Genomic DNA, 144,179 nt, shown 5'->3' with positions numbered 1-144,179 from the left:
GCTGTGCGGGTCCCAAAGGCTGTTCTGAGCATTATGAAGACAAATGGAGGAAAAACGTACAGAAACGCCGCAAGAACATCAACATTCACTCATTCGTTCAATCAGCACTCAGAAAACAACGATCGGGCATTTAGGATGTGCGAGCAGGGGGGACTCACAAGCACTGACAGGAAAATGAAACAGAGCCCCTGACGTAGTACGCTGTGGGAGAAAAAGATGACGACGATGCTGCTCTCGCGGATTAAGCAATCAAAAGCCACGTAAGGCAGAGAAAAAGTCCCTTAGCAGAAGAGATCTGGTTGTTTTCTAAAAAACGGTTCCGAAGCCAGGAAAAATACCTCTGATGCCTCGGTTCACATAAACCCCCAGGGTTCATGTGAACACTCACCTCAGCTATCAACAGCAAAGTGTCTTCTTTGAAGCTGAACCCTTTCATTTTATCTTCAATTTCCTGCTGAGTCCTTAAGTTCCTCTCCAAAGCAAACGCCGTTTGCTGAGCCTGGGTGAGCTGAAGCAAGAGCCTGAAAAACAGCAAGTCCCAACGCGTGGGCGACAGGGAAGGGAAAGCCGGAGGAAGGGTTCGCAGGAGCACGGGGACTCGGCTGGGTGGGAGTCCTACCGGGCTAGAGGAGGGGACTCACCTTCATTTGAATCCCTAAAAAGCTTCCCACTTGAGCAAACTGAGCAAACTGTGCTGGAGAGTCATCTTTTCTAAAAATTCCTAGACCAACGCTTCACAAAGAGATCTTTAGGGAGAAAAACCTCCAAAGGGCTTCCTGTAGAAGAAGTCAAGTGATTGAAAGCACAAACAATCCGGAGTGAAAGGAACAAGCTTCCTAATCAAAGGCTCCTCCTCCAAAATGCTGGGATGTGCTCCTCTGAAGTCTGTGTTCTGCGACCCTTTATATCCCCCAAACCTAGAGTCACTCGACCTCGAGGACTAGTCAGAGCCTCCAGCAGACTTTCATTACCCAAAGCCGGGTCAGGTCTTTGACGAGCCTCTGGTGGTCCACCTGGCAACTGCCTCATCGTGAACTTCCCGCACGGGCATAGCCTGGTCTTCTCCTTCCTCCTCGCTCCTGTCCTGGGCACACAGCTCCTTCTCCTCACTGTTTAAGTGCTGAATGTGGGGGCCCCTGGGTGGCCCAGTCTGCCGGGCAGCCAACTCTCCGTTGCTGCGCAGCTCATGATCTCGGGATGGTGAGAGAGAGCCCCACGCCGGCTTGCGCTCAGCAGGGAGTCTGCCTGAGATTCTCTTTCCTCTCCCTCTGCCCCCTCCAGACTACTGTGTACTCCAGCGTCACATTCTCTCTCTCTCAAAAAAATAGGTATTTTTTAAATATATTGAATGTGTCAATTCTCCAGGTTCCCTCAGGCCTCACTGGTCCCTATTTCTACTCCCACAAGCACGCAGCTCTCCTGTTCACTCATCTCATGTCTTGAATGAACCACCCACTACTCTAAGCACTGGGAGATCCTGGCAGGCAAAACAGGCTTCTGCTCCATGGAACAGAGGGAGAGCGATCACGGGGAAAAGGACTTCAGGGAGTGAGGAGTGTTATGCAAAAAATCAACCACTCACTCAGTCCGTCCAAGCAGGGTGGCTAAGTACCCGCTGTTCAGGTGAACAGGGAAGGAGAACTTTTCCGAGTCATCGCTCAAGCTAAGAGCCAACGGTGAGTCGGCCGCCGGAGTGTCTGGGGCAAGGGGACGCGGACACATGAATTAGCTTGATGTGTTTGAAAATCGTGACGATCACTATGGCTGGAGCAGAGGGAAAAAAAACCCGCAGTAAACGAGAAGGGAAAGGCAAGGTCAACGTCTCACAGGCCCCGGAAAGGAGCAGGGCATTTACGTAAGGGCAACGGGAAGTCACCGGAGGGTCTGGAAGGAAAGCATGCTCGGACCCACACTCCCCTGACTCACTCAAACCAGCTTATGTTACTACCTGGCCTCTGGAAGCATATACATTTGTGACCCCTTTTCTCTTTGATGTCCTTGCTGTCCCCTCTTGCTCCTGAAAGGACTTGAAAATACAGCTTCGGGGTCCCTGGGTGGCTCCGTTGGCTAAACTTCTGCCTTTGGCTCAGGTCATGATCCTGGGGAGCCCTGCGTCTGGCTCCCTGCTCAGTGGGGAGTCTGCTTCTCCCTCTCCCTCTGCCCTTGCTCAGGCTCTCTCTCTCTCAAATAGATAAAATAAAATTTTTTAAAAAGACAAAGAAAATAGAGCTTACACTTGCTTCTTCCGTCCCATGTTCTCTCAGCCCTCTGCCCCGTGCCTGCTCACTCATCACTCCTCAAACTGCCTTCTCAGAGGCTGCAAATGACCTCCTCACTGTCAAGCCCCCCCTCAGATTGATCCTACCTGACTTCTCACTATCATCTGGCCGCTGCTCTCCTTCCTGAAACTCCTTCATCTCCCGCTTCCTTCTTCTGAGCTCAACTCCTCCAAGGGAAAAGCTCCAACTCATGGCCTGTAGGTCCCTGAATCTCAGCACATTCAACCAAAATCTTTACTTCCACCCTAAGTCTGCTCTGCTCCTCCTCCCGGGTGTTCTGTCTCTCAAAAGGTGCCACCATCCACCCACACACCCGAGGAAGACTCTTGACTCGTCTTGGACTCCTCTGCTCCCCTCCCCCATCCCCGTCTTTCCCACACCCTCAGCCGGTCCTCAAGTTGCGTCCATCGAATCCTGCACTGATGTCCGTTTCCTCCTCCCCAACCGCTGCACGATCCTAGGTCAGGTCCTGGCCGCTGCCCACCGAAGACTCCACAGCGCCTTCCCTGGCGACGCACGATCGCCACTCCTTCCTCCCAAATCTCCTCCAGGCCACCAGATCTCTCCTGAAATCACAGCTCTTGTCACCCTGCTTGGACACTTAAAACTTTCAAATCCTATTCCGGCCTTCAGCGTAAGGACCAAGTTCTTCAAGATGACATTTAGCATCTTCTGTGACCAGAAGTACGCCCGATACCGAAGGCTTGCCACACGCTGCACCCAGAGCCTCAGAGGCCGGGATCCTAACCACCCCAGGAGGGAGGCCTTTCCCGTTTTCTCTGTGAAGAGGAACATGAAGGAACCGGAGAGCAGAGAGTTTACGTAATTTGTACAAGGTCAGACCGCTAGCGAGCAGAGGAGTCCATACTTGCTCGCTCAGCACCAATTTATTAGATCCTTACAGTGAGATCTGACTCCCAAACCCCTCCGCCCCCTCACGATGTCGTCCTGGCCCGCGGTCTGCCGCCCACCTCTCCGGCTCCCCCACCCATGCTGCTGTCACTGCAGCAGACAGTGTGACACCGCGTGACGCCGGTCCTGTGCTTTCTTCCTCTTTACCTAGCCTGCCTCTTCTCATCTGGGGAACATTCCAGGTCAGCAAGATACTCCAGAAAGAACTCAAGCTGTGGAATCAAAGGCCTGGGGTCCAGATCATGGCAGCGTTTCAGAGCTGTGCCACTGTGGGCATAACGCTAAGTTCGTTTCCTAGTCTCTACGATGGGATCCCCACGCCCACCCCAGGGAAGGGTGAGAATTAAAATGAAACAGTGCATGCAAAGCTCTAGTACACACTTCTCTCTATAGCTGAGGAAGGTGCCCAGAAACACTGGGCAGAAGCATCACTCCCCGGTAAAGTGTTCTTCCTGCTACACTGAACAGCTCCTGTTTCCTGTCCCCGTAGGGCTGCCACTACTAATACGCCGCTAGCACCTATTCCGCCTGTCACCGACTACACATCCAGTGTCCTCAACACACTGCGTGCTGTAAAGGAAAGGGCCTTTAAAAAAAAAAAGATTTCCTTATTTTTAGAGAGAGCGAATGAGCACAAGCAAGGGGAGGGGCAGAGGGAGAGAGAATCCTCAAGCAGACTCCCAGCCTGACTCAGGGCTCGATCCCATGACCCACAGGTCATAACCCAAGCTGAAACCAAGAGTCAGATGCTCAACCAACTGAGCCACCCAGGTGCCCCAAAAAGGACCTCTTTTCAAAATCCTTATGATCCCAGCACCCAGCATGTGCCTGGCATACATACCACTGGCTCATGTACTTCCGAATCAAAGTAACGCAGTCAACACAAAACATCTGCTGCATAAAGTTTACAATTTGCTTCACAGATACCACTTCTCAGTAAGCCTCACTCTTAATGTTTCTAGAATTCTCCAGAGTTAAAAACAATAGCAATAACAACAACACACTTTTGGCATCATTTGGGACCTCTGAGAATCTATTTCTCTCATAAATTATAGAATTTGATCAAGTGTATGTTCCCTTTTCCCTTAAACCTTTTTCTTTTTTACCCTTAAACTCTTACTAATATGGATTTAAAGTATTTGGAGTCCCTAAACCATGGGGATTCTCTGTAGAATGAGGTAAACATTGTTTATTCATATTATTAATAGTGATTCAAACACAAGAGCAAATTGTTTGCTCTTTATTGTTTGCCCTTTAGTAGATTTCTGTGGAATCTGAGTGAAAAATACCTTGTTTATAAAATCTCTTCCCCTTTGTCGATGTTTTATACATTTAATTTTCTTTTCCTAATTTTAATGGTTTCCAATTTCAACATTTTATCTTGTGTAATGACACAAATCATATTCTTGAGCAAATACAGTTATGTTTCTAAATCTTACATACTAAAAGGACATGTTCAAAGGAATCCATCTAGACTACAGGGAAAAAAAAAATCTCAAAAACATACCAAATTCTATCCTAGGACTTTCTGAAGACTAAAATCAGAAAAATAACACCTTTATCCTTGGCCTAGTACCGTATGTTGTTTAATCCTTTCTTCATTTACCTGGTTCGTATAAAGGAGGCACATGCTTTCATCCGAGTCTCCAGCAACATTGCTTCTCTCTTTTCTGCCATACAGTCTGGAATATTTTTCAGAACTTTCTCATTCTTCCAGTTATTACCGCTGCATGCTTCCACAGAAAACACAGAGCTCTCAGGCCGTGTTTCAGGAAAACAAAAAAGACAGTCTTTTCCTGAGTGTGGAAAGGAGGATTTGGCAGTTTTGTCACTGGAGGTGAAATCTTTCTGTTTCTGAGATGGCGCACACGATGTTGACAGAGCTGGCCCCAGATTCAGGTAAGCCTCAGCCAATTTGCCCCAGTTCCAAGGATCAAAAGGATGCAAAGAAATTAGTTTCTGTAGGCAGAGAATTGTTTTCTCCAAGTTTGGCAGACTTGAACAAATAGCCAACTGGAGGTAGAGCACAGCGGTTAAATGGTCTGTGTTAGTTGCTTTCTTTTCCTAAGGAGGAAAAAAAAGTTAAAAACCTTATTATTTTTTTAAGATTCTATTTTTAAGCACTCTCTATGCTCAATGCAGGGCCTGAACCCACAACCCTGAGATCAACACCTGTACCCCACCCACTCAGCTAGCTAGGTGTGCAAGAGTTAACAACTTTAACCTGCAGAACGTTTTCCTTGTAAAAACGGATATGCCTAAAAACCCAAGTTGTGTATGTTGGAAATTAGAGATATCTTTCAATAGCTACAAGTAGAGAGAACTGCTTGAAGCTGTAAACCTAGAGAAATACTGGGGCGCCTGGGTGGCTCAGTGGGTTAAGCCACTGCCTTCGGCTCAGGTCATGATCTCAGGGTCCTGGGATCGAGTCCCGCATCTGGCTCTCTGCTCAGCAGGGAGCCTGCTTCCTCCTCTCTCTCTGCCTGCCTCTCTGCCTACTTGTGATCTCTCTCTGTCAAATAAATAAAAAAATAAAAATCTTTAAAAAAAAAAAAAAAAACCTAGAGAAATACATACGACCTACTGAAATAACCACTAGACACTTCCAAACATCCTGTCATAACCGAAGCATAATAATTCATATGACAGTGGCCTGATGAAATTCAGCACCAGAATCATCTATTTCAGTTTATCCTCAAGTTTTAGAATAGTCTTTATTGTTTTAGCCAGGCAGCTGAGAGGCCCAAGCCAACTTTTCTTTCCCCTGGGCTAATGGTCCATTTTAATATTCCAGGCTTTCTAAAAACCCAAATGGTAATTTCCTTGAGGATTCAAATGGACTCCATTTCCAAATTTGACTTGGCTTAGACATCTTAAACAGGATAGCCCTGAAGCTCTCAGTGCTTCATGCGGCACCATAATTGAATCCAAATGCCGTCCCTGGTAACCATTACCAAGGCCAATTATTTTTGGCCAGAAGGGGTTGCCTGGTTTCCTTCTGATCAGAAAATGCTTTTCAAGTCTCTTTAACCAGAGCCACCACCTCTTGCCTAACTTGCCATATGGCAAAAGCGCTGTGGGTTAGGGAAGACAAGGTTTCTTTTTCTACGTTAGTCTGTGGAGAGCAGATGGCCGACTAAAATTACCTTTCAGTTAATTTTAAGTCTAAAGAAAACCGGGCCTACTAATATCCAGACCAGGCTCCTGCACACAGCTACACTGGGCAGGAAGTACAAGTAAAACTCCCCCGTGTGCAGCCTGAAGAAAGAGGCCAGCGAGTGAAAGCTTGGGGAATATTTACATATCTATATATTAAGTGAGAATAGAAAATAAAGCTCCATTCGACCTATCTGGTGATACTGCACCTTCCCAGTGAACAGAACAGATCTGGTTTTATTACTATTATTGTTCTGCACTCTGTCCTTCCTAATAGACCATTAGGTTCCAAAGGGGTTTTTTTGGTTTTACTTTTTAAAAGTCATTTATTCCAACCTCATTCAGTTCTGACATAAAATTCTATGAAGTTTTCCCTTCAGAAAACTTCTACCATTTTTTCTTTTTAAGTTCTGTTTTAATTCCAGTTGGCTAACACACAGTGCTGTTAGTTTCAGGAATACAATAGAATGATTCAACACTTCTGTACATCACCCTCTCCTGAACAAAAGTACACTCCCCTAATCCCCATCACCTAGTTCACCTGTCCCCCCACCCCGACTCTCCTACCCTCTGGTAACCATCAGTTTGTTCTCTACTGTTAAGAATCTGCTTCTTGGGGCGCCTGGGTGGCTCAGTGGGTTAAGCCTCTGCCTACGGCTCAGGTCATGATCTCAGGGTCCTGGGATAGAACCCCACATCGGGCTCTCTGCTCAGCAGGGAGCCTGCTTCCCCCCCCCCTCTCTGCCTGCCTCTCTGCCTACTTGTGATCTCTGTCTGTCAAATAAATAAATAAAAATCTTAAAAAAAAAAAAAAAAAAGAATCTGTTTCTTGCCTTTCGACATCTCTCATTTTTTTCACCCAAAGGTTTTTTTTTTAAATTCAATGCTGAATTCCTAGCAGAGGGCATAGCACCTTGGACATAACAGATGTTCAGTAACTAAGGAATACATCTTCATGTCCTTTATTTGTAAGGAGAACAGCACATACAGACTTTAGGAAATGCTACCTTCCTTCTAAAACCAGGCTATAGCGCTTTATGATGTATAGTTAGCATTTCATATTGAGAATGTATGTTGAGGTAGAAGCTGTTACATATAAACCATGATTTCGATGGGAGGGTTTTTATAGCATAAATAGCAAATAACTCTCTGGAAAATTAAATTCCATTTAAATGACTTTGTGAGATTTTCCAGAATAACCCAACTCCTTCTGAAATGCAATAATGATGACAGGAGTTAGTATTTATTCAGTGCGAACACAAGCCAGGCACTAGTCTAAGCACTTTACTCATTTAATCCTCATGACAATCTTTTGAAATAGATTCCATCATTACCCCTTTTTTCATAGAAGAGGGAACTGAGTCACAACAGAGAAGTTAGAGAACTTGCCTGAAGTCACACAGCTGGTAAGCAGCAGAGCTACAGTCAGTCACACGAGAAGGCACAGGATGGAGGGTACTTTGGAAGGGCTGACGCATGTCAGCTGGCTTAAGGTTCTCCCTCCCGATGAACAGTGTGTGTGCAGGCTATGGACATGAGTCTATCACCTTAGCACTGAACCCAGAATCAGGCACGTGGTGGGGCTGAAATCAGTGTTTGTAGAGTGAACGCATTTAAAAGAGTCATTTACCATCAGAAGCAATGTCCTTAACCACAACTTATCACATGAGCATATCAGTTACGGTAAGATGTTTAATTATTGAAATAAGAAATAAAATATAAATAAGTTCCTTTTTTTAAAGATTTTATTTATTTATTTGACAGAGAGAGATACAGTGAGAGAAGGAACATAAGCAGGGGGAATGGGAGAGGGAGAAGCAGGCTTCCTGCTGAGCAGAGAGCCCAATGTGGGGCTCAATCCCAGGATGCTGGGATCATGACCTGAGCTGAAGGCAGAGATTTTAACCCACTGAGTCACCCAGGCATTCCCAAAAATAAGTTCTATTACAAAATTCTGTCCAACAATCATTAAGAAGAGAGATGAATTAGGAGCTGTGAGCAGAAAGTGTTCATATCCCGACAGGCACTCCCAGATGAGCTATTTTGTTCAACGCTGCATACTGACCTGTCCCCTACAGAACATAAAAGGACAACAACTACCAAGACAAAAACAGAAATAAGCCACAGCTAAAAACAAAAGAGAAAGGTCTATAAGTAGGGAAGAAATTTAAAAAATAAAACAAAACACAGGGTACCAAGCAATGAAAAACTACGCAAGTCGGCGGGCACCACTGAGATCATGTGAAAAGACCCAAAGAAAGGGGGAGACCCACTGGCCTACACTGCTGGCTCCTTCCCCAGAAGGATGCCTAGAGGCCAGATGGACAGTTTTCAGTCCTGGCAGGAAAGCTGAAGGTCTTCTGACTGGTCCTTCCTCCTGTTTCATAACATCCCAAGCTCTGGACACCGGCATCTGCTGGCGGGCAACAGATGCTTCTCTGAGCCACAGAAACAGACTTCCTCGGCTAGAAGGAAGCGCAGGAATTCTCCAGACACTGACGCCACTGACGAGTAGGTCAGGCAGGGGAGAGCAGAGCGGGGACATGTAAGGGATGCCAGGAAGAGGGAGGGGACAGGAGAGCACAGAACAGGAATGACGGGCAGGTACCTGATGCCTAGAAAAAGGTACCAAAAGGCCCAACGCTGCTGCTAATTTGCAGACCTGGAAGACTGAGAATGAACGCTGTCAAATCCCACCAAGTTTACTGTGCCGTGGGCTTCCTGAACAAGGTAATCTCATCTTCCGGCTTAAGAATTAATGCACATTTATTAGAGGGGAGAAAAAGAAGAGCCAGACACAGCTGTTTTCCACATTCCAAAGACAATTTCCAAGGTTTCTTCTCACTGCAAGAGGCTGAGGTCCTAGGCAATGAACCCCACCGGCAAGTAAATTTAGGGATTTTTCTTAGTTAAAGAGATGGAGGAGAACAGCTCAATTGCATGCATTCTTCAGGCTGACCTCTAGTCAACCTGATCTGCAGGGTTCACGATCAGTGTCTGGGCACCTCAGGAATTCCCTCTGAGGAAGAAAACGGGTCATCTATAAACTAAGTTTGGTCAACTTAGACCAATCCTCATATAAAATTTATACACAGAAAAGCCAGAAATAAATAAAAATTGCCTTCATCTGAAATCAAAAACAAGCAGAATCTAGAATTGCAAATAACAGCTTTTCTTTATCCCTTAAAAAAGGGATTGTGCGAATTCCATTTAAGAATTAAAAAGGCCAGGGGCGCCTGGGTGGCTCAGTGGGTTAAAGCCTCTGCCTTCGGCTCAGGTCATGATCCCAGGGTCCTGGGATCAAGCCCCGCATCGGGCCCTCTACTTGGTGGGGAGCCTGCTTCCTCCTCTCTCTCTGCCTGCCTCTCTGCCTACTTGTGATCTCTGTCTGTCAAATAAATAAATAAAATCTTAAAAAAAAAACAAAAACAAAAACAAACATTTAAAAAAAAAAAAAAAAAAAAAAGAATTAAAAAGGCCAGGGGCGCCTGGGTGGCTCAGTGGGTTAAAGCCTCTGCCTTCAGCTTGGGTCATAATCCCAGGGTCCTGGGATCGAGCCCCACATCGGGCTCTCTGCTCTGTAGGGAGCCTGCTTCCTCTCTCTCTCTCTGCCTGCCTCTCTGCCTACTTGTGATCTCTCTCTGTCAAATAAATAAATAAAAGAAAAAAAAAAAGAATTAAAAAGGCCATTAAGCTTGGCTCAGTATGATATTTAGGATTTTTTTTTTTTGGTAAAGTTCATTATAGAAATTTCGGAAAATAGAATCTAAAAAAAAAAAAAAATTAAAGAAAAAAATTACTGATGATCCTCCTACTCTGAACATTTACTCCTAACAAGAGTAAAACCTTTTTTTTTTTTTTTTTACAAGATTTTCAGGTAATGGAAGAATTTTAAGAAAAAATATTACAAGAAAATGACTGTCTAGAGCACCAAACTGTTTATCATTAAAAGTTCTTACACCACTGACAATTTTCTACTTATCCAAACCCACAGATTTTGCTGCTAGCGCGAAGTTTTGTTTTGTTTTAGAAAATAAATTATTCAATATCCCAGGAAAGCAACAGGAACACAAGCAATGAAACCACTTACCAAGTGTGTAGCAATCTCCAAGGCTTCTGTGTGCCTGCCCAGGTGAACCAGACACCGAGCCTGGCCTTCCTGCACATCCCTCTTCATGGCAAAATTCGCAGACGGCAATTTTTCAGAGATACTAGAATACTCTTGAAGTGCTTTCTGCCAATTATTTGTTAAATAAAGGAAATGAAGAGAAGGGATTAAAAAAAAAAAAAAAAGAAAAATATAAAGTAGAGAAGAGGATTCAGTTATAGGCATTTTTTTCTTGGTAGAGGGATTATTCTAACTGACTCCACAATGAACTATGGAAGGCCTGAGTATTTGTCAGCACCATTTTTCTAAAAGGTAGAAAAGAAATGGCTGGAAAATATAACTGCTACTACCACGGAAATTATCACCATATGGTAGAAAGAGCATTTTGGAGCCAAACAGACTGGGGTTTGAATCCTGGTTTTGCCACAAACTTGCTATACAACCTTCCTTCTCTCATCAGCAAAACAACAGTAAGACTCTTGTGAAGAAGAAATGAAATTTTCTATGTAAAGCACCCTGGTATCTACTTGTTCTTCCTTTTGCTTACACATTTCGGGGTGCTCTGCTCCTGTGACTCCATGAGGCATCATGCTAGAGGCTCCCGCAGAATGGGGAGATATAGAACTTGGGGAAACAGACCTGCAAGGATCCCGAAAAGATCCCTATATTATAGACACGGAAACAAAATAAGTGATATAGAGCCATGGATAAAAGGATAGAAACTGGGGATTCTGAGATTATAAACACTTACCGGAGAAGATTAAATTCACCCTCACAAATAACACATTCATAACTAATATGCTGTAACTGATAGCATTGTTTATAACTGATTACCTGTTCATAACTGATTATTTGTAACTGTTTATAACTGATTGCCAGTTTCAAGTAGAATAAGCTTATATATGCTGAACTCTACCTGATACTCTTGCCGTCTGTAGGCGAGGTCCCCCTTGAATTTCTTCAGTGTTAGAGCTTCAACATCATCACCGCTCTCTGTTTCTTCATAAAACCACTAGAAATTGTGAAAATAGCACACCACAGAGAATTAACTTACGCTTTTCCCTGTCATACTCAAGTGGAAGCAATTTCCCATATGTAACTGATGAAATCTCAAACACTGACCTACTTCTTTAGGATGAGACACACAGGAAAACATCTAACAAGAAAGTCAATTTTAGCGATGGCTCAGTTTTCATTAAAATCATCACGAGTAATAAACATATCAATAGTGAGAAACATCTCAACTGAAAAAGCAACTCAGGCCTATATGGTTCTACGCAGAGCATTTCAAGATGGGATCGTGGTGTCCAGGAAGCTGGATTTTAACTAGCACAGTTCCCACTGCTCCTTCAGACTGAGACAGGTGTCCCTGTAGAGACGTTTTCAGAGTGGTTAGAACAAGGATTGGCGATTCATTATGAAAAGGACAAAGGAAAGAGGAATTACCTTTACTTATAACCCTTTTATGAAAATGTCGTAAAAACAAAAAGTAGAATCTAACCAAAGAGATTGAAATTAAGGCTGAAAGGAGGTTTCCATGCAATCAAATGCCAAAGACTTGTAGAAGAAAAGTTTGGGGTGCCTGGGTGGCTCAGTGGGTTAAAGCCTCTGTCTTGGGCTCAGGTCACGATTCCAGGGTCCTGAGATGGAGTCCCCACCCCTCTGCTCAGCAGGGAGCCTGCTTCCCCATCCCCCTGCCTGCCTCTCTGCCTACTTGTGATTTCTGTCGAATAAATAAATAAAATCTTAAAAAAAAAGAAAGAAAGAAAGAAAGAAAAGTTTGGGGTAATGCCCATCTGGAATATCTTATTCACTTTTCTACTGATAGAAAGGCAAGCGAGACTGGGATTTCTCCGTTAGTGAGTGAAGTACGTCGAGATTAGAAAATAGGTCTAACAAAAAGCAGTCTGTGTGCCAGTTTTTCCAGCCTCAAAGTAGTAGCTCAACCTCCCTTTTACTCACAATAAAACACAATGAGGCTGACTGTGGTTTGTCCCCAGGTAAATGCTATGAAAACGCAACCGCGTTTGTGGTGGTTCCACAATCGCATCAAAATTGCTTGGTTCTATTACTGCAAGTGTTGCCTGGGTATCATTTCCCTCCTATTATCCAGTAAAATAGTTTCTCTCCTTCATCTGATCTATCACAGCGAAGAACGCTGGTAGCTGCTGATTTTCTGTTGTCCCTGAAACACCGAGTAAGTCAAAAGTCCACATAATTTTCCTTCGTGCTCTACTGCTTGCCGGTCACAGTGCCAGTCCCAACCTGCGGAACAACAACCGCCCAACTGCAAATCTTCATCCAGTATTCACGATCCCAGGGGGAAATGATTAGGAAAAACGGGCTTCCAAATGATTGTTTCTATGCTCTCACATCTCCACAAATGGCCCGCAACCATTTAGACGGGGATGGCTCCCAATTCCCTTTTCTAGTAAGAGGAAGGAGGGAAGAACTGGGAGCAAGGGCGGAATGAAGAGGTGAGGGGCTGGGTAACGCCGACTTCTGTCCCCCAGAGGATCTAAGCAGGGACAACAGAAATCTTCTAACCCAAGCTCCTGGTTTTACACTCACGGAAATCAATGCGATGTGAATAAGGCCTCTTTGAGTTTATGAGCAGCATCACACACCAAACAAATCCTAAAGACAAGTGATTTTTGGATTTCACTTTGTAAGTGCACAACACATCACACCTGACCAAGTATCTCACCCACTTCACTCCACAAATAACCCCGTGAGCCAGCAAATCTTATTTTTCCCAAATTACACATAAGACTCTGACACTTTGGTAAGTGCTAAAGCGAAGGCTGCAATGCGGGGTCCTCTCTCATAACCATGGCTTTTACTGCGGCACCACATGCCTTCCCAGGTCCATTCCTGTTCTCAGTGTACCTGAGCAACCACTACAGGTAACTCTGAAAGAGCATATGTGATTAGGAGGAAAAGTAAGTTAAATAAAACAAACATAATTCACCAATTACTGAGCACCTGACATATTTAAGTACTTTTTTTTTTTTTTAATATTTTACTTATTTATTTGACAGAGAGAGGGCACAAGCACGGGGAGTGGCAGGCAGAGGGAAAAGCAGGCTTCCCGCTGAGCCAGGAGCTGAGGATCCTGGGATCAGGACCTCAGCAGATGGCAGCTGCTCAACGCACTGAGCCACATAGGCGCCCCCTAAGTACAACCGTTTTTGTTTTTTTTTTTAAGATTTTATTTATTTATTTGACAGAGAACACAAGTAGGTAGAGAGGCAGACAGAGAGAGAGAGGAGGAAGCAGGCTCCCTGCCGAGCAGAGAGCCCGATGTAGGGCTCGATCCCAGGACCCTGAGATCATGACCTGAGCCGAAGGCAGAGGCTTAACCCACTGAGCCACCCAGGAGCCCCAGTACAACGGTTTTAAGGAAAAATAAAGACAATACCGGTAGAGGAACTTAGCACGGTGCCTGAAACAGGTTAAGTTTCTAATACATAGTGCTGTAGTTCTTATCTGGGAGATGAGATTTACATATATGCAGTAACACCAAGTAATATTCTACCAATTCAAACTATTCACGGAGTTCCTGTCACGAACAAAAACTGCCAGCCACCGGAAGACAGAAGGTTAAGCCCCCACTCTCCTGTGGTCATTCAGCACTCCGGGACGAAGAGCTCTGCGTTACTGACAAGGGCTGTCATGCAAACTGAATGGAGGGGAGGCCCTCAAAGACAAACGCGTTGGCTGGGAAGGAGGAATCAGAAAAGACTTCCTGGAGGCGGCGCCATTCAAGCTGCGCTCTAAGAAATGGATGTAACTGAGCGATCTGACCGTGCGAGCGGGGGTGACGGGGGCTGGGAGAATTCACTGAGCAAGGGCAGGCCCCGTGGGTGGGACGTCGCCTTCTGGGGAGCAGACAAGTTTTGGGAAGTGGGCGGTGGCCGGATTTCTGGGGCCCCTGACCGCCCGGCTGCAGACTCCGTGAGGGCGCACGGAGTTACTGAAGATTCTGTAACATAATTCATACTGAATTATGTTTGTTTTATTTAACTTACTTTTCCTGCTCATAAACTCCTCCGCAGGGAGCCTGGGGGACCCCCGCCAAACGCCCTGTGCGGGTTAATGCCCGCAGCTCGGGGCCCGGTGGGCCGGGTCCACCGGGTGGTGCTCCGGAAACGCCCCCGCCACGTCGGGGAGGGAGTAAGCAAGGGAGGGGAGGCCTGCGGGGGCGCAGGGTCGGCCGGGCGAGGCGGCGGGCACCCGTACCGCCAAGACTGGGCTCCGAGGGCGGCGGCGCGGGAACAGGGCGTCCGAGGTGCTCCCCGCCCGGGACCCGCGGAGGCCGAGGCCGGGGGTTCAGAGACAGGCCACCATGTCCCGCTCTCTCACCTGCGGCTCGCAGCGCTTGGCGCGGTAGGACGCCGGCGGTGCAGGCCGCCGCTCCGGCCTCTGTTCGAACACCGAGTCCTCGAACTCGCCGCCCAGCAGCCAGCATCCAGTCTCCATGGCGCGCCCGCCGCCGGGGCACCGGGAGGGGGCGGTGCCTGGAGCAGCGCCCACGTGCGGCCCGACGCGGAAAGGGCGGGGCCGCCACGGCCGGAGCGCGGCATGCTGGGGCTTGTAGTTTCCTGCGGGGTCCCCCAAACCTGGATTTGGCTCGCTGCTGGCTTGGAGTTGTGGTGTAACTTAGATTTTTATCTGACCCACAAACTTACCGAAGCCGGGGCACAGTGTTTGACTGTTCCGTTTCAGGAGATGGACAGAGATCGTGAACTGCCTGCGTCAAAAACACTGCCTCCAGGGTAGCTTTTTAAAACTAAGTAGCACTGGGTTAAGCACATTTTTTGCACTTTGTATCCTCTCCCAACAATTTATGAAACGCACAGTGATTCCCACTTTGCAAATGAAGCTATTGGAATTTAGAGAGAGGTTAAGTAACTTGCTTAGGATCAATTTTTACGTGGCTAAAAGCTGGGAAATACAGAAATCAATCATTAGTCCCCTCATCTCCGGAAAAGAGACATCACCACCAATAACAAAGACCAGAGAACTCACACATTTATAGAGCTGAAGACAGAAATTTACTCTGGATGGTCCTCCAAAGACTAGTAATTCTACCTGTAGAAAAACACCAAATTCCAGAAATCTAGAACTAACATTTACTAGAGTTCTTACACATTCAAGATATTCTTTGAGACTGGAATATTAAAATTACTGACAAAATACAGGACAATATTGCACAGCACAGTATTACTGAGACATATTACACAGCAGATTTTCCCTGCCTTTCCTCCTGTTTTTCCTCACTCACCCGTTCCTTTTCCACCATTTGTCTTACACGTTTCTTTCTCTAACCCAATCTTCTATTCCACAAACTCACCCTGGGAGAGCCTCATTCCCCAAGGTTTCAAAATCTATCTCTCCGCTGATCACTCCTCAAATCTAGAACCAACCCATACATCCAACAGGCTTGAGTGGAAGGCTTCGCCAGGACAGTCTGCAGACTTTAGCTACTGATGCATTCACCCATAGAAGCCAGCATTGAGGGGGTTGGAGGAGGAGTGGAGAAGGAAAAGGAGAAGGAAAAATTTGTTTTCCAGAGATGTAATAGCCCTAATTAGGAAAAATTCAGAAATTACAGAAAAATAGGAGAAAAGGAGGTATCCATAATATCATCATCCAGAAGTAATGGAGTCTAAGGAGGGTAGAGATATTTGCCCTAATCCTAGTATGTTCTGTTCTAGCAGAAAAGGCAATTTAGCATAGTGCTGCAAGGGCCTTAAGCACCAGATTTGTCTGGGTTCATGACCCTGGTTCAGTTATTCACTAGCCGTGTGACTCACTTTGTGAAATGGGTATTGATTAAAATAATGCACGTAAAGTGCCTGCCAGATAGCAAGTGAGTAGTAATACGTGTCCATTCAAACTTCCTGTTTCAGGTGCAAAGTAAGAACAAGCAAAGGCAAGCAGCGAGAACCTTTTTTCAGTTTTTTCTTTTTAAAGGCTCTTTAGGAAAAAAAAAAAAACAGTCTCCTAGTTTTGAAATGCCCACTCTCCTGGGTCCTGTGCCCCACCTCCCACACCCCACCCCACTGCAGCCTCCTCCTGGCCCAGCTATCTGAGGCAAACATTCCACAGCAGTGGTCAAGAAGACACAGAAAGACAGCTTATGAGTGAGAGAGAGAGTTCTTTGCCCTTTGAACTCAGGATTCCTGACCTCAGGGGTTTCTAGCCTTTTTACCACTAAGGACCCTTTCAGTTATTTTCCCCCCAAAGTTGTGCAGGATTTGTGCACACAATAAAACAGCATCAATTAACTTATAACTACTTCATTTTCCTTTAAAAAATTGAATCCAAGTCCTATATAACAGCCAATGCAAGCTTCTGCCCAGCCAGAGCCTACCAGCATTGCCTCAGTGTGTGTTAGGGTTTTAGTTGAAAACAAAGAGGTAGCTGTTAGGGACCCCAGGGAGCCTGGGGGAAAGGTTAAATGTGATTAACATCCCGCCTTTGGCAATAATGAAAACAGCTCAAAGGACCTTATCAGTATTGAGGACCTGGCATTCGGATCCCAAGTTTTAAATCACTGCCTCATTTGATAGAGAGGCTTTAGGATAATGTCATTTTATTTTTTAAGATTTTATTTATTTATTTGTTAGAGAGAGAGCACAAGCGGGGGAACTGCAGGCAGAGGGAGGAACAGACTTCCCCATGAGCAGGGAGCTGCCGGACTCAGCCCCAGTGAGAGCATGACCTGAGCCAAAGGCAGACACTTAACCTGATGCTTAACGGACTGAGCCACCCAGGTGTCTCGCTAATGTCATTTTTTAAAAGAGAGGGGCACAGGTGTGCCTGGGGGGCTCAGTGGGTTAAGCGTCTGCCTTCAGCTCGGGTCATGATCCCAGGGTCCTGGGATTGAGCCCCATGTCAGGCTCCCTGCTCAGTTGGGAGCCTGTTTCTCCCTCTCCCACTCCCCTTGCTTGTGTTCCCTCTCTTGCTGTCTCTCTGCCTGCAAATAAATAAATAAATAAATAAATAAATAAATAAATAAATAAAATCTTTAAAAAGTAAATAAAAAGAGGCGAGCAAACCAATAAAAGAGAAGGGTACTTTGTAACTATTAAATACAACTTACATACTTGGGGAAAACTATATGTTAGGCACTTTTAGGGAGTAAAAGGGAATTTTTTTTTAAGATTTCATTTATTTGAGAGAGAGAGAGAGAGAGAGACAAGCAGGGGCAGAGGGAGAGGAAGAAGCAGGATTCCCAATGAGCAGGGATCCTGATGCGGGGCTCAATCCCAGAATCCTGGGATCATGACCCAAGCTGAAAGCAGACACTTAACGACTGAACCTCCCAGGTGCCCTGTAAAAAGGAATTCTTTTTTTTTTTTTTAAGATTTTTATTTATTTATTTGATAGAAGACACACAGAGAGAGGGAACACAAGCAGGGGGGAGTGGGAGAGGGAGAAGCAGGCTTCCCACAGAGCAGGAAGCTGATGTGGGGCTCGATTCCAACACCCTGGGATCATGACCTGAGCTGAAGGCAGCCACTTAACAACTAAGCCACCCAGGCACCCCTAAAAGGGAATTCTGCAAGTGTTTAAGATTGTGTCAATTGTGATAAAAATCTGTTTTTATAGATTTTTGTTTGTAAGATTCTGATTTTTGGATGAGGGGTGTGATTGAATTCCCCACTGCAAGATATCACCTCCTACAAGCAGCCCTCCTTCCTCTTTCCTCTAATTCTTCCATGTTTTTATCCATTGTGGCATTTATCACACTGTGGACTCTTGGGAATTAGAGATGGTGTCTTTCTCACTCTTGGAAACTCAACCCTCAGACAGACCTTGACCCAGAGCGGCTCAATCAATGCTTGTTGAATGGACAGAAAATAGCAGAAGGAGCAGACAGGAGCACTTCTCAATTCTAAGTCACACGTTGAGGTCCTTTCTGAGAAGGAGGGGAGGAACCAACATTTATTGAGCATCTGTTATGTAGTACGGTTGTGCTGTGGACACCCTATGAACTTCATTTTAACTAATTCTCACAATATCTCCTTCCGAATTAGTCATTATTATTTCCATTTTTGCAGAGGAAATAGGATCTGAGAGGTAACTTGCCCAGGGTCCCAGGTAGTGAGTAAAAGAAAACAGACTCAACATCAACTTTATCTGACATCAAAGTCTATGTTCTTAACTATGCCCCAAAACCAAAATGGCAAGTTTTCATGAAGACACGGAGAACTAAACCTGAGGCTGGCTCTCCCTGCCTCATGTTCTGGAGACTTAGGGGCTCTCATTTCTTCTTTCTGTGTCTCTGCAGGAAGGCGTTTTCTGCCTTGCTTGCACAAATTCCAGATGGCCTCTGACTCCCAGGCAATTCAAGCATCCCGAAGAAAATTACAAGCATCGCTCTTGTCTCCATTCCACGTCATTGGCCAAGGGAGTCTACTGGGCAAAGAGTGAGATGCCCTTGCCATTTCAAAGAGCTGAAGGCTGAAGGTTCTGGTGGTGTCCTGGTGGCTTAGGGGTGGCTGTGGAACAGGAAGGTGGCAGGAAGCTGAGTCGACATATGTATGTGGTCTGTAGAATTTGCAGTCACTGCACCAGACAGAGTGCTGGGACTTTGGCCTTGACTGGGAGCCCCTGAGCTAGACCCCAGTCTCCTGGGTACAACATTCCACAGCCCCAAGGGTGCTTCCAGCATACAAGACTGTTCTCACTATCCTTAGAAATTACAGATCTCCACAACCCTCCCGGTCTTGAGACCTACTCAGTTTCTATTTCTGCCTCTCAAAGATACTCCCTTTCAGAACACCAAAATATTATCTTTGACCATAGGCTTTAACCAAAGGTGGAAACGCTGGTTGTTTTCAAATTGATTTTGTAATTATCCAGAAATACAGACATTCTATGAAGCAAGAGGAAGTATTATTCAGTCCTCAAAGATGGATGTCAGAGGTTACTACTTCCCTTCCTGGCCCAAGGGAGATGTTAGAGGTACTTTGAGAGTCTGACACCTCACTAACTGTACATTCCTCAGTTAGGCATTCAAAGCCATCTACAGTCTGTTACCAAACTAGCTTATACTGTCTTATTATTTGTTTTGGGGTTTTTTTTTTCAGTGTTCTTGTTTTATACCTTCACTGTTATAAATTGACAAGTAACTGTACATATTTAAAATGAATTTTGACATAGGTATATATCTGTGAAACCTCCCTACCCCCTCAAGATGATGAACATATCCATCACCTCTAAAGGTTTTAACCCTTCCCTACCTCATTTCTTTAACTGAATCCTGCTCTGCAGCCAGGCTGATCCTCTCCAGAATGAGCCCCCAGTAGCCCCCACCCCCAACTCCCAAGTCCTTCCTTCATCTTGCAACCTTCCCTGACCTTACCAGGTCCCAGCTCACCATTTCCTTCGTCAGCCCCTCCCAGTGCCCTCTCACCGTAACCAAGTGGGATTTATCTTAGGAACACAAGAGTGAGTCAACACCAAAAACTTAATATAATACATCATATTAATAGAATGAAGAGGGGGAACCATACAATTATCTCAACTGAGGCCAGAAAAGGCACTTGACAAAAATCCAGCACCCTTTCATGATGAGATCTGTCAGAATACTAAGACTAGATGGGTGGCTCAGTGGGTTAAGCCTTTGCCTTTGGCTCAGGTCATGATCTGAGGGCCCTGGGCCTGTGCCCCACATCAGGCTCTCTGCTCAGCAGGGAGCCTGCTTCCCCACCCCCCGCCTGACTCTCTGCCTGTTTGTGATCTATGTCAAATAAATAAGATAAAATCTTAAAAAAAAAAAAAAAAAACACCACTAAGACTAGAGCTTCCTCAACATGATAAGGGGCATTCATGAAAAACCTATAGAAAATGATATTTGATAGCAAAACTGAAAAGCTTTCTTTTATGATCAGGAACAAGACAAGGATGGCCTCTTTCACCAGTGCTATTCAGCATAGTATTAGAAGTTCTAGCCAGAACAATTAGATGAGAAAAAGAATAATAGGTACCCAGATTGGAAAAGAGTAAAACGACATCTATTTAAGGAGGACACAATCCTACATATAAAAAAGTCCTTAAAAATTTCACAAGAAAACTACTAGAGCTAACAAATGATTTTGGCAAAACTGCAGGTTACAAAATCAAACAACAAAAATTAGTTGTTTCTATACACCAGCAATAAACAATCTGAAGAACATATTAAGACAGAATTCCAGTAACAATAGTATCTAAAAGAATATCCATGAGTGGGGCACCTGGGTGGTTCAGTGGGTTAAGCCGCTGCCTTCAGCTCAGGTCATGATCTCAGGGTCCTGGGATCAAGCCCCGCATCAGGCTCTCTGCTCAGCAGGGAGCCTGCTTCCTCCTCTCTCTCTGCCTACCTCTGCCTGCTTGGCATCTCTCTCTGTCAAATAAATAAATAAAATCTTTAAAAAAAAATCCATGAGTAAAATATAATCAAGGAGGTCAAAGACTTGTACGCTGAAAACTACAAAACTTGCTGAAAGACATTAAGTCCTAAATAAATGAAAAGGCATCTTGTACTCATAGATAGGAGCACTAAATGTTAAGATGTCAGCACTGCCCAAAGCAATCTAAAGATTCAACATAATTGCTTCCATAGTTCATAATTCAAATTTCCTGTAACTTTTTTTTCAGAAATAGAAAAGTCAATCCTCAAACTTATATAGAACTGCAGGGAACCCCAAGAAAACAAAATAATCTTGAAAAAGAAGTTAAGGACTCATACTCCTGATTTGAAAACTTATCATAAACCTAAAATAATCAAAACAGTGTGGTGATGGCAAAAGGAGAGATACCTAGACCAAAGGAATGGAAGTGAGTCCAGAAGTAAACTTTCACATATACAGCAAACTGATTTTCTTCAAGGGCGCTAAGGCTATTCAGTGAGAGAAAGATAGTTGCTTCAACAGATGGTGCTGGGAAAACTGGATTTCCACAAGCGAAAGAATGAAGCTGGACTTCTACCTCACACCATATACAAAAATTTACTCAAAAATGCATTAATGATAAAGAAGATGTGGTCCGTATACACTATGGATTATTATGCCTCCATCAGAAAGGACGAATACCCAACTTTTGTAGCAACATGGACGGGACTGGAAGAGATTATGCTGAGTGAAACAAGTCAAGCAGAGAGAGTCAATTATCATATGGTTTCACTTATCTGTGGAGCATAACAAATAACATGGAGGACAAGGGGAGATGGAGAGGAGAAGGGAGTTGAGGGAAATTGGAAGGGGAGGTGAATCATGAGAGACTATGGACTCTGAAAAACAATCTGAGGGTTTTGAAGGGGTGGGGGGGTGGGAGGGTGGGGGAACCAGGTGGTGGGTATTAGAGAGGGCACGGATTGAATGGAGCACTGGGTGTGGTGCAAAAATAATGAATACTGCTATACTGAAAATAAATAAAAAGCAAATTTTAAAAATGCATTAATGACCTAAATATAAGAACTTTATATAACCATAAAGCTCTTAGAAGAAAATGTAAGGTAAATCTTCATGATCTCGGATTTGCCAACAGATTTTTTCTTATTAAGTAATCTCCAGGCCCAATATGGAGCTTGATCTCACAACCCAGAGATCAAGGGTCCACGCTCTACCAACTAAGCCAGCCAGGTACCCCCTGACAATGGATTCTTACATATGACATCAAAAACTCGAGTAACAACAACAATAACAAAAATAGGTAAATTGAACTTCATCACAACTGAAAAATTTTTTGTGCATTAAATAACAATATCAAGAAAATGAAGGGGCTCCTGAGTGGTTCAGTCGTTAAGTGTCTGCCTTCGGCTTGGGTCATGATCTCAGGGTCCTGGGACTGAGCCCCTCCTCTCTGATTCCCTGCTCAGTGGGGAGTCTGCTTGTCCCTCTCCCATTCCCCTTGCTTATGTTCCCTCTCTCGCTGTCTCTCTGTCAAATAAATAAATAAAACCTTAATTTAAAAAAAGAAAATGAAAATACAATATACAAAAGGGAGAAAACATAGTCAATTCTCATTCCCCTCAATAGTTACATTCTATAAAATCACCATGAACACTGAATTAGTGAATACTGAACACATGCTCCTAGGGTTAAGATCCTGGGAGCTTTCGATGATAACATTTTCATAAAGAGATCAACACATAACCTCTCTTCTATGTGTTTTTGTTTAAAAATACCTTATTTAATATACACTGTTGATTGATTAACATTGAACTCTCAGCCAACAGCACTGTAACTCATGCCTGAAAGAAGCTTGTCCAACATGTGTTTTCTCCATAAGGCATCTCACAGCCTTCTTGCATTTACGAACACTAGACAGCACTCCACCACTACACGTGGGAGTCATATTAAATAGCGAAATCACCAATAAAAGACACAAAAATACTTAAAAAGTGGCACTACCAGACTATAGAAAGGATGCTTTCTAGAATCTGCGAGCTGAAATAAGAGATAAAGCACTACTTTTTTTTTTTTTTAACTTCATCTGGGAACATGCAGATTGGCAAGTGAAATGTTTTGCCACCATTCACATGTGCGTGGATGAGCACAGAAGTGCCATGAATATTTATTTGGGGATTACAAATACATTTTAGTGAGAATTCAAATTTCTATAAACAGAATCTGTGGAAGATGAGAATTGACTGTATTTGCAAATCATATATCTGATAAAGGTGTCATATGAAATATACAAAGAACCCCTAAAACTCAACAACAAAAGGTGACCCAATTACAAGTTGGCAAAAGACTTGAACACACACTTGACTTCTCCAAAGAAAATACACACATGGTCAGTAAGCAGATAAAAGATTCAGAACAGCATAAGTCATTAGGGAAAGGCAAATCAAAACCATGAGATACCATTTCATACCTATTAGGATAGTTCCAATAACACCTTTTAAAACTGAAAACAAAAGGTGTTGGTGAAGGTACAGAGAAACTGGATAATAGCAAAATGGATACAGACACTGTGGAAAACATTTTATCACTGTGGAAAAGTTTGATGGTTCCTCAAAAAATTAGAAATAGAGTTAGTTTGATTCAGCAATTTCACTCCTAGATATATATCAGAAAGAACTGAAAACAGAGACTCAAACGGATACTTAGATGCCCATGTTTACTGAAGCATTTTTCCAGCCAAAAGGTAAAGACAACCCAAGTGCCCATCACAGCAGAATAGATAAACAGAAGAACGGATAACAGAAGAATCAACAGAAGGATAAGCAATATGTACAAATTGGGTTGTTTAATCATTATGCTATATACCTGAAACTACTGTAACACTGTGTAGTTTGGCAACTACATTCAAACAAAGCAAAAAACAAAAACAAAACACAGATACACTCTGGAATATTATTCAGCCATAAAAAGGGACAGGGGCACCTGGGTGGCTCAGTTGGTTAAGCATCCAACTCTTGATCTTGGCTCAGGTCTCAATCTCAGGATTGTGAGTTCAAGCCCCACACTGGGCCCCACGCTGAGCCCCATGCTGGGCATGAAGCCTACTTAAAAAAAAAAGTTCTGATATATAGTACAACAAACATGAATGTATCCTGAAAACATGATAAATGTCAGGTATAAAAGGAAAAGTAGTATTTGATTCTACTTACTTGCAATATCAAGAATAGGCAACTTCATAGAAACAGAAAGTAGATTAAATGTTACCAGGGCAGGAGAGGGAAGGGGAAATGCAGAGTTATTGCTTAATGGCTATGGAGTTTCTGTTTGGGATGATGAAACCGTTTTGGAAATAGTGGTGATAGTTGCCCAACATTGTGACCATATTTAATGCCATTGAATCATACACCTAAAAACAGATATAGTAGCAAATTTTGTTGTGTTTTACCACATTTTTTTAACTCAGTTAATAAAATGGAAAAAAAATCACTCAAAACTACTAATTGCTGCTAACTTTTATTCTGTATTCAAGGACATAATCAACTGGGAGAAGAAGAGTTTTGCTCTGTCAAATAAATATATTTAAAAGCTAGCAAACATCAGAGCAGAATGAAGTGCCAAGTTTATAAAAGAGACAGAGGGGAAAATTATTACTAGTTTATTTACGGCTATACAAAGTTGACACATTGCAAGGGAAACATGATATAAATGTATTATTCAAAGGCTGATTTCTAATACTTGACATTTCAAATTTGAAAATATGAAAATTGTCAAACAAAACTCAGACCACATTAGCAATGGTTTAAAAAAGGAAGCAATTTAATCATTATAATACAGAGTGCTTTAAGAAGTTTTTAAATGTGTAAAAGAAAGAACAGTTTAGTGCATTAAATTGTTACAGTCTTTACATTGCTTCTTCTTAAAAAAGTTAACAGTAGTATGAAAAAGCCACCCACAAAGCCAGCTGTCTGAGTGAAGAAATCAGCTAAATTGCAGCATTTGGGAATTACTAATAAAGCTATAGTTAAAAAATAAAAAGTTTATAAAAATGAAAGCAGCATGCATATTCAAGGCTTTTTCATAACATTTCATTAGCTGACAAACATTTAGGTAAAAACAAGAGCTTAATATTATTCATTAAATTAGACAAAAGAAACTGGCCGAGCCCACTACATCCGGTCATTCAGAAAAACATTTTAAAATCCAGAGTTAATTAAACTGAACATTTCTCTATGAAGAAAGCACATTTTGTAAAACAATCCTATAGTCACAAAAAAGGGTCCTTCTCAACATGAATGAACAGCACCGGTCTTTACAAAGTTTATAAGTTAGTATGAACCTTCAGTCTCCTGATATGGCAAGAGTTAACAGTTAACACTCCCATGATTCATAAGTCAAAAGCTAACCTTTAACTCATTATGATCAGTTCAGAATTTTTTTCCTCTCTTCACTGAAATTGCTACATAAAGTAGAATTTCCCTGAAAGACAATTCTCGAAAATTCTGATCTGGTAACTGTACAAACATTTCTGATTTCTATATGATTGTAAGAAAACACTAAGTATATATTTACTATATGGTTCTTCTTCACATTTTTGGTAAAATATTTATTTCAGAGTTTCACCCTATCCAAATTCTTATGCCATTTTCATTTCCTTCTTCAGTATTGATTATCTTTAATTTAATACAAAGCAAATTCGGCCTCTAGTGAAAAAAATGGACAGAGTATTACAGAGTAATAGTGGTATCAATGAATGTGTTCAATTAAAGATCCAATCATTAAGGGCCACTGTTATCACAAAATTTTACATTTCAACATGTGTCAATAGGCTGTTTTTTTGTCACTTACATTGAAATTGTACAAGCCCATGCACAAATTTAAATCTTAGTGCAGGGCCTGATAAATAAGACATAGAAATAAATCAGGTTCTTCTTTTTCCTGTTTCTAACAATTTTTGCTCTGTAAAATGTTTGGTCACTCAAAGCTATAAGCTTAATCACATATCAAAGAACACCGGCAGTAAGGCCCATCTCACTAGACACACAGTATTAAGCTGGACAAAATATGAGGACAAGTTCTAGTGGTCATTAAACCCCCTCAGAAAGTCTAAGAATCAGAACATCTCCATCGTATCAGAATAAAAATGTACTATATTAAAATTCGAATTTTTACAAGTTGTTTAATTAGTGTTCTATTTACATTGCAGAACTTCCGCCAAATGCAGTAGTTTAACTTTGGCACAACATTAAGTTCCATTTCTTTTGGGTATTGGATCCTATTTTTTGAGAATGTGTATGCCCCAAAATGTTTTCAGTGTCATCAAAGATTGGGCCCATTCACAGTAAATCAGACATCTTGCGTTGAAGAATTGATTCTCCTCCAACATTTTAGGCAGCTATAAAAGAAAACATAATAAAATACTAAAATTTTAAAGAAAACCATATTTTTAATATTTACCACTTTCAAAACAAAATTTATACAAATTAGCCATGAAAATACATCCTCTGTATTTGCTTATTAACACTGAAATCACTTGCTATATACATCTTACATAAAGCACTAGGGTTTGTGTACAAGTCCTATGTATATGTTCTGCATATAGACATTTTCACCTATATGTAATAATTTATAAAAACAGTTATTCATAGGAAGTATATATTTCACTGTCAGTTTTTGTAATAAACAGACTGAAATCTAAAGGCTTTTGTATTTTATATACAAGTCTGGCTTGTGAAAAAGAGATATATATATTTCACTTTTTGCAAAAACTATTTTGGAAAAGTTTTGGTTACCTATTTTTGGTAAACTGAACCATATTTAATTGAAGAAATAACTATTAAGAGGGAACTTACAGTGAATCCTTTTATAAGATGAAACATTTGTTAAGCAGACAGTAAGTTGCTAATTAATGTGTTTTATAATTTCAGACTTTTGAATATTTTAAAAGGCATGGCTAAATACATGATATGTCTAACATATATGACACAATGTTTTAAAAACTGTGGCTTTGTATGATTTTTTTGTTCATAGTATCCGTAAGAGTATCAATATAGAACATGAGAATTATCTACACAAACTTAAAGTCAAAAACTGTACCAAAAAGTTTCCGTTATTTTTAGACTGCAGCTCCCTGCAGAATCACTGCTGAGGTTACTACAACCACAGGGACAATTCACTACAGCAACACATTTGTTGATTTAATCTTGGCCGAGTGAGAATTCTTGTGTTTAGCAATAAAAAAAAAAAAAATGCTTGTTAAAAATATTTTATGCATCTGGGTCAGGAGAAAGCCTGTCCTGAAAATTTCTGACATTAGGAAACAGAGGGCTTTAGGATAAAGCTGCTCAAAACTTTAACTTTCTGTGACTTTTGTTACGCTCCATACCCACAGTGAGATTTACTCTAAAATAGGTGTATTTTTAGTTTCATCTGTTTTTCTCCTTGGAAAAAAAGTGTTAATGAAAAGAAAGTCTGGAAAAGGCATGGGAAGCCTGGAAAACTGTTAGACAATAAGAGAAATGCCTGGTACATATTAAGCTCTCTATAAATAATTGTTTAGCAAAATAAATAAAACCAGTGAGGAAGACATGGAGGAGTTAAGGAAATACTGTGCAGAATAACAGAGCATAAATTAGAAGATAGATAGGGATGCAAACAGCTACAGAAGTACGTAAATATGCACATATGATCATGAGGATCTATGTTTTGTTTCCTTCTTTACTGTTCGAGAACACCGCAATAGTTTTGATAATTAAATGCTTTTGGACTACTGATAGACGTAGACAAACATTTCATAAGAAGTGCGTTATTCTCAATAGAGTATAGTTTTATTCTAGACACTCCAAAACAGAGAGTAGAGAAAATGGAACTATGCTATTAAATTCCAAAAGTATTAAGAATTGAAGTCCTAACTTTAAATAAGGTATCTGATTTGCAGCTAGAGTGGAATTTTAATTAATTCAATCTATGAAAGAATTAAAATGTAAGGAACATGCCAAACCTTTCAGATTTAAAGCATATTTACTTGCGCTTTTATAGCAAGAGATATATTTTTAACCAAATACAGTGTTTCTGCTGGTAGCAGGTTTGTTTTCTATCAAAGAATGAAAAGACACTTTAGGCAACTGAGTTAATTTAATATCAAATCTGTTATTTACCTTTTGATCTCTAAGACAGAAATAATTTATATCACAGTTTTCAAAAACAGATGCCATCTAAGCAAATATGAATTTACACAGAACCTAAAACAGACCTTTGGCTTTCAACAAAAAATTACTGAATAATTTTAACACATAAAGCTTTTAAAATTCTAGTTAAAAACCTAATAGTTTGGGGGCAATACAATGAATAAAAAAAGATACCCATTTTTCACCTAGTTTCCTAAAACTGAGCAATCCTCGCCCCTGTGGTAAGTCTGTCCTTCGGTAACTTTTCCCCTTCTTTTTAGTTTTCGTTTTTGAATTCTTTCCTTAAATAGGCAAAAAATGAAGCTTTAGTGAAAGAGGGTTGCAAGCAATACATTTTAGTTACCTTTAGTATCCATGAATTCCGCCCCCCCAACCAGTCTCCCTTCTATGAGAATGGGTAACCTTCCCTTAAAACAAAGTGAAAAAACATTTTATTTAAAAAAAGTAAATAATTACAGCAGCATTAAATTCTACATAATAAATGTAATAGTTATAATAATCAGACCACACATAATAATCATGTCTCGTGGTCACAGTCAAGGTCCCTAGTCGTCTTATTAGCAAAAAGAAAAAAACCATTTTAGGAAAACTGTCAAAAGTGAAGGCGTCAGATACAAGGTGACTATTCTAAATGTAATGTGGTTGATGAATATACACTCAGATTTACAACTTACATTTCAGTCATCTGATTTAGAAAGCTTCCGCTTCACATGTCGTGGGGGTTCCCAAGTGTCACTATCATCTGTCTCTTCTTCGTCCTCTTCCTGATCATCAATAACTTCATCTTCCTCCTCATTTTCCTCAAATAATTCTATCCCTAACTCTGATCTCCTCTGTCTTTCTGCAAACCACTCTCTGACCTGCTCATAACCCATATGTGATTTGTTCACAAGTTCGTCAAGGTCTTGCTCATTAAGAAATTTGTGCTTCAGGTAATAATCCTTAAGTATTGCAGTTCCAGTTTTAAATTTTATGAGTGATGGCCCCCTGTCCCAGTTGTTCATTCTCTTGCTTCCTCTTGGCCGCCCACGTGGTCTTCCTCTTCCCCTTCCTTTGGGTCTCCCTCTCCCCCTTTTCCGAAGGGAGGACAGACCATTCATACTACTCGAATTGGCGCTTTGATAATAGTAGTACCATTTTAGGTTTCCATTTTTCCAAGCATAACGAGTGTCGCCAAACCAACTGACGATGTCTGTTCTAGCAAGCCCACTTTCTTCAGCCAACTTGTCATATTCTTCTGGTGACGGCCACTGTGTTCGGACAAAAGCACTCTTCAGCATATGTAACTGCTCGGGTGTTTTTTTACAGATCTTGCCTGTGCTCCCTGGCTTAGGTGCACCAGAGTCATCTCTGGGAGAAGTTTCTCCAGCTTCTTCTTTGGAACTACCTGCATTATTTTCATCTATTTCTACCTTCTCTTCCTTTAAAGCTTTTGATTTCTTCTTCTCTGTAAACCAAGCATCAATTTCCCTTCTGGTAAGTTTGGTTTGCGCTCTTAACCTATTTAATTCTTCATCGGTGAGTACGGAGCTGTTGAGAAAACTCGCCTGAAGGGCACGAAGCTGTTCTGTGGTCTTCTCTTTAAACTTCTGGGGAGTGAAGTCGGGAAAAGGATTCCAGGACTGTTTCGGCTGTGAAGTAACCACAGTGGGGGACTCCGTGGTTTCATCGCTGGAGTCTATAAGAATAGTGGTGGAGGAGTCGTTGTTGAGATGTAAGCACTGATTACTCTTTGAATTTCTCTGGTTGTACCTAGTGTCACTAAACCATTTTTTAATCTCTCCTTTAGTCAGGCCTGTGATTTTCATAAGTCTGATGATTTCTGAATCGTGGGGAAACTGGTTTTTAAGGTAGCTGACTTTTAATTCGGCCAGTTGCTCTTTAGTCTTTTTGGCCCGAATGCCAAAGGAATCAGGGTTTGCTGCTGCAGTTTCATGTTTGATGAGCGGAGAGGGTGGAATGGCTGCTGTGGCTGGCTTTGTCTCTGCATTCGGCTGAGCAGTAGGCGCCTGACTTTTTTGTACATTTGTTTGACTTGGAACCCCTGCCACGGTCAAGGCTATAGGTGCTGTTACGGGCAAGGTGTTGGCTCCAGCTACTTGTGTAAGGACCAGCCCTGGCTGACCAACTATTTGGCATGTCTGTAAAATGGATGGTAAACCATTACTCCCTGTGGAAATGTGTGTAGGAATAACAGTTATGGTCTGAGGTACAGTGTGTACTGTTCCATTGAACTGTTTTCTTCTGGCCTCCTCTACCTCCTCGGGAGTCCAGCTGACACCATGTTTTAGGCGTTGGGCTGAAAACCAGATCTTGATCTGTTCCTCTGTGTATTTTGCTTGAGCAGAAAGAACAGTAATTTCTGACATTGTTGGGTAAGGGAATTTGTTGTAGGTGTTGAGCAAAAGGGGGTTGTTATCCAATGCAGCATTGTAGGTGGGAATGCTATTAACAGGGATTAAGACTTTGGGAATCAAACTGGAATTCTGCTGAGCTGATACAGCGGTTATCACCTGAGCTAAGCCAGGGAGAACTGCTGCGGGGGTCACGAGCGTGCTGGCAGTAGTCGGATGTATTCTGTTGACAATGGAAGTACTTGTGTTGGATTCAGAAGCCGAAGAACTTGGGTTTTCCACAGTTTCTTCACGGTCTGGTTTGATTTCATTCTCTTTGTCTTCGGGAACATCCTCAGCTGAGTTGTGGTGAACTGTAATCCGTTTGTTCTCCACTTTATTTTTCATCATTTTCATGATCGGAGTTTTACTGATAGAGATTCCTGAAGATGCAGCTTCTGCAGGTTCAGCTTGCTCTGAATTCTCCTCTTTAACAAAGCTACCATCAAAAGTCAGATCATTTATTGTCTGCTCAAAGATTGTCTGGTTATTTCGTTTCACCATAGTCAACTTAAAATTCTCTTCTCCTGGGTGATGTTTCAGATTATGCTCAGAAAGTGCATCATACCTTTTGGTAAGAAAATTGCATTCAACACAGACATAGGATGAATTTAGCACGACGTTGGGATGTTCAGAATCCACATGGAAAGTAAACATATTTAGATCTGGGGTTTGAAAAGTACAATATTTACATTCATAGCCACCTTCAACTTTTTTATTTTGCTGATTGTCAGAGTCCACAGATTCATGAACTTCATCACTTGAGACGCTCTCTGCTCTGGTGTTTTCTACAGGTGTCAGTACAGGAGGACCTTCATCCACGTCTGATATCAACTCGAGGTCTGGATCCTGTTCACTTGCAAGGACCATGCAGGGGGTTGTGGATTTTCGCCTGCTTGCCATTCTGATGTTATGAGGAAGATCTCAGCGGTGATTAAAAAGCACTGAGGCTTAAAACTGTTCAGTATTCTTCATTTGAAAACAATGGCTTTTGGTTCTTCAAGTCCATTTTTGTGTTCAACAAGTTTCATTAGCAGCTTTTTCATGGTGCAATCAAGTAAAGAGCTTATTCTTGGCAGATAAGATACTGTTGAACTGCTGAAATTTTTGAAGCCCAACTCCAAACACCTATATTAAAATAAAATTTAAAATCTTTTTAATACATGATTTTGATCTTGTAAACAAACTTCAGTTATATTGCACTTACCTGAAGTTGTTGGATAGCTCTGTTATAAAGATCTAGAATAAGACCAGAACCAGAAAAAAAGTCCTCTAGGAGCAAAATACATGTCTCCAAGCCAAATCACTGAAGGTCACGTACTGTACTACAGTCAGCCCCCAGGCCAGCTTACTTGGATTTTCAGCCAGCCCTATATTGACAGGGAAGTGGGAGAAGGGTCGGCTTTGGCAAGCACACTATTATCATTCTGAAATGATAATGTGATAACAAGGGAGGAAACTCAAACCTATAAAAGGCAGACACAGGTACTCAGAGACTATGGCTATTAAGTGTATATGCCCTCTTCCTCCTACTGGTCTGTTTTATCATTCCAGTAGCATAGCCAAGTACGACAGGAGCAGCAAAGATGGATATGAATGATTGAAGTTTTAGAAACATTATTCTTAATCATTTTTCATGGTGTTACCAGGATTTAGAAGATATATCTAATCCTAAGAGTCTCCTGACTTAAAGTTTCCCCGGTACTGGAAGAATGAAGCCCAAACTCCTCGAGCCACAAGCAGTTCTTTTCATACCCGCCCTCAACCTCAACTTCCTGCCATCTTTCTCCTGACTCTTTTTTCTTATGCTTTAGGCACAGCAGACCCAGTTGTTGTTCCAGGGGCACACAACGAGGCTGTTCCCTGTGCCAGGAGCTTTGTTTGGGCATGCACTATGATGATCTTTGTTTGCCCTATAGATCACCTCCTCCCTTTAACTTGGATCCAACCTCCTCCTCCTCAGTTCATCTTTTAGTCTAGTACTTACCGTATTGTGCCAGAGGAGTATTACATTTCTGTCCCACAGCCTATCCATACTCCTGGTCTCCTTACTATAGGTGAATCTCATTCTTCCAAGGACCTTTGTATCTTCAGTCTAATGCTCTTCTAGCTCAACTATCTTGGCTGACTTCTCATTCATTTCTGTATCCCCTCTGCATACAAAAAGCCTAGAATAAGGAACTCACTAAATATTTATTAACTTGAACTAGAATGAATAGGAAAACAGTCCTATGAAACTCAACATGACCTGCCAAATTATGAAAGAGCCCAAATGTCCATCAGCTGATGAATGAATAAAGAAGATGTGGTATATATATACAATGGAATATTACTCAGCTGTCAAAGAGAATGAAATCTTGCCATCTGCAACAATGTGGATGGAGCTAGAGCTATTATGCTAAGCGAAATATGTCAGTCAGAGAAAGATAAATACCATATGATTTCATTCATATATGGAATTCAAGAAACAAAACAGATGAACACAGGGGATGGGGGGGAAAAGAGAGGGAAGCAAACCACAAGAACTCTTTTTTTAAATTTTTAAGATGTTATCTATTTATTTGACAGAGATCACAAGTAGGCAGAGAAAGAAGGGGTAAGCAGGCTCTCGAGCCCAATGCAGGGCTCGATCCCAGAACCCTGGGACTGTAACCTGAGCCAAAGGCAGAGGCTTTAACCCACTGGGCCACCCAGGTGTCCCCAAAACATAAGAACTCTTAACAATATTGAAGGTTGATCGAAGGAGGTGTGGGGCACATGGGCTGGAATGGGTGATGGGGATTAAAGAGGGCACTTGTTGTGATGAGCACTGGGTGTTGTATTTAAGTGATGAATCACTACATTCTACCCCTGAAACTAATATTACCATACACATTAACTATTTACATTAAAAAACTGAAATAAAGGGAAGAAACTCAATAAGCCCTGAGAGCATCACAATAGAGAACAATAGCTGAAATTCACAAGAATGACTGTGACTTATCAAGAAAAAGTGAATTATGCTCATATACACACATTTTAATAATTTTGCACCCAAACACTTACGCTGCACCAGCGAAAGGTATTGTGCTTCTGAAGTCTAAACCAAAGGAAAATGAATTAAATGAGTTAAGTGGTTTATTCTCTATCACAAATTAGAACTATTTTCATTTATTTGTATAATCCTTGTCCTAGCTGAACTGAGGAGAAAAAGTTTACTTCAAATATTATAAAGCAAAACCCAGTCTGTATGAGATGTACTGACTTTAGGAAAAGGAGAAACATTTTTAAGAAACAGAACTGTCCAAAGAGAGAGTGCGCTGCCTTTGAAAGGGGCAAGATCCTCCTCACTGGGATTACTTAAATATATACTATATATCCATTTGATGGATCCAAGCGACAGATGGGAAGTTAGCCTAAATGTCCCCCATTCCCCGATTTCCCATATTATAAAGCAAAACGCATCAGATTAGTAATAAGAGCATCCAATTTTCAAAGAATCCCTATTCTCGAAGGTGTCATTCCCCACTCCCCCCCCCCCACCCTGGAAAAAGCCTTTGATTTCTAAGGGGATATGAAGAAATTACTGATATTTAAAACTGATACTTAAAACTATTTAAAACTAAGGGGATATGAAGAAATCACTGATATTTAAAACTATTTTTTAACTGCGTATTTTACATGAAGCTAATGCCATCTCTCCCATTCAATTCAGTAGGATTTTAACTATTTTGTTCAAGTGCTAGTGCAGCTGTTTGATCATTTCTTTGTCATTAGAAACAGGGAATTCCTCAAATAGCTTGAAGTAAGGAAGAGTAACAAATAAGCAGCACCCACATTTTTGGCAGTGAAGGAGAATTGTTGAAAGGCAGGGGAGTAAGCTATTTTATAACTGTTATTCTCCTAGAATCTCAGATTATATTTAATTGGGAGTATACTATAATTAGAATCAAAGGTAGAAGGTTTTTCTTTTTTTTCCTGAAACTACCTTTCCTTAGTGATGGTTTTCAAAACTTTTTGTGGTAAGCAGCAGAGCCCCTTCTTCAAACAAAACTCTATGAGAAGCCTTGGGGCAAAACAGAGAAAAGAACAGCTGTCTGGCTGGAGAAGGAGAGAGGCTAAACTACTTCCTGATCCCACCCCATGGATCCGACAAACCCTGCTTCTACCTTTGAAGGGTTCTGAGATGTGTCTGAAAGCCTGTGCCTTAAAAACTACTTTCAAGACAACGTATCCGTGTCACCAAAAATCCTTCTCAGTTTATCACTACTGAGACATGAAATTTGAAAGCTAACCTAAACTGAATTTAATGTGTCCTTCAGGTTGTTTCACTGTAGAAGGCAGGGCTTGGACACCCGGGGTAGAACAGAGTAGCCAGGACTAATAAGAGATACAGAAGAGAAACTTGAGGAGCTAAGATCCCTTTATTATTTTGGCTCGCTAGGTCTTATGTTAAACTGTTTATTTTTCATTTTGTCTTGCTTAAAAATAGGAATTTGCTAAATTATTATTTTTATTTCTCTTCCTTATAGCTTACTAGCTCAGAAAGGTCAGTTCATAAGAACTTACGCAGATATAAACAAATTTTAAAAGCTTAAATATTTTTTGCTAAAGTCATAAAAATTACAAAATATTCATAGGTTATTTTACAATCTAATGATATATATGCACCATTGTGTGTTCTCCTTTGGAAGCACTGGTTTTGGCAATATAAACTTAAAACAAGCTACTTAAATGAAACTTTTTAAAAATAAGTCTTCAATAATGCAAAAGACTCAAATCTGATTATCTTGGTATTAAAACACAGCCTCAAGCTCAGGTGACTCCTACACTCAAATACACAAAAAAAACACTGTCCACTTTACTCCTGAAACTGTTTACATTTACATAACAAAACCAGAGTCACTGTACTGTCTAACATATTTCTAAAGGGAGACTGAGAATTCCCAAAAGAACCTCAAGGTTTTAGCCAGTGGTTCAGTTCTACTATAATGTATATAGTTCAAAAACAGACCAAAGCACAAATAAAAGCATCTTCAGGGTCCTGATTATATAAATTCATGATCTGGGGGGAAGCGGGGAACTCAGTACAAATAACCCGTTTTTCTGGCAGAAGAAACCCAGGCCCAGAGGAACACATTCACAGAGGCACTGTGATATAGGATCAAACCATAGTTTCTGGAGTCTCCTCTGTCACTCAGTGGTCCAGTGACTATAAAAGTTACTCAGTATTGGCCTCAATTTTCTCACCTATAAAACCGGCATTCTTCAATTCAATAAATTCACACAACTATTTGTTGACTGTCGACCATGGGCCAGCACTGTGTTAGGCACTACTGTAAGGCTATGACTGCAACAGATTGCCTCAGATCTGTCAGGTACTGGCAGCTGAACAAGAAAAACAGGCAGTAAACAATCACTTAAAATAGCTGTGATCAATGCTATGAGAGGAAGCATCAGGAACTCTGCAAGCACACTGCAGGAGGTTTCTAGAAAGGAAGCAGAATCAGTTGCCCTGGAGAAAATAAGAAGGGTGCTATCCACCTCAGAGGCTGATCAAATAAAAATGCTTCACACACTGTGATGCCTAATTAGTGTTATTTTCTTGTCTCTGAAAAATTCTTTTGGGAGATGAAGAAATACCACTTATCTAGTATTATTGTCTCTCTCTCTCTCTCAACTTAATCAGCTGACAAGGCACACAAATTGAACGAAAAAGCAGAAAGGGTAAAAAGAATAAGAATGTCTTTGGTGTAGGTCCAATCTATCTCCTTTTATCATTAAAGTGCAATGGGGCTGAGATAGGAAAATTGCCATACAGAAATCGCTATTAGCTGACAGGCATCTCATCCTCTACTTGAAGGTCAACTAAAAACAGAGCTCAAAATCAAAAGCTTAAAATTTGGGGAACCTGGAACTACTTACCTGTAAAAAGGGGGTAGAGTTCAATTGCACAACTGACTAGTTAACTAGCTAGGTTGTTTTGCAATTAAAACACAAAGTGAAGATGGCCAATAAGATAAAAAGTTATGGGGGCACTTGAGTGGCTCAGCCTCTTAAGCGTCTGCCTTTGGCTTGGGTCATGATCCCAGAGTCCTGGGGACTGCTGCTCCCCCTGCTTGTGCTTGCTCTGTGTCTCTCTAGCTCACTCTATGTCAAATAAAGTCTTTAAAAAAAAAAAAAAGATAAAAAAATTATGCTCTAAATGCATCCAGCACTGTAAATATAATTATATTTGAAAGCTATTTCAGTTAACTTTTTGGTAGAAAAATGGAAACAAAACAAAACAAAACAATCCAACCTGATCAACTAACTGCTATATGATCATTAAAAAATAGTAATCAAGAGTAATTAAAGAATATGAAAAAATAGCCCATCAGTCTTTTGGCTAAGATCAAATGTCGGAATATGAAAAAATATTTATTCATTTACTGTTAAATTTAAAAAATCAGAACAAAATCTACATATTAATTATAAAATAACTATGGGAAAATATGTAGGCATATGGAAAAAAACTAGATGAGAATATAAAGAAATGAAATTTTCACATGAGATTATGGGTGAAATTTTTGAGTGCTATTTACAAATTTTCTTTAATATTATTATAATATTGCTTTATTATAAAATACAACAAACAAATAATTTCAAGGCCTTAAAATTGCAAATAGACTAGAATATTCTGATGGTCATTTGGAGCTGGAAACAATATTTACTTTCTATTTTTAAGGCAAAAACATGTGCTACATAAAGGTTTTTTTCAAGGGAAGCAGAAATCCCTGAGTATGTAAAACATTCAAGTGTATTCCACACATTTTTGGGAGCTGCTCCATGGTCTGAGAAGTCAAACTAGTTCTACGAACCCTCAAGAGTCCTCAGACTCTGCAGTGTATGGATCTAGGTCGAGCCAATTTCCATAGTTCTCTCTGCATCTTGGCTCTTCTCCTGAAGGTAGGATACCCCTTAAACAATCCATGATTCTTAATTCATCAAAATAATTACAACAAAGTTTCCCTACAGAAAAGTATTTCATGAAAGCAAAATTCATTTTATCACAATATAAAAATTGGGTACAATTCTAACAGCAGTTCTTACGTGAAAGAATGTCTATTTAGCTCTCTACTATAGATCCCCAGTGCCCAACACATAGCCTATCAAGGCCTCATTAATACTTGCAGGAAAAAGAAACCCTTTAAAATTGTGTATTATAATATTTTACTTCATTAAACACTCATTTATAGAGGAGTTATAAAGAACAACTGTGTTTACTTTATGGTGGATTACTTCCAATGGTAAAACCCTTACTAATAAAATTACCTTAGTCATTAGAATATTAAAACATCTTTATTTATAGAACATTCTATTTATTAAAATATAGCAATGAATATGCAACAAATATTTACCAACATCTATAATTCTGTTGTAACAAATCAGCTTTATGTATGAGTAGTATATGTTTAAATTTGTGGACCGTTTAACAATGAAATAAGGGAGATAAATTCATTCACAGAATTAGTCCTGCAGTGAAATTCAGGATAAAATTGTTCCTATAAAAACAGCAAACGCAAATCTCAACTTAGAATCATTATTTTTCTGTTCCTGGAGAAAACTATACTTTAATGGTGTTCTACATTTTCAAAGAGATTAAAAAATAAATTCTCAATGTAATATACTATAATAGTACATTGTTTCAAATTCTGTGCTTAGGGCTACAAAAAAGTCTAAAATTTTTTATAGTTAAGTAGAGCCATAGCTATACTGAATTTCTATGCCTCTGTTTCTTTGGCTGTCTTATACTTCAAATTAAATGCTTAACAGACAACACTTTGCCTCATTAGCCACAAAAGCATATTATATTGGTAAGACTTTATGTGAATAAAAACAACTTTCATACTGATTCTTAGTCAAATATGAACTATAATTTTTAAGGATTATGTTAGTTTTGAGATGGTACCAGCTAAAAACTGTTCTCAGGGTAGCTAAAACATAAACTGAGAATCCTTTGGCATATGTATTCATACCTAAACTGAGAATTCTTAGAACTCTGTATTCTATATAGTTTCACTTCTTATTCTCTGAGTCAGAGTTCTGCTTAACCTGAAAATACTTATTTTTATATGTTTGTATTCAAACTAAAAGTTACAAATCCACCAAAATCACCGAATGCATGAAATAATAATAGAAATAAAGAATAACAGGGTCAAATTAAAATAAAGAATATTCACCATGTTAAAGAAAAAAGTGGGGCGCCTGGGTGGCTCAGTGGATTAAGCCGCTGCCTTCGGCTCAGGTCATGATCTCAGGGATCGAGTCCCGCATCGGGCTCTCTGCTCAGCAGGGAGCCTGCTTCCCTCTCTCTCTCTGCCTGCCTCTCTGTCTACTATGATCTCTCTCTGTCAAATGAATAAATAAAATCTTTAAAAAAAAAAAAAGAAAGAAAAAAAAAAGAAAAAAGTGTCTAAGAAGATGCTTTCTTTAATTAAAAAAGGCCATTTTCAGGCCATTTTCAAAGCCAAAATGTAAACATACTTAGAAACAATGGTCAAGTTCCTTAGAAAATTAAATGAGAAATGTAACAACCTAAATTTGTACCCACAGCAAATGTTTTTAAGAATTATGGTAGCCTAGAACCATTAGCTAAGATATAAATCTCAAGAAAACTGACAAAATGATCTCAAGACAATCAAAAGTTGAGTATGAAGGTGTATATAGACAGGAGTAAATGTGATAAAAATGAAAGCATCGAAGAAACTGTGGCCAAAAATCATTGAATTTCAGAAGATCCTTTTGCTAAACTAAGGCTTAAGGGTGTAGAAATTCTATCCTCTACCTGTTTTTTTCCACCTGAGAAAGCCAACCTTAATACTACTGATAAGCACTGACCCCAGATTTGAGGAGTGAAATGTCTTTTTGAAGTGTCTCTACAACACTAACATCCTGTTTTTCTGCCTTCTGCTGGCATGTGAGTATGTATGTAAATACTGAGAGTGATACATAAATAAGTACTATAATGAAATCTCCTATCTTTGTTATTAAAGTTTGCAGTATTACCCCAAAGTAATTTTTTGCTGGAAATAGTTTTCCTCTACTTTTCTCAAAGAGGTACGTTAAATCTTTCGTGTAAGACAGACAGTCTTACACGAGAACACTATGCTTGATTACAAGTGAGATTATCATTAAGAGGCTGAAAAATCATTTATCTGTTTGTTACCGTCCCTATTTATAAAATAACTGTTACATGTTTCACTCAAGATATAATCATTCAATTACTAAAAAATACTTTGAAAGATAATTATGCCAGCTTTAAGGAATCTAACAATTTTTTAAAAAATGAAAGTTGAACCACCTTAATAGCTATATATATTAATAGCAGGGCTCCTTGGTAGCTCAGTCCATTAAGTGTCCAGCTGTTGGTTTCAGCTCAGGTCATGATCTCAGAGTGGTGGGATCAAGCCCCGGGTTGGGCTCCACACTCAGCGGGGAGTCTGCTTGAAGATTCTTTCCCCTTGCACCCACCCCTTGCCACTTGTGTGTGCACATGCATGAGAGAGAGTTCTTTCTTTCTCTCTCAAAAATACAAAAATAAACCTTTTTAAAAAAAATCTTTCCTAGTATGTTCTGGAATTAACTAAAATAACAACTGGACCAGGGATGCCTGGGTGGCTCAGTCGGTTAAGCGTCTGCCTTTGGCTCAGGTCATGATCTCAGGGTCCTGGGATCAATTCCCACATTGGGCTCCTGGCTCACCGGGAAGTCTGCTTCTCCCTCTGTCTGTTCTGCCTGCTCTGCCTGCTGCTCCTGATGCTTGTGCTCTCTCCCTCTCTCTCTCTGACAAACAGATAAATAACAAGAAATAAAATAACAATTGGACTAAAGTGTAACTATTTCAACACTACAGCATGTGATCTAAAGCTTCTTATAAAAGCCGATTTATGTCCGTTAACTAAAATATAAAATCATATGCTTAACCTAAAACAAAGTACTTAATCATCAATATCCTAATTTTTGGAATTATAATTAACTATTATTAGTAGACTATATTTTGGAAATATATTTTCAGGAATTGTTCTTTTAAGTCTTAAAGAATTTTTCTGGATACAGGTGGAAAAAAAAAAAAGGTAAAGTTTCTAGATCAATTACCCCACAAAAGTTCTCTGCCTTCCTGACCTTCATTTGTCTTATTTACCACTGTCACCACACCACCAGTACAGTGCCTGACACACAGTGTAGTTCAGCAAATATTAATTGAAAAATCAATTATTAGTATACCCACAGATTTATCATGAATTGTGATGCTGTTTTCTTTGACATTAAAGCAGCCAATACACCTATATCTTTAAAGTTTAAAAGTATATTTCTTAACAAAGCATCAAGACTAAGTGCTGCTTTTTTAAGGAAAGCTTTTAAGACGTTAGCCAATTATAGTACCATGGGATCTAAAGTGAGCATATTCAGAATCTGAGTTTTACCATATCCTATGAAACACATACTTGCCATAGCTTCTTCAGCATTCTGTTCTTTGACATGGAGGGTGTCCCTTCAAATAAGGTGTTTAGCTCAGGCCATCATTACCAACAGGTCTGAAGTACCTATCTGCCATATCCTACAAAAAAAAAAAAAAAATCACTTGAATATTCTGGATATAATTCAGTCTTAGGACTTTAAAGTTTATGCCTTAGCTTTTTAAAAGTAAAGTAATTTTGAAAAAAAAAGTAATTTCCTCATAAAATTATAAAAGAATTATTTAAATGCCAGACTCAATATTAATAAAAAACACAAAATTTAAAACTCTAAAAAATTCTATTTATATTATATAAAACAACCAAATCCTATTTTCACTATTGTATTATTTTCAATAAAAATTATCAAAATGTGAATATATGCAGGCTCTAGTATACAAGTTGAGATAAAGAAATTGGGAATTGTAAATATTAAGTACACAAAAGTTATGAAAGACAACTTAGTTAAACTAAGAGGTGGGAGGAAATATATGTTCCTTATGTTTATACATAAACTCATTGATGTTTGTATCCTAGTTTACAATGCATTAATTGGAATGGAGTAGATTATTAATGCTGGCAACAAGCCAATACAACTTAAAGAAACTGGTGGTACTCTACCCCAAAACATGTTGTATCTAATAGAATGACCTATGTTTATTTCATTTTTGCAAGAAGGCTACTACCAAATGGCATTTCAATTGGTGTTTTGAGAAGCAGAGATTGTACAAACAAACGAAAATCATTCTGCAAAAATTGAGATACATGTCCAAAAATGTGGCATATTATTCAGAGTACTTAAACCAATCAGGAAAACTTAATGAAATCTATGATTGCTTCTCTTAGTAAATAACAGTAAGTAGTGCTTTTGAAGGGTTGAAGCATTTTAGCTGTTGTTCTTTAAGCACTAAAACTGTAAACAAAATGAATAAATATTAAGGAAGATGATTTCTTCCAAATACCTTATCCTGTGATTCTGCCTGTTATTATACACACGTTCATGAAGAGGCTCTTAAGAAATAATGTAAATACCCCAAGCCTTTAGTAAAATACTTCTAGGTTAAGTTAAAGCTTGGGCTGAATGGCTACAGTATTTTCATGAAAAGGAAAAGAGCATTTTCCCAGTAGGCTCAGTGGAGCATCCTGTGATGTGCAGCCTGGGATTCTACAGTTTCATTTCCTGGTATCTCCTTGTTTGGAAACTCCTTTGCTATCCATCTACAGGATGTGGACTAGAAGAGAAGATAAGAAACAGCTGCCAAGGAGGGGAAGTTATTTTCCAAAATGAATTATTAATACTATAGGAAATTGGTAACCTATTTGAATCCATTCTTGAATCACACGGTAATTGCAAGATGTTTTACCGAACGAGAGTCTCTTGAGAAGAGCGGCTGAGATAAGGAAGGGCACAAGGCAACTAGAGGAGCAACAAATGAGCTCCTTGCTACTTCTGGATGGAAAGCATACTTGCCTGATGTTATTTCAGCTCTGGATACTGGCATTATTTTAAAATACTTCTCCCTAACTGAAAGTATCTTTTTAAATTTTAAGATTAGAATGAACTTCAAAAATTAAAGAACTCATCTCAGCTATATACATTGCATAATAAAACAGATGAGTTGTTTTGGCAGAAGATGGACTGTAAATAAAGATGAAGAGCTTGGGTTTTGGAACCAGACTGCAGGGATTCAAATCTCCTATCTGTCACTTACTAGCTCTGTGGTCTTTGACAAGTGACTTGCCCTGTCTATGTCATCACCCCCTCATCTAAAATGGGGCTCTACTATGATGTGTTTAAACTAACTCATGTAAAGTGTCTGGAATATTTTCTGGCACTAGTAAGCCCACTGTTAGATTTCCCTGACTTTTATTTAAGGTATTTAAGTTATACAATGAAGGAAGTCTTCACATAAACTTTGTACAAAAAAAAATATTTTAAAGCTCTGGGCAACAATCAATCAATTTTATTTTCCATTTCATACCTTTGAATATATTAAGAAACACTAGAACAAGTTGGCTTTAACAGGTAGACATTAATCAATCATAATTTATACCCACCACCCCAATATACACATACTTCCTCTGACCTTAGCTTCAAGGAGAATCATTAATGTACGACACATCTGAAAAGGTGTTTCATAGTACTAATGAAGTTCTGACGTAAATCATCTTCTTGTAGTCATGAAGAGACACTGCTCTCTTCTCACCATGCCCTCACCTTCAAATACAGTCCATGCCCAGCAAAGTTTTCTTTCTTTTTTCTTTTTTTAAAAGATTTTATTCATTTACTTGACAGAGAGAAACAGTGAGAGAAGGAACACAAGCAGGGAGATTGGGAGAGGGAGAAACAGGCTCCCCGCTGAGCAGGGAGCCTGATGTGGGGCTCACGTCTTGAGCCACAGGCAGACCTTGAGCAAAAGGCAGACACTTAACTGACTGAGGAACCCAGGCGCCCCTGCCCAGCAAAGTTTTAAACAAGCTTCTTTTTGACAATATTTGAAGGTAAAAAGGAACAGACTTAGCATAGAAGAAAAACACAGTTATGAAAGAAGTACTTAGAAATATCAAAATCTGGGGCATCTGGGTGGTTCAGTGGGTTAAGCCTCTGTCTTTGGCTCGGATCATGATCTCGGGGTCCTGGGATCCAACCCCACATCGGGCTCTCTTCTCAGTGGAGAGCCTCCTTCCCCCACCCCTCTCTCTGTCTGCCTCTCTGCCTACTTGTGATCTCTCTCTCTCTCTCTGTCAAATAAATAAATAAAATCTTTTAAAAAAATCAAAATCTTTCTATCTCCTTTCATTCCTCATAATAGCCCAAAAAAGACAAAGAAAGACCTTCAGGAAGGGGGAAAAAGGAGTCAGAAATTCTATGGGAAATATGAAATCACTAAAATTCAGCAAAAACAAAATTCTTTTATTTAAAATAATATGTATATGTAAACTAATTCTTGATTTTTTCAGATAGGCTTTGAGAAATACTATTTTTTAAAAATCGAAATCTAAAAACTGAAAACAAAATCCTGCATAAAAATTTTGACACATTGGGTGCCTGGGTGGCTCAGTTGGTTAAGTGAGACAGGCTCTTGGTTTGGGCTCAGGTCTTGATCTCAGGCTTGTGACTTTAAGCCCTGTGTTGGGCTCCACACTTAAGAAAGTCTACTTAAAAAAAAAAAAAAGGTAAAAAAATGTTGACTGTCTTGAATCTCATTCTCAACCTACTCATAAAAACTCCTTTTCCAAAGCATATCATATTTTTATTTAGATCAAAGGTATAAAGGACCATCTTACTACCTCTTGAGTACATCACAGAATACTGATTGTATAAACTGCAAAGATTAAGTGTCCTTTAAGGTCAAAGCCTGGCAACTATAGAAACATTTACATAAATATTTACTGTAAAAATTAACTCTATGGAATACAGATCTCCAACATGTAAACTCAAATGTATATCCTGATCAGTAATCTAAATCAGCAGCTTCAGCCATTCAAATTTGGTTACTCACAACCACAAATATATCAGAGCAACAAGGATATAATAATATAAGATCAGTAATATTACAGAAACATTGGCTATTATTCAAAGGATAGCATCACGGTTTATCCCCCCCTCAATTAAATGTAATTTAAATTACTTTTGAGATTACATAGGATGATTTAGAAGGATTTTAAGTTAGAAGAAATTTAGAAGTAAAGTGAATGTGTTACAATGGCTACAGTACAATAGATATTTCCAAACACCTCCCTAAATTAATGAATATGATATTAGATTAAAACCTAGGTTAGGCACTGGAGTTTTAACACTGCTAATATTTAAATAAGTAGAGTCTCTTGAGCCCAAATCCACAATGATGCAATGTACATAAAAAGGTTATTTGCTTAGCTACATTTATAATCATTTTAGTGATTTTAATAGTATTTTCATTTAAATATAAAGCCATGATTTACAGCAAATTAAGTTCCAAATAACCGATTTCTGTGCCCAATTAGCATTATAAGAAAGAAAATATAAATGCATGATAACATCACCTTTCAGTCTTAATGTAAAATATAATACAAAAGGGAGAATATCTCCAACATGAACCACCTCACCTATGCTATTAAGCTCCCTAATAAAATAACTGTAAAACTTTATTCAGATTTAATGAAAAAAGCAAACAAACAAACAAACCTCACAAGTATCACCAGAGGTGAAATAATTGCTACATCATTCACGAGCTGTCTTCCCAATCCAGTGAAATAATAAGCTCGCTATAAGCAAAAGACATCTACTATTAATGAGTACAAGCACAGCACAAGCACATTTATGTTTTCAGCCTTAGCATATTTTCAAACCATCTGGCATCAGTGCCACTCTGGTTCATCCAGCCTAATCTGTTCAGAATTGAATACAGAACTAGAGCTACATGCACTTTGGGGAAACCAAAGAATAGCTCATATGTATAATAATACTCCAAATGCGCGGCCCTCAACTAGTTTATACTTGAAATGTGTTTGAGAAGACATTTCCATGAAAGACATGAGAGCTCTTTTAAAAAAATACTAGAATGGTTCAAGAAATCTGTATGAATCATAGCTGTCATCAGGTACCCAAGTCTTACTTACTTTTTTTTTCTCATTTTAATCCTGATCATTAAATGAAGCATTTGAAGAGGTACTTCTACAAAAAGATTCACTAAGGGAAATGCTATCATTTCTATATTGAAACAACCCAAGAATTTACATTTTATTTTGCATGAAGATTAGGCAGCTTTGCCCTAAAAGGCTTAGAGTAAGGAGAGACGGATTAAGAGGAAAAAATATTCATGAGGGCCCTTTTACATCTTGTTAGTATTACTGGCTTTGGCAGCACCCACATTTCTTTAGCTTGAAATCAGGAGTCAGAATTCTTACTTAAGAAAATTTTTAAAAATCTATATCCCTGTTAAAACCAATTCCCGTTCATCCTCACTGATGGAATAATTTTCCAGAATAATTTTTCAGAAACAAAGATAATTCATGGAACACCATAAAGCACAAGTTAAAGCTTTCAGACAAAGACTGAGATACAATGACCAATACCAACGACTCTCAAGGTGCGCTTAGGTAGGGGGGTACACACATACACTGCAAACCCACAAACAGGCACTCTTCCTGGAAGGCAAGCTGCTGCTTCCTCCCTGGGAACCCTGTATCTCCCAGTCCTGTCATCCCCCCCCCCCCTTTTCTGTTATCCTCTTAATCTCCAAGGCAATTGCTTTTTCAAGTTACGTGGAATCCCAACCTAGTCCCATCACGAATTATCAGCTTTTTCTTTTCTTTCTTTCTTTCTTTCTTTCTTTTTCCATTTCCCTCCAGAAAGATTAGCTCCTTCTCATGCTTTTCCTATGGGGAGTGATGACAGAGGAGCGCTGTGGAATTCCCACTCTGCCCCATCGCTCCCCTGGATTCCTTCTCGATCCCCCCTCTTTCCGCTTCCTACTTCCCCTGCCCTGAGTCTCTCATTGAAGCCCGGCCAGAGCTTGCTGCTTGCTCCGTTAATCTAAACTAAGGATATCAAGCGGAACCTTTTCTTTCTCTGAGGTTTTGCTCTTTCCTCACTGTTACCTACAGAGGGGAGAGGTGGAGGCAGATGCACGAAACAAAGAATTTCAAGTCCCTTTACCTAGAACTTTGGTGTAAATCCACAGGGAAAGGGCATCCGCCAGGGCGCTTCCTCGCTGCCGGGAGAGCCCGCTCCCTGGGCCGTCACACCTCCTTCCCAGCCCTCCATCCCCGCCACGAGTAGGACGGGGCTCCCGTTAGGCCCCACGGCTCGGAGGAGTCCCCCCGGTCGGCCTCCCTTGTCTCCCTTCTGGAAGGGACGGACAACGTTTCCATTCTCTTTAATTAACTTCTAAGTCCCAGTCTTCCTCAAAACGCAATACAGTTCGTAAGGACTCCATTCGGAGTCTTGCCCCGAAGTGGGGGAACGGCCTGGCCCCGAAGTGGGTGCTGAGCCTGCTCTGCAGAGGGGTACAGCCCCCTCCCCCCCGCCGGAAGGTTTCCCGGGGCTCCAACCCCAATGCCAATGCGTTCAGCTCTAGCAGGAGGATGTCCCCTTCCCGTCCGGGAGGCAGTCCCCACGAGGCCACGCACCCCTCAGGGCAGGCCTTCCGACCTCCTCCAGGACCCTCAGCATCGGGGGCTCCTCCGTCCCTGCGGCGCCCCCCCCCCAACCGCCGGAGGCCCCGTCTTCACTCCTCTCAACAGTCCCAAGTTGCTCAGTGCTCTTCCTAAGGACGGGGGCTGAGATTTTTCCCTCACGGAGTCCACCCCCAGTTCTTTCCACCGCCGCAGACACCCCGAAAGCGCGAAGGACCCTCTGGGGCCCTCCTTCGGTGGCGACTCCCCGGTGCAGCCAGGCCGGGTCCCTCCCCCTCGGTCCCGCCGCCTCGCCACCCCGCCGCCGCCGCCGCCGCCGCCGGCGCGCTAAGTCCCCGGGGTCTCTGCCCTGGGGCCGCCCTCCTCCGGCCGGCCCGCCGGCCACTAGCCTGGTCCGGCCGCCGCGCCGCTCGCGGGCTCAGCGCTGCCGGCTCCCCCCCGCAGTCCCCGGGCGTCCCGGCCCACTCGTCCCGGAGCCGGCTCGCGCCGCTACCTGCAGGGGCCGCCGCGCCTCTCAGCGCCCCGCCGCCGCCATCTTGCATTTCAAACCGGCTGCACTTTTCAGGGAGTCAACTCTGACCTGTGAACCCTACACCCGGAACCGCTCGGCGGGCCGGCACACGGCCTCGGCAGCTCGGCGGGGCCCGCGGAGCGTGGAGGGTCGGGGGTGGGGGTGCGAGGCGAGGCGCGCTCCCCAGCGGCCGACCGGGGGCGGGGAGGGAGGGAAGGAGCCGGCCGAGGCGGGGCCCTCCCGCGCGCGCGCCGTCCGCGCGCCCCCACCCCGCTCCGCGCCAGGCTCTCCACTCCCGGACCCCGCTGCTCCCTTGGGGTTCGACCCGGGCCTCTACCCTCTGGATTGGCCCGCGACGAGGTAGGGAGCCGCCCCGCCCCTCTGTCAACAGAAGCCCCGCCCCGCCCCGCGTTAGCTCCGCCCTCTGTCAGCAGAAGCCCCGCCTTCCCCAGGTCTGGAAGCGGCCCCGCCCATTGCGGGAGGTAGCTCCAAGAGCAGGCTCTTCTATACTCAGATCAATCCCCACCTTCTGTCATTTGTGGCCCTGCCCTCTGGGCGCTCCGCCTTGCTAATGTCACCACGGGATCGCAAGAAACGCCCCTTGTCATCCTAAGCCCCATCTCTTGGTGGCAGTCCACCCGAGCCCCGCCCCTTCCTCCGAATCCCCGCCCACTGTCAAAAAAAAGCCCCGCCTCTCCGAGACTAGTCTGGATTCCAGCCCGAAGCCCCACCTTCTGTCAACCGCCGCCCCGCCTCTTCTCGCCTTCGGGTCCCTACTCCAACCCAAACCGCAGCTCCACCCGCTAACCCCGAAAGTTCAGTTCAGCCTCACTAAGAGCTGCCGTTGACGATGGAGCCACCCTTTGCTCCCCGAAAGCCCTCCTTTGCCTCCTCGCGAGCCACTCTACTCAAGGGCTTTCTTTTCAAGCCATGGTCTTCAAATTTGGACAGCTTCCATGGGAACTAGTCCCGCAGAGGGGGCCCGCCAAGGACCCAGGCTTTGGGGAAAACAGAGCAGCGTCACCGCCCCTCCTCACCCTCCCCTCACTTTCAAAATTATGAAACTTGCAAACCAAAGCGCAGAGAAACGTCTCACCCTCCAAGCTACTCTGCACAGATTCATGGGCCTGGACGCTGAACCCTCTGTGCTTTGACAGCAATGCTCCCCTGAGCCACGTTAACCCTAAAACGTGCTGTTGCTTAAAGTGAAAGCCTGATTGTTGAAATCCATGTCCACCAGCTTCTTTATTTGTATGTTTCACCTTAGAATCCTAGAACTTGGGGAAACAGAAGCAAGCCAAGCTTAACGATCCTATAAAGAGAGGTATTCAACCCTACTATACTAAACATCCCTTATTTACAACACGAATGTAACACTACCACTTTACTCTCCTGGAATTAAATTCACAGATAATGTAAACTACGCAAGTAAGTTCAATAAACCAGCGTAACGTTATAAAGGCAGAAAAAGGGAAAGTCATTTGTTCTAAAATACTAATATCAATAAGAATAAGAAAATACGTTTTTCCCTACGTTTCTACTCTGGCCCCAATATGAGAACTACAGAACAAAAACTGCCCCTACCAAATTTCAGGACGCCCCTAGGGGGCAGTACTGTGCTCACTGAGACACTGCTTAGGACTTTTTCTGAGGAAATGCTTCATTCTTTTCTTTTTTTTTTAAAAAATTTTTTTCATCTTCTTCTTTCTTTATTCTTTTTTTTTATTTTCTTTTCTTTTTATCTTTTTATTTTATTATTTTTACAAACCCTTGTGTCGAGGGCTGACTTTCAATAGATCGCAGCGAGGGAGCTGCTCTGCTACGTACGAAACCCCGACCCAGAAGCAGGTCGTCTACGAATGGTTTAGCATCTGAGGAAATGCTTCAGATACAGAAATGGATTCTTTTGTTCATGCATTTAACAGCCAGGTTTTGAGCACCACCGTTCGCCAGGCACTTTGGGAAATGCAAAGCTGATTCAGGCAATATTTCTGTCTTCAAGGAGGCTACAGTCGAGTAACCAAGTGAAAAACATGAGCATAAAAACATCAATCAAGGTGAGAGGGGAGAAGAGATCATGATGGAATCCAAAAAGAAATCCCTTTTAAGGGTATGGACTGATGAATGTAAATCTCACTCTCTCTCTGCCTCTTCCCTCTCCTTCACTTCCCTTTTTCCTTCTTTTCCTCCTCCTCTTCATCTTCTTTAGCACCAGTTAATAGAGTCACCTCCTTCTCACTGTAAGCTGTCTGCCTGGTTCACTGCCCAGTGCCAGCAGCCCAGAGTCCTCCCAGTTTAGGGCCATGCCCACAGGGCAATTCTGTCCAGGAAAACAACTTCAAGAGCACAGTGCTTAGAACAGTGTCCTTGGCTGAATTGCTGCCAATTATTTGGTATCCTTGTACAAAGCAAGACTGTTATCACCCTTAAAAAAAAAAAAAAAAAAAAAAAAACTGCTTGCAGACCCAAGCAATATGAATATATGTTTAGCATAGCAGATTGTGCTAGCCCACATAAATCTGTTTAGAGATCATGCTCACAGAGTAACTTGTTTTTATTAAAATAAACTCATTTGTAAAAATTGTAAATATGACTGATTTCAACAGCTGTGTGGCTCCAGAAGTAAGTTTTGCGCCATGGATTGGCACAATTAGAAGAGTCTAGATTTTTTATGCATATGTTTTGCAGTTTGTCATACACAGTCTGGTATGGCAAAACTTCAGTGCTGCTAAGAGATGAAAAGTTGTCCAGCAGGTTTTTAAAAAGCACAGCACTTTTGCTATTCAGAGCTTCTTCCGTATTTGGAACAGTGAAAAAAAAATATTTGTAGGAAATGAAGAGCTTTGAATCAAAAGTTCTAAGCTCTGGTGTCCTCTGAAGAGGAATAGGCTTTCAACAGGCCTTTTTTGTAGTAGTTCCTTCTGTTGTTATTTTTCCTTTTTCTACTTTTGGTGACAAAGTCTAAAAAACATGATACTGTGAAAACAGATCAGCCAAGAAGACGTCAAACAAAGACACTTTACACTTTTAATTAAAGGTAGGTGAACTCAAGAATTTAGCTGGAGTGAAATACGCCCACAGTTCTCTCCAATGGCTAGTTCCAAAGGTAAACAAAAACGTTCTGGCTGAAGCTGGTTCAGACTGAACAAACTTTCAAAGTCAGTTTAGGGTCAAGTCATTTCCTATTCCTCTGAATGCTTGCTTTGTGAAAATAGGAATGTTGTTGATAATAACAACAGTAAAAGCAAGGTAATATTCTTAGTAATGCTCTCCCCAGTCCCCGCCTCCCCTGTTTCTACATCTAACATAAGATTATTACATACAGGACTATGGGACTACAGATGCCAAACAAGAAAAACAGGAAAAACTGATTTCCCATATTTATTCAAGGAGTAACATGTTGATACATTTTTTTAAAATCATGACATCATCTGGGTTGGTTCAAACCTTGCTATGTATTCTATTTTCACCAAAAAGTTAGTGGTTATGGGGGCGCCTCGTGGCTCAGTGGGTTAAAGCCTCTGCCTTCGGCTCAGGTCATCATCCCAGGGTCCTGAGATCAAGCCCTGCATCAGGCTCTCTGCACAGCGGGGAGCTTGCTTTCCCCTCCTCTCTCTGCCTGCCTCTCTGCCTACTTGTGATCTCTCTCTCTGTTAAATAAGTCAATAAAGTCTTAAAAAAAAAAAAAAAAGTTAGTGGTTATGTCAGCACTACCTCTGGGAAAAAAAATGGTGCCAGTATTATCTTATTTGACCTAGAGGAACACCCAACTAAAAAGCAACTAAAAGTGAGAAGATGAAACGTGTCACTGTATTTCAAGGTCTTAGCAGAGGAGTCTCAGGCAGCAGCTCTTAAACGTTAATGTGCGTGAATATTACTGGGAACTTCGTTTAAGATGTAGATTCTCAGACTCTGCTCCTGGAAGAGTCTAATTCACTAGGTCTGGGATGAGGCCATGAATCTATCAGGCAGCTGGTGACACTCAGGTAAGTGACCTATAGGCTTCACTTTGAGAAATCGTGATCTAGAAAAATGCTTATAATTGAGGAAAAGTTATTTCATTCTTATAGAACTAAGGGTTACAAGCCATCAAAGGTCATTATCTCCGAGACATCCATTCCTACATCTGTCAGGTGGTTGGACATCAACACTGAAAGCGGAATCCTACTTCACTCTTCAAGAACTTTTAGACCCATTGCAGATGTCTATTGTCCAGGAAAACCCACACGGCACACTAAACCCTGGGCCTTTTAGATATACTATCTCATTTTACCTTCCTGGTGTCTCTGCAAAGTAGTTGCTATTGCTTGAAGGTAACATAATGATAATGCCAAGGCTTGGAGAGGTTAAGCTGCTGGTCAGTTGCCCAGTTACCTACAAGGTAAGGGGTTTTGAACCCACCATGACCAATTCTACAATCTAATGAAGATGCTACATGCACTCCTTGTTAGAAGGGGGGGAAGGGGGACGCCTGGGTGGCTCAGTGGGTTAAGCCTTTGCCTTTGGCTCAGGTCATGATCCCAGGGTCCTGGGATAGAGCCCTGCGTCTGGCTCTGCTCAGCAGGGAGCCTGCTTCCCTCTCTCTCTCTCTCTGCCTGCCTCTCTGCCTCCTTGTGATCTCTCTCTTTCAAATAAATAAAATTTAAAAAAAAGAAGGGGGGAAGGTATTGCCTTAGCTGGGCTACAGTGTGCATAGGATTTGAGAGCATTCCCAGATGTTGAAGTCAGACAGTGTTCCGTTCAAGTCCCAGATCTTTTGCATCAGCAGCTGTCACTTCATCCCAAACCTATAAAACCTTAGTGGCTTGAAAGCTCAAGCAGTTAATTTAGCTCATAAGTCTGTGGGTCAGCTGGGCGGTTCTGCTGATCCAGGTTTGGTTGATCTTGGCTGGACTCACTCATACGCCGTGGTCAGCAGATGGGTCGTCCAGAGGCTGCCTGGTCCAGAAGAGATTTGTTCGTGTAGCTGGCAGTTGGCTGATGGTCAGTGGCTCATCTAGGTGCTGGCTCATGTAGGATGGCCTCGGTCATGGGCCACCTGTTTCTCATCTTCCAGTAGAATGTAGCCTGGACTCCTTTGCGTGCACAGCGTTCGAAGGAATTGAGAAGCAGTGTTTAAGACTTCTTATGGCTAGCCTCAGAATGGATACATGGTCATTCCTGCCACATTCTACTGGTCATAGCAAGTCACAGGACTTGCCCAGATGCCACCTCTTTTATTATTATTTTTTAATTTTTACTAGTTTATTTGACAGAGATGCAGAGAGGTAGGCAGAGAGAGTGGGGGAAGCAGGCTCCCCGCTGAGCAGAGAGCCTGATGCAGGACTCAGTTCCAGGACCTGAGATCATGACCTGAGCCGAAGGCAGAGGCTTAACCCGCTGAGACACCCAGGCGCCCCAGATGCCACCTCTTGATGGGAGCAGCTGCAAAGTCACACTTCAAAGGAGGAGGCTACAGGAGGGGTAAACGATTGTGGCCCCTTTTTGTAATTGACTTTCCACAATAAACTACATGACTCAAGGCAGGTTTCTTTTTTTTTTTTTTTTTTAAAGATTTTATTTATTTATTTGACAGAGAGAAATCACAAGTAGGCAGGCAGAGAGGCAGGCAGAGAGAGAGGAAGGGAAGCAGGCCCCCTGCTGAGCAGAGCCCGATGTGGGACTCGATCCCAGGACCCTGAGATCATGACCTGAGCCGAAGGCAGCGGCTTAACCCACTGAGCCACCCAGGCGTCCCTCAAGGCAGGTTTCTTAACTTCTATTTTTACTCATCTTCAAAATGGAGATAATATTACAATTGTTACCTTAATTTTTCATAAAATATTGGCCAAGATAATGCTGACACTGCCCTCTAGGGTCTTCCTAGCCTGAAAGTCTTATGAATCTGCATGGCAGAGAGAGAGAGAGTAGGCGGATTTTTTTGGTGACCTCTTAGGGCAAGACCTTGGCCCTGATTTTCTCTGTTGATTTCATGCTGTTCCGCTTAGTACTCGTCAGGCTGTGGTACAGAAACCCATTCAAGACAGTTCAATAAAAGAAGCCAAAGCTACTGTTTGTTCCTCCATGTTCACGCCATCGTCTCCTCCCTTGACTCTCCTTTTAAGACTCCTCTAGAACATGACCCAGCCAAGTGGCCTGAGCCCTGGAGTCTAATATGACTGTTCAGCTTTGTTCATTAGAGCTAAATGGCCTGGTTCTCAGTGTCCCAATTCCAAAATCTACAGAGAGAATCTGCTTGGTCCAGCACATCTCTTCTTAAAAGGTCAGTTCAGTCTAATCCGCCATGGCAGGAGAGTTGGGCGGTCTTAGGGGGAAGGGGCAGCTTTATGTGGGCAACAGAGACTGCGAGCAAAAGCAGTTCCTTCAGGAGATGGCTCTGGACCAGCAGACACAATGATTCACATTTCCTGGACCCAGGCGGCCTTCTCTAATATTTTAAATTACCTTCCCATCAAACAGTCGAAGTACACAAGTTCAAGGACTCTGTAAAAATCCATCTCCTTTCTGAACATTTCTAAATGAAGTGGACGTGGGTGGCTGTTTCTCCCACCCACTCACCAAAACCCCATCACACGCTTTCGCTGTAAGCCTATGTGTATTCGTTTGCTAGGGCTGCCATCACGAGTACCACAGACCACAAGGACACTGTTGTACTTACACAACAGAAATATATTTTTCTCACAGTTGTGGAGGCCACAGATCCAGAGGTCAAGGCAGGATTACTTCCTTCTGAGGGTTGTGAGAGAGATCTCTTCCAGGTTTCTCTCTTTGACTTGCAGATGGCTGTCCTCTCCCTGGGGTCTTCACATCATCTTCCCTCTGTACTTTCCGTGTTCACATTTCTCTCTTATAAGGACAACAATCATATAGGACGAGGGGTCCACCCTAATGTCCCTATTTTACTTAATTCCCTCTGCACGGACCCTATCTCCAAATACAGTCACATTCTGACTAGGTTAGAACTTCCAACACATGAGTTCTGAGGAAGATGCAGTAATTCAGCCCATTTCAGCCTGTTCTTTCCATTGCAACATCGCTGTGCTTATCTACAGTTCTGCTTATCGGAATGCCCTTCAGTCCCTGAGAGCATCCAGTAACTACTGACTGACTCTTTTCATCTGTCCTTTATAAATAAGTCTTCTTTAAAACTCCAACTCTGTGGAAAAGCAGCCATACAATGTACTTTTTGAAGGTACTTTTGAAAAAATTCTGTTATCAAACAGCATTTTGCTTATACGTTGCCTAAGAAAATGGTTCTCAACCCAGGGTAGACAGTAGAATCATCTGTAGCTTTTAAAAAACAGTCCTCTTCAACCATTCCTACCTCTAAAGATTCTGGTTATTTGGTTTAGGTTGGGTTATAAGCACTGATTTTTTTTTTTTTTTTTTTGAAGCTTACCAAATGATTCTAAAGTAAAGTGAGTGTTGAGAACCAGTGGCTTCAGATAAAACATAGGGGAGGAAAACAACTCTTATAAAAGCACCTCAACCTGCCAGGCCCTGAGCTAAGGTGCTTTGCTATGTAGTTTAATTTTCAAAACAATCCTATAAATATTAGCACTATGTCCTCCATTTTCCCACACTAGAAAACTGAGGTTCGAGAAGGTTGCCTTACTCAAGTCCCATGAGCTCTAGAAGCAGAGGGTTTAAATGCTGGGTTGCAGAAGCCTGGCTAGAGCAGGAGGTTGGTCAGGCCTTTTCCTTTACAGAGACCATCAGCACAAAAAAACACAATTTTTGGCCATTTAAAAAAACACACACACAGATCTGGGGGTGCCTGGATGGCTCAGTCAGCATCTGCCTTCAGCCCAGGTCATGATCTCAGGGTCCTGGAATCAAGCCCCGCATGGTGGGGAGGGGTCCCTGCTCAGAGGGGAGTCTGCTTCTCCCTCTCCCTCTGCCCCTCCCCCCACTTGTGCACTCTCTCTCTCTAATAAATAAAAAATTAAAAAAAAAAAAACAGATCTGTCTTACTTTCACACTGATTTTTCCATGGCAAGACTCAACCACCATCAAAGGATTATATTCTATTTGTCAGAACAGACAAGGCTATGCTGCTATAACAGATGCATGCAAATCTTGGTTTAACATATGGTGATTTATTTCTCATTCATCAAGTTTCCTTATAGCTCTCAGTACCTCTTTGGATCAGTTCTTGCCAAATGGTTACTCGGGGTTCTAGGCTGCTCCCTCTTTCTGGCTATACCTTTAAGAATACTTGTCTTCTAGGTTGCTCAGGTGGGAGGTGGGAGAGGGTGGGTACAGATTTCTTTTTCTTTTCTTTTTTAAAAGACTTTATTTATGTATTTGACAGAGATCACAAGTAGGCAGAGAGAGAGAGAGGAGGAAGCAGGCTCCCTGCTGAGCAGAGATCCCAAAGTGGGGCTGGATCCCAGGACCCTGGGATCATGACCTGAGCCGAAGGCAGAGGCTTTAACCCACTGAGCCACCCAGGTGCCCCGGGTAGGAGATTTCTATGAGCTATCAAATATTTCGGTTTACAAGTGACACATGGCCCTTCTGCGTAGAGCTCTTTGATTAGCCCTGATCACAGGAAATGTGGGGGAGCATGAGGACATTTTGTGAGCAGCAAATGTCTCTGTGATGTTACCTTAACAAAAGGCATCTTGGGACGCCTGGGTGGCTCAGTTGGTTGGACGACTGCCTTCGGCTCAGGTCATGATCCTGGAGTCCCGGGATCGAGTCCCGCATCGGGCTCCCAGCTCCATGGGGAGTCTGCTTCTCTCTCTGACCTTCTCCTCGTTCATGCTCTCTCTCACTGTCTCTCTCTCAAGTAAATAAATAAAATCTTTAAAAAAAAAAAAAAAACAAAAGGCATCTTTTTTTTGGAGATCATGCTCAAGAAGACTGAAACCCATGTCTGACCCTACAGGCCTTCCTTCTCCATTCTACAGCACAACCTACAAACCATTCTTCTGTAAAGGCAAGCCTAAATTCTTAACTGAGGTCTGAGGCACTTTAGGCGTTTTAACATGTAATTTTACCTTATTATACATTTCTTAGGGGGCAGAGATCATATCTCATTTTTCTCTCTCTTCTAATGCACACAGTAGGTCCTCAATAATAGTATGTATGTACACATATACATAAATTCAGCAAATGTTAATTGGGCAAAACAGACATAGTATCTGCCTTCATGACTACAATTAAAATATCCTAATAACACCATACTGGTTTTGTGTCTTGTCATTAGTAATGTGCTTTATATCATTATCTCACTTTAATTATGAATGTCATAAATTAAAAATATAGACCAATTAGCTTGGGCTTCTCATTAATTTCTCAGCTGTTTTGTCATATACTTTATTACCTACCTCCTTACACATTTATTTCCTTCCTGTTTCATAGCTGGATGAGAGGTTATGTCGTTTATAGCCGACAAGGTGACAAAATGCTATGCTTATGTTATGCATGTTACACACCTCTTTTCTGATCATGCAGAGATATGTAGGCTCTTAATAACTTGTTTGAGATATACTTGCCCAGACAGTTGAGGGACAATATAAACATATAAGAAATACATAATTTTTCAGTTTAGATACACAAGGGTTTTTTATTTTTGCCTGCCTTTAGATAGCTCACATTTCATAATTAAGAATTATAGCTTAAAAGCAACTTTAAAATTTTTATATTTTCATTACCAAAGGAATATAATCACTTTCAGAAACTTAAAAAACAAAAACAGAGGTAAGAACCCATCTACAGTTCCCCCAACCACTATTAGCCTTTTGGTGTATTTCCAGATTAGTTATTTTTAGATAAAAGAAAATACGTTATCTTTGTTTTTTCTCCTGCAAGATTATTTCATGTAAAAAATTAGAAAACTGTCATTTTGGACAGACATTTTCATTTAGCTTGTATTTTAGTGATTATTATTTCATGCAACAGCTGTGAGGTGAAGGTTCAGAAGAAACCAGGCAATTCATTTGAGTGATGATGGTAAATTACATTTTCTCCCTAGTGGGGTGCGGAAGGAGACTTAGGAAAAATTTACGGAAGACACAGAAGAGAGACATATGCTGTGGTCCTAAATATAAAACATGTAAATTGAATGAAAAAAATAATTACAGAACATAAGATTGGGGTAACTTATTTTTCTTCCTAAATAATTAAGGCAAAAGCTTGTGTCTTTTTTTAAGACCTTGATTTTTCTCAATGTTCACCACGGTAAATAGCTGCAATTAAGATTCATCACACGTAATCAGTTTCCAAATTATTTCATGAATACATTATCTACAGCAACAGGCCCCTCCTTTTCTCTCCCAAGTCAATCTTTAAGCAAGTTGAAGTTTCACAATGGTCTTTTAAACCAGTATTTGTAGCTCACAATGTCTGCATGTCCAGGGTGCCCATGTTTGGCACTCTTTGATCCAGTAACTGTTTTAGTCCCATATATTTTGGATGTTTAAATCACTTTGATTTGGCATGCGGTCTGAAGGTAGTGGTATTCCAAGAGCCCTCTCACTGCATGTTAAGTGTTGTTCTCTGACTCTCAGCCAGAGCTCGGATGTTGGCAGGGTTGACTGCTCAAATGTAGTGATTTCATTTCCAACCTTTGCATACTAAAATTACATAGCCCAAACATGAAGCTTCCAGATTTTTCCTCTTGAAAACAGAATAGAGACATAATTTAACATTGCTACAAAATAATTAAGACAATCTGTGAAATGGGAATGCATTTGAAAATTGTTAAGCTGTCACAATACTGAGGAAATTAATGCTGCTTTGTGAGGTTCAATACTAGCTGAGAAACAAAAAAAAATGTGTAGTTGTTTAGGGAATTTCATATTTTTCTACTTTTACTTTATAAAGGGAGTGTCATAGATTTAGTTCTCCCTAAGGTAGACCCTGAATAAAGGATGCAAGAGCAAGTGGTTATTTGGGATGTGGTGCCAAGAAGTACAGACGGGGGAAAGAAGCAAGACAGGGAAGCCACTAATAGAGAATGCGGTTTCAAGATCTAGGGCCCAACCCCAGCGGAGACTAGCGACAAAGTGTAGGGGCAAGGGAGCTAGGGTGTTATTATTCATCAGCCTCTCTGGTAGCTATTCCCAGGGATGTTGTACTTTCTGTCACTCCCAGCCCACATGCAGCACGGCTTGTGAAGTCATCTTCAGGTGGGGTCAAGGTGTTGGCAGGAGGTTACCAATGGCACACATCAGAATGTTGAGTGCCGGGACGCCTGGGTGGCTCAGTTGGTTAAGCAGTTGCCTTCGGCTCAGGTCATGATCCCAGCGTCCTGGGATCGAGTCCAACATCGGGCTCCTTGCTCAGCGGGGAGCCTGCTTCTCCCTCTGCCTCTGCCTGCCATTCTGTCTGCCTGTGCTCGCTCTCTCCCCTTCTCTCTCTCTGATAAATAAATAAAATCTTAAAAAAAAAAAAAAAAAAAAAAAAGGAATGTTGAGTGCCAAGACTGCACGAATAGGGCACCACAGCGTCTGGTTAGGGGAGGTGCGTAAGTAGGTTTCAATCACACACACCTAGTAGGGTCCTGCTTTTGCCACGTGTGTGTGAAATTGAGATGACCTCATCTATCCATTTCATTTGTAAAATAAAAATAATACAGATTTTTACCTCCTAGGGTCTTTGTAAGGATTAAGTCAGATACTGGGTATATACTGCATACAACATGAAAGTTCACCGTATGTATCAAAGGATGGACCCAAACACAGATTAGAAATTATGTCAGTAGGGGCCCCTGGGTGGCTCCGTGGGTTAAAGCCTCTGCCTTCAGCTCAGGTCATGATCCCAGGGTCCTGGGATCGAGCCCCACATGGGGCTCTCTGCTCAGCGGGGAGCCTGCTTCCTCCTCTCTCTCTGCCTACTTGTGATCTCTGTCTGTCAAATAAATAAATAAAATCTTAAAAAAAAAAGAAATTATGTCAGTAAATTGTGACTTTGTTAACCTATATGACAGACAACTCTTGGGGTGCCTTTTGGTTTTGCCCTTCCTTGTAATGGTGATTTTACTTTATTTTTTTAAGATTTTATTTATTTATTTGACAGAGACAGAGATCACAAGTAGGCAGAGAGGCAGGCAGAGAGAAAGGGGGAAGCAGGCTCCCCGCTGAGCAGAGGGAGCCCGATGTGGGGCTCGATTCCAGGACCCTGGGACCATGACCCAAGCCGAAGGCAGAGGCTTTAATCCACTGAGCCACTCAGGCGCCCCGAAATGGTGATTTTAACAATGTCCGAATCATGTGGCCCTGGCCTCTGGCCATAGCTAGGGTGAATATCAAAACCAATTCAATTCTTTGATGGGGGGCACTTTGAAATCTGAAATGGAATTGGGGTGCCTGGGTGGCTCAGTCAGTGGAGCTTCAGACTCCTGATTTCGGCTCAGGTCAGGATCTCAGGGTTATGGGATTGAGCCCCTCCCCCTTTTCCTGGCTCTGCACTCAGCGGGGAGTCTGCTTCTCCCTCTGCTTCCACCCCTCCCCCTGCTCGTGTTCTCTCCCTTTCTAAAAAATAAGTAAGTCCTTAAAAAAATCAAATGGAATCAGTAAGCATGGTGTTTTTGTTGTGCTACATTAATTAATAACGACTATTTTAAGAACTCCTGCAAAAGCTTGGAGCAGCCATGATTCTCTCCACTGACTTTTGATTGTTCTGAGGTAACTTAAAACATTTTAAAAATATGCCTTTTTGCTAAAGTTAGCCAGAGAGAATTTCTGTTGCTTGCAACCAAAACAATCTCAGCCAGTAAAATCCATCTGTTCTTAATTCAAAACTTTGATCCTGCTCTCTCATCAACATTTATATATAAACATAATTTTAAAATATACATGAAACAATTTAATTACATATCAGTGATATATTTTTATGCATGGATATAATTTTTATTAAATATGTAAATATTATTTTATATATGTAAATACTCCAGAGCTAGTGAAAAACAAAAAATGAAAAACCTCACAGTCTTCCAGTCACTCCCCAGTCAGTGTGCTGGTGACCTGGACACCAGCTGCAAAGCTGAGATACAGTCCTCAGATGGGTTTCAGTTTCATGAGAATGCCCGCTCTGTGGACAATTAACTGTTAGCACATTGAAGTGAAAATCTCTTTTCACTTTTTAAGATTTATTTATCCATTTAAGAGAGAGAGAGGGAGAGAACATGTGCAAGCGACTGGGGTGGGGGTTGCAGAGAATGAGAGAGAATCCTCAAGCACACTCCTCACCCAGAGCCCAATGCGGGCTTGATCCCATGACCTAGAGATCATGACCTGAGACAAAACCAAGAGTTGGGATGCTCAACCAACGAAGCCACCTAGGTGCCCCCAAAATCTGTTCTTTTACAGTCCTGGAGCTGTAGAAATCTAAGAGAAGCAGCTTCTAAAAATATAATCAAGAACATTTTGTATCTTTTTAAAACTTAGATGCTGTTAGCTAGACCCTACTTTTTCTGAGGTATGGGGTTCCCTTCACTGTAACCCCCATGGGCCTCCATTTTCTGTCAACTTCAGATCTTCCTATTCTGCTCCTTATGTCCAGATTTCCTTTTCTATCACCCAGGCATTTGGTCAACTCAACTGATATTTATTTAGTGTTAGCTGTGCACATTATGTAAGTGCTGGATCTATGATCATAAAACAAAATAGGGGTGCCTGGTGGCTCAGTCAGTTAAGTGTCTGCCTTTGACTTGGGTCATGATCACAGGATCCTGGGATGGAGTCCTGCATCGGGCTCCATGCTCAGTAGGGTGTCTCCTTCTCCCTTTCCCTCTGTTGCTGCTGCTCTCTCTGTTAAATAAATAAATACTATCTTTAAAAAAAAATATATATATATATATATATAAATCATAAAACAAAATAAATAAGAAAAAGAAAGGACAAAAGAAAAGTGGACAAGCTAAGAAACAGAAAAAACAGAAGTAATCACCTGAAGATTATTTTGTTCCTACTGAGTACTGGTAATAAATTGTGATAAAACCATGAAAAAAAAAAAAAAAAAAAAAAAACAACAAAATAAATAGTTCTTGACTTAAAAAGCCTATAATCTCACCGTGAGACAAATGTTACGGAAACACTATAAAATATATAGTTACAAATTGTGAAAAATGTCATGTACGAATACTGGGTATTAAAATGGAAGATTAGGGGCACCTGAGTGGCTCAGTGTGTTAATGCCTCTGCCTTCAGCTCAGGTCATGGTCCCAGGGTCCTGGGATCAAGTCTCGCATCGGGCTCTCTGCTCAGCCAGGAGCCTGCTTCCTCCTCTCTCTCTGCCTGCTTGTGATCTCTGTCAAGTAAATAAATTAAAAAAAAAAAAATCTAAAAAAAAAAAAATAGAAGATTAAAATAGGAAATCTCATTTATATTGAAGGGGCATCAGGAAAACTTCTCTAAGATGATGACTTTTATGCTGAGAAACGGAGGATGGGAGTAGGAGTCAGACATGCAGTGGTGGAGGGAAGGACATTCTAGACAAACCGAGTAGCATATGAAAAAGCCCAGAGGTGGGAAAAAATAACTGAAAAAAGGCTAAGAGTGGCTGGAGTGTTGTAGACCAAAAGAGTGGGGAGATGAAGCTGAGAGGTAGGCAGGAGCCATAAGGAACTGCAAGGGGAAGCCCTGATGATATCCCAGATCTAAGATCCTTAAAAGAATATCTGGACAACTGAATGGAGAATGGCTGGTAGGGGCAAGAAGAGAAGCAGGGCCAAACAAGAAGCTCTTGCAGGAGCATCATCACGTGATTATGAGTTGAGAGAGCTAGTGGAAGAAACAGAGAGAATGGAGAGGTATGTGGGAGGCAGAAAATCAGGACTTGGTGATGGACTGGAAGCTGAAGGAGGAAGCTTTAGGTTTCTGGCTTTAGCATTTGATGGATGGTAGTGGCATTTTATTGATAATGGGAATTCTGAAGGAACAGCGGATTTCCGGGAAAGATCAAGGTATGCTGTTAGTCCGTAGTTCAGGAAAGGGATTATGGACTGGAGATACACACTTGGGAGTTGTTGAAACACAGGTAGTATTTAAAGCCTTAAGAGCCGGGAAGGAGTGAAGAGAGAGGAGAGCTGAGGACCAAGTTCTGGAGAACAATATGAAGGTCAAGGATAGAGAAGGGCCATCAAAAAGGCAAAAGGCAAAATAAATAAAAAAGCAGTCCTGGAATCTGGAGGGAAAACCGTATGAGTGTAGTGTTACAGCAGGCGGGAAAAACAAAAACAAAAACAAAAACTGTTTCAGGAAAGATGTGCTCTGTGGCATGGGATGGTGCTGAGGTGACAAAGAAATCCATATGTGATTCAGTGAAATGGCCATCATTGGTCCCCTCGGTTAAGAGTAAAGTATTTTTGCAACCTGCTATGTATGCCCTGTTCCAAACGTGCCCTAACTTCTGACCAAAGCCCAAAAGAAAGCAGAAACTATTCCTTTTGCTTTGAAACTTAAAGCACTCCTCCAAGGCGAGAAATTCCTCCCCCTATAAAATTGATTCAGAACCCCTCTTCTTTCCTTCCCCATCCTACCCTCATATGACAAACTTATTTCCTGAGGAAAACTCATCTCAAGGAAATAGGCTCTTCTCACCATCATTCCTTATAGACAATTACATCACCCCTCCAATTCTGAAGGCCAGAAGTCCAAAATCAGGGTCACCAGGCTCAAATCAAAGTGTTGGCAGGGCTGCATTCCTCTGAAGGAACGAGTAGAGAATCTGCTCCTTGCTTCTTCCAGCTCCTGGTGATGGGCTGTCAGCATTTTCTTGGCTTGTGGCCGCATGATGCCCATCTCTGACTTGATGGTCACATCCTCTAAGATCTTCTAAATTCTCCCTCTGTTCTCCCTTCCATAAAGATACATGATTGCATTTAAGGTTCAACACAAATAATCCAGGACAATCTCCACATCTCAAGGTCCTTAATTATATCTAAAGACCCCCTCTTTTTTGTTTCAGAGGAGATACTTACAGATTCCAGGGATTAGGATGAAGATATCTTTTGGATGGCTGCTTTTCACAAAAGTTATGTGACAAGCAGGGACTACAAAGGCTGTATTCCTTTCTGCTTCCTGGCATCCCTATATTACCTGAAAACCAAGTTATTTCCAACTATATTCAACTCATCCCTAAAACTGACAACTCTTATTATTGTCAATATCCTCAAAAAAATCCCCTAGGAGTTCATCTTTACAACTATGGAATTATCTTTAACGTGTGCCGTCTTACCAAATAAGGCCTAAGCCTTCTTTTGCCTCTGAGAGCTTCTTTTGGACTCTCTTGCCTCTAGCCTGTCACTTTTCTAGACCATCTAAGAAAATCTTTCCAGTTCATTTGATCATGCCACCTGTGTACTCAAGGACTCACTGGCTCTGTATTTTAGCTTTCACTTCCTATGAGCACCAAGTCCTGAATAAGACCTTTCAAGACCTTAAGTACCGATTCTTTATGTATCCTCTATGCCTTTGGTGGCTAAGAATTGCATTCCGTTATCAATAATAGAGACCCACCTAACAGCAGTTTAAACAAGAAAGTGTCTTTCAATTAAGAAGTCCAGATATAGTTAAGCACTTGAATCACAATCCCCTGAAGTTATTATAAGCCAGGTTCTTTCTTCATATACTTTTATGAAGTAGGGCATGGGTTCCATCTTTAAGGTCACCTCACAGTCCAAGACAGCTTCTGGAGTTCCAGCCATTTTATATATATATGTATATATACACACACACACACACACACACACACACACACACACACACTAGGCAGCAGGTAAAAGAAAGCACATAAAGATGGAAAGTGTTCTCACCCCCTTCCTTCTCAGCAGGTTTCCTAGAAATTGTGCACACTTCCCTTTGTATCTCCTGTGGTCTCATAGCCACATTTTGCCGCAATGGAAGAAAATATAATTTTCCAGCAGGACAGGTTGCTGAGGATGTTGCTATAAGGAATGAGAGAATGGATATTAGGAGGCCAACTGACTATCTTCGCCTCCATGTCCTAATACAGAGTGAGTTTTTAGCCCCACAATATCCTTTGGCAAGAAGTGGGACTCAATTGCAAAAAACTACTGTGTATGTGTGGTTGAGAGGGTAGTGGGGAGAAGACAAGTAAATCTGATATACCCTCAATTAATCCCACAGTGTATACCTATCAGGATCCCTCATAAAATCAGATTTTAAAAAAGGCAGAAGGGGGAACAGAAGAGCTTCCCCATGCTTATGAGTAGGCTGTGCACAGTGATCTTCCGGAGTACAGTACTGAGAGGGAAGGAAAAGCGATTTTGCAGGGGCGACTGGAGAAACACTAGTTCTGCCAGGTGATCAAGGTCTGTCAACAGCCATAAATCACATTGGCAGCATGCGACCTGATAGAACCACTTCAGTTCTGTCGTCTTCCTCCCCAAAACCCATAATCCCACTCGAATCAGGAGAAAAACAGACTACTTTCAACAGAGAGGTGTCTTCCAAATACCTCAAAATTGTTAAGTCATCAAAAACAACCCTATTACTGAGTTACCTTTTGGTTGTTGAGCTTTAATAGTCCTTTGACAGTATTTATAAAAGAGAAAAGTGGGCTTTTCATTTTGATGAAGTCTTATTTATCTACTTTTCCTTTTGTTGCTAGTGGGGGTTTTTTGCCACATTTAAGAAATCATTGCCAAATTCAAAGGCAAAGATTTGTCCTTGTTTTCTTCCAAAGATTTTATAGCTTTAGCTCTTAAATTTAGGTCTTTGATCCGTTTGTGTTCATTTTTGTATATGGTGTGAGGCAGAGGTCCAACCGCATTCTTTTGTGTGTGGCTAGCCAGCTTTCCCAGCACACCATTTGTTGAAGACACTATTCTTCTCCCATTGAATGGTCTTGGACATTATTTTAAAAAATCAATTGACAATAGATTAACGGATTTATTTCTGGACTCTCAATTCTCTTGATCTTGTATCTATCCTCTATGCCAATACAACACTGTTTTATTGATGTAACTTGTGTAACTTTTAGAATTGGGAAGTATGAGGCTACTAACTTTCTCTTCTTTTTCACGATTGTTTTGGCTATTCAGGGTCCCTTGCAATTCCTTTATGCTACTGACTTTTCCAAATCTGCAAAAAAAAAAAAAAAAAAAAAGCCACTGCGATTTTGATAGGTATTACATTGAATCTGCAGATTGCTTTGGTGGATATTACCATTGGGACAACATTAAGTCTTCTAATACATGAATACAGGATGTCTTTTCATTTCTTGAGGTCTTAATTTCATTCAGCAACACTTGGTACCATTAGTGTACAAGTCTTAGACGTACTTGGTTACATTTATTCTAAGATGTTTTATCATCTTAGATGCTATTGTAAAAGGAATTACTCTCTTAATTTTATTTTTGGATTGTTCATTGCTATTGTACAGAAATACAATGGATTTTTATGCTGATCTTATATCCTGCCACGTTATTGAATTTATTAGTTCTAACAGATATTTTGTGAATTCTTTAGGATTTTGTACACATAAAATCATGCCATTCATGAATAGCTTTATTTCATTCTTTCCAATTTGGATGCCTTTTATTTCTTTTTCTTGCCTTAAGTACTATAGACTGATTGCACTTTTAAGCAAAAAAAATGTTAAACATTCTCGGCCTGCAATTTCAGCATGATTTTTTTGAAAGTCTACATACGAAATGTATACATACTACTTCCATGTCTGTAGACAGTACATCATGAAAAGTACAGGAAGCACACTCGTCTTTGTAGCTAATGAACATATACATATCAACATTCCACTGTCAACAGCATTTTAAACTATGCGCAGTAACAAAACAGATTTTGTATTTGTTTTGCACTGGGTTATCTTTGGGATATTTTAAAATAATGAAGAAATAGAAACAAGTTTGAGGGCACCTGGGTGGCTCAGTGGGTTAAGCCACTGCCTTCGGCTCAGGTCGTGATCTCAGGGTCCTGGGATCGAGGCCTGAATCGGGCTCTCTGCTTGGTGGGGAGCCAGCTTCCCCTCTTCTCTATCTGCCTGCCTCTCTGCCTACTTGTGATCTCTCTGTCAAATAAATTTTAAAATCTTAAAAAAAAAAAAAAAAAAGAAAAAGAAAAAGAAACAAGTTTGAGAAACAATTCTCACCTTTATAACATATAAAATTTATAACAGAAGCTGTACATACAAAATAAAATCCTAGTTACAAAAGATGTATCTGGAGTTATAATCTTCAATAAAAATGAGTATGTGTGTATACGTAAGTACAGAAATACACACTTTAAGGTTTTACAGTACCCCATTGCTTTATGCATTATGTAAGAGGATATCTATTAATTAAGGTATCTAAATTACTAACTTCTATAAGGCTTTAAATACAATATCCAGATAAACAACAAAAGGCAACTCAACTCTGAAACAGTGTTAGAATCCAGAATCTCTCATATGAGATCATTATCTCCTATTCCCTTTGAAGGAAGTTTCCAACTATTTTACAAACTAATATTAGAATATCTCTGTGAAAAAACAAAACAACAGAATATGCATGGCAGTGAATGACTTTATTGCTTTAAGAAAGAAATGTATTTTTGGTATCATTAATACAAAATTTATAATATTTATATTTATATAATTATATATAAAAGCTATCTATAGAATATAACCTAAACACAAATTTAGAAAGATATAATTTTCAAATATAAAACCTTTGTGCTATTAAAAAGATATTTAACAAAATAGTTATTAATACATTTGCTGCATGTATAATCACAAAAATAAACCAAAAAATATTTAAAATCTTTATTAACCCAAATTAGAATCATAAAAATTTTTATCTAAATTTTGACATTCAAGTACACAAGTTGTTCAGGGGCCTTCCCACAGATGACTTGAACCCTGGCCTTTAAGTAAATAGGGAGAGAAAGCTAAAAGCAAATGGGAGATGGACACTGAAAAAAAAGGACAAAAGGATGGCAAAGACACAAAGACACGATACTTAAGTCAGTTTTTTAGTCTGATACAAGACAATATTTTTAGGAAAGAAAAACCTTAAAAGTGCTTAAAACAAAAAAATGTCAATGTCACTAATTACTCTTAAGTGCCATAAAACATCAGTTAGCAAAATAACTTTTATTAAGAGCTGGCCATACATTTCAACTACCAATACGCTACAGAATTACTATTACTACAATGCCTTGTTTAATCAAACTTCCAATATTTAACAGCTATAGCTGTAATATATCTTACACATGTACATAAATACCAGGAAAGTTTAAATATTTTTATTTACTATTTTAATCTTTTCCTTAAAGATGCAGGATTTCATCTTCCATCAGTTACACGGACATGGCAACGGTGACTTAAATAGCAACTGAATATAAAGAATATTCAATACCAGGTCATCATGATCTGGAACAACTGAAATTTTCTACCTCTTGCTCCATTTTCTGGATAAAGGGTAAAAAAGGAAAAACTGTAACTTTCAGTATGAAAAAAGTTAAAGAAACATTACTCTATTGCTTTTTTTTTTTTTTTTACATCAACAACCTCAAGAATATTAACCCATGTATATATCTGAGAGTTAAAATAGAAATTTAGGTCAGTATTTATGACTATCACATAAACTGATATCACCAATGGGACTTCATAATTTAAATCCCTTTGAAATACATCTGAGATGCATTCCTCTTAAGTTCAAATAGTTATAATTAAGGCACTAGTGTAGTTCCAGATACTAATATTTTGTATTTATAGGTGTTAATATTACATACCTATCGTACTATGTAGGTTCCACAGTATACTTAATAGGAATAATAATTATTATGTATATACTAGTAGGTACATTAGTAGGTACCTACTAATACATCATACTATAGACACATAGTAAACATATTATAGATATGTAATACTACATTGTTACAGATATATTATACTATACTATTATTATCCAATATCTATTTTTAAAAATTAGTATTAATGCCCACTACAAAGCAAGATTAAGTAAAGAGACATAGGTCTGTCTTAAGTCTATCCTGAAAAAGAGGTGTGTATCTTCATTAACACACACACAAAACAGATTTTTTCATAGTCTACTGATACGATAGTTCCAATGTTTATTGAAGAAACATAACAGTGAAGTGCTAGATTTTAAAAAGTACAGAACTTGGTTGTATCTAGAAATAATCCATAGTCCAAATATTAAAAATGGTCTTTAAAACATCTAATAATTTTATAATTTCTTATATAGATTACTTTACCTGGATAAGTGTTGTTTTGTCATAGTCCATGCGATGCTGATAAATACACTGGCTGATAACTGCATATAAATTTTCCAACTGAAAAATATTGTATTCTTGACTTTTTTTAACAACAGTCTTCAAAAGATTCTAAAAGAAAACATGAATGTTTACAAATGTGAGAGATAAATTCCATGAGATATTTTAATTTTGAAGATTTGGGCAATTTTTAGCATATAAACCGGAGAGAGGGCAGACCAATTATTTGATGAGACATAGTAACCTCTGATACTTAGCAGTAGCTAACATAACCATCATCCTGTGGTCCTGATCTCTGCCCTAGGTAACTCCCAACCTAAAAAGACTATAGCTGAGGAGGTAGCCAATCGCAATTTTAGCCATAAATCTCTGGAGACAAATTAAAATATAAGCTCAAACTAGATTAATAAAAAAAAAAAGCAACATTTTTGCAGGGTATTTTAAGGCAATGCAATTACATTATAATGTGAAACAAAGGAGATAGTACATAAATGATGAGCCACCTTATTACTCCTTTTTTTTTTTTTTTAAAGACTTATTTATCTATTTTAGAGAAAGAGAGAGCAAGAGAGAGTGAATGTGTGAGTGAGGGGCACAAGGGGAGGGAGAGAGACTTAAGTAGATTCGCTGCTGAATGCGGAGCCCAAGGTGGGGCTTGACGTGAGGCTCTATCTCAAGACCCGAAGATCATGTCCTAAGCCAAAACTCAGAGTGGGACACTTAGCAGACTGTGCCACACAGGCATCCTGGTTCTTTTTCTTATAAAGAACCATCTTTATAAGAACTTTATAAAACTCCATCTGCTCAGTGTTTAAGGACTGAAATGGACTCACTAGATTCCTGTGATTCCTTAAATCTGGGCCTACAAGGATATGCCATTACCTCTCAGTTAACAAAAACAAAACAAAACAAAACAACAACAACAACAAAACAAAACAAAACAAAACAAAAAAGCCATTATGATTGAGTAAAAACCAGCTAAATGTTCACTGGTGATGGTCAAAAAACAATGCATATGGGCACTTGGGTGGCTCAGTTGGTTGGGCATCTGACTCCTGGTTTTGGCTCAGGTCAGGATCTCACGGACTGTGAGATTGAGCCCTGCGACGGGCTCCAGGCTCAGTGGGGAGTCTGTCTGAGATTCTCTCCCTCTCCCCACCCACCCCACCATGCTCACCCTCTGTCTCTAAAGAAATTAATTTTAAAAAATGTACAGGATCAGTAATGCAGATAAGTATGTTAAAAACCAGAATATCAACAGACTAGACATCTCCAAATACTGCTTTTATGAAAATTATTCTATACTAAGTTCATCCTTTTACTAAAGATCATTATTTACTGCATGTCAGATTGATAAAACATTCTATCCCAAATTCATTTTTGGTGGGCTCTGTTATTAATCTGCACAATGAAAGCATTACAATTTCAATTTACATACTTTTAGTCGTTCATGGTCCACAACAAGTGAGGGTGTAGGCTGGGAAAGAATTGCCAAAGCCTTTTCAACACTGATGAGCTGCTGCTGTTCTACTTGGGAACGTCTGGCTCGAGTCATTCGCAGAACACACATTTCTAGAATGAAAAGTTTAGTAATTATTACATGGTTCACAGACATTATGTTTAAAGTACACATTAGGCAGGACATACTTACTAAAACATAATCACCAACTCTGGTTTATTGGCTCTGCTGTAAGATTAAGATGCTACCACTTCTACTCTCAAAAAAAAAAAAAAAAAAAAATTACTTTTCAAACGGAGTATTTCAAAGGATCCTCAGCACTAAATTAGTTTGGCACAACAGTCCTAGAATGTAAAAGCTGGAAGGGACCTCAGTAATCTGGGAGGTGCAAACTGCCATCGATAGGCCCAATATGCCCTATGGGTAAAAAGTCTAATTAGAACACAACCATGCCCATTTTACATGTGTGTCAATGTGGCTTTTCTAACAGGGTTGAGTAGCTGGGACAGAGACTGTTATCACTAAATATTTACCATCTGTCCCTTTACAGAAAAAGTTTGCCTATCTCTGAGCTAGAATAATTTACTCACTGATAAGGAAAATGAAGCCAAGAGAGGTGAAGGAATTTTTTAAAAGATCAACGTACCTAATTATTATAAGAGCCAGAACAAGAACCCAAATCTGCTGATATGTAAACAAGTACCTATCCCCCTTTAGTGTCCTTTAAAAAAAATAATGATAGAAGAAAAATAAAACAATTCTGAATCCAAACAAAACATACTATATTATACAGCCACAGGATTAAGATTTAAAATATCCACATTGAGGGGCGACTGGGTGGCTCAGTGGGTTAAAGCCTCTGCCTTCAGCTCAGGTCATGATCCCAGAGTCCTGGGATGGAGCCTCTCATCGGGCTCTTTGCTCAGCAGGGAGCCTGCTTCCTCCTTTCTCTCTGCCTGCCTCTCTGCCTACTTGTGATCTGTCAAATAAATAAAATCTTAAAAAAAAAAAATAAAAAAGTAAAATAAAATAAAATATCCACATTGAAAAGGCTATACTCTGTGTCTACTCTGCTATGATTTTTCAAACACACTAGAACTCATTTCAAGGAAGTCCTAGAAAAATAATTGCTCATAATTATTAAGCCACTGAAAAAACACCAGTCTCATCATCAATACTTGTTTCTGCACAGCAAAGAAAACAGTCAAGAAAATAAAGAGGCAACCCACGGAATGGGAGAAGATATTTGCAAATGATAGTACAGACAAAAGGTTGATATCTAGGATCTATAAAGAACTTCTCAAACTCAACACACACAAAACAGACAATCATATCAAAAAATGGGCAGAAGTTATGAAAAGACATTTCTCCAATGCATACAAATGGCTATCAGACACATGAAAAAATGTTCATCATCACTAGCCCTCAGGGAGATTCAAATTAAAACCACATTGAGATATCACCTTACACCAGTTAGAATGGCCAAAATTAGCAAGACAGGAAACATGTGTTGGAGGCGATGTGGAGAAAGGGGGACCCTCTTCGACTATTGGTGGGAATGCAAGTTGGTGCAGCCTCTTTGGAGAACAGTGTGGAGATACGTCAAGAAATTAAAAATAGAACTTCCCTATGACCCTGCAATTGCACTACTGGGTATTTACCCCAAAGATATAGATGTAGTGAAAAGAAGGGCCATCTATACCCCAATGTTTATAGCAGCAATGGCCATGGTCGCCAAACTGTGGAAAGTACCAAGATGCCCTTCAACGGACGAATGGATAAGGAAGATGTGGTCCATATACACTATGGAGTATTATGCCTCCATAGGGAAGGATGAATACCCAACTTTTGTAGCAACATGGATGGGACTGGAAGAGATTATGCTGAGTGAAATAAGTCAAGCAGAGAGAGTCAATTCTCATATAACCACTTATTTGTGGAGAATAACAAATAGCATGGAGGACATGGGGAGATACAGAGGAGAAGGAAGTTGGGGGAAATTGGAAGGGGAGGTGAACCATGAGAGACTATGGACTCTGAAAAACAATCTGAAGGTTTTGAAGGGGCGGGAGTGAGAGGTCAGGGCACCAGGTGGTGGGTATTATAGAGGGCACGGACTGCATGCAGCACTGGGTGTGGTGCAAAAATAACGAATACTGTTATGCTGAAAATAAATAAAAAATAAATTAAAACAAAACAAAACAAAACAAAACAAAAAACAGTCTCATCATCAATACTTGTTTCTGACCAAAATAAATTTTTACACTGTTACTCTTCTTTTTGCTTTTTACTTGTTTGACTTTTCCAAAATCCAAACAAATCTACTGCTAAGGATCCAAGAAGATCCAGACAGAAGACAATTCTAAATGAAAACCTTTGGTGCAAAGATCATTAGAATAAATATAAATAATCTTGGACTTAACCTACAATAGAAACAGAGCAATGATGGGGGTGAGTAACATTTGTTCTATATCACTCAGCCAGAACTACAGAAAACTGCTGAGTTTGCTTAAAAAGAAGAGGCTATCCTGCCAGTTTTTGAAAACTGTATAGCCAAGCACTTTGCTACATGCTTTAGATGGATTATTTTATTCAAGTTTCAAAATATTTCATTACCTGACCACTATCTACCCCAATTTTACAGAAGAGAAAACCGATAGTGATTGGTCAAAACCTTGTCCAAGGTCACAAGTTACTAAGTAGAGACTAGGACTCAAATCCAGGTCTATTTGATGCCACCTTGTGCTTCAAGTTCTATAGTTATCAAGTAAGGAAACTGCTATTTTTCCTAATTAACACCTGCATTCTGAAAGACAAGGAAAAATAATAAACTGAGATGGTAATTGTCATTTAAAAACTTTGAGTGAGCTTTTTTTTTTTTTTTTTTTTAAGATTTATGTATTTATTTGAGAGAGAGGGGTAGAATATGAGCGGGAGGGGCAGAGGCAGAGAGAATCCCAAGCGGACTGAGCTGAGTGCGGAGCTACCTCACGAACCTGAGATTGCCACCTCGGGCTGAAACCAAGAGTCAGACAGACTCTCAGCAGACTGTGCCCCCCAGGTGCCCTAAAACATCTTTTAAAATTAAAATTAGTAAGTTGCTTGAGTAAGACTTACCTTTTGCCTCATTTTCATCAGAAATATCTATTATCTGAGAACCAGAAGCCTCTCCATTGCAAACAATTTTATCTTTCCTCACTTCTGTGCATGCTGTGGTCTTCCCAGATTCTTCAAGTTCGTTCTCAATACCACAGGCACTTGAATTGTTATTCCCCAATTCTATTTTGCTTTCAGAGGCATTTTGGTGTTTCTCATTTTCTTCTACTGAGGACTCTCCTGTGTTTCCAGTCTCATTGTGGTCTACACTTGTATCTTGATTTTCCTCTGTATCACTCTCAATTTTGTCATCTGTGACATTCTGGCTCTCATCTTTCACCTGTGAAATCCTCCTTCGTTTTGTTATGGTGCCCAAGTACCACTTTGACTTTTTGCGGATTTTTCTCTTCAGCTGAGCTTCAAAGAATTTGAAGAAAAAGGATAAAAGAACATTGGACAATTGGAAAATTTCCTAAGGTCTAAGCGAGTTGGGGGGGGGGGCGGGAAATACCTCCTGCGATCTAAGAAGGTAGAGAATTTGAGACACTGCTGTAATTTTTTTTACGATTGGAACACAACAAGAAGGGTAGCAAGTACTGTGAGAAGGCAGGAGATAACACGTGGCAATACCGTGTCATTCCAAGGAGTGTGGATTTTATCCAGAATAACTTTAAGGAGGGCGATGACACGAACTGTCTGATGACTCTATTACAACAATCGCTGTGGTGGGAGTATGAGGAAGGAACTAGAGGCACCGCAAGACTAAAACTGGCCTACACTTGTGTAGGACCACGTAGTAGGCACTCTTCTCTTTATCGTGTACCAACCCCCTGAAATTTCACTTTCACCTGGTCGGGTTTGCTACCATTATCAACAGTGTTTCACATATGGAGAAAACAAAGTTGAAACATTCCGCCTGGACCAGGTACAGAGTAACTACACTGTAATATTCTGTTTGGGAAAATCACCCACACTGTTGCATGTGCTCGCATTTGAGTCATTCTCACCGTTGTATAATAAATCCATATTTCCCCATTCTATTGTTGATGAACATTTGGGTTGGTCCCAGTTTGGCGCTATTATAAATACTGGTTCTAAGTACATGTCTTTCAGCGAACATAATATATGCAGTCCTGCTAGGTATACAGCTAGGGATGGACTGTTTTAAAGGAGACAATTTGTATGTGCTCAATTTCCATATATGTATCTACTTGCTCAAGGCTGGTTTGACCAAGAGTATCTGGTAGTACAGGTCTCTTGCTCCTATGCCCTTCTCCTTCTCCCTTTCTCAGCTGCCAACTCCCATTTTATAAAAGAAGGCTTACTCCACCAATTTCAAACCACTTATCCCAGGATGGACAAGCATGCAATACGTAATGTTCCAACCCCAGCAACACACACACACACACACACACACACACACAGAATTTTAAAAATTCTATTTAAAAGCATCTGAGATCTAACAAGGCACTGAGGAATTATGATACAAAATCTGGAAAAACAAATGAATAACTGAGAGTCTAAGTTGCTGAAGAGAGTTGGGGCATTCACAGGGCTTAAAGAACCGAAACTGGAATTAAGAGCCTGCCAAGGAAGGCAGGCCTTGGGAAAAACCATGGGCTCTAGGTTAGTACCCTCTGGAGTTATACCCTAAGAATAAGGAGGAAGAGGAAATAGACTAGAATTTATAGAAATGAAAATCAATTTCAAATCAGTCAATCCACATTAAGTGATGGTGAGTGGGACCGCAAGTGGTGTATCATATAAACCTGGATTTATTTCAAGACTGCAAAGTTGCCTTAACATTAACAAAATCAAACTAATTTATTGCATCGATATAAATAGAGGAGACTAAGGAGAAAGTAAATGGCATCAGCAGAAAATAAAGGCTAGTTTCATTAAGGAAAAGCTACCCGAGGGCACTTACCAGGAGTACTGCAAGCCACAGGAGTACTGGTTGTCTTGAGTTTTTCATTCTGCTCTGGATCTGATCTTTTATCACCGGCAGAGGTGGAATTTTGCTTTGGCATCACATGATAGTAAGATGGGGCATACTTGGAAGAGCTACAACCTTATAAATAGACATAGGATATCAAGTCAAATGTCCAGATTTCAAAATTATCTGAAGGGTTAATATAAAGGACTCAATACACTACATGGGAAGCATCTTTTTTCTGATGCCACATCATTTTCCTACCTCTCTTCTTCCTAGACTCCTGAATTTCTTCACAAAGCTGCTCAAAGTCTTCATCAAGTTCTTCTTTAATTATGGCATAGGCAGTGTCTCTTAAAGCACAGGCTCTATGCCTAATAAGACGATCTGAGAAATGAATCAAGAATTCAACTTTAAAATCGCTTTTAATAATTTACCAAAAATAAACTCAACATGTTAAGATCATAGTCACTAAAATTCCTTTTTTACTTTTACCATGTATTGTGTTACTGCAATTGTATCATTCTGTTTTTACTGTTACTCTAATGTTCTGGACATCCGATTCAATATAGCAGACTAAACCTGAACGATTTTATTGCTCTGTCCTATCTAGCTCCCCTTGAAATATCATAAAAACAACAACAAAAACAACATCAATCAACAGTGAGACTATACAACAACATGATGACAACAAAAACAGCAAGGAAGGCTACTGATGTCATTACTGAGCTAGAGACGTAAAGGAATTTTAACTTTTTTTTTTTTTTTTAAAGATTTTATTATTTATTTGACAGAGAGAGATCACAAATAGGCAGAGAGGCAGGCAGAGAGAGGGAGAGGAGGAAGCAGGCTCCCTGCTGAGCAGGGACCCTGAGATCATGACCTGAGCCGAAGGCAGCGGCTTAACCCACTGAGCCACCCAGGCGCCCCAAGACGTAAGGGAATTTTAGAAGATAGGATGCTATTGCACTGACAGAGAAACTAAACAGACAACGGAACAGCAACCTGACACAGGAAACACTGGACATGCCCCTCTACTCAAGAGCCCAAGCACTGTGAACCGGAACATGCTTTGAAGCTGAGGGCAGGTAATGGGTGAATGTAAAATTGCTTCAACAACTGGATCGGCTCCCTCCCAGGGCAGCAGGCTGCACTGTTCACACCCAGCTTAGTGCTGGCAGCCACAGCTGTCACATCAGAAGGATTCTTCAGGGGATTTCGAACGTGGCATTTGGGCCTGAAGAAAGGCACAGACAAAAGTAAAAGCCCTGGTTCCCCAGGTGTGGCAGCATCAGCGTCATGTGGAAACTTGTCAGAAATGTAAATTCTCACGTTCTACCCTGCATCTACAGAATCAGACACAATGAGGATGGGGCCTTGCAAGCTGCATCCTAACAGGCCTGTAAGGAGATGCTGACTGCGGCTACAGGCACACCACTGGTCTCAAGTCATTTTAGGTTGTCACATGGACGGGAGACGTGGCAGCAGCGTGACTGCCATGATACAGTCTCCAGCATAAATGCTTCCTTCTTTCTACAGTTAAGGGGGTTCTCAGCTCCCCAGCATGAACCTACAGAACTCTGAACTGTAGGGAAAAGCCTAGGGGAGCTGAGGGCAGAGGCCCTGGAGCAGAACAGTGAGCTTTTCAATTGTCAAAGAAACTTTCAGTAGGTCCCTATGCTAATTGGCCTAATTTATAAACACTACCAACTAGAAAAACAGAAAGCCAACGTACTCGGGGAGGGAGTTAACACAGCAAACAGGACTATTAAAAGTATTATCCACCGAGAGTGTTAAGGACACTACCCATAAAACAAAAATAGTAAGCTAGGAAAAAGAAATATTCTAGGAAATATTTTGGGGCGTCTGGGTGGCTCAGTGGGATAAAGCCTCTGCCTTTGTCTCAGGTCATGATCCCAGAGTCCTGGGTTCGAGCCCTGCATTGGGCTCTCTGCTCAGCAGGGAGCCTGCTTCCCCCCCCAGCACCCGCCTGCCTCTCTGCCTACTAGTGATCTGTCAAATAAATAAACAAAATCTTAAAAAAAGAAAAAAGAAATATTTTAGAAAAATTTAAAAATTTGTTTATATTATTATATATTAATATAGTTATAAGTGTAAATACATTCAATATTTACTTGTCAATATTTAATATTTTAAGAAAAATATTTTGGGGTATGAGTAAGTGTATATCAAATATATAGTTGACTATATCATTATATATATGAACAAATAAATCATTAAAAATCCCTTACTCTGTAAATTTTATTTTTTTAATAGATTGCATAGGGGAGGACAGACTAGGTAGAGGTACAGGTATAGAAAAGGTCTAAAAAGATATCCCCAAACTTAACAGTGTCCACCTCTGGAGAGAGGAAATGAGGGACTTATGAAGTATAGATGACTTACAATATTATATGAGTTTCAAGTGTACAACACAGTGATTCAACATTTATATACATTATGAAGTAATCAACATAATAAATCTAGAGGGTTTAGTTTTTAAAATATTAGCAAGTTGGGGTCTTGGGGTGGCTCAGTGAAGTGTCCAACTTGGTTCTGGCTCAGGTCATGATCTCACAGTCCCGAGATGGAGCCCCGCATCAGGCTCCACGCAGCGTCTACTTGAGACTCTGCCCTTCTCACTGCTCTCTCTCTCTAAAATAAATCTTAAAAAAAAAAAATTAGCAAGTATCCTATATTACTTCTGTAATAAAAATCATAGTGGTCTTAACTAAGAAAATTCTTTTAAACCTTTTTTATTGCAGAGTGTTTATTTTCCACTTAGAGAAAGAGTGCTGATAAACAAAGGAAAGAAGTGAAGTAGTTGTATAATTTTGTGTCATTAGAAGGTAGGCCACGGAATTGTAAATACGGGTATTCTGTAGTCAAAGAAACCTGCATTCAAATTCTGCCTCTGCCACTTCCTGGCAGTATGACCCTAAGGTTTTTTTTTTTTTTCCTTAAAGATTTCATTTACTTATTTGACAGAGATCACAAGTAGGCAGAGAGGCGGGCAGAGAGAGAGGAAGCAGGCTCCCTGCTAAGCAGAGAGCCCAATGCGGGGCTCAATCCCAGGACCCTGGAATCATGACCTGAGCCAAAGGCAGAGGCTTTAATCCACTGAGCCACCCAGGCGTCCCCTAAGTTTTTAAAATTCATTTTCATCAACTGTAAAATGAGAATAATCTTGTATTGAATGGCACTGTGAATGTAAAATGTTTATGTCACCTCACTACATGTTAGCGGTCCCTGTTCCACGCCCCCAGGGGGAAAAAACCCACTAATGCTCACCTCCAGGATCTCTATCTGGATTGTATTCTAAAGCATTACTACAGATTAGATCAATATCACTCAAATAGTCTTTCACAGTCAGATACTTGTGGAGATCAATTTTACTGATTACAGATGAAAGGTCCATTGGTTGCTTTATCACAGTGACATAATCAGGAACCTAAAATTCAAGCAAATGACCAAATCACTAAGTTAACTCTGAACATAAAAAAACATCTGAGTCCAGTTGCTCTGCCAGGCAATATAGGGGAGAGAGAACAAATACATAAGAATAACAATAATGTATTAATATGAAACCTTTGACTCTATTTAAAGCTGGTTTTGTTTTATATTTACTTCTGTTCTTGGGCACTTATATCTCCAGTAATATCTTATTCCTCTTTCCTTATCCAAATGTCACCCATCCTTCAATGTCAACTTAAGACTTCAGCTTCACTCTCTAGCTCACTCCAAACCATGTAAGTCACAATAATATTATGTAGCATTAAGTCAATCTTAAATCACATCTAGAATGTTTGGGTTGACAGACAAAGTTAACTGACTACTCTTTAGAGGAAAGAAAAATGCATTACGCATAGCTTTGAAGCCTCCACATGGCTAGGACACTACTCAGTATATTCTACATAAAATAAGCTCAGAGAGTAGATAGGGAACCACATAAACAACTCAAATATTCTCTAGTTCATTATAGTTTAGAACACATTCGAGCCAAAGATTAAATCAGTACCTCATCAGGGTCAACAGGTTTAGTAAATACTCGGAATCGCTTGTCAATAGCAAGCCTATGTGTAACATTCCTCAAGAAAATCCTCAGTTCTCTAAAGGTATCTTCCTCTTGTTCTTCTAGTCGTTTCACTTCTTCTACTGTCAGCGGTCTTGGCTCAGGTGGTGGTGCTACAGGGAGTACCTCCAAGGCCTGCAAAACTTCACGTGAATGCAAGATTTTAGTTATTACTCTCCCATCACAAAAAGAGTGACACATGATTCAGTGGTCAAGCTTCAGGGACTATCCTCCTCACATCTGCCGGGATTTAGAGGATTTGAAATACTCAAGTGCTACCATAATCTCTATCTCTAGCTCCCCTCCAGCAACAACTATAATTTTTATTTTTTTGTAATTTGTAATTTTTAATGTTAATTCCTAGGTCATTACCTCTTTTTCATTTTAAAATCATTTAAGAGGCTATTAAAACTTTGAAAATGCATTATTTCCAGCACAAGAAAATTCTATTAAAAAAGCTTTTTACTAGTTAATTTCTGAACTAATAAAAAATTGTGGTATGTTTCCAATGTAATAAGTTTAATTTTGTTTAAACAGACATGCACTGAATACTCAGGATAAAAGAAGGCATATGAGAGTGCTGCCCCAACAAATTGACAATCTATAAGGGGTTAAGACAATTATCACATCACTAAGGTCTATCAGTAGGATGAAAAAAAGTACAATGGGTCATAATGGTAGAAAATTAATTTTGCCTAGCTCTGTGAAGGAGGAAAAAATGAGTTATAGTAGAAGGACAAGTGGTTCCTTAGGCAAAAATAGGCAAAAAGGGTAGAAGCATTGATGACAGAGAGCAAGCATAAATGAAATTACGAAAAGACAACAATATGTTGCATGTAGTGTAAAGACAGAGTGTTTTGCGAAGAAAGAGAAAGGGGAAGGTGGAGAGAATAAATGTGCCAAAAATGGGCTTGGGCAGACAGGCTGGAGCTTTACTATGAATTCCAGCTCAAATTCTCCATGGACTAGGACCACACTAGGAAAGGCCTTGTACACTTTAATGGGAAGCTTAGAGACATGTTAGCAAACCTAATGACTGAAGTTTTGAGTTTGTGTTATTAAACGATGATGCCATTAATATTTTATTCCCACTTTCTCAAAATTATTATATGTCAAATTTTGATAAACTAACCTGCTTTCTTCTTTGATAAAGGAGGCTTAGCAGCTTGCTTTAGAATTAGATCTTCAAAAAATTTTGTTCTTTCTTCTTTACCAGGTAACTGGACATTGAAAATTTCTCCATAATCACGGATAAACAATTCTTGCACCTTAAAGGAGAAAATATATGCATTACATATGTGTATACACAATACTATGTAAATACCATTCAATGCAACAGTAGGTTATTACACGCATTTTTTTTTTTTTAGAGATTTTATTTATTTATTTGACAGACAGAGATCACAAGTAGGCAGAGAGGCAGGGAGAAGCAGGCTCTCTGCTGAGCAGGGAGACCGATGTGGGGCGACCCCAGGACCCTGAGATCAAGACCAGAGCTGAAAGCAGACATTTAACTGACTGAACAACCCAGGTGCCCCCCATTTTATTCATTATTATTAGAGGAAAATAATGTTTATTTCTTGTGTGATGCTTATGTACTTTGTTTTGGGTATGTCTGACATACAGAAGTTTACATTCATAGCTTTTGCATCACCTCATTTACAGGGTCTTCCATGCTCCCGTATAAGATGTTCCTAGTATGTTATATGAAGCTTTTTGTCCTATTATTTCCACATCATTTATGAAATGTCTCTATCTTTGCTAATTCATTTACTCAACTTTTTTGTAAACAAGAGTCTCATGGATTTTATTATGTTAATTTCTCTAAGCCAGCCCAAATTCCACAATTTTAATTTCTAATTTTGAGGTATGCTTTAGTATTTGGCGGGCCAAGAACCTCATTGCTTTTTCAATATTTTCTTGGAAATTCAAGCAGTTTTTTTCCTTCATCGCTGAATTTTAGGATCCTAGCTATTTTGCTGGGATTTTTATTGAAATATGTGTCTCTTCCCCCTTTCTGGTGGCCTAGATGTTATATGCTCTATTTCTACTCTTTTATTTTAACAGATAAAGTTAAGTTTTAACTCTAAGTTTTAACAGATAAAGTTAAACTTTTTCTAGCAAACTGTAAGGTTAATCAACATCTACATATCACACAAAAATCTGAATGTGCTTTTACTTCCTTATTCTCCTCCGCTATGCTCTTCCTGGTATTATCAAATTCAGACTAGACTAAGACCATCTGAGTTTCATATTTCTTAAACATTTTTTTCTATCACAATTTCCTGACAGTAAGTTTTACTGTTTTCTTTGTTCACTTCTTATTTCTACAAAATAAAGATCTAAGAGAAATTTCTAATCCTTTAATAATTAATTCTTTCAGTCAAGGGTTTATAACTAATAGATTCCTAGGCATTACATATTCGAAAATGTCTTTTGGGGCATCTGGGTGGCTCAGGTGGTTAGGCATTTGACTCCTGATTTTAGCTCATCATCTCAGGGTTGTGAGTTTGAGTCCTGCATCAGACTCTGCGCTGGGCACGGAGCCTACTTAGGATTCCCTCTTTCCCTCTCCCCCTGCCTCTCTCTCTAAAAATCTTAGGGACGCCTTGGTGGCTCAATTGGTTGGACGACTGCCTTCAGCTCAGGTCATGATCCCGGAGTCCAGGGATCGAGTCCGGCAGCGGGCTCCCAGCTCCACAGGGAGTCTGCTTCTCTCTCTGACCTTCTCCTCGCTCATGTTATCTCTCACTGTCTCTCTCAAATAAATAAATAAAATCTTAAAAAAAAAAAAGTACTTAAAAATTTACCTTTGTCCCCTCTCTCAAATGCTAACTTTGTTGTAAAGAAAACTATTTTCCTTCAAAACTCTGGAAATAAATATTGCTCACTTGCGTCCTTAGTAGCTAGTGTTACCAATGAGAAGGTAGAAGCAACTTGATTTTCAGTCCTTCCTAGTAATATTTTCTCTCTTGGTAGATTTTTAAATTTTCCTCTGTATTTCTGAAATCCTGAAAGTTTATCTAGATGTGGACCTTTTAATATCCACCAGTTAGAACACAGAAACTCTTACATCTGAATTTAAGGTATTCCTTAACTCTATAAAATGTTCTAGTTTGTGAATATTTTCTCTTCTACATTTATTTTCTCTTCTCATATGGCCCAATAACTGCATGTTAGATGCAAACTGATTGCCTTTATTTTAGCTTTTTTCCTCCCTTTTCAAATCCCTGTCCTTTTGTATCATACACCATAAGAATTCCTGATCCCGTGATGTTCCATTTCAATAATTCATTCTTCATCTGTGTTTGCTCCTTTTCAAAAGCTTCATGGAATTTTTTTATGGGGGGGGAGTTATTTCATGCATAATTATCTCCAATTGGTTCTTTTCTACAACAGTCTGTTGGTGATGCATGGATATGATTATTCATTGAACTGTCTTTCTCAAATACTTATTTATAGCTCATCTTTTGCCTTTGAATTCTTAACTACCCATAGATGATGCTTCTGTTTATTCTAGCTTCTACTTCCAGTGATTATGAAGAAGCCTGTCTATACTGGAAATAGAATGTACCTGTAATTTGCTTTCTGGGCAACAGGGTCTCCCCATTCTTCCTGATATTGGCAGCCACAGATAGTCCCTGCTCTACCATGGTGGTCTTTGGGCCCACCCTCACCGCTCTAGCTAAGGACAAATGACTCTGGTGACTGCTGCTTGGCATGGCAGATGTGAGGTGGAAAGAAAGCAAGTTGGAAAGCCACGTGATGAGAAAGGGAAAGCTCTCTCAGCCCGTGTGTGTGTGGAACGACCACATGGGGGAGGACAGATGTGAATGCAGTCATCTGCATAGTATAGTTAAGTGAACGAGAAATAAATTTCTGTTGTATTAATAACACTAAGGAATATACCCTATCACAGAAGAAATGTTTAGTGTGAAGAAGCCTAGGCCAGATTGGGGAGATACAAATAAACAGAGTAATCATATATACAGAGTTTTCATGATGAAAAGAGATTTAACAGGTTCTATATAGTATCCGGAAAATAGAGATTAAGATAAGAAAATCTTTCAAAATAAGCTGATTTCTTTAGAAGTCCGCACTAACAAACTGAACGGTGAGGAAAGTGTCTCAACAAAACTGAAATATCCATATGAAGAAGCCAATATAAAGGAAGTGTCCAGAATCAGATTAACTAAACTAGAAGACTTTGAGTCTGTAACATACACATGTTTATTCCCTGGATTATTCCATTTTCAGTTGAATAACTCACAATCAACTATTAGAACAGAGGCAACAGGGACATCATCTTGTCCTCCGATAACTTGAGTCCTTCATTCTGCTCTTCACTCACTGCTCTGGCCACCCTGGTCTTGCTGTTTCTTCCAACACACCAAACATGCTATTGCTTCAGGGCCTTTGCACTTCCTTTTCTTCTGCCAGAAACCCTTGTCCCTCAGATGCCCAATGGGGTTACTCACTGCCTTACTTTTTTCAGGTCTTTCCTCAAAAGTCATCTTCTTAGTGAGGTCTTACTTAAGACTGTTTAACATTGTGACCCATCACACTCTTTTGGTATTGCTTAGCTGAATTTCCCTCCATAGCAAGAGGTTAATATTATATATTTTATTTCTTTTTCTCTCCCCCTACAATTAAAATGTAAGTCCTAGGAAGATAGAAATTTTTGTCTCTATTTTTCAATGCTATATTCCCAGTATCTAGAACTATGCCTAACAAAGAAGAAGTACTCAATAAATATTTCTTTAATAAAATACCTGAATTTATCTTCCACCCACAGTCTTAAAAAAATGCAAACCAATTTTGCCAAAGGTATTCACACATACGAAAGGTATTCACAAACTTATTCACACATAGAAGCCTACAATATGCCTATTATGTACTCTGATCATTGAAAGGTGGGGGGGTCTTACTTCATGTATTTTACATTCTGCTAGGAGACAGAAAGGGAAACAAATATTTAATGGCAGGCAGTGATAAAAAACAAAATAGAGTAAGGGAAAAGAGAGTGATGGGCAAGAGGAGCTGACCACTATAACTGAGAAACTGATCAGAGAAGGCCTTTCTAAGGTGATACTTGGCAGAGACCTGAGAAAAATAAAGGGTCATGCCAGGCAAATATCTAGAAGAGTATTCCAGGCAGAAAAAGCATGAACTTCTGGTAGTTGTCTAGATGGGCATAAACTCAAAAGACAGTAATTTAGTGCCATCAAAAATTTTAAATGAGCATACTCTTTACTAAGCTATAATTATTATACTTTTAGGAATGGATGCTAGAAATATACATACAGTAATGTTCATATAAACTAAAACCCAGTAGCCCAGTTGGGCAGTTCAACAGAAAAAACCTAAAAAACCACAAAACCATCTACGAACAGGAATCTGGATAACTTTTGGTACATCAAGATAACGGAAAAAGCTATGCAGCTTATCAAGATAATGGAAAAAGCCATGTTGCTTTTAAAAGAAATGAGACTGTGTCCTGAAAAATACATTATATATAGATACACATATAAAGCAAAGTGCAAAATAGTATACAACAACTAACTCCTATTTTTGTTAGAGAAAAAATTTATAATGTAGCCCTACTATACACATATACACACATACCATCCTGCCCAACAAGTCTATATACCAGATAGTTAACGTGACATTTTCGATAAGAAAAACTTTTCCATACCCTATTATTCACCTCTGTAAACTTGAAATTTTTACAATAAAATTTTAATAAGTCCCCCCTCAGATTACCTCTTCCGGCAGAGCAGAATGGGGTTTGTCCGAAGTTGCCAGTAGTAGAACTGGAGCGAAGGAAGGAATGTTCTGTAACAATGTAGTGAATGTGGCTTTTAGTGTTGGTCCAACTATTTCCCACCACAAGTGGATATGAGGAACATATACTATACTTGGTGCTGTTCTCTTAGCTTCACGAATCATCTAGTAGAGGGAAAAAAATTATATTTAGTTAAAGTCAGTATATTAGTAATACTTGCTTTCTTAATCTGGAGCAATGTTTAACTTCCTAGAATTATAATATAAAACGCTCAAGTTTTTAAAATGCTTCCCTAGTCTCATATTCTTATGTTTAAATGTTTTGTAAAAGTCTCATTTTTAGGAAAACATGGTTGCTTCAAGCAATTAGAAAGAAAACATCTCAATCAGTCTAGAAGACTTGTGTTCAATATAAAAATATAAAACTATGTTTAAAAAATTTTAAAAGGAAAATAGCAAAAAACAGAAGCAGTGGAAAATCTGAGTACACACCACATAGCAGTTACTGTTTTATTAAATACTTTATTCACGAATTCTCACATCAGCCACACAAGGGTACCATTATTACCTCCAGTTTGTACAAGGGGAAAACAAGGCAGAGATCTAACAGCTTCCCTAAGGTTACACAGACATTAAATGGTGGAAATGTGATTTAAATCTATACTCTTTGATGAGTAGGCCATTACCTACAGTTCTTTTTTTCTTTTTTAAAAGATTTTATTTATTTGACAGACAGATCACAAGTAAGTAGAGAGGCAGGCAGAGAGAGAGAGAGAGGGAATCAGGCTCTCCACTGAGCAGAGCACCTGATGCGGGGCTCGATCTTAGGACCCTAAGACAACGAACCAAGCCGAAGGCAGAGGTTTAACCCACTGAGCCACCCAGGTGCGCCTACAGTTCTAATTCATAAACCCGGAGGCAGAAATCAGAACGACAAGAAAACCCAGTTCAAAAAGGGTAAAGCAACTCTAGATTGTGTCTCTGGAAGATTGTTCTTCCAGCTTATTTGTTGGGCAACGATGAATTTACCTGAGCACACGTTTCTTCAGGAGATGTAGCACTGACTCCAAAAAGAACAGGGATGTCTAACGTATATACTGCAAATTTTTCCAAAGCATGGATGACAGCTGGTGCCAAATGAGAACCTTGCCCAAAGCCTGGTTCTCCCACTATCAATATTCTTGGTCGAAAAGACATAGGTTGATAACATGCATTTCTGAAAGAAAGTAGCTGTATTTTAGAAAAAGCAAAAATTTAAAATTTTCCTCCCAAATTACGCATTTTTAACTCTTTTTTTTTTTTTTTTTAAAGATTTTTATTTATTTATTTGACAGAGAGAAATCACAAGTAGATGGAGAGGCAGGCAGAGAGAGAGAGAGAGGGAAGCAGGCTCCCCGCTGAGCAGAGAGCCCGATGCGGGACTCGATCCCAGGACCCTGAGATCATGACCTGAGCTGAAGGCAGCGGCCCAACCCACTGAGCCACCCAGGTGCCCCTTTATGCAGCTTGTTAATCCATAATAACATGGTTCACAAGGTTTCTGGAAAATATTAACCTTCACAGATTTTAGGATTACTTTATTCAGTGAAATTTCTACTACAGTGCAACTGTAATGATAAAAATGCTTGATATTTTAACCTAAAAAAAAAAATCATCCAGTATCTTTTATTCAATCAACATCTTTTAGTTTTAGGGAATTTATACACCAAAAAAAGCTATAAACATTCATTTGCAGGGGAAATATACCTATTCAAATGAAGAAAATTAAAATTTTCTTTTGTCTTATTTAAGGATTTTTGAGAAAGGCCATTCTCATAAACAGATGGAACTTCATCATCACTGTATGCCAAGTCACTTTCTAGCAGAGGACATGAAATATCTATAAAACAAAAGAATATGCATTAGTAACTTTCTGGATTGCAAAGCAAATGTTTATGTAATGCTTTAGTTATTAACAAATCAATATACAAGAAATGTATAATAAAATTTTTTAAGAATATAAAATATCTGTATAGACATGAGTAAGACATAAATATAAAAATGCCATTTCAAACTTAAAACAGATTTAATTGAGGGCAATCTATGAAGTAAATTTCCTTCAACTACCCAGGCAAAACATGACTAAATTCCTTTCAAGAGGCTCTTTTTATTATTATTTTTAAAATATTTATTTACTTATTTTGAGAGGGAGGAAAAAAAGAGAGCATGCGTGTGAGCAGGGGGTAGGCGCAGAGGGAGAAACTCAAGTTGACTCCGTGCTGAGTGCACAGAGCCTGACACAGGCCTTGATCCCAAGACCCACGGCCAGATTGGACCTCAGCTGCAACCAAGAGTCAGATGCTCAACTGATCGTGTCACTCAGGTGCCCTGAGGAGGCTCTTTTGTGAAGAAACACTTCGGGTGTGTAAAACATTTAGCTTTACTGATTATGAAAGCTAACTTTAAACGGTCAATCAAGTTGCATACCTGAGTCCAGTGCTTTATTTGCTTTGATTTCTGCATGTGGAAATACTCTATACAGAGCTTCTAAGATCTTGTGAACGGTGCTTTGCAGGAGTGGTTTCACAACAGAGGACAGTGCCTGCCCAGGTGACGTCACAGCTCTCTGGGCAGCTGGTATCATCTTCTGCATGGCTACCTCAAAGTCCTTAGCTGAGATGTTAATTGATGAGAGATCCAACTGTAGTTTCTCACTAGTAGTATAGATCTGCGGGTAGCGTCGACGCAGAGCACATAAAGCAGCCTCGGAGCATATTGACTTAATATCTGCACCGCAGTATCCTATCCAAGGCAACCAAAAAAATTTTTAAATGTAAATCATCACCCTATTAGCATGACCATGGTTAAAAGAAAATTAAAACACCACCTAGCAATATACTAGAAAAATACTTAGAATAAGGCTAATATTTCTCTTTTACCCAGTGAACTTACAATGGTAGTAATAACCATCAACAAATCTAGCAACTTTTGCAAGTGTAATGTACAAACACTAAATACACAGAGCATTCAAGAACAAGAGTTTTAAAATCAGACAGACTAGGGTGAAATTCCAGTTTATCACTTACTACACATATGATCGTTGGAGGAACATTTACGCTCTCTCAGCCATTTCTACATCTACATAGGGATAATGCTACCTACTTCACTGGACTGATGTGAGAATTTCTTGAAATAATATATGTAGAATGCTGAACAGAATGACTAGAAAAATGTGAAGAGCAAAAGATGGCTGTTATTATTATTATTATTGTCTAACTTGGCTTTCAAATTCTACAACAGCCAATTCATTAAATATCTCTATTTAATATCCAGGATTTTTTAAGAAGAAAACATGCCACAAATAAGAGATTAGAAACAAACATAACCTGTATTTCTTTAAACATAACGATGCAAGGCTACAACTTGTTTCAGCTGTGAAACACATGCATTTTATCTTTTAATGCGTAAAGCAATGTTTACCAACACAGTTTTCTGCTAGTTCTTCTAGAAATATGTCCAGTGGTTTAGGATTCCAATCCCTTGTGTGAATCTTAAGAATTTCTTTTCGAGCCTACGAAGAAGAACAATTTAACTTTTTAAATAATAAGGTGCTATTCGGATTTTATCTAAAATCATACAGAAATCAATACCTATTATAATAAAAAATATGAAACACTAAAAATGATAAGATGATGATGTTATTTGTAAGCATTTAAGGAGTTTATGTTAAAGAATATCTGCATTTATAGTGCTCAAGTTCTAGTCACCATAAATGTGTATGAGACAAATTAAATAATGATAGGATTAGTCTTCATTCTGGTACGCATTAAACATTGTATTTTTTTAAAGATTTACTTATTTATTCCAGAGAGAGAGACAGCACCCACCTGTGGGGAGAGGGGCACAGGGAGAGTAGCAGACTCCCCGTTGAGGGCAGAGCCTGATCTCATGACCTGAGCTGAAGTTGAGTTGGATGCTTAACCAGCCAAGCTACCCAGGTGCCCCGAAAATTGTTCTTTAGAGCACTGGCAACTCTACTCATATTTTCCTGCTTGGTTCTCAAAAGATTAAGCAGGTTTTTTTTTTTTTTTTTTTTAAAGATTTTATTTATTTGAGAGAGAGAGAGAGAGAGAGAAAGAGAGCATGAGAAGAGAGAGGTCAGCGGGAGGAGCAGAGTCCCTGTCAAGCAGGGAGCCTGATGTGGGACTCGATCCTGGGACTCCAGGATCATGACCCGAGCCAAAGGCAGTCGCTTAACCAACTGAGCCACCCAGGCACCCAAAATATAATTAAGCAGTTTTAAAATAACTGCGTAGGATCATATGGTAGTACCCATGAAAAAGCCAATGCTAATAAACTGGCTGAGGATTGACTGTTCATTAGGCCACATGTTCTAAAGCAAAATAAAGTTGTATGGTTAACAACCAAAGGCCATGCTCAAATTGAGAAACTTTTTTTTTAAAAGACTGATTGATTGATTTGAAAAAGAGTGAGAGCCCATGAGTAGGGGAAGGGGCGGAAGGAAAGGGGACAGGAGAATCTCAAGCGGACTCTGCCCTGAGCATGAAATGCGCTGCAGGGCTCCATCTCCCAACCCTGAGATCATGACCTGAGCCGAAATCAAGAGTTAGATGCTTCGCTGACTGAGCCACCCAGGTGACCCTCAAATTGAGAAAATTTTAAGAGTATTTTTTGGGAAGGCATTATTTAAAAAAAAAAATAAAAAATAAAAAAATAAACAAAAAATCCAAGTTATTTTCTTTAAATAAAATAATGCCTTCCTAAAAAAACACACACACATATATATATTTGGATGTTAATCACATATGACTTTTGCTTCAGAACATACAAAACTCAATTTTCAAATTTTTACTGTGCCAAGATTTGTCCATGATATGGACAACACATTCTGTCAAAATCTGAAACATGTTAAATTCCTACATCTTTGTCAGGCAGGCTGAAAAGGAATTCTCTGTCAAAGCGACCAGGCCTTCGCAAAGCAGGATCGATAGAATCCAGTCTGTTGGTTGCACCAATGACCACAATTTCTCCTCTGCTGTCCAATCCATCCATAAGTGCTAGCAAGGTGGAAACAATGGAACTAAATGTAAAAATAAGAGAGAAGAGATTAAACATATGATGCTGAGTATGTCTTCTTTTGCTAAGATTTAATAGATTAAGCATGTGAACAAATTTTCTCAGAGCATGCCATTATTTCCAATAGATTAAAAACTGTAAAATAACACACTAAATGGCATACAGAGATTACAATCAATGAAAAACATAAATGGCCTTTAAAATGCCACAAATGGGTTCTGGAAGACATTTTGTGAAGCATAACTTCACATAGGAACATGAAAGTCGCCCAAAAAGGATACAATTTAAAAAAAAAAAAAAAAAAAAGACAAACTTTATGTGAAAAATGCTCCATTGTGTATACATTATCTAAGAACGCCCAAATAAAACAATATATACATAAATCATAAAAATAAAACTTCAATTACATTTTAACTATGGATAGAGAATTAAAAAACCTCCACATCTTCATCACCCACTGTCTCCCCCTCCCTTTAAGATTTTACTTATTTATTTGACAGATAGAGATCACAAGTAGGCAGAGAGGCAGACAGAGAGAGAGGGGGAAGCAGACTCCTTGCTGAACAGAGAGCCTGATGCGGGGCTCGATCCCAAGACCCTGGGACCATGACCTGAACCAAAGGCAGAGGTTTTAACCCGCTGAGTCACCCAGGCGCATCGCCCCCCCCTTTTTAAAGTTTATTTAAATCTCTACACCCAACATGGGGCTCGAACTTAAGACCCCGAAATCAAGAGTCATGTACTCTTCCAACTCAGCCAGCCAGGCACCCCTTCATCACTCACTTTCAACAATTATCAGTGTCCTTTTTTCTGATGTAATCCAATAGTTCTTTGATGAAGAAAACCCAAAAACTTCACACACATCATTTAATCCGTACACATTTCATATTAAATAATGCATTTCTGAGATAAGGACTGCAGAACTCCACAGTACTAGGATACCAATGGAAATGACAATAATCCCTTAACATCACCTAATATTGAATTTTCCTGATCGTTTCAGAGTATCTTTTCACATTCGATTTTTTAAAGCCAAGACCCATATACTACACTTGGTCAAATGTCCCTCAAATCAAGTTTCTGTTGGATCTTCCTTTTTATTCCTTTATGCCATGTATTTGTTGAAGTAACTGGGTCATTTGCCTTTTAAAATCTCCTTCCCATATTCTGGATTGGTCTGCTTGCCTCCTAATAGGGTCATTTAACCTGTCCTCTATCTTTCATATTTTCTATGAACTGGCAATTAGCTCTAGAAGCTTAACAGATGCAGGCTGAACTACATGGGATAGCATGTATCATCGGAACATACCGTGTACTTGCTATTGTATATGCAGGAGGCACATAATGCGAGTTTTCCCTTTAAGATCAGCGAACTGGGTTTAAGTGACGTGTTACCAGTTTACTACATTTATCATAAACTTCACTATCAACCTTATTATCTGTTTTTATAGCCGCTGATTGCTTAGATCAGGGTTTCTTAATCTTGGCACATATTAACATTTGGGTTAGGTAACTTTGTTGTACAGAGCTGTCCTCTGCACTGTAGGATGTTTCACAGCGCCTGTGGTCCTTACCTACCTCCTCTAATTTGTGACAATTAAAAATGTCTCCAGACATTTGACCCATGTAAGGGGAAGAGGAGAAATCCACTACCACTTGAAAACCACAGGCCTTGATCCACTATTTGCGAAATGGCAATTTTCTATTTCAATAATTTTCCTTGCATTTATAAACTATGATTTTCCTATAAAGAATAATGTTACTCCATTAATTATTAAATTACTCTGAATCATGGTCTGAATCATAGCTACAGGATAGGAAAAAGAAATGCTTGATTCATTTTCTTTATCAATTTTCAGAGTAGTGAGTCACTATTTTAAGCATCCTCTGGAGTGACCAATTCGGTTTTTATTTTTAAAAAATCATTAAAAACTGACAGTTTTTATGTATTTGATGCTATTCACTCTGTTTTAGTCCTTCTTTTTGATGCTCAAATTATCCCATCTTGGTTCATGGAAACTCCTTCAAAATTTTTTGACTATGTCACTCTGATGTGACCCCGGTAGTTTTTTTTTTTTTTTCCAAGCCAAACTGTATCCAGCTTTATTAAAGATACTTTTCATAAACAATCATGGTATTTCAGGAAGGACATGGGCAGACAATCATTAATAGTATACAACAACTTTCAAACTCCCTTCTTCAATGGACTACCAAAATCAGAAAGCCACTATAAAACCCAATGCAGTCTTCATGTGATGCTCGGAGCTGGGACGTAGAGTGAGGGCGAACAGTTCACATTTAGCATGTTGTTTTAACAACTTTTCACAAGCCGACCCTGAGTTTCAGGAAATGAAATGAAAATGGCAGCATTATCCATCTGAAGATCCACGAGCTAAAAAGGAACTCTTTTGAGGGACACCATCTCAGTGGTGACACTTTGTCAAGTCCAGATTGCCTGACATACTGGGAACCATGTCTTGGGGGTCGGGTTCCAACAGGTCTCTGGGTTTAAGGGAGTCAAGTCTATGTTGAAGGCAGAGAGGGAGAAGAGGACATAAAAACGGAATTTTAGTTTTTTCCATGCCACTAAGGGATTTGTACCCAGGCGGCTCATGTGTGTCAACGTCAAGGAACCCCTCCTCCTGGGAGCCAAGAGGAAGTTTCTCAAAACTAGGAGGGAAAGGTGTTTTCCCCCTGTGTCAATCTAGCTTCAGAGATATTCTATTAGTGACATATGCCCTTCCCCCAAAACAACAATGAAGTGTTCTGTGTGCTAGCAACATAGTTTAAAAAAAAAAAAAAAAAGTAAAACAAAATTCTGCATTTTTATAAAACTTGATAAAAAATAGTACTTCAAACTGTACAGTCACCAGAAGTACACAGTTATCAAAAATGCACACCCGTCACTTGGCATCTCCAGCACCTTCAGCTTTCTGTGCCCGGTCTGTTTGGGCGTCTCCGTTCTCTGAGGGTTATTTCCATACTTGCTGGCGTCAGCTTTCCCCCTTTTCTCTTTGGGTACCTTCTCTCCCTTCTTTGCTGGGGCCTTTTTAGACTTGGGCTCTGACTTTGGAGGAGCAGGTTAAGCAGATAACCTTGCAGATCTTCTCCGTGGCTCGTCCTTCACCTTGGCTTTATCTCCTGTAGCATCCCCCTCAGCCTTTCTCTTGGGCATGGTGGCGACGGCGGCGGGACGTAAGCGCTGGACGCCGGGATGCAGCAGCGCGCCGACTTTGGCCGGTCCGGGGGTCGTTCTCGCCTCTTCTTCTTCACACTGCTCCGACCCCGGTAGTTTCTGATTGCCTCCTTGCTTCCGGGCATGACATGGTATTCCAGACTTGTCTTATTTCCAGACTTATTTCCATTATCTACCATCCCTCCTAAGAGCTGTAGTATTTAGAAACCACATTTTGGGTACTAGGGGTACGAATTGTTACTGGATTGTAAAAGCTTCTAGGCCTTTTAAAGTGTCCAGAGCTAGAAACCATTTTTTCTTCAAAAAAATCATTGTGAGTTCATTCTGATACTCCCAATTCAAAGTAAAGATTTTACGTTTTTTTTTTTTTTTTTGTTGTTGTTTTTTAAAGATTTTCTTTATTTGTCAGAGAGAGAGAGGGAGCGAGACTGAGCACAGGCAGACAGAATGGCAGGCAGAGACAGAGGGAGAAGCAGGCTCCCTGCCGAGCAAGGAGCCCGATGTGGGACTCGATCCCAGGACGCTGGGATCATGACCCGAGCCGAAGGCAGCTGCTTAACCAACTGAGCCACCCAGGCATCCCAAGATTTTACGGTTTTAATTTAACTTATTTTATATTTAATCCTCTTTTTCTTAGGCTAAAAATCATATATTCTAAGGCATTCACAAGCTCGCTTATTTGCATTATCTGACTGGTATTATTACTAATAAAAAATACAGTTTAATCATGTAACATTTATTTACTTATTTATTTATTGTAAAGATTTTATTTATTTGACACAGAGAGAGAGAGATCACAAGTAGGCAGAGAGGCAGACAGAGAGAGAGGGGGAAGCAGGTTCCCCTCCGAGCAGAGAGCCCGATGAGAGGCTTGATCCCTGGACTGAGAACATGACCTGAGCCGAAGGCAGAGGCCCAACCCACCGAGCCACCCAGGCGCCCCTAATCATGTAACTTTTAAAAATGCTTATTTAACGGGGGCGCCTGGGTGGCTCAGTGGTTAAGCCGCTGCCTTCGGCTCAGGTCATGATCTCAGGGTCCTGGGATCGAGTCCCGCATCGGGCTCTCTGCTCAGCAGGGAGCCTGCTTCCTCCTCTCTCTCTTTCTCTGCCTGCCTCTCTGCCTACTTGTGATTTCTCTCTGTCAAATAAATAAATAAAATCTTAAAAAAAAAAAAATGCTTATTTAACGGGACGCCTGGGTGGCTCAGTTGGTTAAGCAGCTGCCTTCGGCTCAGGTCATGATCCCAGCGTCCTGGGATCGAGTCCCACATCGGGCTCCTTGCTCAGCGGGGAGCCTGCTTCTCCCTCTGCCTCTGCCTGCCATTCTGTCTGCCTGTGCTCGCTCCCCCCCCCCCTCTGATAAATAAAATCTTTAAAAAAAAAAAAATGCTTATTTAACAAAAATGTTTATGCTCAGATTGTTTAAGTCTTCGGTTAAAAAAAAAAACAAAACCAGAGTGCCTGGGTAGTTCAGTTGGTTATGTGACTGCTTTTGGCTCAGGTCATGATCCTGGAGTCCTGGGATCATGTCCCACATTGGGCTCCCTGCTCAGCGGGGAGTCTGCTTCTCTGACTCTCCCCTCTCTCATCCTCTTTCTCAAATAAATAAATAAAATCTTAAAAAACCAAACACCCCCCCCAAACTTGCACACTAAGTTTCCCATATATATATTTTCCCATAAATAAATAAATATATGTGTGTGTATATATATATATGTATATATAAAAAATGTAGAAACCAGGTCCCTCAGTGCAGTAGGTAGCGCTCAGCCTCATAAAACATAGCCACCTGGTTTTCCCAATACCATTTACGGAAGAGACTGTCTATCCTATAGTCTTACACACAATGTCCCCATTGCATATTCCTGCCTCATTTGTCACAGATTAATTGACCCTATAGCGCGGATTTACTTCTGGGGTCTCTATCTTATCCCTTTCATCTATTTTTGTGCCAGTGTCATATTGTTCTGATTACCATAGCTTTGTAGCATATTTTGAAATCTGGGACTGTGCTCTATACAAGAGCAAAATCTTTGCTCTTTCTCAGGACTGCTTCGGCAATCTTTGAAATCAGACCACTTTCTTACACCATTCACAAAAATAAACTCAAAATGGAATAAAGACCTAAAAATGAGACCAGAAACCATAAAACTCCCTAAAGAAAACATAGGAAGTAATATCTTGGATGTCAGCCTTTGCAACATTTTTCTAGATGTGTCTTCTTAGGCAAAAGAAACCAAAGCAAAGTTAAACTTCTGGGAATACACCAAAATAAAATGCTTTTGCAAAGCAAAGGAAGCTATCAACAAAACAAAAAGGCAACCTACTGAATAGAAGATATTTCCAAATGATATATCCGAAAAGTTGTTAATATCAAAAATATATAAAGAACTTCTACAACACAACACCAAAAAAACCCAAATAATCTGATTTTTAAAATGGGAAGAGCACATTCTTTGAAAGGGCATTTTCCCAAAGAAGACATACAGATAGCCACACAGGAAAAGATAGTCAACATCACTAATCATCAGGGAAATGCAAATCAAACCACAATGAGATATCATTTTATACCTGTCAGAATGGCTAATAAGACAACAAATATTAAGTATTGGCAATGATGTGGAGAAAAGAAAACCCTTTGGGACTGTAAGTTGGTACAGCCACTATGGAAAATAGTACAGAGGTTCCTCAAAAAGTTAAAAAATAAAAATACCAATCTCCCCATTTAATCCAATAATTCCACTATTGGTTATTTACTGCCCCCCCAAAAAAGCCCCACTAGTTCAAAAATGTATATGTACCTCTGTTTAATAAAGCATTGTTTACAATAGCCGAAATATGGAAGCAACCTAGCTGTCCATCAATAGATGACGGATAGGTAAAGATGTGCTATATATGTATACAAGGGAATGTTACTCGGCCACAAAAAATAATGGGATCTTGCCATTTGCAACAACATAGATTGACCAAGGGGATGTTATACTAAGAGAAATGTCAGGTAAAGATAAATACCGTATGATTTCAGTTATATGTAGAATCTAAAAACAAAACAAAAACCACACAAACGAAACCATAAACACAGAAAAAAAAATGGTAATTGCCAGAGGGAAGGGAGCTGGATGACGAGCAAAATGGGTGAAGATCAAATGGCACAAATTTACAGTTATAAAATACGTGATGAAGATGAAAAGTACAGCATGGGGAATATAGTCAATACTGTAATAGTGTTGTGTGGTGACAGATGGTAACTACACTTATCCTGGTATGGGCATAGCTTAATGTATAGAATTGCGAAATCACTATGTTTTACACCTTAAACTAACAACATTGTATGTCAACTATCCTTCAATTAAAAAACCTATGTATGAACTTGAGATACATGTGATGTATCTCACATCACATGTGCTGTGAGATGGCATGTGATGAGATGGCATGTGCTTCCCAAACTGCGCTACAATTTTTGTTGCTAAAATTTCTCCAATTCCTTACAGAACGTTTGCAGAACATGGTAAGCACTCAGTTAGTTCAATACAATGAATACAGTATGGTTTATGAAACGAAATGTGCCATGTATAAAAAGTTTGTATGATTACTGGTAGGGTATTACAGACACAACAATTTTTATCATAGCATTTAACATTTTAATTTACTGATAGCAACAAATGAAACCGTGTAGCGTCAAGTCAAAGAAGGCTATCAGGCTACAGTAAATACTGTTAGGTATTAGAAAAATAAAAGCCTATCTATCACTCACATCACTATGTCTTGCTCCTCTTTATATTATTTACAATAAAAAGACAATGCAATACTAGCATATATGCAAATGCAAACATTTGCTTTAGGGCATCCCAAATTAACTAAGCAATTACAGATAATACATGAGACCAGCTAAAAAGAAGTTCTGACAAACTGAAGATGAACTAGGATTAGAAGTAGTTTCGATTCAAGTCGAGGCGGGGGCAGTAAGGACAAGGGCCCCGCGTGGGCAGCCAGCTTATCACAGGGGGGGGGTGCAATTTTCCCATCCTAAAAATGAAAAAGTTGACCCAATCTTTGAATCTCCAACTAGTAGTCATGCGCAAAGACATATTTTGTTTGGCTAAGACAGTGTCTTAAAAAACCTTAATGAGCTGGCAACATTTAGAAGATACTTAACACAAAAATTTGAACTAACATTTAAGAAAGAGAACAAATTCATTTTTCAAGTCTGAGTCAGCTTCTGCACTTCAGTTAACATGTTGGAGCTAAAAATGACTTATGATGAGATGGTCTGCTACATTCTCAGCCGTGGCCCAACTCTCACTATTGGTCTGTCTCACTTATTTCATTTGCTTTACACCTCACTGTCCCAGGGGCTTTTAAGTTTGTATCATGAATTAAACCTGCATCATGAACTAAATGAGTATTTTTATACTGTGCTTGTGAAAACTTTGCCATGCACAAATGGTCTATTTTATCTTTTTGTACTATATATTAGGGTTCTACCAAAATAAGGAAACTATTGCTTTGTAAAGTATCTTTCACTGTTTAACATTCTATTCCTCATGCAACATCAGTATAGCTCAGAAAACAGGAAGAAAGGCAGAGGTGCCATCAAGCAAAGTTTACCTGTGAATTTGATCTTGCCTGCTTGATCGTACTGGAGCCAGACCATCGATTTCATCAAAAAAAATAATGGATGGGCGCATCTGATAAGCCTAGAAAACAGGTCCAGTGGTTGCATGTTATCATCAGTAACTTCAAATATACAGACGTATTATGAGCCATTTTAATACACTTTCATTCCAACTTGCTTATAGAATTTATTTATAATTCATAAATCTAAATGTAAATCCCAGAACCAGATTTTAAGGATCCAAACTAAAATATAATATATATAATTTAATTTTACTTGTATTCTCAATTGGAGATATTCAAAATACATACTCCCCTGACCACATACCTCAGGTTTCATATAGCTATAGTTATTGGAACACATAAAATTATCTATTCAAGACCAAGTGTTAAAACAAGACAAAGACCAGAAGACAATGACATAGCCTTCTTCCAGGTTAGGATGGTAAAACATTAAGCAAGATGCCATTGTTTTGTTTTGTTTTTTTAAGTCTGCTTCAATAAAGTCGAAAAAACTCAGTGAGCTATATAAAGAGATTTAAGAGCATCTGCAGCAATATGCCTCAATAGATCAGAATGTATTATCTCACAATGTGCTATCGATACAATCTGGGATATGAAATTGAAAGTCTCTAGGGCAGAACTAATCTTCAGCTCACATACTGAGACATCTCACTATGCTAAGTATGAGAGTTTCGGTCTCTCTCTAGATATGAGCCTTAAGACTCCAAAGAACTTAAGATTCAATCATTTCTTTGTCTTTTTCCTACATCATAGGTCAGTATTATCTTGACATACAAAAGAAAATAATCCATAGATTATATATTTGGTCTAATTCTTCTGAGTTTATTTCTATGAAATATGATGAAATATAAGACTTATCTAATTCTCACATACTTACATTTACATTGATTATAGGTCTACATAGGTAAATAAATTTTAATATCATACCTGATCAAATAATAATCGTAGCTGTCTTTCAGACTCTCCTACCCATTTACTCAGACAATCAGCACCTTTCCTCATGAAGAATGCTACTCTCTTATCCCCTTGACTGCATTCATTGGCAAGTGCTCTAGCAACCAGAGTTTTTCCAGTTCCAGGTGGACCATAAAACAAACAACCTCTATAACAGAATAAGCATTATTTTAGTACTACATTAGAAAGTAGACTATTTAAACAAAATTAGAAATCAATTTCACAAATGCAGTTAGTGAATAAAAAATAAGACAAATGAAATATTGTTTCAATCCATAGAGCACAGTTTAAAACCTGAAAATATCAATACTACAAAACTGAAATTGATAACACCCTTTATTTGAAACTATTTTCTTTTACTCACTCATCATGCTCATCATATTATTTACCTTGCACAGAAGTCAGGCTTAAACAGGCTTGATAGTTTACTTTTATAACATTATCAGGGGAAAGAATAGCAGATTTCACCTACAACCCTTGGTTTCAGTGCCAGTAACATAGTACCAAAAGTTTTGTATGAAAACATGATGGGAATGAATAGAAAAGAAAGATAAAAGAAGAGAGCTTAAAGAAATAATACATGGGGACACCTGAGTGGCTCAGTGGGTTAAGCCTCTGCCTTCGGCTCAGGTCATGATCTCAGGGTCCTGGGATCCAGTCCCACACTGGGTTCCCTGCTGAGCAGGAAGCCTGCTTGCCCCCTCCCTCTGCTGCTCCCCCTGCTTGTGCTCTCTCTCCTTCTCTCACTGTCAAATAAATAAATTCTTAAAAAAAAAAAAAAAAATAGGTGTTTCAGTGCCAGGGACTAGGACAATGTAAATAATTTGAAATCATTCTTGGTGATATCACTGTAATGGGGTAATCTATAGTTTTTCACATATTTCCAAAGTTATTCATTGCTCTTTGGATAGAATTCCCCCCAAAATGGATTGTACTCATAATTCCTATTAGAAATGTAAAAAGGATATAGAAATAGAACATGTCAGGGATTAAGTGCTACTAAAGTAACATGAAATAATCAATTTCAGATCATCATATAACTGCTCTTGAAAATTAACATTAAGGAAGATTCCAGAAAAGCAAAAATGACAAAATAAGAGTTGTGGGGGAAAATTCACACATAATAGATGAAATCTATTAAAAGAGTAATATATATATATAAAAAAGAAATGGAGATGATCAAATGCAGATAGAAAAAATAAAACTGTTAAAAAACACACCATATGGGGACACCTAGGTGGCTCAGTGGGTTAAAGCCTCTGCCTTGGGCTTAGGTCATGATCCCAGGGTCCTGGGATCAAGTACAGCATTGGGCTCTAGACAAGGGGAACCTGCTTCCCCTTGTCTCTGCCTGCCTCTCTGCCTACTTGTGATCTCTGTCAAATAAATAAATAAAATCTAAAAAAAAAAAAAAAAGTTGAACTTCTCTTAAAGTTCCATTAATATTATAAATGTTCTCAAATTTTAGCTATTAATGGACAGAATAAAATATTGCAATACTATAAAAAATTAGCAAATTTAAAAAGAAACATCTCCTCTAATTTTTTCTCATTTCCCTGTCCTTATATCAAATATATAATCATGTTAACCTACTGTTTTCACATGGTGTGTTTTTTTTTTTTTTAAAGATTTTATTTATTTATTTGACAGACAGAGATCACAAGTGGGCAGAGAGAGAGGGGGAAGCAGGTTCCCCGCCGAGCAGAGAGCCCAGCTCAGGGCTTGATCCCAGGACCCTGAGACCATGACCTGAGCTGAAGGCAGAGGCCTAACCCACCGAGCCACCCAAGCACCCCAGTTCAACTTTTTTTTTACACTTCAATATTGGGTATTATAAATGAGTCAAAATACAGGGCTGTCATGGTGGCGCAGTTGGTTGAGTGTTTTGGCTCATGTTTTAGTCTCAGGGTTGTAAGACCGAGCCCTGTGTCAGGCTCCATGCTCAGGGTGGAGTCTGCTTAAGACTCTCCCTCCCTTTGCCCCTCCCTCCCGTGCTCTCTCTCTCTCTCCCTCAAATAAATAAATTTCTAAAAAACAAAAACAAAGGGTGCCTGGGTGGCTCAGTCAGTTGGGCATCTGCCTTTGGCTCAGGTCATGATCCCAGCATCCTGGGACTGAGACCCACATCAGACTCTGCTCCCAGGAAGCCTGCTTCTCCCTCCACCTGCTTATGTTCTCTCTCTCCAATGACTAAACAGAATCTTTAAAACAAACATACAAACAAAAACAAAATATGGCCAAATTACATCAAAAACTTAAAACAAATGCTTGGTATTAGTCTACATACTATTCAGTTTTTGGCATAAAGTTCTTCGGCTGCAAGGAACAACATCTGGTTTACTTCACTAATTGGAATAGCTCTGTTTAATGCTGGAATGGCCTCTTCTTGGTATCTCTTCTGCTTTTGTTTTTAGCATAATTACCTGTGATCGTATGAATGGACTAGAGTGGACAGAGGTACTCATTACATTTATTCCAAATAAAGATAAATAACCAGTCACTACAGTAATGAGGAGAAAGAAAGGCAATGCAACTGCCCTATATTTTTAAGGCCAATAGGGTTAGCCTAAGGAGGTTAGCCAAAATTCAGGAATAAAAGCCCACACAAAATGTAGTATGAAGCCAGACTGGGAGCTTAAGAAATGAACAAAGCCATAAATTGCTCTTTGTGGCAATGGGAACAGTAAATTTTCCACCATTTTCCTTTGGCTTTAGACAGTCTTGGGTCCTTGAAATGCCCACTCGTGCTCCTCCCGACAGCTCTGCCACCTCAGCGGCAAAACACAGTAGGGGCAGAGAGGGAAAACTGAGGGAAAGGCTGGGTCATAATGGGTCTCCCCTCTTCAGACCCAATTTACTAAATTAACTAGGTACTTCCAATACTTCTTATAAGCAGCAAGTGTTGTTATTTAATACTAATATCTTTCTAATTAAAAATAGGTTTAATTCACCAATGTTTAACTGTGTATGGTACATAACTTTTATAATGGGAAAGGGGAAAAAAGCTTACTAATTTAAAAAAAAGTTTCCTTAAATCAATGTTTCCATACAGGATGATTCAGGAAGAAAAAAGTTTCATGAGGAAAAAAGAATCAGGAGCTAGTGTTTAAAAATGGGTTAATAATGTATAAAAACTAGAAGAAAAAGGAAAAAGACTAAGTGTGGTGATATGAAAACTAAAATAAAGTAGCTCCCAATAAGAAAGCTAATTTGTGGGCTGCCTGGGTGTCTCAGTCAGTTAAGCATCTATCTGACTCTTGATCTTGGCTCGGGTCATGATCTCAGGGTTGTGAGAATGATGGTGTCGGGCTCCATGCTAGGCAAGGAGACTGTTTAACATTCTCTTCCTCTCCCTCTGCACTGCAACCCCAGAGCCCTCCCTCTCTCTTAAAAAAAACAAACAGGGCACCTGAGTGGCTCAGTGGGTTAAAGCCTCTACCTTTGACTCAGTTCATGATCCCAGGGTCCTGGGATTGAGCCCTGCATCAGGCTCTTTGCTCAGCAGGGAGCCTGCTTCCTCCTCTCTCTCTGCCTGCCTCTCTGCCTACTTGTGATCTTTGTCTGTCAAATAAATAAATAAAAATCTAAAAGAAAACAAACAAACAAATAACAAAAAAATTAATTTGCAAAACACCTCTTGAAATTTAGAGGTAATATTATCTCCAGGCAGGAGAGAAGGGTTGGGTTGAAGTTTGAGGATGGAATAAGACATTATTATTAAAAAACGGTGAGACCACCCCTTTCTTTTACTACTCTGTGCAGGCAAATTGCTTGGCTAATTTACTTGCCCCTATGAGAAAAGATGAGATCCTGCAGAAAGTAAGTTAAGAACTCCATGTTGAACAGTGTAGACTACTAACCCTTTCTCAGGCCTACTGCTAAAATGCTGGCAGCCAGATTCATAAGCTTCAAACAGAAAACTGGAAAATTTGTCTCTGGTGGGGAAAAACATGCCTAGATACTGACTTTGAGGACTTCTGGTAAAAGAATCACCACCCAACCAACCATCATCCTAAGGTGAGGCCTAGAAATTAACAAGCTCTACAAGTGGCTTTTAAAAACATGCTCCATTCTGGGGGTGCCTGAGTAGCTCAGTCAGTTGAGAGACAGACTCTTTATTTCGGCTCAGGTCATCATCTCAGGATTGTAAGATTAAGCTCCATGGGAATGCTCAGCAGTCTGCTGGAGATCCTCTCCCTCCGTCCCTATACATGCCTGCATACGTACTTTTGGTCTCAAATAAATAAATCTTAAAAAAAAAAAGCTTCACCCTTAAATATTAACAAAGAGCCAAGGATCACTAGACACTTACAAGGAAATCCCCACTAGACACTTAAGGAAAAAAGATCAAAAGAGATGGGAACAAGAAAAAAAGTAGATTAATCTACAAAATCCAACATTCAATTGACATGAATTGAGGAAAAAGAAAAAATGGAGTGGAAAAATTACTGAAGAAGTCATACAAAAAAACTTGCCTAGAAATCAAAGGATACTTTTCCGTACTGGAGAGGCACAGCACAATGAAAGCAGGAGGGGAAAAAAACACATCAACAGATTGTGGTTCCAAGACCATGCTCAAACAAAACAAAACAAACAAACAAACAAAAAACTCTCTCTTCCATTCTTTTTTTCAGGATATTGCTGGAATGTAACCCATCAAAACACAGCTGTAAAAAACGGTCTTAGGGGCACCCAGCTGGCTCAGTCAGTGGAGGCTGAGACTCTTTATCTTGGGGCTGTGAGTTCAAGTCCCATGTTAGGGATGTAGATTACTTAAAAATTAAGAAAAAAAAAATCTTAAAAAAAAAGGAAGCAGGGAATCCTGAAAGATAAAGGAAATCCCACTGATTGTGACGAGAAGTCCCAAAGCTTAGCTGTGCTTCAAGACTAAGAATAACTAGTCTGGATAAAAGCAAGAGAACAAAGCTCCAAGATGTGTCTAGAAAAATGAGGAGTCAATAAATTATTTGTTATGTTTAACTGTACTGAAGAGTTTTATCACTAGCATGAACTGAAAGTACATATAAAACTAATTACAAAAACCCTAATGAACAACAACAAAAAAAACCCCACCCACAGGCAAACAATATTAAAGCTGATGGGAAAGAGCAGAGTTGGAAAAGAGAGAAAATGTAGTCATAATATACTATATATGGCTCAGCTGTAAGAAATATTTACATAATCATAAAGAACACACTTAAAATTGACTCAACAATTTTACATGTGCATAAAGAAGCTACCAGGAGCATCTGAGGACGGGAAAAAATGTGTATGTACGGAGTTAAGGGAAACCAGAAAAAAAAGAGCCTATTCATGTTACAAGTCAATAGATTCTAAAACAGACCAAAAATTACAGTATAAGCATATTATTTAAATATGTATTTAAACAGATAAACAGGAATGAAAGTAGTTGGCTCTGGAAAGTGGGAGGAGGAAGAGTAGAGAAGGAACTACTATCATTTTTTCCTTTGTAAGACTTATAATGCAATGTGACTTTTAAAATTATGTACATGTATTACTTTGGTATAAATCTAAAACTAAAGTATAAAAGTGAAAGAAAAAAGTAAATAATACATATGGGAAGAATTTCACTAAATGTATGGAAAGCCTTGAAAACTATTTTTCTTTTAATAGAGAATCAATTTTGAAACCATTTTTCAAGTTAAAGTTTAAGAAAGTAAAAATATTCAAAGTACCCAGGAAAGCATAATAGATTACTGTAGACCTAAAAAAATTCAACAGACAAGTGTTATCTTTCTGGACAATAGTAGCTTAGCCCAGAGTTTGGCTAAAATAAAAATGTACAATTAAAATTACCTTGGAGGTTGAATTTTGAATTTTTCAAAGACTTCTGGATAAAGTAATGGAAACACCACCATCTCTTTCAGAGCTGCAATATGATTCGACAGGCCCCCGATGCTATCAAATCGTACCTGACAATGGAAGGGAAACACGGACATTCTTAGATTTGGAGTTACAGATAAAATGCCATTCCATCCCTAAACTGTACTCAACCCATACACAGTCAAATGAGTAACAGCATTTTAGTAGCCCGAAGATTTGAAAAAAAGGAAAAAAAAGTCTGTAAAGTTTCTGATTTATACAAAATTGGTTTATTTAACTTTAAAACTAAACTGAAGCAAACAGTATGTGTGTTCAAGCATACAATTCAAGGTAGTATAACTCACTGAAGAATCCAGTTGCATTGGATCAACATCTGCAAGACTTGCTCCAATCTTCATTCTATCTTTATAAATTCCTTTTAATTCATCTTTCCGAAAATTCAGCGGGAGGCACCTATTTAGAAAAGATGAAAAAAAAAAAACCCCACCCCATTAGTTCACTTTTCTCCCCCAAATTCCATGTTAAAATATGGATGTTTTCCTCAAATTCTTTTTTTTTTTTTTTTTAAATTTTATTTATTTATTTGACAGAGAGAAATCACAAGTAGGCAGAGAGGCAGGCAGAGAGAGAGAGAGAGAGGAGGAAGCAGGCTCCCTGCTGAGCAGAGAGCCCGATGCGGGACTCGATCCCAGGACCCTGAGATCATGACCTGAGCCAAAGGCAGCAGCTTAACCACTGAGCCACCCAGGCGCCCTCCTCAAATTCTTTTAAAAAAGGCAAATTTCAATCACAGCCATTGTGAAACTATGTATTTCAACTTCCTCATTTTCTTTATATAGGGTGAGAACTTCAATGTTAGTAATATTTGTCCCTGAAGTTTTATCATTAAAGATAGACAGTCAAATGAAATACCAGTGTTCAAGACACCACAGCAGCATAAAATAATTTGTGTTTGTATCAATATACTTCATATTAACTGTGCTTAACATATACAAAGTATTTACTATTTTCCAGGCTGTTTTAGGCGGCTTTACATGTAATAATTCATTAAGTCCTCACAATGGTTTTACGGAATATTATTATTTTCCCTATTTTAAAAGAAAATTGAGATATAGAAAGGTTAACTAAAATGCTCAAAGTCACACAAAGTGGCAGATCCAGGACTCAAACCAAAGCAGTGGGCCTCTAGTCCTGCAACAATTCTGCTACAATACCTCTCAGCAAAACAGTCTCACGGTCCACCAAGCATTTGGGTCCACATCAATCCTCTCAAGCAAGAATGAATCACTGCTTTCCTAACTACTTTCAAAAACAGTTATGGTAGATTACGCAGAGCACACCTAGAAAAACCTGCTTGTTTTACAGATGGAGAATGCAAACTGCTCTTGCTAGAGGCTGAGACACTTAGGTCAGAGCACCTAAGCAAGGAAAGATGCTGTGGCTGAATATGTGTGAAAGCACTCCAGCCCCACCTCGAGTGCCAGCTCCTGCTAGCCTCAGACTCCACAAGGAATTCACACTGTGAAATCTGAGATGGAGACATTTTCAACCGTGGCTTCATAAAAGGTGTTTTTTTTTTTTTTTTTAAAGATTTTATTTATTTGACAGAGAGCACAAATAGGCAGAACAGCATGCAGAGGGAGAGGGAGAAGCAGGCTCTCTGCTAAGAGAGCCTGATGTGGGGCTCAATCCCAGGACCCTGAGATCATGATCTGAGCCAAAGGCAGCTGCTTAACACACTGAGCCTCCCAGGCACCCCTTAAAAGGTATTTCTTAAACAATCCTTAACAGAAGTGTAACTGCATGCTATAAAATCCACAGGATTCAATGCACGTTTCTAGGAATGAAGCCAAAGAAAAATTCAAGTAATCTAAATAATACAGGTTGTGGATGATTTAGTTCACTGCTGCCAACGGAAGTGAAAAACAAGTCAAAATGTAATTTAAAATTTTGTTTTACACACACTAAACAAAAAAGTAAAACTAATTTTAACAATCTATTTTATTTATCTAAAACATACCATTTCAATGTGCAAAATAAATATTTACAAAATTGGGATATTTTACATTCTTTCTTGTACTAAGTCTTTGAAATCCAAGAGTATATATATATATATATTTTTTTTTTATAAAGATTTTATTTATTTATTTGACAGAGAGAGATCACAAGTAGGCAGAGGGGCAGGCAGAGAGAGAGAGAGGAGGAAGCAGGCTCCCTGCTGAGCAGAGAGCCCGATGCGGGACTCGATCCCAGGACCCTGAGATCATGACCTGAGCCAAAGGCAGCGGCTTAACCCACTGAGCCACCCAGGTGCCCCAAGAGTATATTTTTTGCAAAAATGTATAGTATTTCTCAATTCAGATCAGCTACATTTCAAGTGCTGAAATAGCCACATATAACCAGTGACTACCACATTAGGGCAGATCTAATGTTACAAAAGAACAGAGCTTATGATACAAAAAATGGTTGGTCTGCATATCCCTTCAATTATTATGTTCTAATTATTTCATCAAACACTGTTTTCTACTCTATAAAAATATTATTTTATTAGGATACAAGCATTGAATTTTTCACTAACCCAGCCACATCTGTAAAATGGGAATAATCCTTGCTATGTGAACTTACAAATGCACTCACACTATAAAGAGTTACGAATAAAATAAAATAAAATAAAAAGTTTATTTCCTCAAATCAGTGCATACCAAGCACCATTTTGAGTTATACCCTGGTTGTGTAAGAAAACATATGTTCTAATCTATTACTAGTTTCAAATACAGATATTTCAAAAAAAGATGGCATTTTGGTTTATACATTTACCTCTTACGTAATTCTTAAATTTGGTCAAGCTGTATGCATTCCCAAATAATTCAGCCTTTTCACCACTTAAGAAAAAATAGCTTGTAGCTTTATAAGGCATGAGTATGACACTTACCTGTTGATAGCTCTATTACGGCTCCTTTTTCTTCGCCTCTCGAAGTGCTGTTCATCTTCAGAGGAGGAAGATGAAGTAGAGTCACTACTGTGGATTGCATGCCTTCGCCTAAAGTAAAGAGGAAAACTGAAATCATGACGAAGGGGAGCAGGAAAAACAGAGGAGTAAGATGCAAACATCAGAAATACCTAATGATCCAAAAACGTTTATCCTAAAACTAATACATTTGCTGAACCAATTAAGTAGGCTTTGTTGATTGAATCTTTTGAGAAGAATACAAGTCCTGGATAACTGAGAGGAAGGGGAAAAAAAAGATAGGCAGGAGCATGGGGTAGAGCTGATAATCAAATGTTCATTATGATAGGAATGGTTCAGGCAGAATGACTTCTTTTTTTTTTTTTTAAGATTTTATTTATTTATTTGACAGACAGAGATCACCAGTAGACAGAGAGGCAGGCAGAGAGAGAGGGGGAAGCAGGCTTCCCACTGAGCAGAGAGCCTGATGTGGGGCTCAATCCCAGGACCCTGAGATCATGACCTGTGCTGAAGGCAGAGGCTTTAACCCACTGAGCCACCCAAGCGCCCCCAGAATGACTTCTTAAGTCTTGATATAAATCAATTATCCTCAAAGAGAAAGGTGGGGAAAAGAGGGTATTAGACTCTTTGGGACTTATTTCAGAAAGTATTTTCAATATTATACTATATATAATTTCGCATTTGGAAGGGAATTTTGAAATGTCAACCTCAAAAGGAGAACACAAGAGTTTTCATGTAAACCAGAAAGGATCAAGTTAAAAATACTAGGAAACAGTGAATACAATGTCTTTTATCTACAGCATATCACCAACTATAAATTCACAATAGCCACTTAATAGCTGTGTACAATGTGGATGAGCTACCTAACCCATATAAGCCTTAATTTTCTCACTTTCAAATAAGGGATAAGAATATAATCAATGAATTATATTCAAATTCTTAGGCTAGTTGGTAGGATTAAATAATATGCCAAGCACTACAAATATTGAAAAAAATTTTAAATCACTTCTACCTTTGCATTGTTGCAAAGGACCCATAGGAAAGACAAAGAATCTAGCTGGGAAAACCTTTAATAATCATTCTATTGGTCAGAGTCTAGCACTTTTCCTGAGTTAGAGTACCATCACAGTAAGTAGGTATTTCCAAAAATATAAAACGTTCACAATCTATTATCTGCATAATGGAGGGTCCAGAATCTTATACTCAGAAAACAAGTTTTTCCACTATTCACGTACCAGAATCTGACATGGCCAAGGCAATTCACAGTCACTATTCGTCCCACTTACTATGATTATTCATATGTTCTGCTACAGAACACATGTGACTAGGCATTACTGGCCCAGACAGTCCTAGAGATGTTAATGTTGCACATTACCTCAGTGACTCCCCCACCCTACCCTCCATCCTGAATTCTGAAACACAAACAGCCCTTAGGGCTTTGGATAGGGGTTATGGAAAAACAGATATAAATGAGAAAGTGATCCTCCACTCACCTCCCAAACATGCCCAAGAATATTTTTGTGATGAGCCTGAAACTAAAACTATCAAGCACAAGTCTGCAATTTTATATGAAAGACAAACTTGTTTAATATTCCCATTAATATTATGAAAAGATTAACTTGTAAACATATAATTCACATAACTGTGTGTGAATTCAGTATGTATTCACATAATTAAGACCAACTTCACAATTAATGAAAGGACTAACAATTATTAAGTGCTCCTTGTACCAGACCAGATAGTAGACATATTATCTCATTTAATCTTAAACTTTGGACAAGTACATATGGCATGCTCATTTACAGTTGGGGCCAATGTGGCTGGCTCACAGCATAAACAATTTGCTCAAAATGTAAGAATAAGATAATGAGGCATCAGAATTCAAACCACTGTCTTTCTATTCCAAAAATCCACATTATATATACACTGGTGATTCCCAGTTGTTGACTTCACGAGCCAAAAGAGTTATAAGCAAACAATAAAACCTGTGGACTGACATAAATTTTCCATTTGAGTTGCAAAGTAGGATTTTTAAGCATTAAAATATAGCCAAGATAACAAAAGCATACAGCACTCAACATAAGCCTGATAGTATCTTAAATGCTTTACATCCATTAACTCATCTAATTTTCATAATACTGTGAGATAGATAATACTGTCCTCTTCATTCTATGGGTCAGAAAACTGACACAAGAGAGGGGAAATAAGTTGTTGAAGGTCACTAATAAATGGAAAAGCTGGGCTTGCAACCTGGGCAGTCCTAGTCATGGGCCCAGATTCTTTGTAATTATACTGTAGAAAGGCCATTATTTCACTTTTTAAAGGATTCTAAGCACACATGGCCACATTCCCTTATTTTTTTCCCAATTTGCTTTTTTATTTATTTATTTATTTATTTATTTATTTTTAAAGATTTATTTATTTATTTGACAGAGAGAGATTACAAGTAGGCAGAGAGGCAGGCAGAGAGAGAGAGGAGGAAGCAGGCTCCCTGCTGAGCAGAGAGCCCGATGCGGGACTCGATCCCAGGACCCTGAGATCATGACCTGAGCCGAAGGCAGCGGCTTAACCCACTGAGCCACCCAGGCGCCCCCCAATTTGCTTTTTTAAAACATCTGAACTGCTGGCACCCGTAAGCACTGGCTCAGCACTGTGAATCTAACCAGTGTCTAGAGCTGTCAGTTTTAGCACCTTGACAACAGGTATGGAATACTCTGGAATACTGGTGAAGCAACTGTACTCTTATGTTACCTTTGTGTTCAAAGGACTAGGCTTGTTCCAGAAACTCCAGATTGAAGCTAAAGAATAAAGCTTAAGTGAGTAGAGGTTTATAATCATAAGAAAGAAAATCCTGCTTAAAGGCAGCAGTCCTGAAGCTCGGCTGTAAGCATGCTAAAGACCCCTGCAAGATCTGTCCTGTGGGTGCAAGGTTTCTGGATCATTTGCCATACTAAGAGCAACGTTCAGACAATTCTCTGAATGGGTGCTTTGTTTCCATGCCTAGGTAGGTGAAGTAGGACATGAACTACAAACAGAAGCTGGTCTCTTCAAGAAAAAGTAAAAAGGCTGAGCAAAATCACCATTAAGGTTGTTAAAAGGGAAGAGATGTTTACACAGCCTTGGCTAGAGTGTTATCAAAAAAAAAAAAAAGAAAAAAAAAAGGCTTAAAGGGCTATATTCAAAAGGTCAGATAATAGTAAGGGTTAGTTAAGATGTCAAAAAATACTCTCATACATTATTGGTGGGAATGTAAAATAAAGCAGCCATTCTGGAAAATCATCTGACAACTCCTTGAAACAGTAAATAGAGTTAGCATTTGATTTAGCAATTCCACTTCTAGGTACATACTTAAGAGAAGTGAAAACACAAGTTCACACAAAAAGTTGTTACAAATGTTCATGGTCGTATTCACAGTAGCCAAAAAAGTAGAAACAACCCAAATGTCCATCATCTAATAAATGGATAAACAAAACGTGGTATATTTATACAATGGAACCTTACTTGATAATAAAAAGAATGAAGTACTGGTACATGCTAAACGTGGATGAACCTTGAAAATGTTGTACCAAGTGAAAGAAGTCACTCACAGAAGAGTGCACATAAGCGAAATACCCAGAATAGGCAAATCTAGAGAGACAGAAAATAGATTACTGGTTGCTTAGGGCTGAGGGGGTGGGGGATGCAGGAATTGGAGAGAACTAAAGAGGACAAGGTTTCTTTCTGAGACAAGAAAAATGTTCTAAAATTGTGGTGATAGCTGCACAACTGTAAATACTGAAAGTCCTTGTACACTTTAAATAGGTGAACTATATGGTATGTAAATACATAAAGCAAATCAGACCTATACAGAGAACTGATGGTTGCCAGACAGGGGGTTGTGAGGGGGGATGGGCAAAACAGGTGACCAGGAGTGGGAGATACAGGTTTCCAATGATGGAAATGATTAAATTACAGGAATTAAAGGTACAGCATAGGGAATATTGTCAATAGTATTTCAATAGCATTGTTATAGTGACAGATGGTAGCTATACTTGTGACTACTGCATAACATACAGCTGCTGAATCACTATACTGCATAATTGAAACTCATGTAACATCATGTGTCAACTACACTCAAATAATAAATGAAATATATAAATAAAAAAGAAATGTCAGAATCTTCTACTAGTCAATGTGACCCAAGGGCCGGAACCCTGACTTAGCCATTTTTATATCCATAGTGCTTAGCACATAGTAGAACTCAAAACATATTTGTTAATAATTGTAGTGGAAAAAAAAAAAATCCTCTACCCAAAGAGCTATGAGACACTTTCCATAAAGGGTAGATTCTGCAAACCAGATATGAGAACTTGAGCACCGAACAGGCAAAAAAAAAAAATTCCCACCTGCTCTAGAGTAACATTGTATGTGGCGACTAATGAGGCAGTCAATAATTAAGTGGGTTACTTCCAGAAACATAAATCTGTTAAGAGTGAGAAAAGAAACTAAATCTCAAAGTAAGTGGCAGCCTTTCACTTCTGTTGGATCTAACAGAGGCTTGTCCCTTTGAGTCACACAACCAAGACAGCTGCCCTGGGCCTTATGACTGGTGGGGATTCCAGGAAACACCACACCTTATGCTGCTTTTCTGTAGATCATTAGATTTCACCACCAAAATACAGGTCTTTAACAATATTCTGTTGTGTGGCCTCCTTTCAAGTGCAATTTATCATGGGCAACCCTGGCAGTTTACCCTCCATCCTTCAGGGCTCTGGTTTTATGTAAAGGGATGACGAGGAAATCTAGATATATACTTGTGATTTTTGACACTCAGAAAAAGAAATTAAAAGACCCAGGGACATTAAGGGCATTCATATTTTTCCTAGAACAGAAGAATTTGTCAACAAAATTTGTCAACAAAAGTGTTCCTTTCCATAATCAGATAGACTGTTTCAGCGAGCAGGCTTCCAGGAACTGTTTGAATAGTTAAGTCTTGTAGGATTTCAGTCTTACCTCTGAGCAAATTTATATTAGGAAAAAGAAGTACCATTTCCACATCAATGTCCTTTTTTGTGGAGGGGAGCTTCTTTAATCTTCACTAACTAACTCTTTCATTCATGAACTACTATAATGTTACTATTACCCCCAAAATTCTAATGAATCAGAAAACCTTTTATTACTTGGGAGAATGAGGAAATAAAAAGAATTACCCTTTTGGACTTAAAAATGACATTCAACAAATGTTAGGATGTAGAAGGGGAAAAAAACCTACAAATAATTTGAATGGTCAAAGAAAATCAATGCTTCCTACTATATGAGAGAAACGAATTTTTAAGAAGTGCAAGTAAAACTTGGAAAAAAACCCAGATCTATAAAAGGACAGTATCATGAAAAGTCTAGAAAGTTATGTAATGTAGAATGTCAGAGTGAGAAAATAGGTCTGTGATACCATGTGAAGACAAGAGTACACCTACACTTGAACAATGTGAGGATTAAGTGAAACAGTCTATGTAAGATGCTTAACACAAGCCAGGAATACAGTAAACACTGAAGCAAAGGTAGCCTCTATTATTAAAGTGTGGAACAGGGTGCCTGGGTGGCTCAGTGGGTTAAGCCGCTGCCTTCGGCTCAGGTCATGATCTCAGGGTCCTAGGATCAAGTCCCGCATCGGGCTCTCTGCTCAGCAGGGAGCATGCTTCCTCCTCTCTCTCTCTCTGCCTGCCTCTCTGCCTACTTGTGATCTCTCTCTGTCAAATAAATAAATAAAATCTTATAAATAAATAAATAAAGTGTGGAACAATGGAGTAAACTACCTTACCATGGTAGTTATTAAGAATTCCTATTAATGCAAGCAAAAGCAAAAACCAGTCAGTGGTAGTAAGGGTAAGAGCACTATAGGCATAGAGCCAACTCTCCCAAATATGTATGATTCTAGAATTCTATTTGGATACAACCAATCCTAAGACTCTAGAATCCTACCCTAACACAGCCATAATTATATTGTCATAAATCAATCACTACTTCAGAACCAAACCTGTTCATTCGTTTACAATAAGGACTTCTTGGTCCAGCAGAAGATAGTCTATATCTTGGTCTTGCAGGAGAAGCTGGGCCACTATAAAATATGTTGGGCTTTCTCTGGTGACGAGGTTCTAAAAAGAAGAATTATAGGTATGTGATATAGAAATATGTATGAAGATAATTTTTCTCTTCATCTAAATACTCACAAAGGTGCTGCTTTCCGTGAAAATACTAGTACATATCTACTATAGACTGCTTTACTGTTCACGTTTTAAACCATTTACATCTGCAGCATTGCTGCTGAAAATATGTACAGCACAAGACACCAACCAACCAAAACATACACTGGCCATAAACAACCATTATGATTATACTGATGCATAACAGCTGGTGATCAGCCCTGCATATATACGCTCACAAGTCCTGAGGCAGAACTTTAATGTAAATGAAGAACAGTCCTATTTACACAAAGTGGCAAAATAAACTAAGAAAGCTGTGAAATCCAAATAAATAAATAAATAAATAACTCAAAAATAATTCCAGACAGACACGAAATTTCAAAATAGCCCAATTATTTGCTTTGGTCAAGGCTAACATCTAACTTTCTTCAAGAAATGACTTCTTGTGCATTTAATATCGTTTATCAAAGACAACAGCCATGAGTATTCGTACAATGAAAACATGAAAAATAAGAATGATAGAGAAAAGGCAGTAAAGATAAGTGTAATCTAATTACGCTTCTCCTGGAAATACATACGTAAGCACTTACTTTCCAGTGGAGCCTGGTAGTACACAGTAGCTTTCCTCTGTCGAAGATAATATCGTTTCTGATTATCTTCTTCCCCATCCTCTTCATCTTCATCTTCATCCTCATCCTCATCATCTTCATCATCATCTTCATCTTCATCTTCACCATCATCTTCATCTTCTTGGTCTTCACCCTCTTCGGATGATTCTACAGTTAAGAAACATTTACTTTCAAGACAGTCACCAAAATGTTAGTGATTTTTAACACAGTGGAATTGAAATTTTTAGACAAGGGTCTAAAAATTTAGACCTAAAATTTTTTTTTTTACTTCTAGATTATTTATAAAAATGATCTAAAATTCTTTTGCAGCATTAAATGAAGATTTAAAAAAATGAAGTAAAATGCAGAATTAAAAATATCCAGAGGAAGGAAAAAAGGAAGTAGGAAAAGAAGTTTAAAGGCTACTAAGTTCTAAGCTAAACTTTATGGTATTGCTGCTAATTTCATTAATATAAGTGACTCTACTTAGGTTTCCAAGTTAATTTAGCATGTTGACAAATTAGAGAATCCCCTTATCTAGCTTTTGCCTTTCATACTTAAGTTTTAAATTCCATCCAGCCCTTCTGGCTGTCACTGAGTTACATCAAGTGTAACTCAAATAATCTACTTATGAAAATGTGAAATACCCTCACCAAATATTTAAAATGCATTTGAGAAAACCGGTTTTCACTCAAGAGAAGTTCTAATAAATTACAGTAGCAACTTTTAAACAGAAGAGCGAAACTTAATTTTAATCATCTTTTAACAGGTAGAGATGTATTGTCTGCAGATGTATTATATATGCAAACCAAGTTTGTTTGCTTTAGATTTGTTGATTTCAAGTACTTTCCCAAATAGGACCTATTATCTTTTAAAACACTTCCCTGCCCTCACTTTTCAATTATGACCAATCCTTCGATCTCTCACAAACTACCAGAAATGTCACAACTTCTGAATAAAAAAGCTATCTCTTACTAAATAAAAAGTGCTGAAATGCAAACCCAGAAGCAGAACAAAAGACTAACCCACACTGCCTTCTTGATTGTCAGTCGTTTCCTCATCAGTTCTTTGAATACCTTTTTGTTTTCCTCTTGTGTACATATTAAGATTCCCCTAAAAATGTTTAAACAAAAGCTATTAACATTTAGTATATTAAAAAAATTCAGTAGGATCTTCCTATCCTGCTTAAAATGAAGGTATTTATAGCTACAAACTCTTACAACTACAGCAATTAACTAGTGACTGATCAAACAAATGCTGTACAGTTTAAAAATGTTGAAAATGATGAATAATTTAAACAAAAAATGGACAGGTACCATAAGAAAAAGGTTAAACTGGAGATCATTAAATCATCCCCTAAATGGAAGGAGATATATATACATATTTTTTATTGCAGTATAGTTGACACACAATGTTACACTAGTTTCAGGGCTGAGGAAGGATAGATTTACTTCTTCTGTTTCATTAAATACTCCCAAGTCTTCAAGTTCCCTCATTCGCTGTCTACGCATCTTCTTCATGTCATCCATTTTCTGAAGTACAGCTTCGGCAGTGCTTTAAGAAAATTGACATAATATAAGCTAAAACTGTTAAAGAGTAGTACATTTTAAAAAACTTTATTTGTCTTCCATTGTATTTTTTGAGTGCTGGGATTTTAAATATCTCTATACGAGGCACTGATTTACCTGCGTAAAAATATTCTAAAATTTCCTTCCAAGAATTTAAATACATATATAGAACTATTACAAAGCCCTCTACTAATCAGTCTCCTTTATGCTTTACACAGATGAATATGCAAGCTAATTTAAATTTAAATTTATGACCCCTCCTCAACAAAAAGTTTTTCCAGCTAAGTAATCTTGATCTAAATAATTTTTACTTACTTCGTTATAAGTTTGTCAAACAGCACAGACTGGTTCACACTACTATAGCGACTCCTAATCCTGCAACTGCGGCGAACTTCAACGTCACCATTCTCTTCGTGCAAGTGTTCTTTAGTTTGAACAATGTTTCTAGTCCTCAGTGACCGAGTAACTGGAATCACTTTGTCTTCAAGATGTGTACATAAAATGGAAAGATTTTAAGTAATGGCATTTATAAAACGATTCTAAAATCAACAACTGAATAGCTACACTTTCATATAACAAATCACAAGATTTTGAACTTACCTTTCTTAAAAATAATAGAAAGCAAAAATAAAGTCACAATATACACCTACCATATGATCTAGCGTTCTGCTTTCCAGAGGAAAGGAAAGATACGTAATACAAAAATTTGTACACAACTGTTCAAATGTGATAGCCCTGAACTGGAAATAACTCAATGTCTACCAAAAGAGGAATAAACTAATTATGGAAAAAACCTAAGTGTTCCTCAATGGATGAATGGATAAAGAAGATGTAAAATATACACATTATACAACAGACTACCATTCAGCCACGAGAAAGAAGAATATCCTGCCATTTGCAATAACATGGATGGACCCTGAGGGCAGGACGCTAAATTAAAGAAATCAGAGAAAGACAAATACTGTGTAACATCTTTTAAGTGTGGAATCTAAAAAAAGCCAAACTCATAGAAACAGAGACTAAATCTTAGTTACCAGGGACTGGCAAGTGAGGGAGAAGGAGAGATGTTGGTCAGAATAGAAATTTCCACCTATAAGTATCAAAGTTGCTAGAGAGTAGATCTTAAATGTTGTCACCACAAAAAAGAAATGGTAATTATGCAACATGATGCTGGTGTTAGTTAAAGCTATGATAGTAATCATTTCATAAGATATAAATGTACCAAAAATCAACATTTACTGTATACCTTAAACATACACAATGTTATGTGTCAATGTATCACAATAAAACAGGTGGGGGGGGGACCAAACTGTGGTATATCCATATAATGGAATACTTGGCAAGAAAATGCTACAATGTGGATGATACTCGAAGCAATTATGCCAAGAGAAAGAAAGCCAGACAAAAAGAATGCAACTGCATAATTTCATTTAAATGAAAATGAAAACTAAATTACAGTGATAGAGAGCAGACTGGAGATTGCTCAGGAATCTTGGTGTGTGGAAGGCCTGGACAGAAGGTGGGGGAATAATTATAAAGAGGCCTGAGGAAGTTTATGGCAGTGACCGTTCACTCCACTATCTTATTGTGGTGGTGGTTCACGGCGTACACTTACAACAAACCAACAAACTACACACTTTAAATATGTACAGTTTACTTTATGTACCTCAATATATCTGTAAACAAAATATGACTTACAGGTTTTCAATCTGAAATGCCTTTCACATTACTTACCTTCTTTGCATTCTTCTTTTTTCTTATCAGCCTGCTGTCTGGCCAACTGCCTATGTGAAAAAATATATTAAATAATTTAAAATAATTGACATAATTTTAAATCTTAGATTTCATAATATTACAAAGTAGGGTAAAAAGGTCTATCAGCTTAGAGAGTAAATACTCCTAGATTCCTAAAAGCCTAAAAAACACCGAAAATTGAAAAGCTTTAGAGTATCTATGCTTATGCCAGTTAGGGGTAAACAAAATCTGAGAACCATGTTGTGAAATGCAATGACATATATATTAATTCTTAAACAGAATTAATCAAATCAAAGTATCTGACTTAAAAAAAGAAATTATATCCTTAGCCTAAATAGGTTTAATTGAACTGTAAGTATTGAGCAAAAACAAGACAATGTATTTTATACCACAGGGATATAGTGATCCCACATCCTTGAGATATTTATAACTATAAACAGAACTAATATCCCTTAAAAATATGTTAATTTTCTTCTAAAAACATTTGCTGGCTACAATGTCTATATGACATGCATTATCTTTCATGCGCAGAAACAATCCCATTTGTGAATCAGATATCTCACTTACAAACTGGCAGACAGTATCTACTGAAATAGGAAAGAATACTTTCCAAGGTTTAAAAAAAACAATTATCTTCTCCTCATCTTTTTTCCAAAACCCATTGAGCAAACAAAACCGTTTATCTCATTAATTTATTTTTAGAGATTCAATTATCCATATTTGGATAGCTACATCTATTAAACAACCCATGTGTCAAGCTATTTCGAAGTGGGCTGGTTATACACATGTGATTTCAAATGTGACACTTTAAAATAAAATGGAACCATCTTACCCAGAAGAGTTAAATCATATATTCTTACAGCAAGGTAAGTCATCACTAATTCTCTCTTTTGGTAAGAATCAAGAACAAAATAAAAACATGTGAGCAATCCATCCACAGGTCACGACCTAGTCTGTTCACAGGCTCCTAGACATTTCTCATGAAGGAGCCCCCTCCCTCCATACCATGTAGTCCCACACTTCTATAAACAAGGCCCCTATTAAATGCTAGGAACACAGTGATTAAAGCCATGTTTGTTCTTTCTCTCTTGCTCGCTCCCTCTCGGCCCTTCTTTACTTCCTTCCCTTCCTCTCTTTCTTTTCTTCTTGCCTTTAGGGGAATGGGAGCACCCTTCCCCTTAAACAGCTGGATAGTAAATATTTAGGTTTGTGAGTCATACAGTCTCTTGTCATACAACTTTGACACTGAAGCAGTAAAACAGCCTTAGAACGAATGGGTAGGGCTGTGTCCCAGTGAAACTGTTTATAGAAACAGGTGCCTGGACTTTTGTTAACCTCTGTAAATCTGATAAAAGCTACAGATCTTTTCTACCTAAAAAACTATATACACACATACAAATTTATACATTATTTCAGAGGTTTCATCATGTGCCCCATGAAAACTGCAATTACTGGACCCTAGTTAGGAACTCCAATACCAAAGAAATATAGATCCTGCCCTCAGGTACAGTTACTCAAATCTTTCTATATTATTCTAACAGTTTTGGTCTCCTGGTCTTTGAGCCTCAGACAGAAAACAAAATGGATGGAGGGACACAGAAAGGAAGCAAGTAGAGAGATTACTAGTCAGGCAAACTAGCAACAGCAAAAAGGGTCACCCTAAGAAGAAGCAGAAAACTACATAAACCAAAACTCAACACTGAGGGCCAGTTTATCTAAGTCTTATACAAACAGATCCTAATGTTACCACTCTGTAAAATATCAGTCTTTGTAATAAAGATCTGAATACACAGATTATTTTTTAAGCTAGAAGTTCTTCTCCACAGAAGACATATAAATAGCCAATAAGCACATGAAAAGACATCCAATGCTATTAACCATATAGGAAATGTAAATCAGAACCACAAAGATACTTTTACACTCATTTTTAAAAATGGCTAGAGCCAAAGACTACGACAAGTGTTGATGAAGACTGGAGAAATTGGAACCCTCATTTGCTGCTAATGAGGATGGAAAATGGTAAAGCTGCTTTAGCCAACTACTCAGCAGTTCCTCAATGTTCAAACAGTTGCCATTTGACCCAGCAATTCACTTCCAGATATATACCTCCAATCAATCAAAACCCTATGTCCACACAAAATTTGAACACCAATGTTCACAGTATCATTCAAAACAGCCACAAAGTAGAAACAATCCAAATGTTCATCAACTAATGAGTGGATGAACAAAACATGATATATTTATGCAATGGAATCTTATTCAGCAAAAAAAGAATGAAGTGCTGACAGGTACTACAGTAAAATAAACCTTCAAATCATCATACTGAGCGAAAGAAGCCAGACACAAAAGGCCATGAATATGATTCCATTTACATAAAATGTCCAGAATAGGCAAATTCATAAAGACAGAAAGTAGATTAGTGGTTTCCAAGAGGCCAGTGGGAAGGAGGGAGAAGGGGGTGGGAGATACAGGGTTTCTTTCTGGGGTGATGAAAATGTTGCAAAATTGGACAGCAGTGATGACAGCACAATACTGTGAATCCTGTGGTATGTCAATTACATCTCCATTAAGTTGTTATTCAAAAATAATTTTAGAGGTGCCTGGTTGGATCAGTTGGTTAAGCATCCGACTACTGATTTCAGCTCAGGTCATGATCTCAGGGGTTATGAGACAGAGCCCCGGGTAAGGCTCCTCACTGGATGTGAGGCATCCAGGATCTCTGCTTAAGATCCTCTTTCTCCCCCTCCCTCTTCTCTTCCCTTTCTAATAAAAATAAAAAAACTTTTAAAGACAGCAATTCAATATATTTTAAAAGGAATCAAATTCCAAAATACCAAGTCACTCATCTTTAAATCTAGATTGAAAAAGCACTTATTTTTTTTTTTTTTTATAAAAGATTTTATTTATTTACTTGACAGACAGAGATCACAAGTAGGCAGAGAGGCAGAGAGAGAGAGAGGAGGAAGCAGGCTCCCTGCGGAGCAGAGAGCCCAACGCGGGGCTCAATCCCAGGACCCTGAGATCATGACCTGAGCCGAAGGCAGAGGCTTAACCCACTGAGCCACCCAGGCGCTCCAGCACTTATTTTAATACTGCTCTAATAGCTTTTGAGCATAAAGGCCAGGACAATGTTTCATAAACTTGAGTAAGGTACATAAACTTAAAAAAATTTTTTTAAGATTTTATTTATTTGAGAGAGAGATAGTGAGAGAGAACATGAGTGAGGAGAAGGTCAGAGAGAGAAGCAGACTCCCCGTGGAGCTGGGAGCCCGAAGCTGGACTCGATCCCGGCACTCCGGGACCATGACCTGAGCCGAAGGCAGTCGTCCAACCAACTGACCACCCAGGCGTCCCAAGGTACATAAACTTTTAAAAGTAAAAACTTTTAAGAACTTCCAACATTAAATTTTTAACATTCTTTTTTTTTAAAGATTGATTATAAAAAAATATTTGATTTATTTATTTGAGAAAGACAGTGCATGTGAGAGTGAGCAAGGGGAAGGGCAGAGGGAGAGAATCCGTAAGGAGACTCCCTGCTGAGTGCACAGCCTGATGCTGTGCTTAGATACCAGAACCCCAGATCCTGACCTGAGCTGAAATCAAGAGTCTGATGCTTAACCGAATGAGCCACCAGGCGCCCTCCCAAATTAAATTTTTTATGACTATATACAAGTCAAACTAAAGAGAAATTCATTTATATCTTATACAAATAAAACCAATAAAACCACTAACAAAAATATTAACATATGAGGTTTTGCTGAAATAAAATAGCCCTTTGTTGTGTGAATGTGGTATAGACACACTGTAACTGTGGTACAGTTTCTCTTGAGTTTGGTATGTTGTACATCATGTTTGTTGTGTATCATGACTCAATTCATCCATTTCTCTTTTATTTCAAGTGCTCCAAAAATCTTATCTGAACAGCATGTCATGACATCAAATCCATGGCTTCCTCTTCAAAGTATCACTTATGCACTTATGTATCAAGGTCAAACTCAATTTTTACCTCATGAACTTGAGCTAACTCAAGCAGTACTAGGTGGTGCCTACTTAGTTGTAAACACCAATGTAGGGCATGAAATTTTGACTATTCTCTAGAAGGCAGCAATTTAGATGACCCAGAATGTTTATTTTTTCTTCAGATCATGAAATAAAGTTTAAAATTCTCACAGAGAATCCATGGTCCACTTTCCTGACCCCCAAAAGACTTCAAGTTTCAGAAATACGGGGTAACTTAAATTATATTTCACCAATTCTGTAAATCGTAATTTCCCTCCATTTTTAACATCTCTGAAATTAGGATGTGTCTTAAAATTGATGGAATAGGGGCGCCTGGGTGGCTCAGTGGGTTAAAGCCTCTGCCTTCGGCTCAGGTCATGATCCCAGAGTCCTGGGATCCAGCCCCGCATCCGCCTCTCTGCTCAGCGGGGAGCCTGCTTCCCTTCCTCTCTCTGTCTGCCTCTCTGCCTACTTGTGATCTATCTGTCAGATAAATAAATAAAATCTTTAAAAAAAAATTGATGGAGTATCTTATTTTAACTTTCAGTTTTCTTCTTTTTTACTGTCTCATAAAACAATGAGTGTTTCAATTCTGCTATCTTGGATCCTGTGAAATACAGTAGTAAACACACCATAAATAATGGATGAAATGGGGGCGCCTGGGTGGCTCAGTGGGTTAAGCCTCTGCCTTTGGCTCAGGTCATGATCTCAGGGTCCTGGAATCAAGCCCCACATCGGGCTCTCTGCTCAGCGGGGAGCCTGCTTTCCCCTCTCTCTCTGCCTGCCTCTCTGCCTACTTGTGATCTCTCTCTCTGTCAAATAAAAAAAATTTTTTTTAAATCTTAAAAAAAAAAAATGGATGAAATGATGCAAATTTATATAATGAGAGACTATTCAAATAATACTAACAAAAAGCAAAAGGCACGAGATGTCACTTATCTGAAAAATGTTACACAAAATAATCAAGATTTTAACTAAGAATAGGAGCACCCTAGGGGTGCTTGGCAGGCTTGGACAGTGGAGCATGTGACTCGATCTCAGAGTCATAAGCTTGAGCCCCACATTGGGTGTAGAAGATTATTTAATAAGTCTTTAAAAAAAAAAAAAAGTAGGAGGGCTCCAGTCTTGTAAGTTACTATGAAAAATTTCTTTATGAGAAGAATTAATGTATAAAGCAATTATTTCATCAAAGAAATTTTATTCTAATTGGCACCCCTTCCATTTATGTCAGGCCCACCAAAGTGGGAGGAAAAGTGAAAGTTTTTAGCTAATTAGATTTAAATCTGTCACAAACCAAACAAATCCAAGTTCCCTGGATTACCTAACTACCTAATTCACTGAAAATAATTTCATGAATATTAAAGTGGAATTCAGGCCATCTAGCTCAGGGTTCTTGAGAAATGAAATTTACATATGTATAAATCATCTAGTCCCCTTAGACAAGTTAAAAAAAAAAATGTTCCACTTCCTACGTGAAGACTGCTTTTAGAAGTGCACCAACACACAAATTCATAAATGACTCAGAACTGATGAAATACTTGATAGCAAATGATGAGAAAAATAACTACTATTTTAAATAAAGACTTTGTATTAAGTATAAAGTAGAACCACATATCATAAGCAAGTTGAAATCACAAAGTCACACACTCAAGTAATTATCAAGCAACTTTGTCAGCTGTGCTCACACATATCGCAAATATCGTCTTTGAACAAGAATATAAAAACAAACAGTACATATTAAAATTTTAACTCAGTAATATTCATCTGTGGCAATTTCATTTCAAATTACATTTTACAACCCTGGAATCTTGATGATGGGGCAAGAATACACTTAAAAGTTAATGCAAATCCTAAATTATTTTAAAACTATTTTAAATTAGCATTCAACCATCTTGTTTTACCTTGTAAAATGTCTTCCATTAGCATGTTTCTCTGTTATTTCCAAATTCTTATCAAAACTAGAATCTGAAGAATTCTGGGCATTTTTTCTCAAAGATCTCAAAGCACGTGTCCGGTGATAGGTCTCAACTTCTTTAACTGAAGATGCATCCTTTAAGAAAAATTGAGAAAGGGATCTAAGTTTTTCTTCAGTCAAAATCTCCAAGTTAAACTCCTTCTGAGAGTTTTCTTTGAATACAAGTTTGCAACAACTGCTTCTGGGGCAGCATCATTCGGCATCTCCCCAAGAAACTACAAGAGTATTTAAGCTAAATAATCATTTTTATGATAAACACGTCTATGAAATGGCTAACAGGATTTATTGATGGCTTATAGCTCTGTTTCATAGCAAGTACTCTAAAAGTTTTCCCCAACTGACAAAAAGTTGTAACGGCTCATAACACTAAATACGCCTTTATTTTAAGGCTACAGAAATTAGAAAGATACACAAACCATTGCCTGCCAGGCAACCCACTGGCAGCAACCTTCAACTGGACCAGCGGAATTGTTAATTCGGCCTTGGATGATAAAAAGGAGTTACGACCATCTATTTCAGTTTCATCCAGATGATGCAACATCTGAATTCAAAGACTGTTTATGTATGGTTCATCTGCTGTAAAAACCACAGTGCTCTATTATTGCTCTAGTCTATTATTGTTCAATAGACTAGAGTTTCTCTTAGTGGCTACTTTATGAGCTACAGAGGTTCTGTCAGAAAAGTATCCAAAAGTTCACACACATCTCTCTGAAATCATATAAAGGCTACTTTCTTTCTTTTTCTAAAGATTTATTTATTTATTTGTCAGACAGAGCACGAACAGGGGGAGCATCAGGCAGAAGAAGAAGCAGGTTCCCTGCTGTGCAAGGAGCCCAATGTGGGACTTGATTCCAGGACCCAGGGATCATGACCTGAGCCGAAGGCTGAATCAACCGACAGAGACACCCAGGCAAGTGTCCCCATATAAATGTGACTTTCACATAAGAAGAGAAGGTAAAAATACCTAACAACACTGATTACATGCTGTACTACTCAGAAAATTGATAATTTTTAAAAAACAGTATTTTAAAAAACCTGCAATATTAGTATTACCCCCCCCCCCCTTTAGGCTGGCTTTACAGTCATTTCATTTTGTTTTATCAGGACATTTTGTCATTTAATTTTGCTTTGAGCAGAATATCTTATTGGTTCACAAGTAAAATAAGGATATTTAATCCACAAGGATTTGTGTTGATTAGACAGGTATTGGGGCGCCTGGGTGGCTCAGTGGGTTAAGCCTCCGCCTTCAGCTCAGGTCATGATTTCAGGATCCTGGAATCGAGCCCCCCATATCTGACTCTGCTCAGTAGGGAGCCTACTTCCCCCTCTCTCTCTGCCTGCTTCTCTGCCTACTTGTTTATCTCTCTCTCTCTGTCAAATAAATAAAATCTTAAAAAAAAAAAAAAAGAATTAAACAGGTATTTCATAAAATATTAGTGATATGTATGGGTTTGTTACTTTTATCACTGTACCTATATATAAAGATGTTTGAAAAAATACGTAAGGATGTTTTAAGTAGGTGTATTATTTTTAAAATGAACACCTACATCTTAGATGTAATATAACAAGACTTTCTAAGAAAATTTTTATTTATACTTCCAGATTCCTAACTTCCCTATGTACTTTTTCTGTACATAGAAGATGCCTGAGAAGGCACCTTCTTTCATTTACCTTTCTTTCACTTTACAAAAGAAAGTCACCTCACTCACTCATTCTGAATCTTACTATCATGGACTGCCTCAAGGCCCTAAAAATCTTCCTAAAGCCAAACAATGAAAAACACTAGTGTTAGGTGTTAAGAAATTGAATGACAGAGATCGGCAACAAATCCTTTCCTTTGTGAGGCAATTTCTCATTCTCTGCTTTCAACAAAATTGAAAGGAGACCTAATCAAGCTAAAAGACCATAAAAAATAATTTTGGCAAGTGTTTTTGGTATATAAGCCAGAAAAACTGAGTGGCACTGCTAAACTTCTTTCATTACTGCCTACTTATTTATATGAACAATGTTTCCCGGTGCTTACATTTATAAGAACAATGGAACTGATGCCAAACATTGTCTTCAGCAGTAAGATTCCTCCACAGACATATGAACTAATTGCTGGGACTTCAATCACATGAAATCTCAATGAAATCTAACTTTCTGTTTCATCATTTTTAATCAAAGTAAGTATGCTTTTGTTGTTTGCATTAACTGAATATTATAAGCTGTATTTTCTTAGAGACTTGTGATCACAAATATTAAAAAGTTTAAATTTTGTTTTGCAAGTATGAAAGGATACTTAATAAATTAGTTTTAAGTATAAAAATATATCAAGATAAAATGCTGTGGCTTCCATGAATTAGAAATACAAATTAAAGGAGGAAAAAAAAGGAATCAAGATAACATTTCTGATTGCTAAAGAAGCATGCTTATATATTATGTTTTTAATGTTCCAAGACAGGTATCACATAACTATGGTTTTCAAATTTCAGTAGATAAAAAGACTGGTATAATAATTTCATTTTTTAATGTCAACACTAAACAATGACTGAAATGATCTCCTTTTTAACTATCTAAACTAATGGGAATGAGGAACACCTTAGATAGCAAAAGCATTTTAAAGGAATCCTTAAAAATGTACAAGAGAGGGGTGCCTGGGTGGCTCCAGTGCGTTAAAGCCTCTGCCTTCAGGTCATGATCTCAGGGTCCTGGGATCGAGCCCCACGTCGGGCTCTCCACTCAGCAGGGAACCTGCTTCCCGTCCTCTCTCTGCCTGCCTCTCTGCCTACTTGTGATCTCTGTCAAATAAATAAATACAGGGACGCCTGGGTGGCTCAGTTGGTTGGACTACTGCCTTCGGCTAAGGTCATGATCCTGGAGTCCCGGGATCGAGTCCCACATTGGACTCCCAGCTCCATGGGGAGTCTGCTTCTCTCTCTGACCTTCTCCTCGTTCATGCTCTCTCTCACTGTCTCTCTCTCAAGTAAATAAATAAAATCTTTAAAAAAAAAAAAATAAATAAAAATCTTTAAAAAAAAATGTACAAGGGGATATGGAGCTAAAAATTTAGACATTCTTAGAAGAAAAAACCGGGGGAAACTTTCATTACATTTGTTTTACATAAGATTTCTTAGATGTGAGGGCGCCTGGGTGGCTCAGTGGTTGAGCTGCTGCCTTCGGCTCAGGTCATGATCTCGGGGTCCTGGGATCGAGTCCCACATCGGGCTCTCTGCTCAGCAGGGAGCCTGCTTCCTTCTCTCTCTCTCTCTCTGCCTGCTTCTCTGCCTACTTGTGATTTCTCTCTGTCAAATAAATAAATAAAATCTTTAAAAAAAAAAAATAAAAAAAATAAAAAAAAAAAAAAAGATTTCTTAGATGTGATACTGAAAGCACAGATAAGAAAAAATAGATATGCTAGACTTCATCAAAATTACAAACTTTTGTGCCAAGGACACAATCCACAGAATGAAATGGAAACCCATGGAATAGAACATACTTACAAATCATGTATCTGACAAAGGATTGATATCCATAATATATAAAGAACTCCTATATTTAAACAACAACAACAACAACAAAAAAACAAAAACAAAAAATAGGCAGAAGACTTGAATTTCCCCAGGAAATTCATTTCCCCAAGAATATACACAAATGGCCAGTAAACACATGAAAAGATGCCCAACATAACCAGTTATAGACAAATACAAACTCAAACCCACAAATGAGATGTCACTTCTCATTTGTTAGGACAGCTATTATAAAAAAGAGAAAATAAGTGTTGGCAAGGATGTGGAGAAACTGGAACCCTTGTACATTGCTGGTGGGAATGCAAAATAGTGCAGCCACTATGGAAAATGATATGGCAATTCCTCAAAAAATTAAACACACAATTACCATGTGATCCAGGAATCCTACTTCTAGGTATACTCAAAACAAATGAAAGCAGACATTTGTGTACTCCTATTCATAGCAGCATTATTTGCAATGGCCAAAGGTAGATGCGATCTAAATGTTCACCGACAGATGAATGGATTAAAAAATTGTGGTACTTACAGTAAAATATTATTCAGCCTTAAAAAGGAAGTAAATTTTAACAATAAGTATGAACCTGAAGACATTATGCTAAGTGAAATAAATTAGTTACAAAAGGACAAATACTCTATGTTTCCTCTAGGGTCCAGGGTAGTCAAATTCATAAAGACAGAAGGAAAGGTAGTTGTTAGGTGGTAGGAGGAAGGAAGAATGGGAGTTATTTAACGGGTACAGAGTTTTAGTTTGGAACGTGACAATTCCGGAGGTGGACAGCGGTGATGGTTGCAGAATGAATGAGTGTACTTAATGCTACCGAACTGGCCACAAAAACGGTTGAAATGGCACATTTCATATTATCTACAATTAATTATTACAATAAAAAAAGAAAGTAAATGTCACTCTATTCCTGGGAATAATAAAAACGGTTTGTTTCCATAGGCAAAAGGGGGGTGCTAACTACTGGGAAAAAAGATTGCCTGAAAAACTTGGAAGATTTAATTTTATAAGTGGTATAAGAGAATCTTTGACTTGCATAGTGAGTGGCTTCATTCATACTCTCCAAACAAGTACTAGGCATCAAGAAAGGCTTTCCTTAACAAACAAACAAAACAGGCTCCTGGGAAATCACCTATATAGATGTACACACTGGGAAATTTTAAAATAATAACTTTCAAAAACATTTCTTAAAAAAGCAGTATAAAAATAAAAGCAAAACTTGCCCATTATAATTGGGAAAAAAGAAGAAATGCACAAAGATGAAAATGTCACTCTTAACTCTAGCTACCCATGATAATCACTGTTAATCTTCTGATAGAGAAGAACTATTCTTTTCCTACGCAATCATATTCACATGACTTTTAACCTGGGATATTATTTATGTTTTGTAACTTTTTTCTAGTAGTACAAAACATTTCCTCATGCCATCAAATATTATTCTAAAAATCTTTTTAAATGAATGACTAGGAGTATCTGGGTGACTCCGTTTTAGGCTTGTTTTAGGCTGACTCTTGTTTTAGGCTTGGGTCATGATCTCAGGGTTGTGGGATCAAACCCCACTCCCAATGCTGCACTCAGCAGGGACTCTACTGGGGACTCTCTCTCTCCCCCACTTTGCCCCTCACCCTGCTCACTCTCTCTCAAAATAAGAAAATAAATCTTTTTTTTTTTTTTTTTTTAAAGATTTTATTTATTTATTTGACAGAGAGAAATCACAAGTAGATGGAGAGGCAGGCAGAGAGGGAGAGTGAAGCAGGCTCTCCGCTGAGCAGAGAGCCCGACGCGGGACTCGATCCCAGGACTCTGAGATCATGACCCGAGCCGAAGGCAGCGGCTTAACCTACTGAGCCACCCAGGCGCCCCAAGAAAATAAATCTTAAAAAATAAAATAAAATGAATGACTAGTATTCCAGCAATTACATGAATCAATTTAACAAACTGCTTAATGTATATCTAAACTATCTGCAATTTTTTTGTGTTATAAATACCTCTAGATGAGCTATCCTGTACACATCTGAGTTCCTTAGGAAAGTAGCACAGTTGTTAAACCAAAGTCACATTTTATTATGGCTTTTCAAAATAATTCTCAAGAGGTTAAGTTAAATATCAACCGGTGACAGTAATTAACACTGGATAATAGAAATGAGGACTTTCACTTTCTATTTTTAACATTTTTACAACTTGCATTACTAGAAAGAATTATCCTATGAAGTAAAAAACAAAAACAAAACATACTTAATCTGAAAACTAAACCTGCAGATGTAGTCCTCATTGTTTTGCTAAAATCTACTTAAATACTGAGAGCACTGATAGCTCTTCCAAAGTGAAGTTTTAGAGGGGAAAAAATATATTTTGTTAGCTTTTTAAGTCTCTTATAATCTTGCATAATCAGTAAGTTAGTAGACAAGAAGCAACTACAGTAACAAAATCTCTTCCCCAAAGTAGATACAATTGTATAATAGAAATATACTAAGTAATATGTTGTTTTCCCAAACAAGACCACGCTTACCCAAGCTTTAATTCATAACAAAAAAATATATGGCTGAATCAATTCAAATATCAACCGAACAAATGAAGTATAAACATGTTTTAAATCACAGTTAAATAAGCATGCAGACATAGGGCTCCTTGAAAACTTCATCAGAATATTCTAACCCAGTATAGCTGCGATATCCCTCCTTAGCTTCACCTTTAAACATAGACATGGTCAAATCTTCACCACGGATCCATTCCAAAAGCTCCTGCAATTTGATTTCTACCTCTCCAGCTCTTACAATAGCCCAAAACGATCACCTGAAAGTTAATCCAATGGCCTCTGCTCCACCTCATTGATTTCTATGCTGCTGATCACTCCCTTCTTTACATGCTTTGACCCTTTGGTTCACATCATGCTCTCTTAAAAACATAATTCATCCTTTTCTCATCTTTAAAATCGAGCCATTACTTCAGATCTTCTTAAATAGATTTGTGTTTTCTATTCACCTTTAAGAACTCAACTACCAGGGGCACCAGGGTGGCTCAATGGGTTAAGCCGCTGCATTCGGCTCAGGTCATGATCTCAGGGTCCTGGGATCGAGTCCCGCATCAGGCTCTCTGCTTAGCAGGGAGCCTGCTTCCTCCTCTCTCTGCCTACTTGTGTTCTCTCTCTGTCAAATAAATAAAATCTTAAAAAAAAAAAAAACAAAAAAACCTCAACTACCAGTTTTATGTAGGTGACTCCCAAAGATATATAGTCTTAACCTTTTTTAAAATTTTTTTTAAAAGATTTCATTTATTTACTTGACAGACAGAGATCACAAGTAGGCAGAGAAGCAGGTGGGGAGGGGGACAACAGGCTCCCCGATGAGCAGAGAGCCGGATGCGGGGCTCGATCCCAGAACCCTGAGATCATGACCTGAGCTGAAGGCAGGGGCTTTAACCCACTGAGCCACCTGAGCCACCCAGGGATCCTATTGCTCACCTCTTTAGAAACAACACTGCCTTCCCTGTTTGTATCTGAACAACTCTCTGACCCCTTGCAGTATTATTTAGCATTTTTTTCTGTTCCTTCTAGTATCACCTTAATTTAGCTTCTAGTTTTCTATTCTTTGGGCTATTGTGACAATAATGTATCAATTAAGAGCCCAAACTCTTAATGACAGACTGCCTTGGATTGATTCTTGGGATGTTACTTAGAACTGTACAATCTTGTCCAAGTTACATAAGGTCTCTGTGTCTTGACTTCCATATCTGCAATGGAGATAATAATAATAGTGACGTAATAAGGCAAATGTATGTGTGTATCTTAGGTACCATGCCTGGTACACAGCGACTACTATGTAACGGATAGCTATTAATATTATAATCTTTTAACTGGTCTTCCAAACTCCATATTTGTTCACTATAATCCATCTTTTTTTTTTTTTTTTTAAAGATTTTATTTATTTGACAGAGAGATAGAGAGAGCACAAGTAGGTAGAGGGCAAGCAGAGGGAGAGGTGGAAGCAGGCTCTCCACTTAGCAGGGAGCCCAATGCGGGGCTCGATTCCAGGACCCTAGGAACACGACCTGACCCAAAGGCAGCCACTTAACTGACAGCCACCCAGGCACCCCTCAGTATAATCCATCCTGAACAGTATTTCATCAGATCCCTGTTCTAAAAGTTGTAATTTTTTTTAAAAGATTATTTATTTGCAGAGAGAGAGGGCGCAAGCACGTGAGAGTGAGCATACTCACAAGCAGGGGGAGTAGGAGAGGGAGACAAAGGCTCCCCACCAAGCAGGGAACTTGATCCCAGGACTCCGGGATCATGACCTGAGCCGAAGGCAGATGCCCAACCGACTGAGCCACCCAGGTGCCCCTAAAAATTGCAACTTCTAAGCATAAAATCAAATGGCCAGTCTTTAATACAAACTGACAAAAATGGACTGCCTATCACTACATCAAACAAGTACACACTCTTGAATTCAGAGAGCCATGTCACTCAACTTCAGGATGCAACAGTCATAGCAACATGTCAAAATATTCCTATTTATGCTTTGTGATAATTCACTAAACTGTACACTTTTCATTTTTCTGTGTTGTGTTATATACCAAGTTTTTTTTTAATTTTTAAAAAGATTTTATTTATTTATTTGACAGAGAGAGAGATCACAAGTAGGCAGAGAGGCAGGCAGAGAGAGGTGGGAAGTAGGCTCCTCGCTGAGCAGAGAGCCCGAGCGGGGCCCAATCCCACCTCCCTGAGATCACGACCCTAGCCAAAGGCAGAGGCCCAACCCACTGAGCCACCCAGGCGCCCCTATATACCACGTTTTAAAGAATCTTCCATATGTTGTACATATTAGCGTCATTCATAGTACTTTTCAAACTTTTAAAATAGACAACTTAAAAACTTCTACATACCACAGCATATTTTATTTTACCTAACATATAGAATAAAAAATGTACGTAAATACAACCTAAAAGCAATGCACTACTATCTCTTATGTGTCCCCTACTACTACATGAGAACCCTAAATTTAATATGAATCAAAGAACCTCAGACCCGTGAAAGCACAAACATAGGCAATGCCTAGTCTGACTCTGGTAGAAAAAGAAACCACAGAAGGGGCATCTGAATGGATGAAAATGCTAGATCTCATGATCCAATTGGGATGAAAATAAAAGTTTAAGAAAGAAAAAAATTTAAAACAAAACTTCAGGGAAACCATACAAGGACGAAAAAAAAAACCCAAAACAAACAAATCCCTATGCCCACCTGATTAAGATCATATTCAAACTATAAAGGTAGAAAGAGGTTAATAAACAGGTGATTATAAGTACCTTCAGAAATTGAATATAAGGTCACCTTCTGAGCTGATAAAGGAAAATCCAAGTTAACAAACACGAATAAATTTAATTATCTTTAAAAGTAACTTGACCTAATAAATGATCTGTCAATAGATATGTAGCTCCTCAGATAAGAATACCTGAAAACAAACAGGGTGATCAGGAGTTAAGTTTCTGAAATGCATGACTGATGTAAAAAGCAAGCTGTAATTAAGTCAAATGAATTGAATGTAAGACCCCAAATTAGAAAATATTCCAATCACAAAGGTATGTTTCATTTTTGGTACTGGTAGGCTTTGACAGCATGAATACATTATTGATCAGGGCTAACCATTTCTTTTGATCCAATCCCATGCTAAATAACCCTTTAATTATAATTTGGTCTATGGAGAATTTATAGAAGATAGAAGTACTATGTCTCAAAAAGGTATAATCCTTAATGGAAATTCTAGCCTGGGGGTAAAAAAATCCCTTTCACCCTACACAATCCATCTGAGTGCTAACTGCTCAGCCACTACATACCATTTATATGGCAAGAACGGCAGTCTCTGTATATCGATGTGTTAGTTCTACTCTGCTAGACCAGTTCCTTTAGACCAAGGATAGTTAACAACGAATATTTATTATGCCTCTACTACATTCTAGGTTCTGTCCTAGGTCCTAGAAATATAATACTGAACAAAAGGTAAAAGTCCAGAACTGTACAGTTACATTCTGACTTAGGGAGAGAGAAAATATTTTATTTTTTTTAAATTTTTTTTTTTTTTTTTTAAGATTTTATTTATTTATTTGACAGAGAGAAATCACAAGCAGATGGAGAGGCAGGCAGAGAGAGAGAGATAGAGAGAAGCAGGCTCCCCGCTGAGCAGAGAGCCCGATGCGGGACTCGATCCCAGGACCCTGAGATCATGACCTGAGCCGAAGGCAGTGGCTTAACCCACTGAGCCACCCAGGCGCCCCGAGAAAATATTTTAAAAAGTAGAAAGTTGGGACGCCTGGGTGGCTCAGTTGGTTAAGCAGCTGCCTTCAGCTCAGGTCATGATCCCAGTGTCCTGGGATCGAGTCCCACATCGGGCTCCTTGCTCCGCAGGGAGCCTGCTTCTCCCTCTGACTCTGCCTGCCATTCTGTCTGCCTGTGCTCACTCTCGCTCGCTCTCTCTCTGACAAATAAATAAATAAAATCTTTAAAAAAAAAAAAGTAGAAAGTTAATAGAACATGTAAGAAGATGATATGTAATAAGGAAACATAAAGCAGAGTAAAGAGGCATGTCAATGAGAGTGATCTGTAATTTTAAATAAGATGGTTAGGGTAAACATCACTGAAAAAGTGAGTAGCAAAGACTTGAGAGAGACAGATTCCTAGGTTCTCCTAGGTAGAACCTGGAGCTCTATCACTTACTGTAAAAGTAAATTCGCGCATGTTATTTAGGTCTCTGTGTCTTGGTTCTCTCACCTGCAAAACAAAGATGATTGTATCTATCTCACAAGAGTAGGAGGACTGAGTTCTTGGAAAATGTTAAGTACTATTGGACTTATGAGACCTTTTTTAAAATTAAAAATAAAAGGAGAGCCTGGGTGGCTTAGTTCTTAAGCGTCGGCCTTTGGCTCAAATTATAATCCCAGGGTCCTGGGATCCAGTCCCACATCGGGCTCCCTATTCGGCAGGAAGCCTGTTTCTCCCTCTCCCGCTCCCCTTGCTTGTGTTCCCTCTCTTGCTGTCTCTCTCTCTCTGTCAAATAAATAAATAAAATCTTAAAAAAAAGTAAAAATGTAGAGGGTAAATTAGGAACGAATCGTGCAGATATTCAGGGGAAGAGATTCTCAACACAGGGGAGAACCAGTACAAAGGCCCTGGTATTCAAGAAGCAGCTCGACCAATACAACAGGAATAGACAAGGTTTTGAAAAAGGCAAAAATGGAAGAGGATGTCATCATGAAGAGAAAGGGGTGTAGGGCTACTCCCAAACTTTTCAACTTTCACTCTTCGAGGTTTTTTGAGTAGAGGAATGATCAACTTTCTTTTATAAAGATCACTCTGGGGGCGCCTGGGTGGCTCAGTGGGTTAAAGCCTCTGCCTTCGGCTCAGGTCACGGTCTCAGGGTCCTGGGATCGAGCCCCACATTGATCTGTCCTGCTTGGCTGGGAGCCAGCTCCCCCCACACCTGCCCCACGTCTCTACCTACGAGTGAACTCTGTCAGTCAAATAAATAAATAATTTTTTAAAATCTTAAAAAAAAAAATCACTCTGTAAGCTATACTGAGAACTGACAGTTGTGGAAGGCAGATCATTATATACAAGGGTGGAAAACCAGGAGGCCAGTCAAAAATCCCTTTTAACAACCTAGGGAAGAGATAATGGCTTGGACCAACATGGCAACAACAGAGGATTTGAGAAGTGGTCAGATTCCATATATACTTTGAAAGTAGAACCAAAAGAATTTCTCTCTCTTTTTTTTTAATAAACATATATTTTTATCCCCAGGGGTACAGGTCTGTGAATCGCCAGGTTTACACACTTCACAGCACTCACCAAAGCACATACCTTCCCCAATGTCCATAGAACCAAAAGAATTTCTTAATATGAAATGAGAGCTGGGTCAGGACAACTCTCGGGTTTTTGGCCGGAAGAACTGGAAAGTCCTTCTTTCTTTCTTTTCTTTTCTTTCTTTCTTCCAGAAAACTGGGCAGTCAAATTAACAGTGGTCTTAGTTGCTGACAATGACTGAGTCCTAACATTATGCCAAGTGTTCAGGTAATCTCCTTAAATGCATGATCACATTTAATCCTCGCTATAAATGTGGTATTACCTTTTTTAACAAGTGGAGATTATTGGTAAGCTGAGATTCAAAACAGTTGTTTTAAGCGCCTATATTACTTACTGCTCAATACATCATTACAGTCATAGGATCTAGCACTGTACAGAAGATAATATTCAATAAATATTTATTGAAATAATCAGATTTTCTGAACATACGTTAGTAAGTCAAGGGACCCCAGTACACTGCAGAAGTGTCTGGCCTCCTCAGATCTCAATCTCAACATGTGATCGAGAAATGACCCTGAAAGTCAGGAAATTCTTTTTTTCAATTCAGCATCACAAATGCAGAGATGAAACATACTTTTTCACTCCCTTCAGGAGAGGAGCAACCAGTACAGCTGGTCTTCAGAGGATACTGACAACTAATTTCATATACTGATCACTCTCTTAACTATGTTTTGTAGCGCTCTTTCTCCCTTGGCCTCTCATTCTGACTTGCCACTTACTAACCCTTTCTCCGGTCCTGTTTTTCTCAGCCCTACCCTCCCTCAAAGAGAACTAGACTACTTCCTGCTGCCTTCACTTTTCCAGTGCTGCTTCCTCAACTTCTCCAGCCTTTTGTTAACGGGGTCTCCTTCACCTGCGCCTCTTTCAGCAGCTACCACAGAGGTGGAGGGAGGAACTCTCCCACCAGGCCTTACCTCTGTAATCAAAGATCCAATCTGTACTGCAGACCTAGAAAGAGAAGCAACTCTTTCAAGACTTCACTGCTCCACCCCCTTGGAAACATCCCCTATAGACATTGTTTATAACTGCAGCATGATATAATAGAGAAAGGTTTTGGAGGCAGAGGATCCAAGTTCCAATTTTAGATCTACCCGTCACTGGTTACTTTGAGTCCATTTCTTCGCCTGTAACATAGACATCATAACTATCCATTCTTATGGAGCTGTTTAACGAGGCTTAAGCAGCTGTACGCGAAATGTTGGTCTCCATCGCTCCACATTATGCAACCTTGTACTATTCACGGCTATCTTATATCCGAACCTCTCTGGATCACAAATGAAGGTCAGGAGACCTCAATTACAATCTTTCCATTCCCGTGGCCCCTAAAACATCTATCCTGCATCCGGCAGGGAGTCAGGAAACGTGTGCTGCGCTCAACAGATGCGAACCTAGGGCAGGGGCTCGGGCGCTAGGTTAGGGAGGTGTGTGAGATGGGGGTGGGGCAGCCCCACAAACCAAGATTCCGGAGGGCTTCGGTTTCCTCTTGCGTGAAATGGGGTAGTAACGAACTGCCTAGCCCTCTTCCAGACTGCCCGATCTCTTGCCCTGACCCACACCCCTTGGGGCTCCGATGTTCGGAAGCCTTCCATTTTACTTGTCCTCGACAACACTCCTCCCAGCCCCCTCCCCCCACCAACTGCCACCCAGACCGCGCCGCCCACCCCCGGGCCCCACCCGGCCAACCGGCCGCGGGCAGTCCTACAGGCCCTGCCCGAGGGGCCCGCCCCAGGCCGGTACTCACGCCCGCGGCGGCCGCGGTGACCGCGGACTGTTCAGCGACTCGGGCCGAACGGAGCCGCCTCCGGCCGATCTGCTCCAGGCTGAGGAACTCGTTGGACAGGTCCAGAGGGTCCGTGGCCGAAGAGGCGGAGTGGCTGTGCAGCTCCAGGCTGCTGCGGAGGACCACCATCTTCCCTGTCTCTTCGCCCGGCGTCCGCGGCGGGAGATGGGTCCCAGTCTGACCGGCAGCCACTCGGGCTCTTCCGCGCTCCGAATTCTGGCGCCACTAGCTCCGCGCCAGCGGCCGCAGCGCGCGCACCCGGAATCCCTCCGCCGCCTGTCCCGCCCACGCCGCGTCCCTGCAACTGCCGGCTTGAAACTTTTCACCCTTCCGCCGGGCGAAGGACTTCGGGTTGAAGTTGAGGAGGGCCTGCACCGACAGTGACCAGGACCTGAGCGGACCGTGGCGGGAGAACGCTGACTTCTTTTTCTTATATAGTTCCGGCTCGCTGAACTCGGCGGAGGGAGATGACGGGTAGCGGAGAGAGGTCCCGTTTGGAATTTTGGCGCGTGGCTGTCGGGGTGGGGGGTGGGGAGCAGGGAGGCTCCTGCCTGCTCTGATTGGCTAGCGAGGGCCTGCCGGCTCCGCCCAGCCCCGCCCCCCACCTGCCGTCAGCTTCCCGCCACGCAGGTTTCAAAAGCAAAATGCTGAGTCTTTGACTCAAACAATTTACCTATCAAAAGAAAACAGAAAGAGATCTGAAAATGACCCTGCAGAGTACTGTAGTTAAGGGCGCAGGTTCTGTACCCATCACTGCCCTATCCGTGTGTATGATCTTGAGCAAATTACTCACCTTTCCCCGTCTTAATTTCCTCAACTGTAAATTAACTGTAATAATAGTAATAATAATCCGAATACCAAGACTCTAAGACATAATACCTTAGAACCATGTCTGTACCTAGTAAGAGCTCAATAAATGTTTGCTACTGTTAAAGAATTACAGAAAACAGCTTCTCTAAGATACAGCAATTACTCAACTACTTTGAAATAGACAGCATGCTGAATGATCAGAATGTGAGAAGAGTTCTCCTGAAGCTGAAATAAGTTTTATTGATTTGGATAACTACATTTCCTTAATTTGACATTTATCAAATATTTATTGAGCATCTATTATGTGCCAGGTAGTATTCTCAACACTGGGGATACAGCAGTGAATAAGTACGAAAGTGCCCTTATGGACTTCAATTCTTGCCGAAGCCAAGAGAAAATAAATGAAATAAATGTTTATTATCATAAATGCTGAAGAGAAATATAAAGCAGGGAGGGGGAGAAGGAAGCCTTCAGTTTTAGAGGATGAATAGGGAAGGTTTCTCAGGTAAGTATAAGCAAAGACCTAAAGAAGTTAGGTTACTTTGGGTAAGAAAGATGCAAGCAGAGGAAAAGGGAGGACAGGGAGGCTAATGAAACTAAAGATTAAAGAGCCTCCAGGAGTAGATCTTGCAGGGCTGTGGGCCTCAGCTTTAAGGTTTTGTGTTTAAAAAATTTTTTTAATTCACTTAATTAACATATAATGTACTATTAGTTTCAGAGGTAGTTTATTGAGTCATTAGTTACAAGTCATGCCCAGTGCTCATTAATTGCCTTCCTGAATGCCCATTATCCAGTTACCCCATCCCCCCATTCGCCTCCCCTCCAGCCACCCTGTTTCCTATAGTTAAGTCTCTGATGGTTTGTCTCCCTCTCTGACTTCATCCCTTCCCTTATGATCCTCTGTTTTGTTTCTTAAATTCCACATGTGAGTGAAATTATATGATAACTGTCTTTCTCTGATTTATTTATTTCACTTAGCATAATCCCCTCTAGTTCCATCCAGGCTATTGCAAATGGTTAAGATTTCCTTCTTTTTGATGGCTGAATAATATTCCGTTATTCATTTATGTATATTTACATATATAGGACATCTGGGCTCATGACATATTTTGGCTATTGGATGGTCCTGCTATAATATAAACATTGGGGTGCAGGTGCCACTTCAAATTACTGTTTGTATCCTTTGGGTAAATACCTAGTAGAGCAACTGTTGGGTCATAGGGTAGCTCTATTTTTAACTTTTTGAGGAACCACCATACTGTTTTTCGGAAGGGATGTACCAGCTTACATTCTCACCAGCAGTGTAATAGGGTTCCCCTTTGTCTTCATCCACATCTGTTGTTTCCAGACTTGTTAATTTCAACCATTCTATTTTTTATTACAACTGAGGTGAAAAGACATTACAGCGTTTTGAATACAGGATTGATTTTTTTCTGACTTCTTCAAAGAATCCCTCTGGCTGCTGCATGGAGAACACAATATTTGGGTTTATATATACACTAAAAAAACCTTTTTATCTGAACTTCAATTTTACTGGGTATCTTGCAGTTTTATTTGCTAAATTTGGCAACCCTAGTTAGAAAGCCACTGCAGTTGTTCAGGCAAGAGACGATGGTGACATGGGCCAGTGTTAGATCAGTGGAGGAAATAAATGGGTTAAATTCTGGATGTGTTTGGAAGAAAGAGCCAAGTGAATTTGCTGATTAATTGGATTTAGGTGTGAGAGAAAGCGAGGCATCAAGGATGACTCTAATTTATTTTATTTTTTTGGCTTGAGCAAATGGAAATGGACACTACATTAACTGGGATGGAAAAAGTTATGGCTACAGCAAATTTGGAGAGAATGTCAGGAATTCCCTTGATGCACATTTAAGACACACAATTTTTGTATATATGTTCTGTACTTGAAATTTGGCCTTTTAAAAAGTTTTCAAACATGTTATGCAGCATAATACTTACCGCAGTGTTATTTATAATATCAAAAAAACTGAAAATAGGGGAGCCTGGATGGCTCAGCGGGTTAAGCCTCTGCCTTCAACTTGGGTCATGATCTCAGGGTCCTGGAATCGAGCCCTGCATCAGGCTCTCTGCTCAACGGGGAACCTACTTCCCCCCTCTCTCTGCCTGCCTCTCTGCCTACTTGTGATTTCTCTGTCAAATAAATAAATAAAACCTTAAAAAAACCCCGGCAAACAACTTGAATGTCCCTGAGTGATACTTCACTTAAGAAGGATACTATATAGGGGTGCCTGGCTGGCTCATCAACCGAGCATGCAACTCTTGATCTCACTTTGAGTCCCATGTTGGGTGTAGAGATTACTTAAAAAAAAATAAACTCTTGGGACACCTGGGTGGCTCAGTTGGTTAAGCAGCTGCCTTCGGCTCAGGTCATGATCCCAGCGTCCTGGGGTCAAGTCCCACATTGGGCTCCTTGCTCCGCAGGGAGCCTGCTTCTCCCTCTGACTCTGCCTGCCACTCTGTCTGCCTGTGCTCGCTCTCTCTCCCTCTCTCTCTCTGATAAATAAATAAAATCTTAAAAAAAATAAATAAATAAACTCTTAAAAGAAGGATGCTATACAGTCATTAAAAATTACAATGTAGGGGCACCTGGGTGGCTCAGTGGGTTAAGCCGCTGCCTTCGGCTCAGGTCATGATCTCAGGGTCCTGGGATCGAGTCCCACATCGGGCTCTCTGCTCAGCAGGGAGCCTGCTTCTCTCTCTCTCTCTCTCTCTCTCTCTGCCAGCCTCTCTACCTACCTGTGATCTCTCTCTGTCAAATAAATAAATAAAATCTTAAAAAAAAATTACAATGTAACTCTGTGTTAAGTGTATTAAGAAATGGGCACAATGCATGGTAACTTGTTAAACTACAAAGAAGTAAGTATCATACTGTTCCATCTTTGTTTTGAAAAAATACATGTGTATACTTGCATTGTAAGAAAAACCAGAATAAACTATAACAAAATATTAATGGTTAATTTCGGGGTTGTAATACTATAGTTGTGTTGTTTCTTTGTACTTCTCTCAATTTTTCTATTTTTTTTTTTTGCATTAAATATGTGTCATGTTTACAATAGGAAAAAAAAAGCTTTAAGGTGATTGTTTACCTAATATAAGTGGAAGAGGAAAGAACAATATGTAGGGTAGCATAGTCTACCCTTATGATATGTGCACTTTTATTTTGCATGTTATACTTCAAAAAAGTTATAAAAAGAACTTCTACGCAGAAAATGCATATGCATTTGAGATTTTGTTAGATATTACCAGATTGACCTCCACAGAAGTTGTAGTAGTCGTTTTAGTTCTTTTAAAATAAGACATAGAAATTTTAGAACACCAAGAGACAAAGTCAGCCAAAGGGTTTTCTTTGTCCCTTTATTTTCTCTCCAACAATATTAAGAATAACCACACTGACTTCAGCCTTTGGTTGGTATAATGGGTTGAACTGTAGGGATATGTTCAAGTCCCAAACTCTGACACCTGAAATAACCTTATTTGGAAACAGGATCTTTGCAGGTATAATTAAGGACTTTGAAATCATCCTGGATTTATGGTAGTTCCTAAACGCAATGACTGGCGTCCATATAAGAAAAGGGAGAGGGGTGTTTGATGCATAAGGAGATACAGAGAAGAAGGGAATGTGAAGATGAAGGCAGAAATTGGAATGATGCCAATGAATGTCAAGGACTGCTGGCAACTTCTAGAAGCTAGGAGAGAGATCCAGAACAGACTCACTCAGAACCTCTAGGAGGAATCAACCCTGCTGACACCTTGATTTCAGACTTCTGAATTTATTCTGACAGTAAATTCCTGGGTTTTCTTTCTCTCTTTTTTATTTTTAAAGTCACTTAGTTTGCAATAATTTTTACAGCAGCCTTAGGAAACTTACGAGTTGGTGTGGAATTGATCTTTAGCAGGTATCTCTTTCCTTTTAGTTTTAGCCATCGTAGATACGAATTACTCGATTTAGGATAAAAGGGGTAGTGGAAACTGAGGTTCTTTCCCATTTCCCCAGACTGCTTACAGAGAGGATCAAGTGCTTTTACCTCACATGTGACAGAAAAGAGGGCTGAGGTTAAGAGCTAAGCATAATTCCATTACCTCATTTGAAATGAGGTTATAGGTGGGTCCCCGTCTGTTCTTTGGTAACAAGGTTAGAAAGTAAACATCAACTTGGACAGGGATTTCTTTCAGGAATGTTGTAAATGTAACCTTAAATACAATAGCTAATCTCATTGATTTCTGTCCAAAGGAAAAAACCATTTGTCACATGGAAGTTGGAGAGGTCATAGTTGCCACTTGTCATTTTTTAATTACTCTGAATTTAAACAGACATGTGTCCTCTTTGAGAGATTTAATTTTCCACTGGGTTTGGTTTAGGCAGGGTCCTACCTCCTTTGATGGAAATCCTGTAGGGACAGACTTCATTTCCCTGTTAACCTGGTAACCAGGGCTCAGGCACATGATCTCAGCTTCGTCAGTGGACTAAGTCATTGCCCCTGAAGGAGTGACCCAAAGACACAGGTGCAGATTATTCGTGGAGGCAGCAGCAGATGGTATACAGAGTTGGTGACATTAATGGTGGCATTCTAGCCAGCTGATTCTTGGAATCTGGAGAATTAGATCAGTGGGACTAGGTTGTGCTTCCTTCCTCTCCTCCAAGCCCTGTCCAAACTTCCTATCCTTCAGTAAATTTGATTTCCTGGTTAAGTTAGCCAGAGATGGTTTCAGTTGTTTGCAACCAGACAGAATTCTGCCAGGTATAGAGGCCTTCAGGTCAGAGGGTAAGTTTTACCAGCGGTTTCCTAGAATGGACATTGACAAAAAGAACATCAGGAGGCCATGTGAGACAGATACCCCTTTCAGATCAGGACGGAGGGCTGGGAGAGAGGGTATGTGGGCACAGGAAGTGAGTGAGAAGAGCTATCATTTTGTGATGTGGTTTTCAGACTTTCCCTCTTTATCAGCCTCTCCTGAATTTACTTCAATTCCTCAGTTTTCCCATGTAAGGTATGGTACACAGCCCCCAGTCTAACACCACAGATAAGGGCTGGCCCACACAGAGGGCCCTGGGACTACTGCCTCCCTCCCACCCCATTCAATGTAAGATGAGTGATAACATTATTATATTCCAACCCAGCCCAGCTCCTCACCTCTAATGGCAAGATGCTCCCTCACTTCCCCACCCCTGCCAGCTCCCATTGTATATTGCTATCTTAGCACTTTATATAGAAATTATCCCTTTAGGTGTGTCTGGGTGGCTCATTTGAGTGTCTTGACTCTTGATTTCAATTCGGGTCATAACCTTAGGGTCCTGGCATCGAGTCCCACATTGGCCTCCAGGCTCCCTCTTTCTCTCTTTCAAATAAATAAATAAATAAATAAATCTTTAAAAAAAAAATTATCCCCTTAACACAGGGAAGTAAATGCAACTCAAAATAATAATGGGAATGCTAGGGGTTTTGTTTTTGGTTTTTTGGCCTGTTTTTTTTTAAAGGTTTGTCCTCAGTATTTTTTTTTTTTAAGATTTTATTTATTTATTTGACAGAGAGATCACAAGTAGGCAGAGAGGCAGGCAGAGAGAGAGGAGGAAGCAGGCTCCCCGCCGAGCAGAGAGCCCAATGTGGGGGTCGATCCCAGGACCCTGAGATCACCTGAGCCGAAGGCAGCAGCCTAACCCACTGGGCCACCCAGGCGCCCCTGGCCTGTTTGTTTTTTAATAAGAATACTCAATGTGATATTGAGATATAGTCCCATTTCTTTTTTTTTTTTAAATATTTTATTTATTTATTGACAGAGATCACAAGTTGGCAGAGAGGCAGGTAGAGAGAGGAGAAAGCAGGCTCCCCACAGAGCAGAGAGCCCAATGTGGGGCTCGATCCCAGGATCCTGGGACCATGACCTGAGCCAAAGGCAGAAGCTTTAACCCACTGAGCCACCCAGGCGCCCCGGTATAGTCCCATTTCTTAAAAGCAATATAGCAATATGTATTGAGAGACCTGGAAAATACTTAAAACCATTGGTCCAGGAATTCCACTTCTAGGACTCCACCCTAACATAATAATCAGTGGCATGGGCCAAGATTTACATACAGAAATGTTAATCGCGGCTTTATTTATAATAGTAGGATCTGAAAACCAAATCTACAAAAGTAGGGGAAAAGTTAAGGGAACGATAGTCTGGCCATGCAGTTCTTTATAGTAATGTTGATAAATTTTATTTTTAAGAATTTTTTTATTTAAAAAAATTTATTAGAAAGTAATACAGTTAACCCTTGAATAACATGGAGCTTAGGGGCACTAAGATCCATGCTGTGAAAAACCTGCATATAACTTTTGGCTCCCCCAAAATATAACTATTAAAGTTTTGGGTTT

The 144,179-nt window shown here is 39.5% G+C and overlaps 3 protein-coding genes and 2 pseudogenes across 9 annotated transcripts in view; all 5 read right to left on the bottom strand.

Moving 5' to 3' along the window:
* The window catches only part of C3H8orf76 (chromosome 3 C8orf76 homolog), a 21,275-nt gene extending 6,296 nt beyond the window's left edge, over nucleotides 1–14,979 (bottom strand). The window contains exons 1-5 of the mRNA XM_059165696.1: nucleotides 14,821–14,979; nucleotides 11,372–11,467; nucleotides 10,438–10,581; nucleotides 4,798–5,255; nucleotides 389–521 (exon numbers count right to left, since the gene is read on the bottom strand). Of these exons, the coding sequence (XP_059021679.1) occupies nucleotides 389–521; nucleotides 4,798–5,255; nucleotides 10,438–10,581; nucleotides 11,372–11,467; nucleotides 14,821–14,937 (948 nt within the window). The 5' untranslated portion in view covers nucleotides 14,938–14,979. The remainder of the gene's footprint in view (nucleotides 1–388; nucleotides 522–4,797; nucleotides 5,256–10,437; nucleotides 10,582–11,371; nucleotides 11,468–14,820) is intronic.
* A 9,672-nt stretch (nucleotides 14,980–24,651) lies between these two features.
* On the bottom strand, nucleotides 24,652–47,900 carry ZHX1 (zinc fingers and homeoboxes 1). 6 transcript variants are annotated; one of them, XR_009351599.1, is made up of 5 exons: nucleotides 47,524–47,900; nucleotides 40,902–41,014; nucleotides 28,717–31,563; nucleotides 28,228–28,323; nucleotides 24,652–26,250 (listed from the first exon to the last, which is right to left on the bottom strand). XR_009351599.1 is itself a non-coding variant. In XM_059165692.1 (5 exons), the coding sequence occupies exon 4, from the start codon at nucleotides 31,336–31,338 to the stop codon at nucleotides 28,720–28,722; it is 2,619 nt and encodes an 872-aa protein (XP_059021675.1). In that variant the 5' UTR covers nucleotides 31,339–31,563; nucleotides 40,902–41,014; nucleotides 46,552–46,740; nucleotides 47,524–47,899; the 3' UTR covers nucleotides 24,652–26,250; nucleotides 28,717–28,719. The 6 variants fall into 6 exon arrangements, 5 of the variants coding, with proteins under 5 accessions (XP_059021675.1, XP_059021674.1, XP_059021673.1 ...); XM_059165692.1 differs by lacking the exon at nucleotides 28,228–28,323 and adding an exon at nucleotides 46,552–46,740 and having other exon boundaries at nucleotides 47,524–47,899; XM_059165691.1 differs by lacking the exon at nucleotides 28,228–28,323 and adding an exon at nucleotides 45,079–45,158 and having other exon boundaries at nucleotides 47,524–47,899.
* A 19,358-nt stretch (nucleotides 47,901–67,258) lies between these two features.
* ATAD2 (ATPase family AAA domain containing 2) lies at nucleotides 67,259–137,506 on the bottom strand. Of its 2 annotated transcripts, XM_059165688.1 has the most exons (29): nucleotides 136,957–137,506; nucleotides 134,070–134,123; nucleotides 123,780–123,928; nucleotides 117,859–117,908; nucleotides 116,440–116,605; nucleotides 116,008–116,110; nucleotides 115,582–115,669; nucleotides 114,539–114,724; nucleotides 113,783–113,900; nucleotides 107,734–107,841; nucleotides 105,146–105,254; nucleotides 104,775–104,890; nucleotides 98,931–99,105; nucleotides 97,974–98,062; nucleotides 90,012–90,171; nucleotides 88,551–88,641; nucleotides 87,558–87,872; nucleotides 86,838–86,970; nucleotides 86,121–86,307; nucleotides 85,071–85,256; nucleotides 80,440–80,575; nucleotides 79,254–79,450; nucleotides 78,527–78,686; nucleotides 75,500–75,622; nucleotides 75,230–75,373; nucleotides 73,324–73,719; nucleotides 70,186–70,319; nucleotides 68,730–68,858; nucleotides 67,259–67,919 (listed from the first exon to the last, which is right to left on the bottom strand). In XM_059165688.1, exons 1-29 carry the CDS (start codon nucleotides 137,122–137,124, stop codon nucleotides 67,875–67,877), a joined length of 4,215 nt encoding a protein of 1,404 aa, XP_059021671.1. In that variant the 5' UTR covers nucleotides 137,125–137,506; the 3' UTR covers nucleotides 67,259–67,874. The 2 variants fall into 2 exon arrangements, with proteins under 2 accessions (XP_059021671.1, XP_059021672.1); XM_059165689.1 differs by lacking the exon at nucleotides 134,070–134,123 and having other exon boundaries at nucleotides 136,957–137,504.
* LOC131826439 (non-histone chromosomal protein HMG-17-like) lies at nucleotides 91,830–93,476 on the bottom strand (annotated as a pseudogene).
* LOC131826438 (phosphatidylinositol N-acetylglucosaminyltransferase subunit P-like) lies at nucleotides 99,135–102,998 on the bottom strand (annotated as a pseudogene).
* Nucleotides 137,507–144,179: the final 6,673 nt, after the last annotated feature.

Source organism: Mustela lutreola, chromosome 3, assembly GCF_030435805.1.
Source record: "Mustela lutreola isolate mMusLut2 chromosome 3, mMusLut2.pri, whole genome shotgun sequence".
NCBI classification, from domain to species: Eukaryota; Metazoa; Chordata; class Mammalia; order Carnivora; family Mustelidae; genus Mustela; species Mustela lutreola.
This window is presented reverse-complemented; position numbering and strand designations above follow the sequence as displayed.

Excerpts from the sequence above, each read along its gene's own strand:
- ZHX1 (XM_059165695.1), bottom strand. The coding sequence starts at position 31,338 with ATGGCAAGCAGGCGAAAATCCACAACCCCCTGCATGGTCCTTGCAAGT.
- ATAD2 (XM_059165688.1), bottom strand. The coding sequence starts at position 137,124 with ATGGTGGTCCTCCGCAGCAGCCTGGAGCTGCACAGCCACTCCGCCTCT. Across the intron at positions 105,255-107,733 it reads CGTAATAGAGCTATCAACAG|GTGCCTCCCGCTGAATTTTC; the intron begins GTAAGTGTCATA and ends TTTTCTAAATAG. Across the intron at positions 86,971-87,557 it reads AAATAAAGCACTGGACTCAG|ATATTTCATGTCCTCTGCTA; the intron begins GTATGCAACTTG and ends TTTGTTTTATAG.